The 143506-nt window shown below is 45.6% G+C and overlaps 4 protein-coding genes and 1 non-coding gene across 6 annotated transcripts; 1 reads left to right on the top strand and 4 right to left on the bottom strand.

Moving 5' to 3' along the window:
* Nucleotides 1–64008: 64008 nt before the first annotated feature.
* Nucleotides 64009–72717, bottom strand: FAM209B (family with sequence similarity 209 member B). Its single transcript, XM_003806156.6, has 2 exons — nt 68192–72717; nt 64009–65614 (listed from the first exon to the last, which is right to left on the bottom strand). Exons 1-2 carry the CDS (start codon nt 68642–68644, stop codon nt 65369–65371), a joined length of 699 nt encoding a protein of 232 aa, XP_003806204.4. The 5' UTR covers nt 68645–72717; the 3' UTR covers nt 64009–65368.
* A 1758-nt stretch (nt 72718–74475) lies between these two features.
* RTF2 (replication termination factor 2) lies at nt 74476–138810 on the bottom strand. Of its 2 annotated transcripts, none has more exons than XM_034947810.3 (9): nt 135973–136143; nt 131329–131423; nt 129959–130052; nt 127613–127752; nt 120448–120526; nt 88439–88552; nt 84970–85024; nt 84758–84853; nt 74476–74627 (listed from the first exon to the last, which is right to left on the bottom strand). In XM_034947810.3, the coding sequence occupies exons 1-9, from the start codon at nt 136039–136041 to the stop codon at nt 74491–74493; spliced, it is 879 nt and encodes a 292-aa protein (XP_034803701.2). In that variant the 5' UTR covers nt 136042–136143; the 3' UTR covers nt 74476–74490. The 2 variants fall into 2 exon arrangements, with proteins under 2 accessions (XP_034803701.2, XP_008948898.1); XM_008950650.4 differs by lacking the exon at nt 74476–74627 and adding an exon at nt 83027–83874 and having other exon boundaries at nt 135973–138810.
* FAM209A (family with sequence similarity 209 member A) lies at nt 74555–79603 on the bottom strand. The gene is made up of 4 exons (XM_063601094.1): nt 78051–79603; nt 76694–77633; nt 75445–75947; nt 74555–74627 (listed from the first exon to the last, which is right to left on the bottom strand). The coding sequence occupies exons 2-3, from the start codon at nt 77303–77305 to the stop codon at nt 75681–75683; spliced, it is 879 nt and encodes a 292-aa protein (XP_063457164.1). The 5' UTR covers nt 77306–77633; nt 78051–79603; the 3' UTR covers nt 74555–74627; nt 75445–75680.
* LOC100977271 (beta-1,3-galactosyl-O-glycosyl-glycoprotein beta-1,6-N-acetylglucosaminyltransferase 7) lies at nt 96475–110528 on the top strand. Its single transcript, XM_003806154.4, is given in 3 exon segments — nt 96475–105310; nt 106664–106759; nt 110183–110528. Coding segments are annotated over 3 exon segments (1293 nt in total). The 5' UTR covers nt 96475–104340; the 3' UTR covers nt 110410–110528.
* Nucleotides 128990–129090, bottom strand: LOC112438037 (small nucleolar RNA U13). The gene has a single exon (XR_003026540.1). It is a non-coding gene; the product is annotated as a small nucleolar RNA U13 (small nucleolar RNA).
* Nucleotides 138811–143506: the final 4696 nt, after the last annotated feature.

Raw genomic sequence — 143506 nt, 5'->3', positions numbered from 1 at the left:
CCCAAGTATCTGGAATTACAGGCTTGAGCCACCACGCCCAGCATGCATTTTTTAACATCTGGGGAAAAGTCCACCTTAAGGAATGTAAGTTAGTTGATACATAAAAACAATAATTTTCTCCTGTGGTAGGAGACCAAGATTTGCAGGATATGTTATTCTAGTAAACAAGAAAATATTCCAGGAGAATTTAGAATTTTATCAGGTGGCAGCAAATCTATGAGACACCCCCACTCCCCAGGTGTGGTGATTAAGGGAAAGTCTTGTAAGCCTGAATAGCCCATCCAGGAGACAGGTAACAAAAGCACTGGCACATAAACCATAACCAAGACAACCCAGGGCATGGGCATGATTTCTGCTTCCTGGGTCTAGCTTATTTACATTTTTATTTTTATTTTTATTTTTATTTTTATCTTCAGACACGGAGCCTCCTGTCACCCAGGCTGGAGCGCAGTGGCACAATCTTGCTCACTGCAACCTCCGCCTCCCGGGTTCAAGTGATTCTCCTACCTCAGCCTCCCGAGTAGCTGGGACTACAGGCGCGTGCCCTCATGCTCGGCTAATTTTTTTGTATTTTTAGTAAAGACGGAGTTTCACCATATTGGCCAGGTTGGTCTTGAGCTCCTGACCTCATGATCTGCCCGCCTCAGCCTCCCAAAATTCTGGGATTACAGGCATGAGCCACCACACTGGCCGGGTCTAGCTTATTGAAAGGTGGCTTGGTACCAATGTTTAAATAAAAGCAACCAAAATGAGGACTGCTCTGTTACTCACAGACTCTGGGTTACTCAGGCATGGGGTCACAGCACCTACACAGATAATTGATGGAAGCAGAGGCTTTTCTGTTACTGGAATGCACACCACGTTGCTGGACTTGCGAACATCTTTAGAGGATTCTGTACTAGACATTTGGAGACTGAGCCTGTCTGTGATCAAAAGCCCTCTGGCACATAATTATTCGCATGTCTTTTTTTCTTTTTTTCTTTTTCTTTTTTTTTTTTTTTTTTTGAGATGGAGTCTTGCTCTGTCGCCCAGGCTGGAGTGCAATGGTGCAATCTCGGCTCACTGCAACCTCCACCTCCCAGGTTCAAGCAATTCTCCGGCCTCAGCTGGAGTAGCTGGGATTATAGTTGTGTGCCACCATGCCCGGGTAATTTTTGTATTTTTAGTAGAGGTGGGGTTTTACCATGTTGGCCAGGCTGGTCTCAAACTCCTGACCTCAGGTGATCCGCCTGCCTCGGCCTCCCAAAGTGCTGAGATTACAGGCGTGAGCCACTGCACCCAGCCTTTTTTTTTTTCCCCCCTTTTGAAACTGAGCTTCACTCTTGTCACCCAGGCTGGAGTGCAATGGCGCAACCTCGGCTCACTGCAACCTCCGCCTCCCAGGTTCATGCAATTCTCCTGCCTCAGCCTCCTGAGTAGCTAGGATTACAGGCACCCACCACCACACCCAGCTACTTTTTGTATTTTTAGTAGAGACGGGGTTTTGCCATGTTGGCCAGGCTGGTCTCAAACTCCTGATCTCAGGTGATCCACCCACCTCAGCCTCCCAAAGTGCTGGGATTACAGGCATGAGCCACTAGGCCTGAAATTATTAGTATGTCTTAACCCTTTCCTAGGCACCAGGCAGTAGGATAAGGGTTTTCCTGTAAATCCACAAACATCCATTGAGCACCTACCATACACTCTCACAATTACAGGCATTGGGCATAGAGCAGTGAACAAAATAGACCTAGTGTCCAACACTTTGGAGTTTCTGGTCTACTGGGGACACAGCAATCAAATATCTATGTGGTATTGCATGCCTTAGTCGTGGCTACTCAGAAGGCTGAGTGGGGAGGATCACTTGAGCCCAGGAGGTTGAGGCTGCAGTGAGCCACGATTGTGCCACTGCACTCCAGCCTAGGTGACAAAGTGAGACCCTGACTCAAACATATATATATATATCACATACATATATATATATATCACATACATATATATACACACATACATATATATGTAATATATGTGATATATATTATATATATACACATACATATATAATATATGTGATATATATAATATATAAAATAATTAAATACATACATTTATACTATATATATATACACACACCATATATATACACATATATGTGCTACAACATGTGAAAGAGTGATGGAGGAGGGAAGATATTCCAAATAAAAGAAACAGCATGTGTCTTGCTATGCAACTTTAACTTGAGGAGTTTCACCTACTCCCTAGCAGTATGATTTTGGATTAGACAGCCACTCATGACCTCATTTTTTTCATCAATAAAGTACTAACAACCACAGCGCATTGCTAGCCCCAAAGGTGCATCATTTCTAGCTAATGAACAGGGACCACCCAGAACCCTGGGGAAATGATTGCAACCTCCCTTCGCTGGTCCTAAGGCCCTGCATGCTCCCCAGCACCCCGGCTGGGCTCTTGCTCCTTAATCCTGCTGCGAACCCTAACCCAGAGCTTTGTCTCTGGGAAGTGCGGTTAGGAGAGGTGGGAAATTAAACTCTCTAGGTGTTGTCTCAACATCATTTACCAGAAGCACATGTCCTCTTGCTAATAATACCAATTTTAATTAAGTGATCTGGTACTGGTATAGGGTAATCAGAAAACTTAACAAAATAGAATAAGGTGTTTAGAATTCCATCCACATATATATGGGGGTTTGGTAAATGGTAAAAGGTATTATTTCCCATCAGTGGAGAAATAACAAGTTATTCAATAAATGACATTAAGGAGAAGCATTTTGGGGAAATTTTTAATTCCTTATTCCAAAAAAGATTACAGTTGTCCCTCAGTATCCATGGGGGATTGGTTCCAGGATTTGGTCCTCAGGCACCAAAATCCATGGATGCTCAAGTCCCTTGCATAAAATGATGGAGAATTTGCATGTAACCAACCATACATCCTTCTGTATACAGTTAAGATTCTTAGAAACTTTGACTTAAAGGGAAAGGATGTATAAACAAAACCAATTTGTTTTCTCATCAATGATATAATGAAACAATGTTAAATGAAAGAATGTTGGCCAGGCACAGTGGCTCATGCCTGCAATCCCAGCACTTTAAGAGGCTGAGGCGGGCGGATCACCTGAGGTCAGGAGTTCCAGACCAGCCTGGCCAACATGGTGAAATCCCGTCTCTACTAAAAAATACAATAATTAGCTGGGCATGATGGTGGACACCTGTAATCCCAACTACTTGGGAGGCTGAGGCAGGAGAATCGCTTGAACCCAGCAGGCGGAGGTTGCAGTGAGCCAAGATCACACCACTGCACTCCAGCTTGGGTGACAGAGCAAGACTCCATCAAAAAAAAAAGACTCCATCAAAAAAAAAAAAAAAAAAGTTATTTGAGGACCTGCTGTGCAGTCTTTAGCTTTAATACCTAATACAATGTAAATGCTATGTAAATAGTTGTTATACTGTATTGTTTAGAGAATAATAACAAAAACTGTCCATGTTCAGTACAAACACAACCATCCTTTTTTATTTCTAATAATTTCCACCTGCAGTTGCTTGAATCCATGAATGAGGACCCCATGGATATGGAGGGCTGGCCGTTAGATATAGCAAACAGCTGAAGGTGTAAAAATATATTAGGAAGAAAAAGTGTTTAAGGCCAGGTGCAGTGGCTCATGCCTGTAATCGCAGCGCTTTGGGTGGCCAAGGCAGGAGGATTGCTTGAGCTCAGGAGTTTGAGAGCAGCCTGGGCAACATGGTGAGATCCTATCTCTACAAGAAATAAAAATAATTAGCCAGCCATGATGGCTCACACGTGTACTCCCAGCTACTGGGAAGGCAGAGGTGGGAGAATTATTTGAGTCCAAAAGGTTGAAGCTGCACTGAGCTATGATCACACCACTGTACTCTAGCCTGGGTGACAGGGCGAGATCCTGCCTCTTAAATTAAAAAAAAAAAAAAAAAGATTTAGTAATACACATGATTTTAACACCAAGACTTGAAGAAAGAGGTTGACAAAATTTATTACATAAACATTTAAAATATGAAATATTTCAGATATGAAAACATGGGAGGAAGAATAGAATAGCCACATGTGTACTCCCTCCCATTACAGAAGTAAAACATTATAGCAAGTTACCACCCAGGCAAGCACAATTTGGAATATTTCCTTCTGTGCATGTTTTTATTCTGCTTTTTCCCTGGTAGGTATCCATGAATCATAGGTAGGTACAAAACTCAATATAGATTTCTTTTTTAAAATTTTTTTAATTTTTATATTTATTTATTTATTTATTTATTTATTTGAGACAGTCTTGCTCTGTCATCCAGGCTGGAGAGCAGTGGTGCAATCCTGGCTTACTGCAACCTCCACCTCCTGGGTTCAAGCTATTCTCCTGCCTCAGCCTCCCGAGTAGCAGCTGGGATTACAGGCGCCCACCGCCACACCCGGCTAATTTTTTTTTTTTTTTGAGATGGAGGAGTCTCACTCTGTCGCCCAGGCTGGAGTGCAATGGCGCAGTCTCGGCTCACTGCAACCTCCGCCTCCCGGGTACAAGCGATTCTCCTGGCTCAGCCTCCCGAGTAGCTAGGACTACGAGTGCATGCCACTGTGCCCAGCTAATTTTTGTATTTTTAGTACAGATGGGGTTTCACCGTGTTAGCCAGGATGGTCTCGATCTCCTGACCTCATGATCCACTCACCTCAGCCTCCCAAAGTGCTGGGATTACAGGCGTGAGCCACCGCGCCCGGCCTAGATTCTAGTATCTAAATTTTTCCACCCAAGGATACATCCTGGAGATCCTTCTAGGTTGAGACACGTAGCTGTACAACACATAAATGCAAAACCGCGAAAGGAGCAGGCAATGATGCGGTACACAGCGCCCACCTAGCTAAATTCTCTCAGTGTCACCCTCAATTCTCACCTGGACCTGACCCTCTGGGGGGTTCAAGCTCTTCTCCCCATGACGCATGTGGTAATTGGGGCACAAGAGAATCCACTGTTATGTCTAAACCATGGGGCTCTGAAGAACCCACAGTGAGAGGGAAAAAAGCCGAGATTGGCCAGAATCTGGCGGCTCCCCAGGTGAGCGATTGAAAACGAAGATCCCCTGTGGAAATAACAAAGGGCAACATCAGCCCAGGAAATTCAGATCATGCCTCAGAAAAGGTCCTTCCCCTTTCCTTCTGGGAATTGGCTCATTTACCCCAATTGATGGTCTTCCTAAACTCTAGAACATTGGTTCTCACAGAGCGATTCTCTTTGAGTGGTTCTCTTTGTTGCAACGTCAACATCTCCTGGGAAATAGTAGAAATGCAAATCAGGCCTTCTGTCCCCTGTTCTTCTCCAGTCAGGAAAAGCTGGGTGAGTGGGGGGCGGGGGGTGGGGTGGGCGGGGAAGAAAAGAACAAAAAATAATTTAAAAAAAAATGCAAATTACAGGGTCCCACTCTAGAACTCCTGAATTAGAAAGTCCCGGTGGGGGATGGGCACAGTGGCTCATGCCTGTAATCTCAGCACTTTAGGAGGCCGAGGCAGGTGGATCACTTGAGGTCAGGAGTTCAAGACCAGCCTGGCCAACATGGCAAAACCTCGTTTCTACTAAAAATACAAAAATTAGCTGGGCGTGGTGACAGGCATCTGTAGTCCCAGCTACTCAGGAGGCCAATGCAGGAGAATCGCTTGAACTCAGAAGGCGGAGGCTGCAGTGAGCCAAGATCGTGCCACTGCACTCCAGCCTGGGCAACAGACAGACTTGGTCTCAAAAAAATGAAGAGGCCAGGCGCAGTGGCTTATGGCTGTAATCCCACCACTTTGGGAGGCTGGGGCTGGTGAATCACCTGAGGTCAGGAGTTCGAGACCAGCCTGGCCAACATAGCGAAACCCCGTCTCTACTAAAAATACAAAAATTAGCCAGGCGTGGTGGCACACGCCTGTAGTCCCAGCTACTCTGGAGGCTGAGGCAGGAGAATTGCTTGAACCTGGGAGGTGGCAGTTGCAGTGAGCTGAGATCGCACCACTGCACTCCAGCCTGGGCGACAGAGCGAGACTCAGCCTCAAGGAGAAAAAAAAAGAAAGAAAGAAAGTCGCGATGGGGTCTGCCTTCCTCCAGGAAATTCAGATGGGAGCTCCAGCTGGCAACTGCCGTGAATTTAAGATGCTCAGGGTCTTCTCTTTCTGCCAGTGCTCAGCAGTGCGCAGCAGATCATAACTGATATGAATAAGCAGTAGGTGCTCAACAAATACTGTGAATAATTCTGTAAATATTTTCTAAATGCTCACCACGTGCTAGGTCTTTGCATGATGTCCCATGTCCTGGGCATCTGGAGGTAAAGTCCAGTGGGGGAAACCTGTAGGGAAAGGAGCCCTTTCAGAAGCCAGCTCTGATGGTGAAACCTTGACCCCAGCTGAGCACAAATGGGAACAAGGGGTGGGGTTGGATATGTCCATGGGGAGAAGGAGATTTAGGTGCAATTTCTGCTGCTCTTCAGGGCCTGTGCTAATGTGTTTGGACTTACGTGTAATAAAATAACTTGTTTTGTTTTTCTTTTTGTTTTGAGACAGGGTCTCTCTTTGTCACCCAGGCTAAAGGGCCATGCTGGGATCGCAGCTCACTGCAGCCTCGATCTCCCAGACTCAAGCAATTCTCCTGCCTCAGCCTCCCCAGTAGCTGGGACCATAGGTGTGCATTACCATACCTGGCTAACTTTTAAAATTTTTTGTAGAGATGGGATCTGGCTATGTTGCCCAGGCTGGTCTTGAATTCCTGTGCTCAAGGAATCCCCCTGCCTCAGCCTCCCTAAGTGCTAGGATTCCAGATGTGAGCCACTGCACCCCGCCTAGTTTTTTAATTATAAAAACAAGACATCTGCACGGCCCAGAAGACAAACAAAAACAGGGCAGAAGGACCAAAAATAGAAATTGATTTCTCCATTCCCCCAGCAATTCATCCAAATTTTAACTTATTTTTTATTTTTAAATTTTCTTTTATTTTTTATTTTTTTGAGACGGAGACTCACTCTGTCGCCCAGGTTGGAGTGCAGTGGCACGATCTCCACTCACTGCAACCTCTGCCTCCCAGGTTCAAGCTCTTTTTGTATTTTAAATAGAAACAGGGTTTCACCATGATGGCCAGGCTGGTCTCGAAGTCCTGACCTCTGGTGATCCACCCACCTCAGCCTCCCAAAGTACTGGGATTACAGGCATGAGCCATCACGCCCGGTCCATCCTCATTTTTATACTATTATTTTTTAAATTTTGAAGTCTTACTGATTTGCAAAATAAATGGCCCCACATTGTGTAGCGTGCCCGTGGCTGGAAGGCCTTCTTTAGAAACCAAGTTCATAGAGTTTCCTCACCCAAACGTGCTTCTGTAGTGATTTAAGTACAGGAGTGTTAAAATGTCCTTCTTTGGAACTTCATATAAAGGTAAGCCACAGGGCTTTGAGTAAAACAAATCTAAGACAAGAAGGCCGGGTGCAGTTGCTCTCACCTGTAATCCCAGCACTTTGGGAGGCCAAGGTGGGAGGATTGCTTGACCCCAGAAGTTCCAGACAAGCCTGGGCAACATGGTGAAACCCTGTCTCTACAAAATCTACGAAAATTAGCTGGGCGTGGTGGTGTGTGTCAGCCGTCCCATCTACTCGGGAGGCTGAGGCAGGAGAATCGTTTGAACGCAGGAGGCGGAGGTTGCAGTGAGCCAAGACTGTGCCACTGCACTCTAGCCTGGGTGACAGAGCAAGAGTCCGTCTCCAAAAAAAAAAAAGAAAAAGAAAAAAAGTTCTGGAAAAAGTTTCAAAAGGGTATATCATGCATCCACGAAGATGGCTACGACCAAAACTGTCAGGCCTCTGAGCCCAAGCTAAGCCATCTTATCCCCTGTGTGACCTGCACGTATACAAGACTCAGCCCGCCTGCACCCAGGTGATTAAAAAGTTTTATTGCTCACACAAAGCGTGTTTGGTGGTCTCTTCACACGGACGCGCATGACAAAAACCACGAGAAGTGTTGACGAGAATGACAGACATGGGGATTATGATGCCACAAGCATGGGTACATTTTTCTAGGGAAAGAGGGCCGGAGCCAGAGTGACCATGTGGTTTATCACAGAAGGAAAGGGGGCGCAGTTAGTAATTTCCCCAGTTCATGAGACACCAACCAGGTGGATCCCAGGAAACCCTGACGTCCATCATCCTACTCCAGTGATTCTCAACAACAGGTGGGGATGGGATGGGCAATTTGCACTTCAGGGGATATCTGGGTCTGGAGACATTTTTGGTCGTCAGAACTGGGAGGGGGTGATACAGGTATCTAATGGGTAGAGGCCAAGGAAGCTTCTGTATACCCTGCAATGCACAGGGCAGCCTCCCAGAACCAAGAATGACTCAGACCCCAAAGTCAGCAGCGCAGAGGCTGAGAGATCTCCTGGTAGTCAGTCCTGTCATGGGATTCAGACCAGAGCTGAGGCTGAATTTTCAGGCTATTTTTTGGCAGGGGGATGTCGGAAAGAAATTTTAACTTATTTCTCCTGCTGCCCAGCTCTGGAAAAAACAATCTTAAAGTGACCAAGGAAGCACTTGAACTATTAACACCACCATTTACTTACAATGGAATTGTAACCTGCTTAACGTTATTACCTTTTTGTTCAACTTTTGCTTGTTTTAACGCAGTAAGTGTGTGTCTTCTAAAATGACCTCAATATTATCTCAATACAATCTTCTTAAAATGCCAAAGAGGTAACAGATTTAAGTACTTTGCATTTTTAGGCCCTTGTCTAGGCAGTTATATGAGTATCTATCTCTGTGCAAGCATACATAATGTTAACGTTTGCTTTGTTCTCTAATGCCAAATCCTTGATACCATCTTCAGCTCAGCCTCCTTATTTTTGACACCTGAGAGGCATTCCATTGTATGGATAGACCCTGATGTGTAAGTCAGCAACCCCTCTCTCCTCAATAGACCCTTAGGTTATTCCAGTTTTTCCTGCTTTTACAAAGAGAGATAAAAGAAGTATCCTCTGCACACCTGCTGGTTGCATGTTTTTAAAGATGAGGTTCCTGGAGTTCAAACTGCTGAGTCATGGGGTCTGTACAGATTTTAAATCTTGTTAAAAACTCTTCTATAGTGATTGAAGTTTTAATAACAGGACCATATATTACCTTCATCTAAATACACAAATATGTGTGGGTTAATATCCTCCTGGAACTAGGAGACCCCCGCAGTAAAGACCAAGGCATAGCATTATAATATAGTAACTGTTAAGAGGAGGCACGGTTTTTCATCGTGTCCAAAAAAATCCTATCTAATTCAAGGGAGATAATCTTGTGAGGGCCAAGCCCAAAGTATGGTAATTACAAAAAAAAAAAAAAAAAAAACCTGTTTGCTGGGGGACATTTGGAGCCAGGCCCTAGCCAGGCATATAAACCATACCTGAGAGCGCCCAGTGCATGGCCAGAATTTCTCCCCACTCTTATGTCTGCCCAGCTGTGGGAGATGGATGTTTATCAAATACAGTGACAATGATGAATGATCTCTTCCTCACCAATTTTTTTTTTTTTTTTTGAGACAGAGTCTAGCTCTGTCACCAGGCTGGAGTGCAGTGGTGTGATGGCTCACTGCAACTTCTGCCTCCCGGGTTCAAGCAATTCTCCTGCCTCAACCTCCTGAGTAGCTGGGACTACAGGTGCATGCCACCACGCCCAGCTAATTTTTGTATTTTTAGTAGAGATGGGGTTTCAACATGTTGGCCAAGCTGGTCTTGAACTCCTGACCACCTCAGCCTCCCAAAGTGCTGAGATTGCAGGCGTGAGCCACTGAGCCTGGTGGAAGACAGGTTGAATTTAAAAATAACATAAATGGGCCGGGCACGGTGGCTTTGCCCTGTGATCACAGCACTTTGGGACGCTGAGGTGGGTGGATTGCTTGAGGCCAGGAGTTGAGACCAGCCTAAGCAACATGGTAAAACCCTGTCTCTACAAAAAATACAAAAATTAGCTGGGCATGGTGATGCATGCCTGTAGTTCCAATTACTTGGGAGGCTTGAGGAGTAGGATTGCTTGAGCCTAGGAAGTTGAGGCTGCAGTGAACCGATCACTGCACTCCAGCCTGGGCAACAGAGCAAGATTCTGTCTCAATTAAAAACATCAAAATCGAAACAAATCACACAAATATATAGTTACAAAGTCTGGCATTGTGTTGAGTTGTTCCAGGCAGAAGGATAGCACCTGGTCTGCTATGCAGCTTTAGCTTGGAGAATTCTTCCCAATTAGCCGTGCAGCCCTAAGCATGTCACCTAAGCTCACTGATCCATCCCCTTTCACCTATTGAGTAAAAGTAATAAGCATAGTGTCACCATATTGGAACTGTGCCCATATAATTCATCATCTAAGGAAGGACTCTTTGGGGAATAATAAAAGGACATGGTCGGACGTGGTGGTTCCCGCCTGTAATCCCAGCACTTTGGGAGGCCAAGGGGGTTGGATCACGAGGTCAGGAGTTCAAGACCAGCCTGGCCAAGAAGCTGAAACCCCGTCTCTACTAAAAATACAAAAATTAGCTGGGTGTGGTGGCATGCGTCTGTTATCCTAGCTACTCGGGAGGCTGAGGCAGGAGAATCGCTTGAACCCTGGGCGGCAGAGTTTGCAGTAAACCGAGATTGCACCACTGTACTCCAGCCTAAGCGACAGAGCAAGATTCTGCCTCAAAAAAATAAAAAATAAAAAAGGATACTACTAACAATGGTAACAATGACAGGGGGCCAGGTGCACTGGTTCACACCTGTAATCCCAGCAATTTGGGAGGCTGAGGCAGGTGGATCACTTGAGCTCGGGAGTTCAAGACCAGCCTGGCCAACATGGTGAAACCCTGTCTCTAGTAAAGATACAAAAAAAAAATGGCCTGGTGCAGTGGCTCATGCCTGTAATCTCAGCACTTTGGGAGGCTGAGGCAGGCAGATCATGAGGTCAAGAGATCGAGACCATCCTGGCCAACATGGTGAAACCGCATCTCTACTAAAAATACAAAAATTAGCTGGGCGCAATGGCGTGTGCCTGTAGTCCCAACTACTCGGGAGGCTGAGGCAGGAGAATCACTTGAACTCGGGAGGCCGAGGTTGCAGTGAGCCAAGTTTGCACCACTGCACTCCAACCTGGCAACAGCGCGAAACTCTGTCTCAAAAAAAATAAAAATAAAAAATTAACTGGGCATGGTGGCATGCACCTGTAATCCCAGCCACTAGACAGGGTAAGGCAGGAGAATCGCTTGAACCTGAGAGGCAGAGGTTGCAGTGAGCTGAGATTGCGCCACTGCACTCCAGTCTGGTGATAGAGCAAGACTCTGTCTTAAAGCAAAACAAAACAAAAACAATGACAGGGAAGCATGGTCCCCTTACTCATGTGGGCACACAGTGTGCACACTCCTACACACTCGAAGTGGGAAGCATTATCCTGATTTTACAGATGAAGACATGGAGACTCACCCAGAGAACTTACCTGCCTATTCACCTGGCAAGTAGGTGGAGGAGCCCGGATTTTTATCCAAGACTTTTTGACTCCAAAATCCAAGAGGGGAGTTATTGCGCCATACTGAGATTAAGTTGAAATACCTGCCTTGTAGGGTTGTTGTAATTGTCAAAATGTATTCAAAATTGCCTGGCCTGTAGGAGGTGCTCTAAAAAATGGAAATTATGGCCTGGCACGGTGGCTCACGCTTGTAATCCCAGCATTTTGGTAGGCCAAAGCAGGTGCATCACAAGGTCAGGAGATCGAGACCATCCTGTCCAACATGGTGAAACCCCATCTCTACTAAAAATACAAAAAATTAGCTGGGCATGGTGGCATGTGCCTGTAATCCTAGCTACTTGGGAGGCTGAGGCAGGAGAATCACTGGAACCAGGGAGTCGGAGGTTACAGTGAGCCGAGATCGCACCACTGCACTCCAGCGTGGTGACAGAGTGAGACTCAGTCTCAAAAAAATACTATTATTGTAATTAGCAAGGGCTAAAACCAACATAATCCTTGGGTTAAGCAATATCAAGACAGGCAAAAGTCACTTCACTTCTTGCTCCAAAAAAATACCTGCTCTGGAAGATAAGATTATGCATCAGATGTGAGTTCAAAACCCTGTCTTCCTGGGCCCACCATTCCAAAGCTCTTATGTCAGAAACTCCCCAATCGCAACCAGTTTCCTGCCTTGCAAGACTTGCTTTAAAATCACCCAGCCAGGGCCCTAAAAACCCATAAATACCATTCCCTAATTTCCCTAATTTGAATCTGTTGACGTGGTGTTCTCCTTTACTGCAGGAAGTCCAAATAACCTAGTTTTGCTCGATCAACAGGTTTTTCAGGTGGAATTAAGCTAATGGAATTAAAGTCTATGAAGGCATTCAAAAATGTTTTTTGTTATTAGTCTACAAAATAGAAACAGCCAAATGTGGTAGAACCAATAATAGCCCCCAAAAGCTGTCCACATCCAAATCCCTGCAACCTATGGATATATTACCTAACATGGCGAAGGGATCTTACAGATAGGAGTAAATTAAGGATCTTGAGATAGAAAGATTATCCCAGATTATCTGGGCAGGCCCAAGGTAATCACAGGGCGCCTTCCAGAAGGGAGAGGCAGGAGGATCTGAGTCAGAGGAGGAGAGCTGAAGATGGAAGCAGAGGCTGGAGTGATGTCTGGAAAGATGGAGGTGACCACCAGGACCCAAGGAATGCAGGCGGCTTTTAAAAGCTGGAAATGGGGCCGGGCATGGTGGCTCACGCCTGTAATCCCAGCACTTTGGGAGGCTGAGGCAGGCGGATCACGAGGTCAGGAGATCCAGACCATCCTGGCTAACAAGGTAAAACCCCGTCTCTACTAAAAATACAAAAAAAAAAAAAAAAGCTGGAAATGGCAAGGAAATGGATCCTGCTCTAAAACCCCAGAAGGAATATAGTCCCACCAATCCTTTTTTTTTTTTTTTCTTTTGAGATGGAGTCTTGCTCTGTTGCTAGGCTGGAGTGCAGTGGCATGATCTCAGCTCACTGTAACCTCCGCCTCCCAGGTTCAAGCAATTCCCCTGCCTCAGCCTCCCAAGTAGCTGGGACTACAGGCGCGTGCCACCATGCCCAGTTAAGTTTTTTATTTTAGTAGAGACTGGGTTTCACCATGTTGGCCAGGATGGTCTCCATCTCCTGACCTCGTGATCCGCCCGCCTCAGCCTCCCAAAGTGCTGGGATTACAGGCGCCCGGTCCCACCAATCCATTTTAAACCTCTGCCTTCTAGAAATGTAAGAGAATAAATCTGTGTTGTTTGTGCTTATTTGTTGAAGCAGCAATAGAAACGAATATACTAAATATTCCAGAGAAAGAAACTATCTGAAGGTTGCCAATAGAAAGCAGTGGTGAAGCCCACAGTCTCGAAGCTAGGTTACCTGGGTTCAGATCGCTTCCCTGCCACACCCAGGCTGGGTAACAATGGTTGAGTTATTAAAGTATCTCTCTGAGCTTTACTGTTTCCATTTATAGAATCAGGATGATACAGTAACTGCCTTGCAATGTTGTGGTTAAACAATGAGATCTAATTGTATAAAGAGCTCAGTGCGGTGCCTGGCACATAATAGGTGCTCAGCACATCTCAGCACGGAGTTTAGGCATGGAGGAGCTGGGGCACATTCCTCACTCATTTTCTTGGGAAAGAGCAGGAGTGATTGGGATAACCAGGCTAATCTCAGCCATGCCGTTGCGATATGTCACTGGGCACATAATTCATTCTTCTGACATTTTATTCCTTAACTTACACAATAAATTGTATATCCTGCAAGGATTATTTCCATGGATACATTGCACCTACATCTAAGCAGCTGTAAATATGCTATAAAATGTTTTTCATGAGCATGAAGCAAGGGGCAGGATACATGCCAGAGAACTGGGAGCAGTTCATTCTCCCTTCCTCCTCCTCCTCCTAATCCTCCCCCAACCCCCCGTCACTTCTGCATTGTTCTATGGATTGCATAAAACTTCTAGGAGAAGGAGAAAGACAGGAATGGCACTCTAGATAGCAGCAAGAACAACGAGAAAGTTCATGGGGTGGTGAGGAGGAGTGGACTTTGTAATGGGCTTGAAAATAAGCTCTAAAGACCAGCCGGGCGCAGTGGCTCACACCTGTAATCCCTGCACTTTGGGAGGCCGAGGCGGATCACCTGAGGCCAGGAGTTCAAGGCCAACCTGGCCAACAAGATGAAACCCCATCTCTACTAAAAATACAAAAAATTAGCTAGGCGTGGTGGCACATGCCTGTAATCCCAGTTACTCAGTAGGATGAGGCAGGAGAATCACTTGAACCAGGGAGGCGGTGATTACAGTGAGCTGAGATCGTGCCACAGGAACAAAACTCCTTCTCAAAAAAACAATAATAATAAAATAAAATAAAAAATAGGCTGGGCACAGTGGCTCACACCTGTAATCCCAGCACTTTGGGAGGCTGAGGTGGGTGAATCACCTGATGTCAGGAGTTTGAGACCAGCCTGGACAACATGGTGAAACCCCATCTCTACAAAAAATACAAAAAAATTAGCCGGGGGTGGCGGCGCACGTCTGTAATCCCAGCCACTCCAGAGGCTGGAGCAGGAGAATCACTTGAACCCAGGAGGTGGAAGTTGCAGTGAGCTGAGATCGCATCATTGTACTCCAGCCTGAGCAACAAGAGCAAGACTCCAACTCAAAAATAAATAAATAAGTAAGTAAATAAAATAAAATGAAAAATGAGCTCCAAAGACCTAACAGAGAAAGGGAATTCTATAAAGTAGCCTGCCTCTCTCTGTCCCCCGCCCCCCACTCCTTTTTTTTTTTTTTTTTTTTTCAGACAGAGCCTTGCTCTGTCGCCCAGGCTGGAGTGCAATGGCCCCATCTCACACACTGCAACCTCTGCTTCCCAGATTCAAGTGATTCTCCTGCCCAGCCTCCCGAGTAGCTGCGATTACAGGCACACGCTAGCACACTCAGCTAATTTTTTAGTGGAGACAGGGTTTCACCATGTTGGCCAGGCTGATCTTGAACTCCTGACCTCAGGTGATCCGTCTGCCTTGGACTCCCAAAGTGCTGGGATTACAGGCGTAAGCCATCGTGCCTGGCCTATATCCCTTCCTCCTTCACACACACACACACACACACACACACACACACACACACAGAGCCCTGTCTCTAGATAAGATATTTATTTATTTATTTAATTTTTTGAGGCAGAGTCTCTTTCTGTCACCCAGGCTGGAGTGCAATGGCGTGATCTCGGCTCATTGTGACCTCCACCTCCTGGGTCCAAGTGATTCTCCTGCCTCAGCCTCCCGAGTAACTGGGATTACAGGTGTTCACTACCATGCCCGGCTAATTTTTGTATTATTAGTAGAGACAGAGTTTTACCATGTTGACCAGGTTGGTCTTGAACTTCTGACATCAGGTGATCCACCCACCTCGGCCTCCCAAGTGCTGGGATTACAGGCGTGAGCCACTAACACCTGGCTCTTTTTTTTTTTTTTTTTTTCTTTGAGACAGAGTCTCTCCCTCTGTCGCCAGGCTGGAGTGCAGTGGCACGATCTCGGCTGACTGCAACCTCCAGCTCCCGGGTTCAAGCAGTTCTCTGCCTGAGCCTCCCTAGTAGCTGGGATTACAGGCGCCCACGACCACGCCTGGCTAATTTTTTGTATTTTTAGTAGAGACGGGGTTTCACCATCTTGGCCAGGCCGATCTTGAATTCCTGACCTCGTGATCCACTTGCCTACGCCTCCCAAAGTGCTGGGATTACAGGCGTGAGCCACCGCGCCCGGCCTCTTTTTTTTTTCTTTTTTTTTAAATTTACTTATTCAGGCCGGGCGCGGTGGCTCACGCCTGTAATCCCAGCACTTTGGGAGGCCAACGCAGGCGGATCACCAGGTCAGGAGATCGAGACCATCCTGGCTAACACGGTGAAACCCTGTCTCTACTAAAAATACAAAAAAATTAGCCCGGTGTGGTGCAGGTGCCTGTAGTCCCAGCTACTCGGGAGGCTGAGGCAGGAGAATGGCATGAACCCAGGAGGCGGAGCTTGCAGTGAACCGAGATTGCACCACTGCACTCCAGCCTGGGCGACAGAGCAAGACTCCATCTCAAAAAACAAACAAACAAACAAACAAACAAAATAGCTACCCCATAAGTCACATGAAGTCCCACTTGGAGAAATAAAAGTAAATAAAGCCGAGATTTAAAACAGGAAAAAAGCTGGGATTTGAGCCTTAAGCACATTCTCTGCTGCACCAGCTCCCCAGGTGGGCGACTGGAAATGTGGACCCACCCCATGAAGGACAATGGTAACATCAGCCCAGGAAAGAGCTGGAATTCAGTGTGGGCCTCAGAAAAGATTCTTGCTTCTCTCTGCTGGGAATTGACCCATTTGCCCTAATTCATTGTCTTCTCAAACTCCAAAACGGTGGCTCTCAAATGTAAATGTGGACCAGAACCACCCAGAGAAATTGTTAAGCCATGGATTGCTAGGATCAACCCTTAGAGTTTCTGATTCAGTGGGTCTGGGGTGAGGCCCAGGAATTTTGGGATACTGATGCTGCTCGGGTGGGGAGTGCACTTTGAGAACCCCTGGTCTAGAATTTAGGGTTCGCAGAACTCAGCACGGTGCCTGGCAGTCATCATAAATCCAACCATCACTGGGTCCTCAATTATGACTGGGTATAACTCCTCCCACTGACAATTCCTAACCACCCACGGTCTGCCAGGGTCTTTGCCCAACACTAGGGACCCTGCTGCTCAACATATAAAGGAAAAGGAGGGGGAAGGTCTGTCTTGGGGAAAATCAGAGTCTCATGAGGAGAGCCGTCAGCAAGGGAACCCCGACAGTACAAGCCCAGCTTAGAGAGTGGAGCTTGACCTTGGTTGAGGGCAACTGGGGTGCAGATGGCCAAAGTCGGGGGATGATGCGGAATGAGCAGTGGGAGAGATGAAGATCATACAAAAAGCAATAAGCAATTCCTTGGTCACTTGTATTTCCACGCACATTAGTTATCTATTGTGTAAACAAATTACCCAAAACCTAGTGGCTTTTTTTTTTTTTTTTTGAGACAGAGTCTTGCTCTGTTGCCCAGGCTGGAGTGCAGTGGTGCGATCTCGGCTCACTGCAACCTCCACCTCCCGGGTTCAAGCAATTCTCCTGCCTCAGCCTCCTGAGTAGCTGAGATTCCAGGTGCCCGCCACCTTGCCCAGCTAATTTTTTTGTATTTTTAGTAGAGACGGGGTTTCACCATGTTGGTCAGGCTGGTCTCAAATTTCTAGCTTCAAGGGATTATCCCGCCTTGACCTCTCAAAGGTCTGGTTTCTTTTAGTGGAAGGTGGTGTTTAGAAACAAAGATCTGACTACTAAGTGTGCTCATTACTACTGGGGTATGGGTGTGAGTGTGTGCACATTTACATTGATTGTTTTATATATTTATATGGAAAAACACATTCATATTAATTCTTCCCATTCCAAAAAGCTCCCCAGGATTCATTCTAGCATTTCCTCCTTCCATAATTGGACTTTTTTTTTCTCTGAAAATAAGAAACTTGAGCCGGATGTGGTGGCTTATGCCTGTAATCCCAGCACTTTGGGAGGCCAAGGCGGGCAGATCACGAGGTCAGGAGATCAAGACCATCCTGGCTAACACGGTGAAACTCCGTCTTTACTAAAAATACAAAAACAAACAAACAAACAAAAATTAGCCAGGCGTGGTGGTGGGCGCCTGTAGTCCCAGCAACTCAGGAGGCTGAGGCAGGAGAATGGCGTGAACTTAGGAGGCAGAGCTTGCAGTGAGCTGAGATCGCGCCACTACACTCTAGCCTGGGCAACAGAGTGAGACTCTGTCTCTTAAAAAAAAAAAGAAAGTAAGAAACTTGGATCCCTGAAATCCTCCATATATTGACTCATTTTCTCCATCACCCTGTGTGCAGCAAATCTCCTCAACTACTGGGCCATTGGATCTCCCAGGCACCCTGACAATATGAGCACCAGCTCCCTGCCAGGTTGCTGCCCCACCCTGTCCCAGGGACTTCCACAGAGGGCACACAAAATATATGTTCTCCATATTTAGTTCCATTTGGCTTAATGATACTTTACGTAGTATTTTTGAACTGTGTTCCTAAGCAATACTGGCCATGGTGTTTGTTTCTCTCCTCTCTGGTATTGTACTAAGATGAATCTAGCCTCACTAAATGAGATGGGTGCTGGGTGAGGTGGCTCACACCTGTAATCCCAGCACTTTGGGAGGCTAAGGTGGGTGGGTCACACGAACCCAGAAGTTGGAGACCAGCCTGACCAACGTGGTGAAGCCCCATCTCTACTAAAAATACAAAAATTAGCCAGATGTGGTGGCATATGCCTGTAATTCCAGCTACTTGGGAGACTAAAGCAGGAGAATTGCTTGACACCAGAAGGCAGAGGTTGCAGTGAGCCAAGATCACGCCACTGCACTACAGCCTGGGTGACAGAGTGACACTCAGTCTCAAAAGAAAAACAAATGAGATGGGGAATAAAATGGTTTGACTTTGTGTCCCCATCCAAATCTCATCTCAAATTGTAATCCCCACATGTGAAGGGAGAAACTTGTAATCCCCACGTGTCAGGGGAGGAGGAAATTGGATCATGGCTGTGGCTTCCCCCATGCTGTTCTCAGGAGATCTGATGGTTTTCTAAGTGTTTGACAGTTCCTCCTTCACACACGCTCTCTCTCGCCTTCTGCCATGTAGGATGTGTCTGCTTCCCCTTCTGCCATGTTTGTAAGTTTCCTGAGGCATCCCAAGCCATGTGGAACTGTGAGTCAGTTAAATCTCTTTCCTTTATAAATTATCCAGTCTCAGGGAAGTTCTTTTTTTTTTTTTTTTTTTTGAGACGGAATTTTGCTCTGTTGCCCAGGCTGGAGTGCAATGGCGTGATCTTGGCTCACTGCAATCTCCGCCTCCTGGGTTAAAGTGATTCTCCTGCCTCAGCCTCCCGAGTAGCTGGGATTACAGGCATGGGCCACCATGTCTGGCTAATTTTGTATTTTTAGTACAGACAGGGTTTCTCCATGTTGGTCAGGCTGGTCTCAAACTCCCGAGCTCAGGTGATCTGCTTGCCTCAGCCTCCCAAAGTGCTAGGATTACAGGCGTGAGCCACCGCGCCCGGCCAGAGAGGTTGTTTATAGCAGTGTGAAAACAGACTAGCACAGGGAGTTTTCTCTCATTTCTTATTCTCTGGAACAATACAAGGATTATCTGTTTTTTATTTGTTAGGACTTTCTTGCAAAATCACAGAGGTTTTGTAGAGTCTATTGGCTGCATGTAAAACTACTGATTCAATATAATGAATGCAGGTGTACTGCAGTCCTCAAAAGTGATTTTGGTAGGTTGTGTTTTCCCAGGAAATTGTCGTTTTCTTCTAAATTTTCAAATTCATTGGTATATAGCTGCTTCAAAGTGTTCTCTTATCTCTGTGTATTTACTTTTCAGAGACAGGGTCGCCCTCTGTCACCCACACTGGAGTGCAGTGACATGATCACAGCTCACTGCAGCCTCAAACTCCTAGTCTCAAGTGATCCTCCTGTCTCAGTCTCCCAAGTAGCTGGGATTAGAGGCACGTGCCAGTGTGCTTGGCTTGTCCTTTTATTTTTTAATCTCTACCATGTCTGTAGTGCCTCTGTTTTCATTCATAAAATGTATACATTTTCCTTTTTTTCCATAAATAATATCTTAATTATTTGTCTTAGTTATTAGTCTTAGTTATTTGTCTTCATTTTCAAAGAGCCAACTTCTGGTTTTGTTGATACTCTGAGTGCATTCTAATTAATTTCTACTATTATTTTTATCATTCTCTTTCATTTTCTTTGGATTTACTCTGGTGTCCTTTTCTAATTTGTTGAGTTGAACCTTTAACTCATTATTTTTTAGTCTTTCTTCCTGATTATATGTGTGCATTTATTTAAGGCCATATATTTTCACTTAGGTACAACCTTACCTGCCTCCCACGCATTTAACTAGGTAGGGTTTTCATTGTCCTTCAGTTCTAGGTATTTTCCCATCTACATTGTGATTTCCTCTTTGATCGTGACTTATTTAGAGGCTTGTCTTTAAACTTCCAAATGTATAGAATGTTTTTGGATTCTCGATATAGCTTTACATAAAAACATAATAAAGTTGGAATCACAAGAACAAATTGAACTATATGCAGCTGGCAAAACTCAGTTATACATTTTAAAACATTCTATAGCAAAGAAAATGTTGGCTGGGCACGATACTTACGCTTGTAATCCAAGCACTTTGGGAGGCCAAGGCGGGCAGATCACCTGAGGTCAGGAGTTCGACACCAGCCCAGCCAACATGGTGAAACCCTGTCTCTACTAAAAATACAAAAATTAGCTGGGCATGGTGGTGCATGCCGGTAATCCTAGCTACTTGGGAGGCTGAGGGGGGAAAATCACTTGAACCCGGGAGGCAGAGGTTGCAGTGAGCTGAGATCACGCCATTGCACTCCAGCCTGGGCAACAGAGCAAGATTCTGTCTCAAACAAAACAAAACAAAAAAAAGAAAACCTTTCAGATGTGTGCAGCAGGTGCATTTTGTTATGGTTTACAGGTTGTGGGGTGTCAGTAAGTAAAGTATGAATGTGTAGATCCTACAAAGATCTTCAACTGATCTTGAGGGGTTGGAAATAAGTCTAAGGCAGACATGAGTTACTGTGGGAGATAAAAGATGACCCCTGGTTCCAAAGAACCTAGAAACAATGTGGACAGGAAAGAAAACAGCTAAGTTCATCATCCTTTATCCCCTCACTTCTCCATCCATGGAGAACTGTTTTCCCAGGTCCAGCCTGCCTTCTGCGAAAGGATTCCTCTTTTTTCACATGCCCAGGCCTAGTTAGAAATGCTCCCGAGGGAGTGTCCACAGGGGTTGGGGCGCAGGGAGGGATGCCCCAGGCTGGTCTCTTCGAGTGGATGCCAGGTAGTCCCGCAGTCAGACACTCGGGAGGGCCGGCCAGTGGTCGGCGTCGGGTTGTGGACCTGCATCTGCCGGGGATCCAGGCCTAGGTAGCCTCTCAGTGATGTTTCCCCCCAACCCATCCACCTTGTTCTTTTTGACACTCTCAGAGGCTCCTGGAGCAGACTTTTTGTTCTGAATTAAATGGTGGTTTTGCCAGCAACCTTCAGGGCTGGGGTATTTCCAGCAAGGGATGCCCCGACTCCTCTTCCCACGGGTGTACTGTGGACGGAGAAGACACAGCCCAGGTGCAGTCAGGTCTCTTCCCCTCACACTGGAGCCACTGGGCCTTCCCTCCTCCATTTCTACAGCAGGGAGGGGTGGGAGCAGCTGTGGGATGGGGGTGGCCACCCCAAATAACTGCAGTGATAACAATAATATAAATGAAACAAAATTAGGCAAGGCTGTGTTCAAAGAGAGAAGGAAAAGACCCTTATTTGGGCCCTAACCGTGCCAAGGTTCTGAAGCAGGAGCTTCGGCTGCTTGAATAAACCCTGTGGGTGCCCAGTGCCCACTGTCCTGAATCCTTCATTTCCCTTGCCAAAAAGCAATGCATGAGGGTCGTTGGTTCTCTCTAGAACACAGAGAAGTAAACTCTGAAGACGGCCCTCCTAAAGATCTGTCCTTTCTTACACCCTTTATTAATCCTCCTGAGAAGCTCAAATGTTCTTGTAATGCCACACGGGACCAGCTGTGAGCGCAGGGTCTGGAGGCCAGTGGAGACAGGGCAAATCCTCACCCACCCCTCCCAGCCTTGCGCATGTCACGTCACCTCCCTGAGCCTCAGAGTCCTCATTTGCAAAATGGAAATAAACCTCCCTGCAAGGCTGCTGGGACGATGAAATGAGGTAAGGTTATAAAATACATACCTCTGTGGTCACACTATGAAAATGAGCTCTTTGGTCAGAAGAAGCTCTTTGGACAGATGGCCACGACCTCAGACACACCGTTCCCCAGTAGGGAGCAGCTACTGAAAATTGCTGAGTGACCTCGGGCCGGGCCCCACCTCTTTCAGGATCTCAGCTTCCTCTCCTGTAAAGCAAAAGATTGCTGGGCGAGAGCTCCACTAAATTCCTGAAATTCTGTACACCTGGGACATGACCTGGAGCACACAGCCCCGCTCACAGGCTCTCTGGATGCCTGTTCATCAGCAGGAAGAAGGAGCTGGGCTTCCAAAGCGCCATGGCTTCTGTCCTCACTGGCCGTTTCTGAATCTCATTCTGGGGTGCCTGCCTGGCACCTCCGGCCCTAACACTGTCCAGCCTTCCGCTGGAGCTAGAGCCCTGGGCTCACTGCTGACCTGGGGAGTGGAAGTCCTGCATTTTGAACAGAGCCTTGAGAATTGTTGCTTTCTTTCTTTTATTATTATTATTTTTTTGAGACGGGGTTTCGCTGTTGTTGCACAGGCTGGAGTACAATGGCACAATCTCAGCTCACCACAACCTCCGCCTCCCGGGTTCAAGTGATTCTCCTGCCACAGCCTCCCGAGTAGCTGGGACTACAGGCATGCACCACTATGCCCAGCTAATTTTGTGTTTTTAGTAGACACGGGGCTTCTCCATGTTGGTCAGGCTGGTCTCGAACTCCCGACCGGTGATCCGCCTGCCTTGGCCTCCCAGAGTGCTGGGATTACAGGCGTGAGCCACTGTGCCTGGCCCGAGAAATCTTGCTTTCTACCTTCTTTTCTCTGAGCCTCAGTTTCTTCCTCCCTAAGATAAGGTGGTTAGACATTTACTTATTTATTATAATTTTTTTTTTTTAATAGAAATGGAGGTCTCACCATGATGCCCAGACTGGTCTCAAACTCCTGGCCTCAAGCAATCCTCTCCCAAAGTGCTGGGATTACAAGTGTGAGCCACTGTACCCAGCCCCTATTTTTTTTGTTTGTTTGTTTGAAACGGAGTCTCACTCTGTCACCCAGGCTGGAGTGCAGTGGTGCGATCTCGGCTCACTGCAATCTCTGCCTCCCGGGTTCAAGCAATTCTCCTGCCTCAGCCGCTTGAGTAGCTGGGACTTCAGGCACACGCCGCCACACTCAGCTAATTTTTTTTTTTTTTTTAAAGATGGGGTTTCACCATATTGCCCAGGCTGGTCTCAAACTCCTGAGCTCAGGCAACCTGCCCGCCTCGGCCTCCCAAAATGCTGGAATTACAGGCTTGAGCCACTGCGCCTGGCCTTTTATTTATTATTTTTTTGAGACAGAGTCTCACTCTGTCGCCAGGCTGGAGTGCAGTGGTGCGATCTCAGCTCACTACAACCTCCACCTCCTGGGTTCATGCCATTTTCCTGCCTCAGCCTCCCAAGTAGCTAGGATTACAGGTGCCTGCCACCATGCCTGGCTAATTTTTTGTATTTTTAGTAGAGACGGGGTTTCACCGTGTTAGCCAGGATGGTCTCAATCTCCTGACCTCGTGATTCGCCTGCCTTGGCCTCCCAAAGTGCTGGGATTACAGGCGTGAGCCACTGCACCTGGCTGACAGCTGCCATTTCTTACTGGGTCTTCACTGTGAGAGATGAGTGTGTTGCTGTCCCCATGAGTCGGATACAGAACCTGAATCCTCTTTGGTCATATGGCTGGGAGTGCAGGAACCGGGACTTGAACTCAGGCCTGTAGACCCTGAACTTTGGTGGAAGGAGAGACCTGGGTCCAAATCCTGTCTCCACAAGCACACGGAGCCCTGGGAAAGCAAGATGGGAGATGTGCAGTCCTTAGGTTTGGCCACATGATGGCAAGCTGACCCCAGGCATGTGTTCCTAGGCCTTGCCATTAAAGAGGCACAAATGTGTGTTGACTCCCCAGCCCATACCTTATTTTCTCTCTCCAGTCCTGAATCTGGTTTTGCAGGGATTGCAATGATCTTTAAAATAAAATAAAATAAAATAAGATCAGGGATTATGTTAAAGTCTCTTGGGACTTCTCATCATATTGAGGATAAAATCAACAAATCCAGGTAAGACCTGGCCCCTGCACACCCTTCCTCCTCCACGTTCTTCCATCCTGCAGGCAGCCTGCCTGCTCCGGGACAACTGTGGGTGAGCAATGGCTCAGCTGGCTCAACTGATAAATTTGGAGGTTGGGCCCTGGGTGGTCCAGGGATTCTCCCATCCTGCCATCCTATAGTTCCACGATTTGGAGACTGAGAGTCTTGTGTATGCTGATAAAATTAACCGCTCCAGGCCAATAACATGAAACTTGAAGCTCTGGTTTGAGAGTGATTTCATTCGTTCATTCATTTATTCATCAAAGTCTTTTTTTTTTTTTTTGAGACTGAGTTTTGCTCTCGTCGCCCAGGCTGGAGTGCAATGGCGTGATCTTGGCTCACTGCAACCTCCGTCTCCTGGGTCCAAGCAATTCTCCTGCCTCAGCCTCCCAAGTAGCTGGGACTACAGGCATGCCCCACCATGCCCAGCTAATTTTTTTTTTTTTTTGGAGATGGAGTTTTGCTCTTGTTGCCCAGGCTGGAGTGCAATGGCGCAATCTCGGCTTACTGCAACCTCCACCTCCCAGGTTCAAGCGATTTTCCTGCCTCAGCCTCCTGAGTAGCTGGGACTACAGGCATGTGCCACCACGCCTGGCTAATTTTGTATTTTTAGTGGAGATGGGATTTCTCCATGTTAGTCAGGCTGGTCTCGAACTCCTGACCTCAGGTGATCTGCCCACCTCAGCCTCCTAAAGTGTTGGGATTACAGGCGTGAGCCACCCCGCCTGGCCTAATTTTTGCGTTTTTAGTAGAGATGGGGTTTCACTATGTTGGCCAGGCTGGTCTCGAACTCCTGACCTCAGGTGATTCACCTGCCTAGGCCTCCCAAAGTTCTGGGATTACAGGCGTGAGCCACCACGCCCAGCCATTTATTCATCAAATATTGATCTATCTCCTCCTCTGTGCCCAGCACTTGGGATACCATTAATAGTGGTGCAGAAAGATGTCAAGAGGAGGTCACAGCCACACTCCAGCTCCAGCCGTGTCCTCAGGCCACCCCAAATAACTGTAGTGATAACAATAACATAAATGAAACAAAATTAGGCAAGGCTGTGTTCAAACTTCAGGAGATGGGTTATGATTTAATTTGTGAAAGGCAGAAGCCAATTCTGTAATCTATCATTGGAATAACTGACCACTCATAGAAGAAGGAGGAGGAAGAAGGAGGAGGAGGAGGGGAAGGGGCAGGGGAAGAGGAAGGGAGGAAGAGGACGACGCCAGGTGTGAGCCACCACCCAGCACTTTGAGAGGCTGAGGTGGGTGGATCGCTTGAGGTCTGGGGGTGGCACTGGAGGTGGGAGAGGCAGGGAGGGGCTGGCTGGGAAGGGCTGTGTAAACCAAGTTAAGGAGGTGAGCTTCACCTGAAGAGCAATAGGGAGCGTGAAATGGTTTTAAGCAAGGGACTGGCTTGATTTGATTTTTATTCTAGAAAGATCTCAATGGCAGCAGCGTGAAAAATGGGGGCTGTCGATCACTTAGGAGGCTGTCACAGTGTCCAGGCAGGAGCTGATGGTGGCCTGGCCTAGGGTGGCAATGTGAGGATGAAAAAAGTGAGGTCTGAGGAGGGGAGGGTTTAGGGAGGAGGAGGAGGGAATCAAGCTTGGCAGCCAGGCACCAGGTGGAAGGGTGGCACCAGTGCCGGCTCCAAGGGAGACTGGGAGCAAACCAATGTGGAAGGCCCTGGACAGTCTGATTTAGGAAACACTAAGTGTGGAATGCCCAAGAGACAGAACAGGGGTATCCAGCAGGCCACGGACATGTGAGTTGACAGCAAGACCAGAGATGCAATATGGGAGTCTCAGCTTCTAGATTATGTTAAAAACCTTGGCCATGGATGAGACCATCCCATCAGAGTCTAGCTAGAGGGGGACCCAGGGCTTAGCCATGTAGAAAGCCAACATTCAGAGAACAGAAAGAGGAAAAGTTGGAAATGAAGACTGAGAAGAGATGGCCAGGGAGGAGGTGGGAAAGCCATGAGCGTGTTCCAGGAGAGGAGGGAGGAGAGCGCCCTGGGTCCGAGGAAGGAGGCAGGAGGATCAGAGGGAGGAGGCAGGAGGGTCAGAGGGAGGAGGCGGGAAAGCCATGAGCGTGCCCCAGGAGGGGAAGCAGGGGAGCACCCTGGGTCAGCTGCATCAAGTGCAGCTGGGAAGACCCATCCCGCGAGGACATGGAAGTGCCCGTTGTACTGTGCACCGGGTATTCCTGGTGACCTTGACAAGAGTGAATCTGAGAGGAGGGACAGTGGGTGCCAAAGCCAGCTGGAAGTGGGCTGGAGAATGGACGGGAATTGAGGAAAGGAGGCAGGGGGTGCTGAGAAGTTTGTCTCTGAGGAAAAGCAGGAAAAAAGGTGGAGGGGGTGGTCGGAGGGGTTTCTGTTTTTGTTTTAATCTAGAAGCAGGTCTGTACACTGCTGAGTCGCAAAGGAGAGGGAGAGATGGATGAGTCAGGAGAGGGAGAGGATCATTAGAGACTTGAAGTCCTTGAGAAGGTCAAAAGGGGTGGAATGAGGGCGCCCGTGGAGGACTGGCCTTGTGTAAAAGCAGGTGTGCTGTTTCTTCACAAGGGAGGAGAAACCCAGGGGAGAAGGGAACACAAAGGGAAGAGAAGGCTGGGCTGGCTATGTGCCTGCACCTTTGGGCCCTGGAACTGGGGGGAAAGCCTCTCGGCATGATGTGGCTTGTTTCTGAAGTCTGAAGCAACTCGCCCAAGAGGTGAGTTGATTTGGCCCAAGAATGGAGACCCAGCCCAATGCAAATGCCATAGCTCACCTGCTCCAACGCTGGCAGCCTTCGGCCCACCTCCCTGCGAAGGCTGCACACAGCGGGTTCCACCCAGCCAGGGGGAAGCCAAACAAGGTCCTGGAGAAACAGTTGTTACCAAGGGCATTCTTTAGCAATCCTTCAGGTCTTGTCTCTGCAGACAGGAGATGAGAAATTGACAAAGGGCCTTAATCCTCCCTTAATCCTGCCCACTGCCAACCATGAGCAAACTGCCTGTCTTGCTTATTGAGTTACTTAAGAAAAGGTATCAACTGACTTTGGGCATTTAAAGAAGAAAGGGAGGGAGGAAGGCGGGCAGGGAGGACAGAAAGAGGAGCAAAGGAAGATTCCTATATGTCAAGATGTCTTAAGGGGAGAAGCTTCTGGAGTGACTTGTCCCACCCATCCACACACAGCCAAGCTTTGCAGCAGATGGAGGCACTGGCAGCTGCTCCCTGGCATGGGACCACAGGCTTACCTAGGCTCAGCTTGGAGATGCATCAATAGTCAAATCCTGGTGCAGTGCCTGCCTGAGCTCTGCTCTAAGTCGGCAGTAACTATCACACGTTCCCTGTATTGAGCACCAAGAATCAGGTGCTTCAAATGCTTCTCAACAACTCTGCAGTTACCCTCATTCTGCGGCGAGAAAACCAAGGCTCTGAGAAGGCCAGTGCCTAAGCTTGCCCAGCTAGTGAGAGGCAAACCCCGAATCTGAGCCCCTCTGAAGCAGAGGGAGGCAGGTTTGCAGAGCAGTTATGTGACTCTCTGCCACCAGGCTGCCTGGGTTTGAAGCTTTGACACTTGCTGGTGTGTGATATTAGAAAGGCCACTGTGTCCTCACAAATGGGGGTATTAAAAGGACCTGCCCCACAGGGTTGTTAGGAGGTTGAAATGAGTTCATGCTAATAAAATTCACAGAAAATATCACAAGTGCTATGTTGCGTTTGGCTATTATTATTGGGAGGGTATTTCTCTACCTCCCAATCCCCATCAGCACCCCCATATCAAGCCACGCCAGATAAGCATACAATCTAAATAAAAAATGTATGCTTTCTGGCCGGGCGCGGTGGCTCATACCTGTAATTCTAGCACTTTGGGAGGCGGATCACTTGAGGTCCGGAGACCAGCCTGGCCAACATGGTGAAACCCCATCTCTACTAAAAATACAAAAATTAGCCAGGCAGGGTGGTGGGTGCCTGTAATTCCAGCTACTCAGGAGGCTGGGGCAGGAGAATCGCTTGAACTTAGGAGGCAAAAGTTTCAGTGAGCCGAGATTGCGCCACTGCCCTCCAGCCTGGGTGACAGAGCGAGACTCCATCTCAATAAATAAATACATAAATAAATGTATGCTTTCTAATTAATCCCTTCTTCCTTTACCCATAGAATTTCTAGAACAGTCAGTCTATTTGTATTCTCTTTGCTTTATTGGCTTCCAGCCTTCTATCCAGTCAATACTGCAAGATCCATTGAAATTAATTCCTTTTTTTTTTGAAACAAGGTCTTGCTCTGTTGCCCAGGCTGGAGTGCAGTGGCATGATCATGGCTCACTGCAGCCTCAATCAGGCTCAAGCAATCCTCCTGTCTCAGCCTTCCAAGCAGTTGCGACTACAGGCATGCCACTATGCTTGGCTATTTTTTGTATTTTTTGTAGAGATGGTGAGGGGGGGTCTTACTATGTTGCCCAGGCTGGTCTTGAACTTCTGAGCTCAAGATATCTACCTGCCTTGGCCTCCCAAAGTGCTGAGATTATGGGCATGAGCCACTGCATCTGGCCCAGCTGCTCTTTTAATTGTCTTTTTTTTCCCTCCGTAAGGTTCTGCCCTCTTTTCTCTCCACTTTTCAAATACATCGTGGAGACCATCTCAGTGCAGAAGCATCAGCCTCGTTCGCTCTTTCTTTCCGTCCTTTTTTTTTTTTTTTGACAGATTCTCACTGTGTCACCCTCAGGCTGGAATGCAGTGGTATGATCTCAGCTCACTGCACCCTCCACCTCCCAGGTTCAAGTAATTCTCATGTCTCAGCCTCCCGAGTAGCTGGCATTACAGACAGGCATCACAACGTCAGGCTAATCTTTGTATTTTTATTAGAGACGGGGTTTCACCATGTTGGCCCAGCTGATCTTGAACCCCTGAACCTCAGGTGATCTGCCTGCCTCAGCCTCCCAGAGTGCTGGGATTACAGGTGTGAGCCACCACACCCGGCCAGCCTTGTTCTTTCTTAAAGGGGCATCCTATTGCCCCATTGACTGGATGCTTTGCAGCTTATTGCACAATCTCTAGTTGGTGGAATTTAGGTGGTTTCCCGCCTTTTGCTATTACAAATAGCATTGCAATTAATATCCTTGTAAGTAGAGCATCTCAGGCTTTGGGGGACAAATTCCTATAAGTAGAACTGTCTGGCGATGAGTTTTTGTAATGGGAATTTTGCTTTGTATTGGTATTGTGTTTGTATTTTGCTTTGTATTGTATTTTGCTTTGTAATGGGAATAGAGTGGAGGCCAACTCTGAGCACACCCATCTCTGCTAAGTCTCTGGTTTCAGTCACTCAGCAAAACTGCTACTAACAGACATAAAATGGGCACTTGCCATGTGCAAAGCATGGTCCCAGCTTCTGGGCAGAATATCAAGACAAATGGAATGAGATATGAATAAGCAATACGGCTCAAGAAAGGTACCAAGCTCACTAATAGCTTCCATTTTGTTCATCTATCAGCCACACACAGGTCACCTTCTTATTCTTAATTTCTCAGCAGCCTTTGAAATTGTGGAGCGGTGCCTCTTTGAAACAATAACGTCACTTGGTTTCTTGGATCTTTCGATTGTTTACCTTTGTTAGTTGTTCATCTGCCCAACTCTCCTAAATATTAGTACTCCTCAAAATCCTTTGCACAAAGTTTTTATGAGTATCAGGTGAGATAATGAAAGAAAGTAAGATTTCATATAGGTGTGAGCAAATTTCTAGAAATGTCAGAACATTTTCCTCTTTATCTCATTGCCCATAATTGCATTCTGTTAAATTAAAGTAAATTCAGGCCCAGTGCAGTGGCTCATGCCTGTAATCCCAGCACTTTGGGAGGTTGAGGTCAGGAGTTCGAGACCAGCCTGACCAACATGGTGAAACCCCGTCTCTACTAAAAATACAAAAATTAGCTGGGTATGGTGGCATGTGCCTGTAGCCCCAGCTACTTGGGAGGCTGACACAGGAGAATCGCTTGAACCAGGGAGGCGGAGGTTGCGGTGAGCCGAGATTGTGTCATTGCACTCTAGCCTGGACAAGAAGAGTGAAACTCCATCTCAAAAAAATAAATTAAAAAAAAAAAGTAAATAAAAGTGTGTGGCGGTTCCCTCTTCACTATGTCTTTCTCCTGCCACCATTGTGAAGAAGGTGCTTGCTTCCCCTTCACCTTCTGCTGATTGTCAGTGTCCCAAGGCCTCACAGTCATGCTTCCCATTAAGTTTGCAGAACTGAGTTAGTTAAATTAATTTTCTTCATAAATTACCCAGTCTCAAGTAGTTCTTTATAGCAGTGTGAGAACAAACTAACACAGAAAATTGATACCAGGAGTGGGGTTTTACCATGTTGGTCAGGCTGGTCTCAAACACCTGACCCTCAAGTTATCCACCCATCTTGGCCTCTCAAAGTGCTGGGATTACAGGTGTGAGCCACTGCTCCTGGCCTCCATTAGAGACTTTAGTGTAAAGCTAGCTGGGGAAAATTTCTCCCCAGAAGCAGATGGTGTTCTAGACCTGGACGGCTTTTCCAAGATCAAGGCTCCTCTACCATCAGGAAAGCCTTATTCCCTCCCTCCCTCCCTCCCTTCCTTCCCTCCCTCCCTCCCTTCCTTCCCTCCCTCCCTCCCTTCCTTTCTTCCTTCCATCCTTCCTTCCTTCCTTCCCTCCTTCCCTTCCTTCCTTCCTTTCTTCCTTCCATCCTCCCTTCCTTCCCTCCCTCCCTCCCTTCCTTCCCTCCCTCCCTCCCTTCCTTTCTTCCTTCCATCCATCCTTCCTTCCTTCCCTCCCTCCCTCCCTCCCTCCTTCTCTCTCTTTCTTTTTTTTTTTTTTTTTTGACGGAGTTTCAATCTTGGTTGCCCAGGCTGGAGTGCAATGGCATGATCTCAGCTCACTGCAACCTCCGCCTCCCGGGTTCAAGCAATTCTCCTGCCTCAGCCTCCCAAGTAGCTGGAATTACAGGCGTGCACCACCATGCTCAGCTAATTTTTTTAGTAGACAGGGGGTTTCTCCATGTTGGTCAGGCTGGTCTTGAACTCCCCCCGACCTCAGGTGATCCATCCACCTCGGCCTCCCAAAGTGCTGGGATTACAGGCGTGAGCCACCACACCCAGCATTCTTTTTCTTTTCTTCATTTTTTGCTGTCTTAATCCTTTCCTTTACTCTCCAGGAAAATCCATGGAACCATAGTTTATGAATGGCCTTAGCTAAGGTTTATGCTTTAGCAAAAACCTGAGCAATTATGGGGTTTATGAAGACAAGTTAGTTTCATCGAGGAAAGATTCCAGTGAGGTTTCTGGAGGCTCACTCTTGGCAGTTGTGGGACACTAGTAAGTATAGAATTTGACACTCATCTGTAAACTGGGGAAACACCTTGGACCTTGCAGTCAGCCAGACCTCCCTGCTGTTCAGAGGGGTAGAAGCCACTTTCTAAAAAGTGGGTGATAATACATGTGTTCAACAAAAACACCTAGCAGAGCATCCTGCTTTAGATCTCCTTCTGTCTCAAGTCGGAGCCTTGTATATGGTTTTTAAGAAAACGGAATATTGTATCTATTTTTCTTTTGATTTTCCTACTACAGAAAGCTTAATTAAAAAGGTGGCTGAAGGCGGGGCACAGTGGCTCACGCCTGTAATCCCAGCACTTTGGGAGGCTGAGTGGGCGGATCATGACGTCAGGAGTTCGAGACCAGCCTGACCAACATAGTGAAACGCCGTCTCTACTAAAAATACAAAAATTATCTGGGCATGGTGGCGTGCACCTGTAATCCCAGCTACTCAAGAGGCTGAGGCAGGATAATTGCTTGAACCCCAGAGGCAGAAGTTGCAGTGAGCTGAGATCGCACACTCCAGCCTGGGTGACAGAGCAAGACTCTGTCCACCCCTCCAAAAAAAAAAAAAAAAAAGGTGGCTGATACTGTTGTTTCTTTAGACACTGCTACCAAATACACTAAGAAAATTTCTCAAGACATGGCCGAGTGCAGTGACTCATGCCTGTAATCCCAGCACTTTGGGAGGCTGAGTTGGGAGGATCACTTAAGACCAGGAGTTCGAGACCAGCCTGGCCAATGTGGCAAAAACCTTGTCTCTACTAAAAATACAAAAATTAGCCAGGCATGGTGGTGTGCATCCGTAATCCCAGCTGCTCGGGCAGCTGAGGCACGGGAATCGCTTTAACCCGGAAGGCAGAGCTTGCAGTGAGCCAAGATCGCGTCACTGCACTCCAGCCTGGGTGACAGAGCGAGACTCTATCTAAAAAAAAAAAAAAAATTGCCAATGTAACAACAACAATAAAAAAGAGAATTTCTCAAGGAAAAGGAACAGATGATGTGTTTATGGGAGCAGCCACCAGTTGGTCCGCGGGCCTCCTCAGCGGTGGATGGCCAGCTTGGTGTTTCCAAGCTTTTCTCATCTTCATGTTCTCTTGGTAAGTCTCTAGATTGCTACAGCCTGTATTATCAGGCTAACAACAAAAACAGATACCTCTTTAAATCAGGCCATTTTACACCAAACTATAGTCCTTAATTGCCATCAAATCCAGAATACAGACCATGGCCAAATATTATTGAGCTGTCTATATTGCCTGAACTTTGATTTGGATGGGTTCAGTTCCTACAAGCTTTTGTTAAGGAGTACACTTCAGTCTTTTTGGTGTAACCCTCCTGACAGCCATTATAATAGTCCTCTTGGTGCACCATATCCTATCCTCTCACATCTTAAATGTTTGTATACAATCATTCGTCAAATGTTGAACGGTCTCATTTGAACTAGATCTGCAAGAAGATAAAGAATTGTTCAACTGTTGTGACTTGTGAATTGTATACAGAGACTAAGTAAGTTCCGTATTTAGTTGGATGATGGTGACAGAGAGTAGTGTCAAGGTTTTGGTCAGTCTCTCAAAATTGAGACTGACCAAAAGGGAGGAATTGTTAAATTAAACTAAATTTGGCCTGAGGAGGCTTCCATACTTTGGCCTTTATGTAATGAACTGTAACCTAACTTAATACATAAATTAACTGAGAGGCTAAATTAGGAGTATATTCTTTTAACCAATAGCTAGCTGAGCTTCAGTTAGTTGCAGGCAGCCAAATGTTTAAACTGTGTTCAAATAAGGCAAATGCTGAGGTGTTTCCAACTGGGTTCTCCTTGTATACAGAAAATTTCCTTTTTCTGTATAATCATTCCTCGGTATCCCTAGCGCAGTGGTTCCAGGATCCACCCGTTGATACAAAAATCCTTGGATTTGGCCAGGTGCGGTGGCTCATGCCTGTAATCCCAGCACTTTGGGAGGCCCAGGCAGAAGGATCACCTGAGCCTAGGAGTTCAAGACCAGCCTGGGCAACATGGCAAAACCCTGTCTCTACAAAAAATACAAAAATTAGCTGGGTGAGAGGTTGTGCACTCCTGTAATCCCAGCTACTGGGGAGGCTGAGGTGGGAGGATTGCTTGAGCCCTGGAGGTCGAGGCTGCAGTGAGCCATGATGGAACAATGCCCTCCAGCCTGGGCGACAGAAGAAGACGCTGTCTCAAAAACAAACAACAAAAAAAAAGCAGGGTGGGGGGTGCCGGGCATAGTGGCTCATGCCTGTAATCCTAGCACTTTGGAAGGCTGAGGCGGGTTGATCACTTGAGGTCAGGAGTTCAAGACCAGCCTGGCCAACATAGTGATATCCTGCCTCTACTAAATTACAAAAATTAGCTGGGCCTCTTGCACACCTGTAATCCTACCTGCTGGGAGGCCAAGGCATGAGAATTGCTTGAACCCAGGAGGCAGAGGATGCAGTGAGCCGAGGTGATACCATTACACTCCAGCCTGGGTGACAGAGCAAGACTCCATCTAAAAAAAAAAAAAAAAAATGGAAGGGGAAAATTTGTGCTACAGTGTTATTTATTCTCTAATGATCATTTAATAATAAAAAATTATAGGCCAGGCGCAGTGGCTCACACCTGTAATCCCAACACTGGGAGGCCGAGGTGGGTGGATCACCTGAGGTTGGGAGTTTGAGACCAGCCTGACCAACATGGAGAAACCCTGCCTCTACTAAAAATACAAAATTAGCTGGGTGTGGTGGCACATGCCTGTAATCCCAGCTACTAGGGAGGCTGAGGCAGGAGAATCGCTTGAACCCGGGAGGCGGAGGTTGTGGTGAGCTGAGATCACGCCATTGCACTCCAGCCTGGGCAACAAGAGCGAACGCCATCTCAAAAAAAAAAAATTATTATATTATTTTATTTTAAAGGAGTTGTGGCTAAAACTCCACAATTAAAGATTAAAAAGGGCAGTTCTGTACATTTAAAAAATTAGCATAATGATAATCTTTTATATCTTTCTGGCTCTACCAATGTGTGTAAAAGTTGGTTGGGAGGTGACATCTGCATTTGACATGTCTGAGGCGATAAATGCAGGGGTATAACTAGGTCTGAAACTCCTGAGACTGCTAGGAGAAGCACTCTTCTGGGTCAGGAGCAGAAAGGCTCATATTTATCAAGTGAAAATGCCACCAAGAAAACTTGGCAGTAGTCCAAGGTTACAGGGAGCAAAGACAGTAATCCCTCTTTTATAAAAATAGAAAAGCCTAAGAGGCAACACTTTCCAAACAATGACTGACCCATGAGCCCCAAGGGATCTTGGGTGACAAAGAGCTCCACGTCATTTGCAAATCCAGGTAGGGTTTCCACCTAAGAAAAGTAAACCCAGAGAAGAATCTGGAGAGTGCCTGGGAACTAGAAAAACTGGTTCGGAAATAGCCTCTGTCTTGAACCCTCCTCCCTGGATTCAGCAAGGAGACCCCCTAACCCAGCTTGATCTTTAATGGCCCTTGGCAAGCAATAAATTCTTTGCTTTCAGAAAGACCAGCTGCAAACTATAATTAAAGGGAAAAATGGATTTTAAGGAGCTTTTTGCAAATAGCTGAAAAATAGCTTCACGTGAATAGGACCAGGTTACAGGGAAAAGAAGAGACTGCCCTAAGTCATCTTAGGACAGGGCCTACAGGATTGCTCAGCAGGTGGCCTAATTTATAAGTTTGAAGAGTTTCAAGATCTTGGATCTGGAGAAATGACTTAGAAAATGCCCATTTTTCAGCCCGTCGGAGCTTAGACACTAGGGCAGGGCTGGTTGAGAAGTCAGGATTTGCAGATACTTTTCCTATTGCTATTCAAAAGGTGTCTTATCTTGGCAGATTCTGTTTTGAATGTCATTACTAAGCAGCTTTGGAAGCACTGGTGGAAGGGAAACAAAATGCAGTCATTAAAAATGGTGGTAACAGCCTGGCCAACATGGTGAAACCCCGTCTCTACTAAAAATACAAAAATCAGCTGGGCGTGGTGGCGCACCCCTGTAATCCCAGCTACTCGGGAGGCTGAGGCAGAGGCTGAGGCTGAGCCCCACCTCTGCTGGGGCTGAGCATAGTGTTCTTTTTTTTGAGACAGAGTTTTGCTCTTGTTGCCCAGACTAGAGTGCAATGGCATGATCTCGGCTCACTGCAACCTCTGCCTCCCAGGTTCAAGAGGTTCTCCTGCCTCAGCCTCTCAAGCAGACCTAGTTATACCCCTTGCTTCAACCCGGATGGCAGAGGTTGCAGTGAGCTGAGATCGCACCATTGCACTCCAGCCTGGGCGAGAGAGAGTGAGACTCCATCTCAAAAAAAAAAAAAAAAAAAAAAAAATTGGTGGTAAGCAGCAGGGCTTGGTGATGCGCCTTTAGTCCCAGCTACTTGGGAGGCTGAATGGGGATGATCTCTTGGTCCCAGGAGTTTGTTTCCAGCCTGGGCAACATAACAAGACTTCATCTCAAAAAAAAAGATGGTGGTAAGAAAGATGTTCATACTATATGACAGGGTTGGCAAACTTCTTCTGTAAAGAGCCAGATAGCAAAATGTAGGCTTTCTACTCCATATGGTGTCAAAAGCTGCCACAGATAATATGTAAACAGTATGGCTGCTGTCACTACAACAAAGGCTAGCACTGTAGCAGAGAACAGACGGCCCATGAAGCCTAAAATATTTACTATTTCTGGCAAATTACAGAAAAAGTGTGGCGAGAAGCTCTCTGAGTACACTGGGTGGATCACAAACCAGTGAAGCAGCCACCTTGAAGAAGCCCTGCCCTTCCGTCATCATCAACGTGAGGGAATAAACTCTCCACGAAGACGGAAACCACAGAACGGTGAGCCACCCAGCCTCCACCACCTGGACCAGGCATCCCTGGCAGGTGTCCTTTCTGGGAGAAAAGCCTAGATTTGGATCCAGGAGACCACGGTTCCTGATCCAGTGACTTGCTTTCTCTGGGGCTTACACCTGGAAGATACAGGAAATGTCAGCCCATTTCCCTCACTTGTGTCTAACTGCAAGCTGGTCTCCCTTAGGCCTGGGGGAGTTGGCTTGCTTTTGTGATCCTCCCAGATCCAGATCCACCCTCCTCCTGAGCCTTAATTCTGCTTGCTCCAGCTTTCACTTTGCATTCTCATAATTATTTAGTGTGGTTTGTTTGTTTGTTTGTTTGTTTGAGACGGAGTCTCACTCTGTCACCCACGCTGGACTGCACTGGCGCAATCTCAGCTCACTGCAACCTCCGCCTCCCGGGTTCAAGTGATTCTTCTGCCTCAGCCTCCCGAGTAGCTGGGATTGTAGGTGTGCACCACCACACCTGGCTAACTTTTTGTATTTTTAGTAGAAACAAGGTTTCACCATGTTAGTCAGGCTGGTCTCGAACTCCTGACCTCAGGTGATCCACCTGCCTCAGCTTCCCAAAGTGCTGGGATTACAGGCGTGGGCCACTGTGCCCGGCCTCCTGGTTTTAAGGAGCAAGACCAAGAGGCCTTCATGTTGAGAGCTTGGGCTCAACTGTGCTTGGCCCTTCATTCCTGAGTCACATTTCCAGAGGAGCATCTGGCTGGCTGCCCTGAAGACTCAGCCACCTCTGCTGGGGCTGAGCATAGTGTTCTTTTTTTTGAGACAGAGTTTTGCTCTTGCTGCCCAGACTAGAGTGCAATGGCGTGATCTCGGCTCACTGCAACCTCTGCCTCCCAGGTTCAAGAGATTCTCCTGCCTCAGCCTCTCGAGCAGCTGGCATTACAGGTGCCCACCACCATGCCCGGCTAATTTTTGTATTTTTAGTAGACACGGTGTTTCACCATGTTAGCCAGACTGGTCACGAACTCCTGACCTCAAGTGATCTGCACTCCTTGGCCTCCCAAAGTGCTGGGATTACAGGCGTGAGCCACACTGCACGGGGCCACTGGGCAGTGTCTTGCTTGATGGTCCCACCAAGATGATACACAGTGCAGGTGATAGAGAAGGGAAGGGGAGATGATGTGTTTCCCCAAAGGAAAACTGGGCTGCTGTGACAACACAGGGCATGGATGCTGGTGAGTGGGACCCTCCGTCGTCGTTGCATTCCTCCTGTCACCAGCAGTCAGAGGTTCTCTGTGGGGCGTCCTTGAGGGTGCAGGCTTCCTCATCTCGGCTTTTCCAGAACCCAGCCAAGGCCTGTCTTCAACAGCCACTTTATCAACATCTCGCTTGTTTGCTTGTTTTTGTGTTCATTTAAAAATTATTTTAGGGCCAGTCATGGTGGCTCACGCCTGTAGTCCCAGCACTTTGGGAGGCCAAGGTGGGAGCATTGCTTGAGCCCAGGAGTTTGAGACCAGCCTGGGCAACATAACAAGACCCCATCTCCAAAAGAAAAAAAAAAAAAGAAATTATTTTAAATTTCTATGAACATATACAAATATATATGTGTACACACACACATAAATTACATACATGCATAAATGTGACCATGTCATAATGATTTTGGATCTTTTGGCAGGTTGTTTAATTTCACTTTCTGCTTATCTCCTTCTCTTCTCCTTTCTGCCCCCATGTTAGTTCCCCACCTACACAAAGTGGCTTATGTTAACAAACCTAAATTTCTGTATTTTCTCTATGAATGTAAAATCATATACAAAACATATATCCTGGCCGAGTGCAGTGGCTCACTCCTGTAATCCCAGCACTTTGGGAGGCCGAGGTGAGTGGATTACCTGAGGTCAGGAGTTCAAGACCAGCCTGACAAACATGGTGAAACCCTGTCTCTACTAAAAATACAAAAAATTAGCTGGGCGTGGTGGTGCCTGCCTGTAATCCCAGCTACTAGGGAGGCTGAGGCAAGAGAATCGCTTGAACCCGGGAGCGGGAGGTTGCAGTGAGCCGAGATTGCGCATTGCACTCCAGCCTGAGCAACGAGAGCGAAACTCTGTCTCAAAAAACAAAACAAAAACAAAAAACCAAAGAAAAAACCATATATCCTAATACACACATATTGCCTTTTACTCTTTTTTTTTTTTTTTTTTTTTTTTTGAGACAGAGTCCTGCTCTGTCGCCCAGGCTGGAGTGCAATGGTGCAGCTTGGCTCACTGCAACCTCCGCCTGCCAGGTTCAAGTGATTCTCCTGCCTCAGCCTCCCAAGTAGCTGGGACTACAGGAGTGTGCCACCACACCAGCTAATTTTTGTATATTTAGAAGAGACAGGGTTTCACCATGTTGACCAGGCTGGTCTCAAACCCCTGACCTCGTGATCCGCTGGCCTCAGCCTCCCAAAATGCTGGGATTACAGGGCAGAGCCACCGCATCCAGCCCACTCATTGTTTTTCAAAACTGAGATTATATTAAGCATTCTTTCTTACATCTTGCTTTCCTTAGTTAACACTACCTTGTGGAAAGCTGTTACGGCCAGCTGATAGATAGCCCTAGGTTATTTTTCCTATCCTGCAAAATATTCTAAGATGCAACATTCAATCATTTCTCTATTTATAGGACTGTGTGCTTAGAAAACTCAAAACATACTAGTTATTTTTTTTAAACACTTGAATAAATAAGAAAGTTTGGTTAGGTGGCTGGTCTCAAGATAAATATACATCAAACAAGGCTGGGCGTGGTGGCTCACTTCTGTAATGCCAGCACTTTGGGAGGCGAAGGTGGGTGGATCGCCTGAGGTCAGGAATTCCAGACCAGCCTGGCCAACATAGCAAAACCCCATCTCTACGAAAAATACAAAAATTAGACAGGCCTGGTGGTGGGTACCTGTAATCACAGCTACTAGTGAGGCTGAAGCAGGAGAATCACTTGAACCCAGGAGGCGGAGATTGCAGTGAGCCCAGAACAAGCCACTGCCCTCCAGCCTGGGCGATAGAGCAAGACTCCATCTTAAAAAACAAAAAAAAACAAAAAAAAAACCCACATAATAGTTTTCTCACACTGTAGCAATAAACACCTAGAAATTTAAATAAGAAACATTTTCATTCAGCATGCAGACAAAAACTATGAAACACTTAGAAATAAATTTGGCTGGGCGCAATGGCTCATGCCTGTAATCCTAGCACATTGGGAGGCAGAGTGGGTGTATCACCTGAGGTCAGGAGTTCGAGATCAGCCTGGCCAACATGGCAAAACCCCATCTCTACTAAAAATACAAAAATTAGCCAGGCATGGTGGCGGGTGCCTATAATCCCAGCTACTTGGAGGCTGAGGCAGGAGAATCGCTTGAACCAGGGGGGCGGATGTTGCAGTGAGCTGAGATGGCGCCATCACCCTCCAGTCTGGGTGACAAAGCAAGACGCCATCTCAAAAAAAAAAAAAGAGAAAAAGAAAAAGAAAAAGTTGCCGGGCATAGTGGCTCACACATGTAATCCCAGCACTTTGGAAGGCTGAGGCGTGCAGTTCACCTGAGGTCAGGAGTTTGAGACCAGCCCGACCAACATGGTGAAACCCCGTCTCTGCTAAAAATACAAAAATTAGCCAGGCATGGTGGCGGGCACCTGTAATCCCAGCTACATGGGAGGCTGAGGCAGGAGAATGGCATGAACCCAGGAGGCAGAGGTTGTAGTGAGCTGAGATCGCGCCACTGCACTCCAGCCTGGGCGACAGAGCGAGACTCTGTCTCAAAAAAAAAAAAAAAAAAAAAAAAAACACAAAAGTCAAAATCCCCCAATTATGATATAAATTGAATACAATTCCAATTAAAATTTCAGTAAGATTTTTTTCTTGGAGAGGTTGTGTTAGGCATTGAATAGTTTCCCCAAAAAACCTATGTTGAAGTCCTAACCCCAGTACCTGTGAGTGTGACCTTATTTCTTTGAAGATATAATTAAGATATCATTTAAGATGAGGTTATACCGGATGAGAGTGGACCCATAATCTAATATGACCGGTATCCTTAGAAGAAAAGGACTGCAGCACTATTCGCAATAGCAAAGACATGGAATCAACCTCAATGCCCATCGGTGATAGACTGGATAAAGAAAATGTGCTACATATAGACCATGGAATACCATGCAGCCATAAAAAGGAATGATATCATGTCCTTTGCAGGGACATGGATGGAGCTAGAAGTCATTATCCTTAGCAAACTAATGCAGGAACAGAAAACCAAATACTGCATATTCTCACAAATGGGAGCTAAATGATGAGAACACATGGACACATAGAGGGGAACAACACACACTGGGGTCTGTCAAAGGGTGGAGGGTGGGAGGAAGGAGATGATCAGAAAAAATAACTAGGCTGGCCACGGTGGCTCATGCCTGTAATCCCAGCTACTCGGGAGGCTGAGACAGGAGAATCACTTGAACCCGGGAGGCGGAGGTTGCAGTGATCCGAGATGGCACCATTGCACTCCAGCCTGGGCAACAAGAGTGAAACTCTGTCTCAAAAAAAAAAAAAACAAAACAAAAAAGAAAAAATAACTAATGGATACTAGCTTAATACCTGGGTGATGAAATAATCTAATAATCTGTAAAACAAACCCCCGTGACACAAGTTTACCTGTATAACAAAGCTGCACATGTACCCCTGAACTTAAAATAAATGTTTTTGTTTTGTTTTGTTTTTTTAAAAAAAGAGGAGGGCCCGGCCCAGTGGCTCACACCTGTAATCTCAGCATTATGGGAGGCTGAGACAAGTAGATCACTTGAACTCAGGCATTCGAGACTAGCCTAGGCAACATGGTAAACTGCTCTCTCTACTAAAAATACAAAAAATTAGCCGGGCTTGGTGGCATGAGCCTGAAGTCCCAGCTTCTTGGGAGGCTGACGTAGGAGGATCACTTGAGCCTGGGGAGGAGGAGGTTGCAGTGAGCTGAGACTGTGCCACTGCACTCCAGCCTGGGCCACAGAATGAGACCCTGTCTCAAAAATAAAAAAAGAAGAGGCACAGTGAGGAGAGAGCCATGTGACCCCAGGGCAGGTGCTGGAGTGATGAGCCTACACCCAAAAAGTGCCAAGAGCTGCCAGCAACACCAGCAGCGAAGAGAAAGGCAGAGAAACATTCTCCCCAAGAGCCTGTGGAGGGAGAACATGGCCCTGCTAATCGTTTGATTTGAGACTTCTGGCCTCCAGAACTGTGAGAGGATACATGTCTGTTGTTGTTGGGGTTTTTTGTTTTGTTTTTTTGAGATAGAGTCTCGCTCTCGCTGCAACCTCCGCCTCACAGGTTCAAGCGGTTCTCCTGCCTCAGCATTCCGAGTAGCTGGAATTGCAGCTGTGCGCCACCACCATGCCCGGCTAATTTTTTTTGTATTTTTAGCAGAGACAGGGTTTCACCGTTTTGGCCAGGCTGGTCTTGAACTCCTGACCTCAGATGATCTGCCCACCTCAGTCTCCCAAAGTGCTGGGATTACAGGCGTGAGCCACTGTGCCTGGCTACGTGTCTGTTGTTTTAAGCCACCCAGTTTGTGGTACTTTAGGGTTACAGCAGCTGTAGGAATCTAGTAGAGGATAGAATTAAATAACTGTTGAATAAATGAAGTTAAATTCCTGATTTCATTGGGCAGATATAAATTTTGCTTGCCAGAAAAGAGGATACAGTTGGCAAATCTTCCCCAAAACACAAAAAATAAAAATAAAATTTAAAAAACCTGATCAGAGGGGATTATCAGCATTCTGACCTGGGCTTGGAGTGGGATCCTCACGTCTTCCACAGGATAACTGTAAAAACTGCCGCAAGATTTGCATCTTGGTGGGACCAGCAAGTTTCAGGAATTCATTCCCAGAAACAGTGGCTCCTCCTGCCCCGACTTCCTCAGCCACCGCCAACACACCCATTTCCACCTTGTGTTCCAACACCTCCCTTTTATGTGAACGATTCAGAGAAAGATAAAGTTGATTATGTGATTCTCAAAGCAGAGGGAGCTGTGGCCAAGAAGAATGCAGTGTCTCACGGCCACACCAAAGGATTTTTCCTACCTGGAAATTACGAGGTCTTTCTTCTTCCTGAACTTACCTTGCCCTTGTTTCCCAGAGGCCTAAATCAAGGGAGCAGGTGTGTTTCCAATCACTCATTCACCAGCTGTGAGCAGGGCATACAACCAGTGGTAAGTCAGACAAAACTTAGTGCCTGCATTGAGCATCCAGTGCACCGAAGAGTCCAGTGCACTGAAGAGGGACACGGATTTTCTGTAAATAAACAAGATAATATCCTAATGTGATCAACGTGGAGAAAGTCAGGTGGTGTGATTAAGAATGAGTAGGGGCGGCTGGGCGCGGTGGCTCATGCCTGTAATCCCAGCACTTTGGGAGGCCAAGGTGGGTGGATCACCTGAGGTCAGGATTTCAAGACCAACCTGGCCAACATGGTGAAATGCCACCTCTACTAAAAATACAAAAATTAGCTGGGCGTGGTGGCAGGCGCCTGTAATCCCAGCTACTCGGGAGGCTGAGGCAGGGAGAATTGCTTGAACTCGGGAGGCGGAGGTTGCAGTGAGCCGAGATCGTGCCACTGCACTCCAGCCTGGGTGACACAGCAAGACTCCATCTCAAAAAAAAAAAAGAATGAGTAGGGGCCAGGCATAGTGGCTCACGCCTATAATCCCAGCATGTTGGGATTTTGTGAGACCTTGCCTTTACAAAAAACAGAAAAAATTAGCTGGGGGTGATGGTTCAGGCCTGTGGTCCAAGCTGCTCGGGAGGCTGAGATGGCAGGAGCACTTGAGCCCAGGAGGTTGAGGCTGCAGTGAGCTGTGAACACACCACTGCACTCCAGCCTGGGCAACACAACGAGACTCTGTCTCCAAATAAACATGTTCATCACCTCAAAAAGAACCTCAAGGCCATTAGCCCTTCCTCTCCTAAGCTCTTGGCAATCACCATTCTACTTGTCAGCTCTATGGATTTGCCTCTTCTGGACATTTCACACACAGGGAATCATATAATATGTGGCTTTTGTGTCTGTTGCAGGTGCCAGTACTTCATTTTTTTTTTTTTTTTTTTTTTGAGACGGAGTCTCACTGTCGCCCAGGTTGGAGTGCAGTGGCACGATCCCGGCTCACTGCAACCTCCGCCTCCTGGGTTCTCCTGCCTCAGCCTCCGGAGTAGCTGGGATTACAGGCGTGTGCCACCACGCCCAGCTAATTTTGTGTATTTAGTAGAGACAGGGTTTTACCATGTTAGCCAGGCTGAGCTCGAACTGCCGACCTCAGGTAATCCACCCACCTCCCACTCCCAAAGTGCTGGGATTACAGGCGTGAGCCAGCGCACCTGGCCATACTTCATTTCTTTTTATGGCTGGGTAATACCTCATTGTGCAGACAGCTCACATTTTGTTCATCATTGGCCCAGTGGTTGTTTCCCCTTCTAGCTATTATCTCACTCATTCTTTTTTTTTTTTCTTTTTTTTTTTTTATTATACTTTAAGTTTTAGGGTACATGTGCACATTGTGCAGGTTAGTTACATATGTATACATGTGCCATGCTGGTGCGCTGCACCCACTAACTCGTCATCTAGCATTAGGTATATCTCCCAATGCTATCCCTCCCCCCTCCCCCTTTTTTTTTTTTTTTTTTTTTTTTGAGATGGACTCTCACTCTGTCGCCAGGCTGGAGTGCAATGGCGCGATCTCGGCTCACTGCAACCTGTGCCTCCCCGGTTCAAGTGATTCTCCTGCCTCAGCCTCCCCAGTAGCTGGGACTGCAGGCGCCCACCACCACGCCCGGCTAATTTTTGTATTTTTGGTAGAGACAGGGTTTCACCATGTTGGCCAGGATGGTCTCGATCTCTTGACCTTGCGATCCACCCACCCTTGGCCTCCCAAAGTGCTGGGATTACAGGCACCAGCCACCGTGCCCGGCCCTCCCACTCATTCTTTTCTTTTTTCTTTTTCTTTCTTTTTTTTTTTTAGACAGGGTCTTGCTCTGTCACCCAGGCTGGAATGCAGTGGTAGATCACAGCTCACTGCAGCCTCCATCTCCTGGGCTTAAATGATCTTCCCGCCTTAGCCTCCTGAGTAGCTGGGACTCCAAGAGGGCACCATCACACTCGGCTAATTTTTTTTTTTAAATAGAGACAGGATTTCACCATGTTGCCAGGCTGGTCTCGAGCTCCTGAGCTCAAGCAATCGTCTTGCCTCGGCTTCTCAAAGTGCTGGGATTACAGGGGTAAGCCACCGCACCTGGCCCACACAGTGCTTGAATAATTATTCTGGCAGTGTCTCACATGTCCAAAGAAGTATGGAGTTCTAGGGAAAGTTCATGTTTGGCAAATGAATGACTGGTTGCTGAATGAAGACTAATGTTGGATTTCTAAATACTGGCAAGCTTTGCACTCTGAGGGAATTTTTGCCTTTCTTCTTTTGAGATGGAGTCTTGCTCTGTCACCAGGCTGGAGTGCAGTGGCAAAATCTTGGCTCACTGCAACCTCTGCCTCCCGAGCTCAAACCATCTTTCCACATCAGCCTCTTGAGTAGCTGGGACCACAGGTGCACACCAAAACATCTGGCTAAGTTTTGTATTTTTTGTAGAGACAGGGTCTCACTTATGTTGCCCAGGCTAGTCTCGAACTCCTGGACTGAAGCCATCCACCCACCTCAGCCTCCCAAAGTGCTGGGATTACAGGCATAAGCCACCATGCCCGGCCTGAATTTTTGTCTTATAAGAGATGATCTTGCACCATCAAAAAAGGTTAAAGGATGTTCAGTCTATTCTGTCAAAAAGGCAGGAGAATACATAGTATGGTTCATAAGACTAAAATTTTAAAATTCTTTATAGAAGGGATTTTGTTTCCTTGGGTGTCCACAGCACCTTTTTTGGTGTGATAATGAAGGATTGTTCCTAAGCACCTGGTACTTGCCAGGCTCCATGCTAAGGGTTTCAAGAGTAAATATTTCACTGAATCCTCTCAATGATCCTGCTCCATTCGAACCGCACTTTGCGATGAGATTCAGAGAGGTTAAGGGACCTGCTTAAGGTAACACAGCTGGTAAGAAGCAGCTGTGGTTTAGGAAGGCAGGACTTCCAGCTTCCAGCTTCTATGCCTTCTCCACTGCCTCACACTGTCTCACTCAATGGCTGACTCCTCATCTATGCGTTGACAAAGCCCTGGTGCCTCCAGAAAGCAGGCCTGGAGTGGAGAGTTAAGTGTCTGGGAGCCTTCCCTCCTGAATGCCACATTTCTCTCCACGTTGCATGGAATGGCACCAAAACTTTTTTTTTCTTTAAGACGGAGTCTACTCTGTCTGACACAGTGGTTCACGCCTGTAATCCCAGCACTTTGGGAGGCCAAGACAGGCAAATCACGTTAGGCCAGGAGTTCAAGACCAGCTTGGCCAACATGGTGAAACCGCTTCTCTACTAAAACTACAAAAATTAGCCAGGCATGGTGGCGCATGCCTGTAGTTCCAGCTACTCGGGAGGCTGAGGCAGGAGGATTGCTTGAGCCCAGGAGGTGGAGGTTGCAGTAAACTGAGATCATGCCACTGCACTCCAGCCTGGGTGACAGAGCAAGACTCAGTCTCAAAAAACAAAAAACAAAACAAAAAAACCAAAGATGATCAGGTCCCTGATATAAAATTGTGTAGTATTTGCGCATAACTTACACACATCCTCCTGTGTACTTTAAATGATCTCTAGATTACTTATAAATGTAAATGCTATGTAAGTAATTGTAGTTTAAATAGTTTAAAACAATATGCTACATTGTTTTAAAATTTTTATTATTTTTTATTGCTGTACTGGCTTTTTCTTTCTTTTTTTTTTTTTAGAGACAGAAGGCTCTGTCTCCTAGGCTGGAGTGCAATGGTGCGATCTCGGCTCACTGCAACCTCTGCCTCCGGGGTTCCAGCGATTCTCCTGCCTCAGCCTCCCAAGTAGCTGGGATTACAGGCACCCGCCACCATGCCCAGCTAATTTTTGTATTTTTAGGAGAGACAGGGTTTCACTATGTGTTGGCCAGGATGGTCTTGAACTCCTGACCTCAAGTGATGCCCCCGCCTTGGCCTCCCAAAGTGCTATGATTACAGGCATGAGCCACCGCACTTGGCCGTATTGGCTTTTAAAAATATTTTTTATTTGAGGTTGGTTGAAGTTGAAGGCCTGAAACCCATGGATACGGAGGGCCAACTGAATCTGTTGTTTAAGCCACCTGGTGACCTGAAATGATATTTTGTTACAGCAACCCGAACAGACTAACACAACCTTTGTTAGATGATGATTTGAGAATATTTTCTTCCATTCCCTCACGTTGTTTTTTCACTTTCTTTCCCTTTCCTTTGAAGCACAAAAGTTTTTCATTTTGATGAAGTCCAATATCTATTTTTTCCTTTTTGATTTCTTGTGCTTTTTGTTGCATTGCTTTGTAATAAGAAAAAAAAGGGGGGAACATTTTATGAAAAAAAAGCAGGCCCAGACATACTGCAGCCTATTCATGCAGTGACATTCCTGTCCACGGGGAGCTAACACTCAGTCAGCATTCCCATGGGGTTGACTCTTCCATTCGTTTTCCTCTCTGGCCTTTTTCCAGGTTGCAGGAGAAGTCTTTCATGTTCTGATGAGCCAGATGGCACAACAAACAGCTTTGAATTTAAGTGGGATGAGTCATCACTTAAATGTACTTAGAAATGCTAAAATTAGTCCAGTGTAAGCCATTTCTGCTTTCTGTTTTCAGTTTCTCTGACTGGATGTGCCAACAGTGTTTGCTGACTGTAGAGTAAACCCCAACACTGGCAGATGGTGGTTGTGCTGCTTGAAGTGGAGATGGGCAAACCCTGCCCAATCTAGAAAAACGTGTACCATGTGTGTTTTTAATAGCAAAACATCGGGGAAACCTAGACATCCACCAGTAGGGAACTGGTTAAATTATGATACATGTAAACCAGAATAATAACAGCCAAATATATTGAGGGTAGAGAGTTGAATATGTTAAGCAGGAAAAACTTTTCCTCTACCATCTTCGGTTCGGTACCTGGAATCTGCAAATTAAAGTAACAAAAGACAGATTAACAGGAGAAAAAGCATATAATTTTTGTTAATATTTACATGCATGAGAATTTATAGAAAAGAAGTAAAACTCAAAGAAATGGTTGGATTCAGGCTTATATAACTTTTATTTTTGACACAGAGTCTTGCTCTGTTGCGCAGGCTACAGTGCAGTGGTGTGATCTCAGCTCACTGCAACCTCTGCCTCCCATGCTCAAGCCATTCTCCTGCCCTAGCCTCCTGAGTAGCTGGGACTACAGGCACCGCCAACACGCCCGGCTAATTTTTGTATTTTTAGCAGAGACAGGGTTTCACCATGTTGGCCAGGCTGGTCTCAAACTCCTGACCTCAGATGATCCCCCTTGGGCTCCCAAAGTGCTGGGATTACAGGCGTGAACCACTGTGCCTGACCTTATATAGCATTTTAACAAAGGAAATAAGGTTTGGGTTTCAAGCAATGATAAATTGTAGGAAAGTGACCAGGAAATGGGAGAACTAATGGAAGATAAGGGCTAATATAGTAAGGTTGGCTTATGCAAATTAATATCTTAGTTTATGTATTGAGTGGCCAGGTGCAGTGGCTTATGCCTGTAATCCTAGCAGTTTGGGAGGCCAAGGCAGGAGGATTGCTTGAGTTCAGGAGTTTGAGACCAGCCTATGCAACAAAGCGAGACCCGTCTCTACAAAAAATTTAAAAATTAGCCTGGCGTGGTGGTATGCACCTGTAGTCCCAGCTACTCAGGGGGCTGAAGTTGGAGGATCGCTTGAGCCCAGGAGATCGAGGCTGCAGTGAGCCAAGACCACATCATTGTACCCCAGCCTGGGTGAGAGATCGAGACCCTGTCTCAAAAACAAAAACAAAAAAATTTGGTTAATGTTTCAAGGTCACATTGCGAAATTATTAGTTATATTTGTTGTATTAGTTATGTAATATATAAAACTAATATATAATATTATATAATAAATGAGTTATAATAACTCATGTTTATATTTTTGTATTATTATAATAACTCATTTGTTAAGCATTTGCTGTGAGCCGGGCATTGCCTAGGCTTGGCAGTGGAGACCCGATGGTGGTGGGTTGTGCCCTCCGGAAGCTTCTCCTTTAATGCTGTGAGTCAGAAACCCAGTCGCAATGGTAATGAATGTGTAATTAAGGGCAGCGTGTACCCTTGGTAGGCAGGAGCGGGGCTCAGGACCTTTGCACTTTCTGTGCGTGCTCTGTTCCAAAGTGTCCTCTTAAAGGTCTTCCCTGACCATGAAGCCCAGGAGCCCCTCCTCCTGGTGCATCCTTCTTTCTAGGCTGATCCTCTCCTGACATGCTATTGTATATTCCCGTGTCATTGCTGTTGTCTGCTCCCCGTTGTCTAACAGCCTCTAAGAGGCTGACAACTCATAGGATTCTATTACCTCTGCATGCTCAGTGCTGAGAGGCTGCTTGGCTCATGGAAGTCAGTTAATATTTAGAGAACGAATGGATGTCTGGCAAGGTAGGTGGGCTGAGACCAGGCTGAATGGGCAGGGTGGGGAACCCAAAGTTGTGCCCACTGTCCAAGTCACACAGTTTCTGTTCCTTTTTTTTCTTTTCTTTCTTTTTTTTTTTTTTTTTGAGATAAAGTCTCACTCTGTCACCCAGGCCAGAGGGCAGTGGCGTGATCTAAGTTCACTGCAACCTCCACCTCCCTGATTCAAGTGATTCTCCTGCCTCAGCCTCCTGAGTGGTTAGGATTGCAGGTGCCTGCCACCACACCTGGCTAGTTTTTGTATTTTTAGTAGAGATGGGGTTTCACCATGTTGGCCAGGCTGGTCTTAAACTTCTGACCTCAGGTTATCTGCCCACCTCCGCCTCCCAAAGTGCTGGGATTACAGACATGAGCCACTGCGCCCAGCCTACAGAACTGTTAAGTAGCTCAAACATGATCAGAGCCTGAGGACCCCCTGAAGGGCACCCTGCACAGGCTAGTTTTCTGCCAATGGCCTCCACAGACCTTCTGGTCCATTTCAGAGTGGTACACAGCCCTTCCTGACTGCACGTGTGCCCTTTCTGGGAAGGAAGGCTTGTTGCCCGCCACCCCCAGATTGTCAGAGCCCGCTGGGTCCAGAGTCCAAGTGTTACAGGAAAGGGGTCCTGATCCAGACGCCCAGAGAGGGTTCTTGGATCTCATGCAAGAAAGAATTCAGGGTGAGTCCACAGAGTAAAGTGAAAGCAAATTTATTAGGAAAGTAAAGGAATAAAGAATGGCTACTCCATAGACAGAGCAGCCCCAAGGGCTGCTGGTTGTGCATTTTTATGGTTATTTCTTGATGATATGCTAAACAAGGGGAGGATTATTCATGCCTCCCCCTTTTAGACCCTATAGGGTAACTTCCTGACGTTGCCATGGCATTTGTAAACTGTCATGGTGCTGGTGGGAGTGTAGCAGTGAGGATGACCAGAGGTCACTCTTTTTGCTATTTTGGTTTTGGTGGGTTTTGGCCGGCTCCTTTACTGCAACCTGTTTTATCAGCAAGGTCTTTATGACCTGTATTTTGTGCTGACCTCCTATCTCATCCTGTGACTTAGAATGCCTTCACCATCTGGGAATGCAGCCCAGTAGGTTTCAGCCTCATTTTACCCAGCTCCTGTTTAAGATGGAGTTGCTCTGGTTCACACACTCTGACACAAGCTCCTCTCACGATCAAATCCTGGGATCACATCTGGCCCATGGTAGCCATCAGTAAGTACCTGGTGAATGGGTGATCTGCGGTGAGAGGAGTGAGCTGAGGACAGCTGCTTTCTGGGCTTCTGAGGGATTTGATTTACTCTCCCATGGCTCTCCTTTCTCACGAGGACAAATCCAAAGTCCTTTCAGTAGCCTACAGGGTCTCCAAGGTCCACACCCCGCTCCAACGCTGCTCGCGCCTTCTCTCCCTGCACTGGCACCTCCGTCATGCCAGGCTGCTCCTGCTGCGGGCTCTCTGCTGGCCCATTCCTCCTGCCGTACACCCTCCCCTCCCAGCTTGTCCTTACAGCTTCCTCTCTCAGTCAGCTGCTTCTCAGTGAGCCCTTCCCTGATCACATTGTTTAAGGTTGTAAACTAACTACCCTGCTCACCACATACACACACACACACACGCACACACACACATGCACGCATGCACATATATGTGCACACAGGCACGCACACACACCCTGTTCCCCTTCTGTGCTTTCTCCATAGCACCTACGCTCCCCAATAGACTATGTATTTGGCTTTTGTATTTCCTTACTGTCTCTCTCCCCCAGGAGAATGAAAGCTCTGTGCAGGCTGATGGTTGTGTTTGTTTTTAAATCTCTTCATCCCAGTGCCTATAACAGCACATAGAACAAATATACACTTACTGTATGAATGAATAATCAAATGAAAAATGTTACTTGCTAATAAAAATAATGTTACTGTTCCTACTAGTATTACAAATGCTAGTTGTGGCCTGAGTGGTGGCTCATGCCTGTAATCCCAGCACTTTGGGAGGCCGAGACAGGAGGATCACTTGAGGCCAGGAGTTTGAGACTAGCCTGGGCAACATAGTGAAACCCTGTCTCTACAAAAAATTAATAAAATTAGCTGGGCATGGTGGCATGCGCCTGTAGTCCAGCTACTCGGGAGGCTGAGGCAGGAGGATCACTTGGACTTGGAGGTTAGGTAGAGGCTGCAGTGAGCCAAGATCAAGCTACTGCACTCCAGCCTGCACAAGAGAGCGAGACTGTCTCAAAAAAACAAAAAACAACCTACAAAACAGCTAGTTGTTGTGCTATTAGTCATTTAGAAACATTCTATTACTTCAACTTACACAATTGTTATCAAAGGCCCCTGAAGCAAAATCTGGAAAAAGGTGTGCTCACTGTTGTCTGTGATGGGCTGTATCTGCCATCTAGTGGCTCTCTCTAGTAACTGCAAGCCGCGTAAGCACCGGTTCTAACATTGATGCTGCGGGGTGAGATGTCAGCCAGCTCTCCAGCCATCTAGCCACACATCAGTCTCAACACTTGTACTAGCATCTCTTGTGAGAATACAAATTGGCACAATTCTTTTAAAGGGAAATCTGGCAATACCTAACAAAACTGCATATGCACTTACCTTTCTAACCTACGATCACTCTTCTAGGTATCTACCCTGAAATTACAGCTTCAGCAATACCAAAATACACAGGCACAAGGTTAGGCCCTGCACTGTTGTTTGTCATTTCAAATGTTTGGATGCTCCCTGCGTGTTCATATCTGAGAGCACAGCTGTGTAAACTATGGCACGTTCACACAATGAAGTTCTGTACAACTGGAGAAAAAGAAGAGAAAGACCTCTGTGAGCTGACATGGAGTAGTAACCTGTGGACATACTGCCAAGCGAAAAAGAGCAAAGTCCAAAAGAATATCCATAGTGTCTACTCTTTTTTTTTTTTTTTTTTTTTTGAGATGGAGTCTCACTCTGTTGCCCAGGCTGAAGTGCAGTGGTGAGATCTTGGCTCACTGCAACCTCTGCCTCCCAGGATCAAGCAATCCTTGTGCCTCAGCATCTTAAGTAGCTGGGATTAAAGGCGTGTGCCACCATGCCTAGCGAAATTTTGTGTTTTTAGTAGAGACAGAGTTTCACCATGTTGGCCAGTCTGGTCTTGAACTCCTGACCTCAGGTGATCCACCCACCTCGGCCTCCCAAAGTGCTGGGATTACAGGCATGAGCCACCGTGGCAGGCCCATAGTATCTACTCTTCATGCCATATCCAAAAGGAACCCAAAATGAAATACAAACACTAACAAATGAACCTAACAAATAACAGATGAAATGAGACCCCATCTCTACAAAATAAAAAAAAAAAAAATAGCCAGGCGTGGTGTTGCACACCTGTAATTCCAGCTACTCAGGAGGCCGAGGTGAGAGGATAGCTTGAGCCCGGGAGGTCAAGGCTGCAGTGAACTATAATCCTACCTCTGCACCCCAGCATGAGCAACAGAGCAAGACAGTGTCTCTAAAAAACACACAAAACTACAAACAACAAATAAGTAACACAACCACCTAAAGGGGCCAGGGAAGGAAAAACTCATTAAGTAACTTTGGGTTTTTTTTAGTTTGAAACTGAGTCTCGCTCTGTCACCCAGGCTGGAGTGCAGTGGCACGATCTCGGCTCACTGCAACCTCCACCTTTTGGGTTCAAGTGGTTCTGCTGCCTCAGCCTCCTGAGTATCTGGGATTACAGGTGCGTGCCACCATGCCCGGGTAATTTTTGTGTTTTTAGTAGAGATGGGGTTTCACCATGTTGGTCAGGCTGGTCTCGAACTCTGACCTCAAGTGATCCACCCCCCCCTTGGCCTCCCAATGTGCTGGGGTTACAGGTGTGAGCCACCATGCCCAGCCACACTGGGTAACTTTAGAAGATAACATCGTGACTGGATACTGCGAGGCTGAAGATGAAATGAGCTGTCCCCAAATGTGCAATCTAGTTAATACATATGTTCTTAACGGGCTATGGGTTTGCAACTCTTTATATGTGTACTAGAATTGAACACTATATTAGGATTGCTATAAAGAAATACCTGACACTGGGTAATTTGTAAAGAAAAGAGGTTTAATTGGCTCACAGTTCTGCAGGCTGTACAGGAAGCATGGTGCTGGCATCTGCTGGGTTTCTAGGAAGGCCTCAGGAAACTTACAATCACGGTGGAAGGCAAAGGAGGGGCAGCTACGTCACATGGCCAGAGGAGGAGCAAGGGGGTGAGGGGAGATGCCACACACTTTTAAACAAACAGATCTCACAAGAACTCACTCACTGTCATGAGAATAGCACCAAGGGGATGGTGCCAAACCATTCATGAGAAATCCACCCCCATGATCCAATCACCTCCCACCATGCCCTACCTCCAACATGGGGGATTACACTTCAATATGAGATTTCAGCGGGGACACAGATCCAAACTATATCAAACATATAAGTAAATATAGATCATGAAAGCCAGGTTTCCTGCTGTTGGAGAAAGAAGCTGTAATGAAGGGGAAGGAGGATGGCTGGAATGAACCCGAAGTGTCTTTCTAGAATGGAGAGGTCAGCATAGAATCATGGTATTTCACATTCATACACCCAGACAGATGCAGAACCATAGCTGTGTTTGGGGAGAGGCTTCATACACCCATTTATATTTCCTACAAGATGGCCTAAGAGCAATAGCAGCCCAATAGCAACAAGCACACCCAGTGACCAGGTCCTGGCTTCTAAACACCATTCTCCAAGAAAAGGAACCTGGCCCCTTGGGGAAGTGGCTGATTCCAGGACGAAGGCAGGCAATGAACCAGATGAGCATGGAGCATCTTGGGTTGCCAGAAAGTAAGGAATTGCTCAGAAGAGGAAGGGGCTTGCTCACATAACACAAGTGCCAACCCAAAGGAGCTCCTAATGCCAAAGGTGGCAAGGTTGAAGCCAGAAAATAACAAAAACATCAGATTTTAATAGAATAAAATAAACACCCATAAGTCCATACTGAAATCCATCCATCAATCAACAGCGAAGGAACAGCTCTTCCTTACAGCAGAATTCCAATCAATAAAAAATGTAGGAGAGGAAAATTGAAATCACCATTAGGCAAGCACCAAACCCTGCGGAAATAGTTGCTGCAGCCAAGGCCCACCGATGCATGCTCAGCTTAGTGGGTGGAAGGCTAAGGAGGCAGGATTGGTGCAAATTCAAAGTAGTTCCCCTAATGCATTTATTAACAACAATGGGGAAAAATACCCTTCCAGAGCAGACACCCATCATAGCCCAGTGAACACCAGTATCGTCCAATGAGCACAGCTAATGTCCACTGTGAGGGGCACAAACACAACATGAACCCCTGGTCCGGGGCACTGAGAAGGCCACCACAGCGCTTCCCCAGCATCACTGCCACACACACACAACCGCGTTCCTATCATGAGAAAACACCCTTGAAACCCACATCGAGGGACATTCTACTGAATAGCCGATCGCCATTCTTCATTGTACAATTGACTGTTGAACCACACGTGTTTGAACTGCGGGTCCACCTATGCTCAGATTTTCTTCCTTCACCACCACACCTGAGACAGCAAGACCAACCCCTCCTCTTCCTCTCCCTCCTCAGCCAACTCAATGTAAAGATGACGAGGACGAAGACCTTTATGATGATCCACTTCCACTTTGGGAACAGTGAATGTATTTTTTTCTTGATTTATGAATAATTTTTTTCTCTAGCTTACTTTATTGTAAGAATACTGTATATAATCCATATAATATACAAAATAGGTATTAATCAACTGTTTATGTTATCAGTAAGGCAGTCAGTAGTAGGCTATTAGTAGTTATGTTTTTGGGGAGTCCAATGTTAAACATGGGCCAAGCATAGTGGCTCACACTTATAACCCCAGCACTTTGGGATGCTGAGGTGGGAGGATCACTTGAGCCTAGGCGTTCAAAACTAGCTTGGGCAACATAATGAGACCCTGTTTCTACAAAAAATTTTGAAAAAGTAGCTGGGCGTGGTGGTGCATGCCTGTAGTCCCAGCTCCTCAGGAAACTGAGGTGGGAGGATCATTTGAGCCCAGGAGCTTGAGGCTGCCGTGAGCTGAGAACACCACAGCATTCCAGCTTGGGTAACAGAGCAAGACCCTGTCTCAGAAACAACAAAAACCAAATGTTAAACATGGTGGTCGGGTGTGGTGGCTCACGCCTGTAATCCTAGCACTTTGGGAAGCCAAGGAGGGTGGATTGCCTGAGCTCAGGAGTTTGAGGCCAGCCTGTGCAACACGGTGAAACCCCATCTCTACCAAAAAATACAAAAATTAGCCAGGCATGGTGGTGCATGCCTGTAATCCCAGCTACTTGGGAGGCAAAGGTAAGAGACTTGCTTGAACCCGGGAGGCGGAGGTTGTAGTGAGACGAGATCGCGCCACTGAACTCTGGAGTGAGTGACAGAGCAAGACTGTCTCCAGAACAAAAACAAAAACAAATGTTAAACATGGGTTTTCGACAGCATGGGGCTAGGGGTACCCTTAACTTCTGTGTTGCTCAAGGTTCCACTGTACCAAACAACTGATCACTATCAAGGTCATAAAAGATGAGGGAAGACTGAGGACTGTTCCAGGCTGGAGGAGACTAAGGAGGGATAAGTCAATGCATCCTGTGTGCTGGTTTTGGAACAGAAAGAGCACATTCATGGAGTGAATTTTATTCATGAAGGAAATTCAAATAAAATTGTTAACAGTGCTGTACCAGTATCACATTTCTTGGTTTTCACAATTGTACTGCAGTTGTGTAGGATGTTAAGTTCAGAGACAGCTGGGTGAGAGGGGCACAGGAACTCTGCACTATTGCAACCTTTCCGTAAGTCTGACAGTTTTTTTTTTTTTTTTTTTTTTTTTTGAGATGGAGTCTCGCACTGTCACCCAGGCTGGAGTGCAGTGGCGCGATCTCGGCTCACTGCAAGCTCCGCCTCCCGGGTTCACGCCATTCTCCTGCCTCAGCCTCCCAAGTAGCTGGGACTACAGGCACCTGCCACCATGCCTGGCTAATTTTTTTTTTTTTTTTTGTATTTTTAGTAGAGACGGGGTTTCACCGTATTAGCCAGGATGGTCTCAATCTCCTGACCTCATGATCCACCTGCCTCGGCCTCCCAAAGTGCTGGGATTACAAGCATGAGCCACCGCGCCCGGCAAGTCTGACAGTTTTTAAAATTCGGCCAGGCGCGGTGGCTCACGCCTGTAATCCCAGCTCTTTGAGAGGCCAAGGCAGGTGGATCACCTGAGGTCAGGAGTTCGAGACCAGCCTGACAAATATGGTGAAACCCTGTTTCTACTAAAAATACAAAAACTAGCCGGGCGTGATGGCATGTGCCTGTAATCCCAGCTACTTGGGAGGCTGAGACAGGAGAATCCTTGAACCCAGGAGGAGCAGGTTGCAGTGCGCTGAGATTGAACCACTGCACTCCAGCCTGGGAGACAGAGCCAGACTCTGACTCAAAAGCAAGCAAACAAACAAAAAACAACAACAAAAATTAAAACTTTATACTGAGTACGTGTTACATGCCAAGCCCTGTCCCAGATGCTGAGAATATGGCAATAAACACAATAGACACCGTCCTGTGAAAGACAAGAGAGGCCAGGTGCGGTGGCTCATGCCTGTAATCCCAGCACTTTGGGAGGCCGAAGTGGGCGGATCACTTGAGGTCAGGAGTTCAAGACCAGCCTGGCCAACACAGGGAAACCTCGTCTCTACTACAAGTACAAAAATTAGCCGGGCGTGGTGGTGCACACTCGTAATCCCAGCTACTCAGGAGGCTGAGGCAGGAGAATCACTTGAACCCAGGAGGCGGAGATTGCAGTGAGGCGAGATGGCACCACTGCACTCCAGCCTGGGCAACAGAGTGAGACTCTGTCTCAAAAAAAAAAAAAGAAAAGAAGACGAGAAACAAAACCATTGTTCATGCTCTCACACTCACCACATTCTACGTCTGGTTACTATAATGTATACGTGTGTGTCAGTGGGGGTGTTTCCTACACATCAAGCAATTCCCCAGCGGACACCAGCTGGGGGTCCTCCAGTTCAATTCTGACACTACCTACCTGGAGACAGCATCAGATCCCACAGGATGAAGACTCAGTCCCAAGACTGCCTCCCACTTCAGGCAACACCCACAAGTCCCAGGCTGAATCTCTAACCAAGCGGGTAGAGATTGAGAGTTTTCATGATCTGCTTCTCTGGCTTGATTAATTTGCTACCGTGGCTCACAGAACTCAGAGAGACACTAGTCATGTTTTTTTGTTTGTTTGTTTGTTTGAGATGGAGTCTTGTTCTGTTGCCCAGGCTGGAATGCAGTGGTGCAATCTCGGCTCACTGCAACCTCTGCCTCTCGGGTTCAAGTGATTCTCCTGCCTTGGCCTCCCAAATAGCTGGGACTACAGGCGCCCACCACCACGCCCAGCTAATTTTTTGTATTTTTAGTAGAGACAGGGTTTCACTGTGTTAGCCAGGATGGTCTCGGTCTCCTGACCTCATGATCTGCCCACCTTGGCCTCCCAAAGTGCTGGGATTTTTTGTATTTTTAGTAGAGACGTGGTTTCACCATGTTGGCCAGGATGTTCTCAATCTCTTGACCTCGTGATCCGCCCGCCTCGGCCTCCCAAAGTGCTGGGATTACAGGCGTGAGCCACCACGCCCAGCCGCCTTGTTTTTTTATTGTAAAGGATATTGCAAGGGATACAGATGATCAGCCAGCCGGAAGAGGTACACAGGGCATGGCGAGGGGGAAGAGGGGCGGAGCCTCCATGTCCTCCCCAGGAGCGCCGCCTTCCATGAACCTCCAGATGCTCAGCTATCCAGAGGTTCCTCACACTCTGTCCCTTGGGTTTTTATGGAGGCTTTATTACATAGGCATTACTGATTACATCACTGGTCAATGGTGATCGACTCAAACTTCAGCCCCTCTCTCCTCCCCGGAGGTTGAAGGGTGGGACTGAAAGCTCCAACCCTCCAATCACAGATTTTTTAACCTGTGATTAAAAAAAATCACAGGTTATTCCATCCCGAGGCTGTCCAAGTGCCCTCAGCCACCAGACATCACTTGGGAAATTCCAAGGGGTTTAGGAGTTGGATGCCAGGACAGGGGGAGGGATGAAGACCAAATATTTATTTCTGATTATGAATTACAATATCACAGTCCCTGTCTATGGGGAGAAGGCAGAAACAAGAAACAGGTTAACAGAAAGCATAATGTCCCATAGTAATAGGTGCTGCAAAAAGAAAAAAAAAAAAAGAGGGTGGGGGGAGGGGGGAGGGATAGCATTGGGAGATATACCTAATGCTAGATGACGAGTTAGTGGGTGCAGCACACCAGCATGGCACATGTATACATATGTAACTAACCTGCACAATGTGCACATGTACCCTAAAACTTAAAGTATAATTAAAAAAAAAAGAAAGAAAGAAAAAAAGAAAGTCGGAGGATGTGATAGGAGAGATAGGAGGGGCCCCGTTAGCTGGGCTGCCAGGGAGAGCCACCCTGAGGGGTGACCGCTGAGCAAAGACCAAAGTCACACGCCTACTAGCCAGCAATGTGGTATCTGGAGGAAACATGCCAGGGAAGGAAGCCTGTGCAAAGTCCCTGAGGCAGAAATGAGCTTGGCACATGCAGCTGGGAGGGGACTATTCACAGAGCTAGGAGGGGACCAGGTCCTGTGGGCACCTGCAGGCCAGGGGGGTGGGATTGAACACCACTGTGAGCACAGTGGGAAAATACAAAGGGTTTAAATCCATTGTGATACATCCCCCATTATAATTATTTGCATATTATCGGTACTTATGGTTTGCTGTCTATCTCTCCCATTAGAATACTTTAGAATATAATGTGAAATTTCATTGTAAAATGTTGGCCACTGTATTAGTCCGTTCTCACGCTGCTATAAAGAAATACCCAAAACTGGGTAATTTACAAAGGAAAGAAGTTTAACTGACTCACTGTTCCACAGGGCTGGGGAGGCCTCAGGAAACTTACAGTCATGGCAGAAGAGGAAGCAAATGCATCCTTCTTCACATGGTGGCAGCAAGGAGGAGAATGACAGAAGTGCGGAGCAAAGGGGAGAAAAGCCCTCAAGAAACCATCAGGTCTCATGAGAACGCAGTCAATATCATGAGAACAGCCCTGGGGAAGCACCCCCATGATTCAATCACCTCCCACAAGGTCTGTCCCCCAACACGTGGGGATTACAATTTGGATTACAATTCAAGATGAGATTTGGGTGGGGACACAGAGCCAGACTCTATCAGCCTCTAATTCAAACTTTCAAAAAAATTACTGTGGGCTGAAATGCACTTACTCCATGATCCAGAAATTGTACTTCTGGGCATTTATCCCAGAGTCATGAAGACTCGTGTCCACACGAGAGCCTGTGCGTGATTCTCCATAGCAGCTGTTTATAATACCAAAGCTTTCTGAAACAACCTACGTGTCCCTCCATAAGGGGATGGTTCAACAAAGTGGGACACGTGGTACTCAGTGACAGAAAGACTTGAACTCATGGTGTGGGTAACAACCAAGGACCTCAAAGGAGTTAGGCTAAGTGAAAAGAGCCCCTCTCAAAAGGTCGCAGACTGTATGATTCCACTTATAGAACACTCTCACAACAAAATTATAGAGATGGAAATTAGTGGTTGCCAGGGGTTAGGGATGGTGGGGAAGGCAGCTTGGTGCACAGAAATCCCTGTGGTGACAGGACACTTCTGTATCTTTTTTTCCTTCTTTGTTTTTACATAGCCCTAACATAAAGATCATTTTTAAAAAAAATTTTTGAGACAGGGTCTCACTCTGTTGCCCAGGCTGGTCTCAAACTCCTGGGCTCAAGTGATCTTCTCGCCTAGGCCTCCCAAAATGCTGGGAGGCGTGCACCACCACGCCCAGCCCTTCTGTATCTTGTTGGTGGTGGTGATTACCAGAATCCATGTGGGGGATAAAACAGCCCAGAGCTCTGCAAACACACGTTGCTCCGCGTCAACTCCCTGGTTTTGGGATTGACTTACCTAAGACGCAATCACAGGAGGAAACTGGGTGAAGAGCACAAGGGACCTCTCAGTGCCACCTTTGCAACTTCCTGTGAACCTATTATTATTTCAAAAGAAAAAGTTAAGAAAAATTACTGTGGGCCAAACAAACATGGTATGGGCAGGGGAGGTTTGGTGTCTGAGCCAATAGTTCATAGCCTCTGCTTTCAAGGGACTGGGTGTTCTCATTCTTGATCCATGGCTGCTGTTTCTTTGGTCTCATTTCCCTGGTTCAGAGACCCAGTGACTAGGTCAAAGGGCAAGGTGGACGTGTCAGCTGTGGTATCAGAAGTGGCAGATGGAAACATTTTGTGTGTTTGTGTGTGTATGCATGCATGATGTATTCATTTTTAATTGCTGTGTAAAAACTTGGCCATAAGTGTAGTGGCTTACAACAATGCCCACTTATCACACAGTTTTTGTGGGTCAGGAGTACATGTAAGGCTGGCGGGGTCTCTGCTTAGGGTCCCACCAGGCAGAAATCAGGTGTCGGTCATGGCTGCTCTACCATCTGAGGCTCAGGCTCCCTCTTCCAAGCCACTGGTTGTTGGTGGAATGCATTTCTACAGCTGTAGCACTGGAGGCCACGCTTTCTTCCCAGCTGTTGTCTAGGCTTTCTTTCGGGTCCTAGCAGACACCCTCATGTCCCTACCATGGAACCCCCGTGGTCTCACAATACCGCAGCTTCCATCTTCAGGCCGCCAGGGAAGTCTCGTGGCTACTATGGGGTCTTACGTAAGACAATGTCATCGTCTTCACAGCTCCCACCACACTCAAGGGAAAGATTACAAAAGGTGAGTGCCAGCCGGGGGCAGTGGCTCACACCTGTAATCCCAGCACTTTGGGAGGCCGAGGCGGGCGGATCATCTGAGGTCGGGAGTTTCAGACCAGCCTGACCAACATGGAGAAACCCCGTCTCTACTAAAAATACAAAATTAGCCGGGTGTGGTGGCGCATGCCTGTAATCCCAGCTATTCCGGGGTCTGAGGCAGGAGAATCGCTTGAACCCGGGAGGAGGAGGTTGTGGTGAGCCAAGATTGTGCCATTGCACTCCAGCCTGGGTGATAAGAGCAAAACTCCATCTCAAAAACAAAAACAAGCAAACAAAAAACCCCCCCAAAACCAAAAGGTGAGTGCCTCTTGGGACCATCTTAGAATTTAGCCCACCACCCGCATCCAGGTTCATGAACGAGGCCCTGTCCAGTGGCCACGTCCCCTCCTGTCTAATGCTCAATTTTTTTGTTAGCAGCAGCACGATGCCTCCATCACCTCATGCTGGAGCAGCGTCTTTGCAGCTGGGTCCCATTCCTGGTATTCACACCCGTGAGTGACTTGTTTCCACCCAGTAGAGCATGGCAGAGCTGATGTCCATGGCTCCCATGATGACATCACATTGTGAGGCCCCTGTTGTATGAGTGACTCACTCTAGAATCTTACTCTCCTTATTGGCTTTGAAGATGCGAAATGCCATGAGTCCTACAGCTGCAAGGGAATGCATTCTGCAGACAGTCTGAGCTGTCAGCCTGCTCTGATAAACACTTTAGGATTTAGGCAACTACAGTGATCAGCAGTTATCATTTATGTATCAGCTTCTCTTTTTATTTTTCATTTTCTTTTTTAAATTTTTAAATTTTTATTTTTTTTTGAGATGGAGTCTCACTCTGTTGCTCAGGTTGGAGGACAGTGACATCGTCTCGGCTCACTGCAACCTCCACCTCCCTGGTCAAGCGATTCTCCTGGCTTAGCCTCCCGAGTAGCTGGGACTACAGATGCACACCACCATGCTCAGCTAATTTTTGGATTTTTAGTAGAGACGGGGTTTCATCATGTTGGCCAGGCTGGTCTTGAACTCCAGACCTCAGGTGATCCACCCACCTCCGCTTCCCAAAGTGTTGGGATTACAGGCATGAGCCACCACACCTGGTCTTATTTTTTTTTTGAGACAGGGTCTCACTCTGTCACCCAGCCTGGACTGCAGTGGTGGTATCACGGCTCACTGCAGCCTCGACTTCCCGGGCTCAAGTGATCCTCCCACCTCAGCCTCCCTAGTAGCTGAGACTGCAGGCATGCACCCCCATGCTCGACCAGTTTTTTTTGTTTGCTTGTTTTTGTTTTGTTTTTTCTTTTCTTTTCTTTTTTAAGACTTTTTCTCCCAAGGCTCCATTATCCAGACTATTCTGTGTATTTTTTATAGAGTTAGGGTATCACCATGTTGCCCAGGAGTGTCTTGAACTCCTAGACTCAAGGGATACTCCTGCCTCGGTCTCCCAAAGTGCTGGGATTACAGGCATGAGACACCACGCCAGGCCTCAATTTCTCTTTTTAAACCACAGGGTGTGGTCACAGAATTTGAGTTTATGCTATGACAGTAGAGTTGAGTAACTTTAAGATATGGCTCCAAAAATACATCTAATGCATTTTAGCATGAAAATACTGCATGAAATTGACTGGATTGAGAAAACACTATTTTCTAGGCAAAACTGTGGTCTGCACAGTGTGTATTAAGCTAGGCCAAAGACATGGAGGATACCATTTTTGAGGCATTGTTAAATCCAAATGTACAGCAGATTTTGTTCTAATTTACATCCTTGGTGCACTTGCTCTAAGGAGTTTTGACAATTTCCCCTTTTGGAGGATCCCCATCTTTAGTTGCTAGTGCCCTGGAGGGAGCTACACACAAAAATGTGGTTTATAGGCTGGGTGTGGTAGCTCATACCTGTAATCCCAGCACTTTGGGAGACTAAGCAGGACGATCACTTGAGCTTGGGAGTTCAAGACCAGCCTGGGCAACAGACTCTACAAAAAATATCTTAAAAATATTAGCCTGGCAAGGTGGTGCATGCCTGTGGTCCCAGCAACTAGAAAGGCTGAGGTGGGGCCGGCCACGGTGGCCCACGCCTGTAATCCCAGCACTTCAGGAGGCTGAGGCGGGCGGATCACCTGAGGTCAGGAGTCAGAGACCAGGCTGGGCAACATGGCGAAACCCCATCTCTACTGAAAGTACAAAAATTAGACACTTGCCCAGCTCTCTTGCCCAGGCTGGAGTGCAATGTTGCGATCTCGGCTCACTGCAACCTCCACCTCCCGGGTTCAAGTGATTCTCCTGCCTCAACCTCCCAAGTAGCTGGGATTACAGGCACCCACCACCATGCCTAACTAATTGTGTATTTTTAGTAGAGACGGAGTTTCCCCATGTTGGCTGGGCTGGTCTCGAACTCCTTTCCTCAAGTGATCCACCCACCTCAGCCTACCAAAGTGCTGGGATTCTGGATGTGAGCCACCGCGCCCAGCTTCTGCTTGTTAACATATGAGATTAGCATAAATTAGGGGTTGGCAAGCTTGTCCTGTAAAGGGCCAGTTAGTAAATATTTGTGGGCTATATTGTTTTCTGTTGCAATAATTCAAGCCTGCCATTGTAAGCACAAAAGCTAGACCCACAGACAACGTGGAAATTCTGTGGCACAAAAGCAGCCATAGATAATATGTAAATTAAAGAATGTGGCTGTGTTCCAATAAAACTTCATGGGTGCTAAAATTTGGATTTTATGTAAGTTTCATGTCTTCAAATATATATTATATATATATATTTGTTGCCATATATATATGTTGCCATATATATATATGTTGCCATATATATATGTTGCCATATATATATATATATTGCCATATATATATATAGCAACAGGTTCTCACTATGTTGCTCAGGCTGAACTCAGACTCCTGGGCTCAAGCAATCTTCCTGCCTCATCCTCCAGAGTAGCTGGTACTACAGGTGCACACCACCACACCCTGCCTGATATTTTTAACCACGAAAAAATATAAAAATCATTATTAGTTCACAAGGCTGTACAAATATAGGCAGGAGGCCAAATTGGCCTGTGAGCTGTAGCTTGCTGACCGCAGATCTAATAGCTACTGGTTAAATGAAGACAATCTAAAACCTGCCCCATCTTGAGATTACTGGTTAAAACCAATTTTTTTCTTATCTGGATTTCTTCAGAGTGGGCTGTGACAATAACTCACATACTCTGGTTTGCTTGAAAACACTCATAAATAATCTGGAAGGCAAAAGATGTAATCTTGGCTCCTTCCATTTCCCCCATATTGAAAGCTGAGAGTTAAGACAAAAAGCAAAATGTTCAAGGACATTCTACGAGAGGTCCACCTCCTACACATGGAGAAAATCACATGTGCAGGGAGGATCCTGAAAGCCTTGTGCAAATAATGGGAGCACGGACAAATAAAGGAAGGTGGCAGAGATTCAGGACTTCTCTGTCAGGCACCAGAAGTTTGGACTGAAGTGAAATAAAGGAATTTCCATGGTGTCCCACAGCTAACTGTTCTCTCCAGCCACGCACAAGTGTGTGTGGCCTTTTATTTATTTATTTATTTATTTTTGAGATGGAGTCTTGCTCTGTCGCCAGGCTGGAGTGCAGTGGCACGATCTCGGCTTACCGCAACCTCCGCCTCCTGGGTTCAAGCAATTCTCCTGCCTCAGTCTCCCAAACAGCTGAGACTACAGGCGCCTGCCACCACGCCCAGCTAATTTTTGTGTTTTTAGTAAAGACGAGGTTTCACCACATTGGCCAGGATGGTCTCGATCTCTTGATCTCATGATCTGCCCCCTCAGCCTCCCAAAATGCTGGGATTACAGGCTTCAGCCACCGCACTCGGCCACAGGTTGGCCTTTTAAATGAGGGAAGGTCGGCTCAGGGGTCAGTAGGAGACTTACAGCCCTAAGTATGTGCAGAGTCAGCCACACTAACATGTAAAATATCCACATTTTAAATAAGTATGATAAAGTACATATCAACTGATTGGGGAGCCCCTGGTTAGCACATCTGTATCCAAAACCCCAATGATATAGAAAGGATGAATTGTTTTTCCCTTTTTTTTTTTTTCTAATTTAAAAATAATAGAGAAGGAATCTCACTATGTTGCCCAGGGTGGCTTCAAACTCCTGGACTCAAGCAATCCTCCCGCCTTGGCCTCCCAAAGTGCTAAGATTACGGGTGTGAGCCACCATGCCTGGCCTCTCCCTTCTTCTTAATCCAACTACTGACAAATGTAACTGCCGGTTTGGTAGAAGGAAAAGTCAATGCATGGAACCTTTGAAATGGAATGAGTGAAAGGACTCTTGTGGTGAGAGAATCAGATAACTCTAGAATACACCCCTCCTAATTGAATCATTTTACCATTTTAAAACTATCATTAACGCCGTCTTTTGTAATAAATCAAAGATAAAAAGCAGTTCTGTATCTTGCACAAATAGATACTATAGACAGCGAGAGTTTGCATGGAAGTGACGTCAGCATCTTATCCCAGATTTCCCTAGCTCCATCGTCCACCGGCGGCCATTGCACGGAAGCACGAGCTCATCACGTACTGTTATGTAGCTTTCGGTGCTCTCCTCACCACCCACAGCTCTAGACGACATGAGAGAGGCAAAAACAAAACCATCACTGCTATGGCTACTGGTCTCCCATTCACTTTTTCTTCTAGTGAAAAAAAGAAAAGAAGCAAGCTCTCAAACATGGAAGTTCTTTTCTTCAGAATAGTTTTATTAGTTTGCATACAGTTTGTCAACACTCAACTTTTTTCTCTCCTGACACACAAATCCATTCAGCTAGAGCTTTCTTCTCCTCATATTTTACAGATCGTGACATGGTATGGATCTGCAGGCATCTCTGGCCTTCGAAGCTTGAGGTTACTGCCACTGCCTGTTGCCATGGCACCTTTAAGATTCCACACTTCGGACACAAATTTCAAAAGCTCCACTTCAAGTTCGTTTAAGGTATTGAATACACAGTCTTTGTAAAGAGAAGCATTTTGATTTTTCTTTAGTGGAGTGCGAAATGGGAAGCCTCGAAGGCCAGGAGGACTCTGCTCCTGTCGAGAAAGATATTCAAGGTCAATAATATCATGGACTTTGCTGGTTTTGACACAGTTCCAAGACAGTTGGGCTCATTTAAGAAAAGATGGTTCTAGCAGTGCTCGAGTGCAGGCACTGGCAGACTATGGCCAAATTTGGCCCTCCACCTGTTTTTGTAAATAAAGTTTTATTGGCACACAGTCATGCTCACTCATTTCTATATTGTTTAAGGCTGCTTCATGTTACAACAGCAGATTTGAGTAGTTGCAAGGAAGACCGTACTGCCCACAAAGCTGTAAATATTCACTCTCTGGCCCTTTACAGAAAAAGTTTGCCAATCCTTCCTCTAATCAGTTTGGGCACAGGATCATGAAATGCTGGGTCTTTCTAGGGGAGAATACACTTTCTTTCCCTTTCTCCTTCTACTTGAAAGAATTGTTTATGGTCACTTTGAGGCCCAGCTCTTACTACTTTACACCTTCATCTCTTTTTTTTGTTTGTTTTTTTGAGACACAGTTTCACTCTGTCACCCAGGCTGGTGTGATCTTGGCTCACCGCAACCTCCGCTTCCTGGGTTCAAGCAATTCTTTTTTTTTTGTGAGACGGAATCTTGCCCTGTCGCCCAGGCTGGAGTGCAGTGGCATGATCTCGGTTCACTGCAACCTCTGCCTCCCAGGTTCCAGCTATTCTCCTGCCTCAGCCTCCCGAGTAGCTGGGATTACAGGCACCCACCATCATGCCCGGCTAATTTTTGTATTTTTGTAGAGACAGGGTTTTATCATGTTGGCCAGGCTGGTCTCGAACTCCTGACCTCAGGTGATCCACCCGCCTCGGCTTCCCAAAGTGCTGGGATTACAGGCATGAGCCACCACCCCCGGCCGGGGTTCAAGCAACTCTTATGCCTCAGCCTCCCAAGTAGCTGGGACTACAGGTGCCCACCACCATACCAGCTAATTTTTTTTTTTTTTGAGACAGAGTCTCACTTTGTCGCCCAGGCTGGCGTGCAGTGGCACGATCTCAGCTCACTGCAACCTCTGCCTCCCAGGTTCAAGTGATTCTCCTGCCTCAGTCTCCCGAGTAGCTGGGATTACAGGGGTGTGCCACCACACCCGGCTAATTTCTGTATTTTTTTTTTTTTTTTTGAGATGGAGTTTTGCTCTTGTTGCCCAGGCTGGAGGGCAATGGTGCAGTTTCGGCTCACTGCAACCTCCACCTCCCGGGTTCAAGCGATTCTCCTGCCTCAGCCTCCCGAGTAGCTGGGATTACAGGCATGCGCCACCACGCCTAATTTTGTGTTTTTAGTAGAGACGGGCTTTCTCCATGTTGGTCAGGCTGGTCTCAACTTCCTGACCTCAGATGATCCGTCCACCTCGGCCTGCCAAAGTGCTGGGATTACAGGCATGAGCCACTGCGCCCAGCTTTTTTTTTTTTTTTTTTGAGACGGAGTCTCACTCTGTCACCTGGGCTGGAGTGCAGTGGCTCCATCTCGGCTTACTACCACCTCTGCCTCCAGGGTTCAAGTGATTCTCCTGCCTCAGCCTCCCGAGTAGCTGGGATTACAGGCGCCCGCCACTACGCCCAGCTAGGTTTTGTATTTTTAGTAGAGACAGGGTTTCACCATGTTGCCCAGCTGGTCTCGAACTCCTGACCTCGTGATTCACCCGCCTCAGCCTCCCAAAGTGCTAGGATTACAGGGGTGAGCCACCGCGCCTGGCCTAATTTCTGTATTTTTAGTAAAGACGAGGTTTCACCATGTTGGCCAGGCTGGTCTCAATCTCCTGACCTCAAGTGATCCGCCCGCCTCGGCCTCCCAAAGTTCTGGGATTACAGGCATGAGCCACTGTGCCCGGCCTACACCTTTATCTCCTTACAGAAGTCTCATATTTTGTTGGGATGATATCATTTCCATTTAGCTCAGGAATTTGCAGTAAGTCAAACACTAGGAAAAATGTAAAAAGCAAGGGAACAGTGAATTTGGCCCTGTGAATAATATAATTTTGACCTTCTAAAACACACCATAAGTTCTTTATTTTGAGACAGAGTCTCAGTCGCCCAGGCTGGAGTGCAGTAGTGTGATCTCAGCTCACCACAACCTCTGCCTCCAGGGTTCAAGCCATTCTCCTGCCTCAGCCTCCCGAGTAGCTGGGATTACAGGCACACGCCGCCATGCCCAGCTAATTTTTGTATTTTTAGTAGAGACGGGGTTTCACCGTGTTGGCCAGGCTGTTCTCAAACTCCCGACCTCAGACAATCCACCTGCCCTGGCCTCCCAAAGTGATGGGATTACAGCATGATCCACTGCGCCCGGCTGAGTTCTTGAATCTATCCTACATTTGAAAAAATCCATCTAACCAGAAGAACTTTGAGCCAACAAACTAGAGGTCATCTTCCACTGTTTGTCCCAGTATCTGTGGATCTGGGGACAATTGTCTTCACTAAGGATACATCAGGAAGTGAATTTGCCAGCTTTGCCCAGGACCATGAGGTCGGTTCATTATACCCAACGGTGCCGCCTAGACTCACTAGAACATCCGTTTCCCTGACACTCCTGAGATTGAATCAATATGGTGTAAAAAAAATGGAGCCATCCTTACCTTATTCTTCTCACTGTCTCTTTGACGCTTCAGTATCACAAACGGCACAACAGCAAACAAAACCCAGAGCCATTTGCTCCCAAGCCAGCCTTGGGTGTGCTCTGGTAGGTTCTGCCGAATCCGAAAGTGCTCTCCACACGGCACCTTCCCCTGGGGTTCGCTAGTTTTCTGTCTCAGAGAAGAGAACATAAAGGCATAGCTGCAGGTGAGGCACAGAAGCAGGACCAGGGACGATTTCAGCGTCCACATGGTGAGCAGAGATGGGGAAGGGAGTTGCTCATGACGGGTTTGCTTGCCCTCGCAACTGGGAGACTGGGCACCTGGTGCCAGGCCCTTGGTGATGTCACAGAGGCCCTGAGCTGAGGCCACCCTGGCCATTGTGATGATTTCAGGACAGAGGTTACAGGTCACAGGGGTCGCCTGGGAGGAGGACTCAAAGGGAGATGGGGGCATTTCCAGCAGGCAGTCAGAGAGAGAGGATAGGCACGACGGGGTGCCAATTCCCTGCCAGGGGACTCTTTCCAACCCTGGAGCTTTTGCTGGGAGAGGCCATCATGTTTTTGTTTTTCATTTGTTTGATCCAAACACTGTGATGAGCAGAGGGAGATGCCATGTGCCCCGTGGGGCTGAGTTAAATGGGAGAGAAAGATATTAAACCACAGGCTACCTACAAACTCGGAGCCACCTATGTGTTTTGTTTGGCCTATGTTGTTTCTAAAAATTATTAGTCAGTACTTAAATGTTGTGGGGGGTGGGTATTTCACTTTAAAAGTCCAGGTTTCCGGCTTCCTTTGAAAATATAAGAGCGTCGCCGGGCGCGGCGGCTCACGCCTGTAATCCCAGCACTTTGGGAGGCTGAGGCGGGCAGATTACGAGGTCAAGAGATCGAGACCATCCTGTCCAACGTGGTGAAACCCCGTCTTTACTAAAAATACAAAAATTAGCTGGATGTGGTGGCACACGCCTGTAGTCTCAGCTACTTGGGAGGCTGAGACAGGAGAATCACTTGAACCCAGGAGGCAGAGGTTGTGATGAGCCGAGATCACGCCACTGCACTCCAGCCTGGCAACAGAGCAAGACTCTGTCTCAAAAAAAAAAAAAGAAAGAAAAAGAAAGAAAAGAAAATATGAAGAGTTCTGGAAGCACTGGGCCCACACTGTCATAGAACCAGTCTTCTGCTAGAGCCAAGTGAAATCATCCATCCTGTGGCCATATTCCCTCCACAGTCCCCACCACTCCCTATTACCACATACCATCATTGACAGCAGCAGTGTGTGCCTGCCTTGGGTTAAGAGTATACTTTGGAGCCAGGCCCGGTGGCTCACACCTGTAATCCCAGCACTTTGGGAGGCCAAGGTAGGCGGATCACCCAAGGTCAGAAGTTTGAGACCAGCCTGGCCAATATGGTGAAACCCCATCTCTACTAAAAATACACAAATTAGCCAGGTGTGGTGGCATGTGCCTGTAATCCCAGTTACTCGGGAGGCTGAGACAGGAGAATCACTTGAACCCGGGAAGTAGAGGTTACAGTGAGCTTAGATGGCGCCACTGCACTCCAGTCTGGGCAACAGAGCAGGGCTCAGTCTCAAAAAAAAAAAAGAAAAGAAAAGAAAAAAAGAGTATACATTGGGCCAGGCACAGGGGCAGGGGCTCACACCTGTAATCCCAGCACTTTGGGAGGCCAGGGTGGGCAGATCACCTGAGGTCAGGAGGAGTTCCAGACCAATCTGGCTAACATAGCGAGACCCCATCTCTACTAAAAATACAAAAATTAGCCAGGTGTGGCAATGCACGCCTGCAATCTCAGCTACTTGGGAGGCTGAGGCAGGAGAATCATTTGAACCCTGGAGGCAGAGGTTGCAGTGAGCTGAGATCAAGACACTCTACTCCAGCCTGGGTGACAGAGTGAGACTGTGTCTCAGAAAAGAAAAAAGAGTATAGTTCGATTAAAATTGTGGTAACAGGCCAGGCACGGTGGCTCACGCCTGTAATCCCAGCACCTTGGGAGGGTGAGGTGGGCAGATCACCTAAGGTTGAGAGTTTGAGATCAGCCAAGCCAACATGGAGAAACCCCGTCTCTACTAAAAATACAAAAAAATTAGCTGGGCATGGTGGTGCATGCCTGTAATCCCAGCTGCTCAGGAGGCTGAGGCAGGAGAATTGCTTGAACCTGGGAGGCAGAGGTTGCAGTGAGCTGAGATCGTGCCATTGCACTCCAGCCTGGGCAACAAGAGCGAAATTCCATCTCAAAAAAAAAAAAAAGAAAAAAGAAAAAACAATTGTGATAAGAACAGGAAGCTTTAGAGACGAGCACAAGGGGACTGCTCTAAACTAGGTTATGCAGGAAGAGTGTCCAGAAAAAGATGGTTGAGTAGAGCAGGGGAGATGATTAGGAGTTGGTGGGTAAAATGGGAAGGGGCTGAATCCCCCAAGTGAGAAGGAACAGCTAGCTTGACAACTGAGGCCAAGGCTGGGAATGAACCTAGGACTCCACAGTATACCTGAAACCATGAGTTCTTTAAAATGACATGAAACAAGAAATCCTGGGTGCTGGAACACACGGCTTGTACTTGTTCCCCTGGGTCATCTGTAGAGCTATCTTCCTGAGGAAGGCTCTGATTCACAGATTTACTCCCGAGGAGCAGAACTTTATGCTGCATAGGAAATCATCAAGGGTCTGCTGGGCACCCTCACTGTGCCTTAAACTACTGAGCTCTGTGGAGTGACAAAGAAGTTCTACAAGCTATGGCCAGGGGCAGTGGCTCATGCCTGTAATCCCAGCACTTTGGGAAGCCAATGTGAGCAGATCATCTGAGGTCAGGAGTTCAAGACCAGCCTGACCAACATGGTGAAACACTGTCGCCACTAAAAATACAAAAAAAAAAAAAAAAAAAAATTAGCCGAGTGTGGTGGTGCATGCCTGTAATCTTAGCTACTTGGGAGGCTGAGGCAGGAGAATCGCTTGAGCCCAGGAGTTGAGGCTGCAATGAGCTCAGATGATGCCATTGCACTATAACCTGGGCAACAGAGCAAGACTCTGTCTCTAAAAAAAAATGAATAAAGTCTCCTGAGCAATCTAGGGGAAAAAGAAAAGAACACATGTGGTACATACCATAGTTGTTCAATGAATCCTTCTGTAAAATGATGTCTGATCTGGCCCTTATCAACCCAGCAAACCCAACTTCCTCCATTCCCACCTGCCCTGCCAGCGTCCTCTCTGCTCCTCCACATGACAAACTTGAGCAAACTCTTCCCTTTGTCCTGACGTCTGCCTGGACCACTTTTCCAGAATCCTTTTCCTGCCTACGACTTTTGTCCTCCCTTCCTGCTCCTTGCCAAAATGGCATACAGTAGATACTCAGTATGTTGTTGAATGGATGGATGAGTGGGTGGGAGGGTGGATGGGTGGGTGGGTAGATGGATGGATGGGTTAGTGGGTGGGTGGATGGATGAATGGATGGATGGATGGGTGGATGGTTGGATGGATGGGTGTGTGGGTGGGTGGGTGGTTGAGTGGATTTTTGTTGTCATTGTTTTGAGATAGAGTCTTGCTGTGTCGCCCAGGCTGGAGTGCAGGGGCACTACGTCAGCTCACTGCAAGCTCTGCCTCCCAGGTTCAAGTGATTCTCACTCCTCAGCTTCCTGAGTAGCTGGGACTACAGGTGCATGCCATCACACCTGCCTAATTTTCGTATTTGTATTTATTATTTGTTTATTTATTTATTCTTTTTTTGAGATGGAGTCTCACTCTGTTGCCCAGGCTGGAGTGCAATGGCACGATCTCGGCTCACTGCAACCTCCACCTCCTGGGTTCAAGAGATTCTCCTGCCTCAGCCTCCTGAGTAGCTGGGATTACAGGAGCATGCCACCACACCCAACTAATTTTTGTATTTTTAGTAGAGATGAGGTTTCACCATGTTGGCCAGGCTGGTCTCAAATTCCTGACCTCAGATGATTCGCCTGCCTCGGCCTCCCAAAATGCTGGGATTATAGGACTGAGCCATCGTGCCAGGCCTGTATTTTTATTTTTTAATTATTATTATTATTTTTGAGATGGAGTCTCACTCTGTCACCCACTGGAGTGCAATGGCACAATCTCAGCTCACTGCAGCCTCCGCCTCCAGGGTTCAAGCAATTCTCCTGCCTCAGCCTCCCAAGTAGCTGGGATTACAGGCACCCACCACCATGCTTTGCTAATTTTTGTATTTTTAGTAGAGACAGGGTTTCACCTTGTTGGCCAGGGTGGTCTTGAACTCCTGACCTCAGGTGATCCGCCTACCTTGGCCTCCCAAAGTGCTGGGATTACAGGTGTGAGCCACCACATCCAGCCTAAGAATAATTTGTTTTCTTTTTTTTTGAAATAGGGTCTCACTCTGTCACTTAGGCTGTAGTGCAGTGGCACAATATTGGCTCACTGCAAACTCCGCCTCCTGGGTTCAAGCGATTCTCCTGCCTCAGCCTCCCAAGTAGCTGGGATTACAGGCGGGCACCACTGCACCCGGCTAATTTTGTATTTTTAGTAGAGACAGAGTTTCACCATGTTGGCCAGGTTGGTCTCAGACTCCTGACCTCAGGTGATTCACCCACCTCGGCCTCCCAAAGTGCTGGGATTACAGGTGTGAGCCACCATGCCGGGTCTTCTTTTGGGTTTTAATGGCAGCTTCATTAAACAGGGATGATACACAATCATGAAGAAATGTGATTGGACCAAAAATTGATAAGCTCTCATATTAACAGACTGATTGGGGAACCCATCAGGGCCTATCCAGATTCCTCTTGGTCTCTCTGTGCAGCTTTCCTTCCTCTAGGGTATGCGGCATGACCCTCTCGAATGAGGTCTTTGGGCTCCCAATCAGATTAGAGTCCTACCTTGGGCAGGGAAAGGAGGACAGAAAGTCAGAGAGAGAGATTCTGTTTCCCTAGGACTACTCCTAAGGACTAAAGCACCCCAACTTTTTTTTTTGGACACAAGGTCTGGCTCAGTCACCCAGGCTGGAATGCAGTGGTGCAATCATAGCTCACTGCAACCTCCACCTCCTGGGCTCAAGGGATCCTCCCACCTCAACCTCCTGAGTAGCTGGGACTACAGGTGCATGCAACCATGCCCAGCTAATTTTATTTATTTGTTTATTTTGTAGGGAGGGTTTTGCCATGTTGTGCAGGGTGGTCTTGAACCTCTGGGCTCAAGTGATCTGCCTTCCCCAATTTCCCATAGTGCTAAGATTACAAGTGAGAATCATTTTGCCCAGCCCCCAAACATTATTTTTATTTTTATTTTGAAGACAGGGTCTCACGCCACCACCCAGGCTGTAGTACTATGGTGCAATCATGGCTCACTGCAGCCTTGACCTCCCAGACCCAAAAGATGCTCCTACCTTAGCCTCCCAAGTAGCTGGGACCACAAGTGCACACCACCGCACCTGGGTAACCATTCTTTTTATTTATTTAGTTTTTTGAGACAGAGTCTAGCTCTGTTGCCCAGGCTGGAGTGCAATGGTGCAATCTCAGCTCACTGCCACCTCCACCTCCTGGGTTCAAGTGATTCTCCTGCCTCAGCCTCCTGAGTAGCTGGGATTACAGGTGTCTTCCACCATGCCCAGCTAATTTTTGTATTTTTGATAGAGACGGGGTTTCACCATGTTGGCCAGGCTGGTCTTGAACTCCTGACCTCAGGTGATCTGTCCACCTTGGCCTCCCAAAGTGCTGGGATTACAGACATGAGCCACCATGCCCAGCCACCATATTCTTGCCGGGAAGATGCTGCCCACCCTTCAGGGCCTGGGGTTGGGACCCTTGAGGGACGCCTATGCCTTCGAGGCAGGGCCTCCTTCCCCTGAGGCCCCAGGCATCTGGGCTGCTGTCTGCCCTGCCTCCCTCTCCTGCTTCTGCTGCAGCCGCAGAAGCCATGGCCTCCTGCCTCATGGTCTTGGTCTTCCTTGGGCCCTGGGTGACTTTGATGCTTGGGAGGGTGACAGCACTGGTCAACTGGGTACTGGCCCCAGAGATGCCTATGCACTCATTCCTGGGACCTGTGAGCCTGCTGTTCATGTGGCAAGAGACATTTTGCAGATGAATTAAATGAAGGATTTTAAGATAAGTCATGATCCTGGCTGCAGGAGGGCAGGTCACCATTCTCCAAGAAAGGGAACCTGGCCCCTTGGGGAAGTGGCTGATTCCAGGATGAAGGCAGGCAATGAACCAGATGAGCATGGAGCATCTTGGGTTGCCAGAAAGTAAGGAATTGCTCAAAAGAGGAAGGGGCTTGCTCACAGAACACAAGTGCCAACCCGAAGCAGCTCCTAATGCCAAAGGTGGGAAAGGTGGAGCCAGAAAATAACCAAAAAAAAAACACACCTGTAAGTCCATACAGAAATCCATCCGTCAATCATCGGCGAAGGAACAGCTCTTCTTACAGCAGAATTCCAATCAATAAACACTGTAGGAGAGAGGAAAATAGAAATCACCATTAGGCAAGCACCTAAGTATGTACAGAGAAGCCATCAGCCGCAGTAACATGTAAAATACCCACATTTTGAATAAGTAGGATAAAGAACATGTCAATTAATCTGGGAGCCCCTGGTTAGCACACTTGTATCCAAAACTCCAATGGCATAGAATGAATGAATTCTTTCTCCGTTTTCTTGTTAATTTAAAATAATAGAGATGGGGTCTCACTATGTAGCCCAGGGTGGTTTCAAACTCCTAGGCTCAATCAGTCCTCCTGCCTCGGCCTCCCAATGGGCTAAGATTACAGGTGTGAGCCACCATGCTGGGCCTCTCCTTTTTGTTTTTTTTTTTTTTGAGATGGAGTCTCGCTCTGTCGCCCAGGCTGGAGTGCAGTGGTGCGATCTCAATGCAACCTCTGCCTCCCGGGTTTGAGTGATTCTCCTGCCTCATCCCCCTTTTTCTTTTTAATCCAATTATTGACAAATGTAACTGCTAGTGTGGTAGAAGGAAAAGTCAATATATACGGAACCTTTGACATGGAATGAGTGAAAGGACTCTTGTGGTGAGAGAATCAGATAACTCTAGAATACACCCCTCCTAATTGAATCATTTTACCATTTTAAAACTATCATTAACGCCGTCTTTTGTAATAAATCAAAGATAAAAAGCAGTTCTGTATCTTGCACAAGTAGATACTATAGACAGCGAGAGTTTGCATGGAAGTGACGTCAGCATCTTATCCCAGATTTCCCTAGCTCCATCGTCCACCGGCGGCCATTGCACGGAAGCACGAGCTCATCACGTACTATTATGTAGCTTTCGGTGCTCTCCTCACCACCCACAGCTCTAGACGACATGAGAGAGGCAAAAACAAAACCATCACTGCTATGGCTACTGGTCTCCCATTCACTTTTTCTTCTAGTGAAAAAAAGAAAAGAAGCAAGCTCTCAAACATGGAAGTTCTTTTCTTCAGAATAGTTTTATTAGTTTGCATACAGTTTGTCAACACTCAACTTTTTTCTCTCCTGACACACAAATCCATTCAGCTAGAGCTTTCTTCTCCCCATATTTCACAGATCGTGACATGGTATGGATCTGCAGGCATCTCTGACTTTCGAAGCCTGAGGTTACTGCCACTACCTGTTGCCATGGCACGTTTAAGATTCCGCACTTTGGACACAAATTTCATAAGCTCCACCTCGAGTTCAATTAAGGTATTGAATGCACAGTCTTTGTTGGGGGAAGCATTTCTTTTTTTCTTTAATGGAGAGTGAAGTTGGCCGCCTCGAAGGCCAGGAGGACCCTGCTCCTGTCAGGAAAGATACTCAAGGTCAGTAATATTGTGAACTTTGTTGGTTTTGACACAGTTCGTGTTACAACAGCAGACTTGAGTAGTTGCAAGAAGACCATACTGCCCACAAAGCTGAAAATATTCACACCCTCCCTGGCCCTTTACAGGAAGGGTTTGCCGATCCCTGCTCTCATCAGTTTGGGCACAGGATTATGAAATGCTGGGTCTTTCTAGGGGAGAATGCACTTTCTCTCCCCTTCCCTTTCTACCTGAAAGAGTTGTTTGTGGTCACTTTGAGGACCAGCTCAAACTACCTTACATCTTTATCTCTTCAGCACAAGTCTCATATTTTGTTGGGATAATGATACCATTTCCATTTAGCTCAGGATTTTGTAGTAAGTCAAACACTAGCAAGAATTTAAAAAACAGGGGCTAGTGAATCTGGTCCTGTGAATAATTTTGACTTTCTGAAACACACCATAAGTTCTTGAATCTATCCTACATTTGAAAAAATCCATCTAACCAGAAAATCTGTGAGCCAGTAAGCAGAGGTCACCTTCCACTCTTTGTCCCAGTATCTGTGGATCTGGGGACAATTGTCTTCACTAAGGATACATCAGGAAGTGAATTTGCCAGCTTTGCCCAGGACCATGAGGTCGGTTCATTATACCCAACGGTGCCGCCTAGACTCACTAGAACATCCGTTTCCCTGAGACTCCTGAGATTGAATTAATATGGTGTAAAAAAAATGGAGCCATCCTTACCTTATTCTTCTCACTGTCTCTTTGACGCTTCAGTATCACAAACGGCACAACAGCAAACAAAACCCAGAGCCATTTGCTCCCAAGCCAGCCTTGGGTGTGCTCTGGTAGATTCTGCCGAATCCGAAAGTGCTCTCCGTATTGCACCTTCCGCTGGAGTTCGCTAGTTTTCTGTCTCAGAGAAGAGAACATAAAGGCATAGCTGCAGGTGAGGCACAGAAGCAGGACCAGGGACGATTTCAGCGTCCACATGGTGAGCAGAGATGGGGAAGGGAGTTGCTCATGACGGGTTTGCTTGCCCTCGCAACTGGGAGACTGGGCACCTGGTGCCAGGCCCTTGGTGATGTCACAGAGGCCCTGAGCTGAGGCCACCCTGGCCATTGTGATGATTTCAGGACAGAGGTTACAGGTCACAGGGGTCGCCCGGGAGGAGGACTCAAAGGGAGATGGGGGCATTTCCAGCAGGCAGTCAGAGAGAGAGGATGGGCACGACGGGGTGCCAATTCCCTGCCAGGGGACTCTTTCCAACCCTCGAGCTTTGCTGGGAGAGGCCATCATGTTTTTGTTTTTCATTTGTTTGATCCAGACATTGTGATGAGCAGAGGGAGATGCCATGTGCCCCGTGGAGCTGAGTTAAATGGGAGAGAAAGATATTAAACCACAGTCTACCTACAAATTTGGAGCCACCTATGTGGCTCAAACTAAACAAACAAAAAATTTGTTTTTGTTTTTTTTGGGGATGGAATTTTGCTCTTGTTGCCCAGACTGGAGTGCAATGATCTTAGCTCACCACAACCTCCGCCTCCCAGTTCAAGCCATTCTCCTGCCTCAGCCTCCTGAGTAGCTGGGATTACAGGCATCCACCATCACGCTTGGCTAATTTTGTATTTTTAGTAGAGACAGGGTATCTCCATGTTGGTCAGGCTGGTCTCGAACTTCCGACCTCAGGAGATCCACCTGCCTCGGCCTCCTAAAGTGTTGGGATTACAGGCATGAGCCACTGCGCCCGGCCCACCCATGTGTTTTGTTTGGCCTACATTGTTTTTAAAAATTGGCAGTACTTAAATATTGGGGGGCATTTCACTTTAAAACTCCACATTCTGGCTTCCTTTGAAAATATGGGAGGTCCAGAAACAATGAGTGCACACCCTCATGGAACCAGTCTCTCTGCTGCATCCAAGTGAAACCGTCCTTTCAGTGGCCATATTCCCTCCACAGTCCCCACCACTCACTATTACCTCACACCATCATTGATCGTAGCAGTGTGTGCCCACCCTGGGTTAAGAGTATACTTTGGGCCAGGTGTGGTGGCTCACACTTGTAGTCCCAGCACTTTGGGAGGCCAAGGCAGGTGGGTCACCTGAGGTCAGGAGTTGGAGAATAGCCTGGCCAACATGGTGAAACCCCATGTCTACTAAACAAAAATTAGCCCGGCATGGTGGCATAGGCCTGTAGGCCCAGCTAGTTGGGAAGCTGAGGCAGGAGAATCACTTGAACCTGGGAGGCAGAGGTTGCAGTGAGCTGAGATCGCACCACTGCACTCTAGCCTGGGCACCAAACAGAGTGAGACTCCATCTCAGGAAGAAAAAAAAAAAAAAAAGAGAGAGTATACTTTGATTAAAATTGTGATAAGAACAGGAAGCTTTAGAGACTAGCATAAGGGGACTGCTCTAAACTAGGTTATGCAGGAAGAGTGTCCAGAAAAAGATGGTTGAGTAGAGCAGGGGAGATGATTAAGAGTTGGTGGGTAAAATGGGAAGGGGCTGAATCCCCCAAGTAAGAAGGAACAGCTAGCTTGACAACTGAGGCCAAGGCTGGGAATAAACCTAGGACTCCATAGTATACCCGAAACCATGTGTTCTTTAAAATGACATGAAACAAGAAATCCTGGGTGCTGGAACTCACGGCTTGTACTTGTTCCCCTGGGTCATCTGTAGAGCTATCTTCCTGAGGAAGGCTCTGATTTGCAGATTTACTCCCGAGGAGCAGAACTTTATGCTGCATAGGAAATAATCAAATTTCAGCTGGGAACCTTCGCTGTGCCTTAAACTACTGATCTCTGTGGAGTGACAAAGTAGTTCTGCAAGACTATGGCCAGGGGCAGTGGCTCATGCCTGTAATCCCAGCACTTTGGGAGGCCAAGGCATGCAGATCACCTGAGGTCAAAGAGTTTGAGGCCAGCCTGACCAACATGGTGAAACCTTGTCACCACTGAAAATAAAAACAAATTAGCCAGGTGTTTTGGTGCACACCTGTAATCTCAGCTACTCTGGAGCTGAGGCAGGAGAATCGCTTGAATCCAGGAGGCGGTGGTTGCAGTGAGCTGAGGTGGTGACACTGCACTCCAGCCTGGGCAACAGAGTGAGACTCTCTCAAAAAAAAAAAAAACCAAAAAATAGTTCTCCAAGACTACTCTAGAAAACCGAAAGGGGAAAACGCTGTTGGGCTGTGCTGCACAGCTTCTTCCTCCATGAGCATGGTGCAGTGTCGGCTGGGGAGTGGGGCTTCCTGCCAGAGACTGGGCACGATGGAGAGATGCAAATCTCCAGGTTGATCAGAAGACGGGCACTTCTCTTCTTGCAGGGGCCCACTCAGCTTGGCAGCTACTGCCTGGAATTACACCCACTGTAGAGGCAGCTGCCCTGATTTCCAGGGCCTTGGGCCACCCTGTGACCTCAGTTTGGAGGCCTGTCCTTGGCATCATGCTGCTCCCTGTCCCCAGTGTTCCCCATTCCAGCAGCTTTGAGGGATGGCTAATTATTTTCAGAGGCCCCCATGTCCATACACAGCCTGTGTCTTTTCTTTGAGATAGGGTCTTGCTGTGTCACCCAGACTGGAGTGCAGTGGAATGATCTTGGCTCACTGCAGCCTCGATAATTTTTGTTTTTTTGTTTTGTTTTGTTTTTGGTAGAGACAGGGTCTGGATAATTTTTATTTCATTTTTGGTAGAGACAGGGTCTCCCTGTGTTGCCTAGGCTAGTCTCAAAACTCCTGGGCTCAAGCAGTGCTCCTGCCTCAGCCTCCCAAAGTGCTGGGACTGCAGACGGGAGCCACAGCGCTCAGTCAGCCTGTGTGTTAAGCCGGCTGGGAAGTTTGGTGGCTGTGGTGCGATGGAGCAGTAAGGGGCAAACAGACGTGGTTTACAGGAACGGTCCCAAACAACAGAAATGCTCACAAGTTTTGCCACATGTGATTTTGTTATTTGGAAATGTTCACATCTTTAATAATGGGAATCACTTTTTCCTATATGTATTCAAAAGTCTACAGCACTCTCCAATAGAGCAGGACCAGTGGGAAAGCAGACCAGATCTTTGAGCCAAACTTCTGTCTGGGCTGTGGGGTGGGGCGGAACTTCTTTCATTCATTTTGGCACAGCTTTCATTTCATTTGTTGGAAATGAAGTGCTGTGGTGTTGCAGGAAGTCAGGGACCCGAAATGGAGAGACTGGCTGAAGCCACGGCAGAAGAACATAAATTGTGAAGATTTCATGGACATTTATTCCTTCCCCAATCAATACTCTTATAATTTCCTATGCCTGTCTTTACTTGAATCTCTTAATTCCATCGTCTTCATAAGCTGAGGATGTATGTCGCCTCAGGACCCTGTGATGATTGCGTTATCTGTACAAATTGTTTGTAAAACATGTTTGAACAATATGAAATCTGGGCATCCTAGAAGAACAGGATAACAGCAATTTTCAGGGAACAAGGGAGATAACCTTAAGGTCTGACTGCCTGCGGGGCCGGGCAGAACAGAGTCATATTTCTCTTCTTGCAAAAGCGAATAGGAGAAATATCGCTGAATTCTTTTTCTCAGCAAGGAACAGCCCTGGGAAAAGAATGCATTCTCAGGGGGAGGTCTCTAAAATGGCCGCTCTGGGAGTGTCTGTCTTATGCAGTTGTAGATAAGGGATGAAATACGCCCTGGTCTCCTGCAGCTCTCCCAGGCTTGCTAGGATTGGGAAATTCCAGCCTGGTGAAATTCTAGTCAGATCGGTTGTCTGTTCTTGAACCCTGTTTCCTGTTAAGATGTTTATCAATGACAATGCGTGCACAGTGGGACATGAAACCTCATCAGCAATTATAATTTTGCCCTGGACTTTGATCTCGCTCTGCCCCCATTTGCCTTGTGATATTTTATTGCCTTTGAAGCATGTGATCTCTGTGACCCACAACCTATTCTTACACTCCCTCCCCTTTGAAAATTGCTAATAAAAGCTTGCTGGTTTTGCGGCTCGGGGGCAACACAGAACCTGCCGATGTGATGTCACCCCCAGAGACCCAGCTGTAAAATTTCTCTCTTTTGTACTCTTTCTCAGACCGGCCGATGCTTAGGGAAAAGAATCTACGTTGAAATATTGGGGGCTGGTTCCCCTGATACTGTGGGAAATTGAATAGATGCTATTTTGGAGAATTTTAACATCTTTTCAATTTTCTCCTCCCAGCTCCCTCCTTGGTGGAAAGCAGCTTGGGTCCTGGAGGTGGATGGAGGAGGAGGGAGAGCTAGGAGATGCACCACTTTCCTCTTGGGCACAGCACCTGAACCCATGGTCTCGGCGCCTGGGTGGGAGCCTGCCCCAGTCGCCACTGATTCCTTCATTTGGTACGGACTGAATGGGGAGAAGGTGCGGTGTGGCCAGGCAGAAGTGTCATTCGCCTTGCTGCTTTGGGCCTCAGGCACCTCACCTATAAAGTGGGGGATGGCCATCTTCCCATTGCACTGGGTGGCTGGGGAGTCCCAGGGGAAGAAGCCTGTCAAGTGCTTGGCTGCTCAGTGAGCCCTAAAAATAATGCGAATGATCAGCCCTCCCCAGCCGCTGGTGTATTGAGGCCTCATGCCCAGCAGGAGCACAGATCATGGATACCTTCTTCCCTCAAGCTGGCCAGGAGCCTTGAAGAGTGGTGCCTTAGCAAAATATTAAAGGCTGGCTAGAAATCTCCAAGGAATCCCTGATCCCTCCTGCATGGATGGTCCTGAGGGCAGCTGGAGGGAGGCCCACAGCCTGTTTATTTCAGAGAGGCCCAAAGCAGAGGACTTTGAGATGCTGAAATTTTTGTGTTGAGGATGCTGTGACTCAGTTACCAGAAAAAACTGGACACAGTCAATACATTCAATGCAAAATAAAACTGATTCAGGCTAACATTCAGAAAACTGAACCTGGTAAAAATAACGGTCATTAAAAGAAAAAAAATGCCTCACAATGGCAGAAATTATAATTAGTAAAATGTGACTAAAAGGATTGATCAAGTTTTCTCAGTAAAATTAAAATAGGGAAGAAGAGACAGTGATAGAAAATGGTGTTAACCAATTGAAGAAGGAACTGATTGTTGTGAAAATAAATTAACAAAATGAAAAGGGGGCCCAGGCAGTGTGGCTCACGCCTGTAATCCCAGCACTTTGGAAGGCCGAGGTGGGCAGATTGCTTGGTCCCAGGAGTTTAAGACCAGCCTGTGCAACATGGCGAAACCTCATCTCTACAAAAAATAGAAAAATTAGCTGGGTGCGGTAGTGCGCACCTATAATCCCAGCTACTCGGGAGGCTGAGGTGGGTGGATCACCTGAGCCCAGGAGGTCAAGGCTATGGTGAGCCATGATCATGCCACTGCACTCCAGCCTGGATGACAGAGTGAGACCCTGTTTCAAAATTAAAAAAAAAAAAAAAAAGGGAAATAAAAACAATGAGAAAATGGTTGAGTTTGGCTGTATAAAAAATTGGGGAAATTAAATGGCTAATTCAGGTTTGTTCTGGAAAAGTCCATGACAAAAACTCATCACTTAATTTTTATTAAAATGCTCTATACTCACAATGTCAAAATATCCTTGGGGCCAAACCTTCCCATCAACTGTGAAGCCGGGAACCACACAGGGTTTGAGAAAAAGTGGGGCCACACATGGTTCTCCCTTGCTGGCCTCTCCCTGGAGTTCTGCCCACGTGTCTGTGTCTCCCACAGAACCTGCCTGCTCACCTCCCGCCATTCACCTCCCACAGCTCCTTCTGCTTCTGAAGGAAACCCAGGGCCCCGGGGTCTGTATAGAGAACCAGTCACTATCTCAGTCATACCACTGTGTGCAGAAAGCCACGCAGAGGCCTGTGGCTCTTGGTTCTTCATTAGGAGTCTCATGAGAAGTTTCACTAACTATTGACGTCAACACACCTTATAGGCAGATAAAATGCACCTCTTTTTGGGTAGGATTCTCCCTTTACCATCTGCTGGAGGAGAGAAGGGTGGGTTCTTCTGACTTCATGGAATGACTCCTGTAATCACCAATGCAACAGCTGCAATGTTCTTACCCAAGCATGAGCAGAAGGTAGAAAAGATAAAAACACAGAGGAGAGAAGAGGCAGACCAGCTTTATTTTTGAACCCAATCAGTGGGTGCCCAACTATGACTCTGCTATCTTCGAAATGATGAGATGGGGCACACTCCCCTAACAGTATTTAGCTAGACCAACAAGGATCCTGGCTCCTCCCAGGGCTGTAGCAGAGGGACAAGGCCCTTCAAAGCTTCTAGTGGGCACCGTGTATTTGAAATCCATCCTTTTTAAAGCCCAGTTTCACTTGGCCTACTTGATTTTTTGCTGGTAGCAAGATCATTAGAATTTTAGTTAATATGTGCCAACTCTGCACCGGTGAGGACTCTGGAGTCTCTTGTTATTGCAAGCATAAAAAGTGCAGCCCACAGGGCTTCCTGGCCGTGGAAAGGACCAAATGCACCTGCAGGTGGAAGCAAGCATGACCTCGGGCCACTGTGCAGCCCCTCCCATGTCCCCCCTGGAACCCACACGCCTCACATCAAGAGTGGCCACAGTGCAGCCCCTCCCATGTCCCCCCTGGAACCCACACGCCTCACATCAAGAGTGGCCACACCAGCTTGAAGGCTGGCCAGGACAGCTTTATGACACAGAACTATAGAGAGAACACATAGCAGTGCACTCAGAGGCGCACAGTGACCTGCCTATGTGGAAACTAAACCTTCTGGGGCAGGAGCGGTGGCAGTGTGGGCTTCAGAAGCAGTAGGACGTGTGGGTGACCCAGTGGGCAGACTCCTCCTTGGAGCGCTTGGCAGAGCTGTGAGTGGTAAAGAGGGACTTGTAGGCCTCCGATTCTTCACTGTCAGCGATGGACCTCTTTGTGGCTCCACAGGGAGTCTTCCCAGCTTTTCCAGAAGAGCTCTCATTCATTGCTAGAAAAATGAAGAGCCAAAACTGTCAGGGTTGGGATAAAGATGATTCTAAACTTCGTATCCTCAGAAGGGAAGCCCATCAGTCACTCTGTCCCAGACGTTCTCTTGCTGGCTGTGTGAGTGCTGGCGGACGTCATCTTAATTGCTAACTCCAGCAAAGCAGACACAGCACGACACATCTATCATTTACTGTCTTGCTGTCGCAGACACTGGTCCCAGCCCCGTGAATGACTTAGATTGTCCTGATGAGGCAGGGCCTGCGTTCCAGGGGAGGAAACGGGCACAGGAACCTGAGTGGCCATCCCATGTAGAGCCGGGATGGGAGCCTGTCAGCCACCCTGGATGCTACTTAGAGCACAAGATCACACACCCTTAACAATGAATCTGTATTTTTCTTTTTGTGAAATAAATGGTATTTTCTTTGAGTTAAAGAGAGTGAGTTTTAGGAGAAACTGATCCTTGGTCAAGAGGCAGCAGAGAGGGGACTCTGAGAGCCACACGTGGAGCCCATGAAAGCCCCAAGAGTAAAGAAACCGGGGGCATTCCCCGCAGGCCCTGAGCCACAGTCCATCTGACAGTCTCTGTGCAACATCTGAGCCAGTTCTCAGCGCAATCTCTTTTGCTTGGCACCAAGCACTTACTCGACAGGAATCTAAACAACCAGCATTTGTGCCCAGACCCCATCACTCCTGCCACGGCTCCTGATGAGGGTGTGTTCAATATTTCTTAGTTACCCCCCTAAAGAGAGTTCAGTGCACTCTCTAGAGACATGACATAGGACAGGCTTGGGCTTCCCATCCACCCACTCCAGTGAAACCTGGACTCGGCCACCTGGGTTTCCAGCCTTCTCGAAACAGCTCCCTGTAGCTACAACAGGACCCACCTGTGCTTTTGGGAGCCAAGTTGGTTTTCTTCTCTCTAGAATCAAGGCTGGCTTCTTCAGGCTTCCCTGTCTTAACTTTTGATGGCCCTGGGGCTTCTGTAAAAGAAACAAAGTAGGCAAAGCAAAAACAATGCAAAACAAAGCATGAACATATTAGCAGACTGCCCTAGAGTCGCATTTTGCTAAAATAAGGATCTCTTGAAGGATCTTACCTTCACTGACATCTGGTTTTGAAACAGACTCTGCTGCCTTGGGTTTCTTTGTTTTCTACAAAAAGATAGAGAATGTTGGAGGATGTGCTCAGATTCACTCCACTTCAGCGTCAGTGTGGCTGCCCATTGTCCCGGGGGCCCCGTCTGACTGGCCGATGCTAGTCACATGAGACAGACAGTCACTCTGAAGAAGGCTTTTGATGTTCCGTAACTCCTAAAGCCTTCACCCTCTGCATGTGACACCAGTCATGCACTTCTGCCTCACACAAAAATGTATCTGCACAGAGCTGCTCACTTTTATATTTACATCTCCCAAATCACATTTGCAAAAATTTAAATGAGGCTGACAGATTTCAGTAATAAGGGCCAATGTTGACGGTGACAACTGTATACAAAAGCGCACTTAAATGAGTAACACAGAGTATATATGGGTATGTGAAGTCCAGCCAGCATAAACACCAACTAAATCTTGCACATTCCACTAACTTTTTTTCAAAGCTGTCAAACTGCTTTGGTATTTGTTATTCAAGTGTAAGGCCTTGAAGTTTATATTAAAGACAGTTGAGCTAATTCTTCTAAACTCAAAACTACTCTTGTTAGATTTCCAGGCACTAGAATTCTGTTACTCATAATAGTTATTTTGATCAGCAATAATAAAATAAACAAACCATTCTACGGCCACACAGCTGTGTTGGAATTGATTTAATCGCAGAAATGACAAGTAGGACTATGTTCATTTAATTTACTTTAAAATGTCAATTTCCTAAGCATCCAAAAGGTGGCACTAAAAATATGCAGCCTGATTACTTCAGCCATCTCCCAGCACTGAGCATTAAAGAAAGACCTCTCAGGCCTTGAATTTCTAACATATACATGCAGTGTGATTTATAACAAAACATAAAGACTTTCTGTGCATTTCACACATGCAATGCAAGCATTCACATCTGTGAAAACTGATACTCGGTCCTTCAAACAAATAAGAGACAACTGTTTACTTCTAAGCCCTCCATTCACAGCTGAGGTTATTTGAAAAGCACAGGCAAGAAGGAGTTAGAGAGGAAATGTTATATCTTGCTTCCAGCTGCAAGTGTATTTGGGAAATATTTTGGTATCCTGGTAGCAGTAGCTATGAGGTATTCCCAGAAGCTCTGGAGAATATTTTGCAGAGAGGAGCATGTTAGTCCCACTGGGCTTTGAATTAACTTGGCAGGAAACCTGTGACAGAGAAAACTCACGAAAGCAAAATGGTCAAAGGGAATATGAACATTTCTAGTAGTTTCCTTTGAAATGCATTTTTCCCGTGTGCGTGTGTGTGTTTGTGTGTGTGTGTGTCTGAGACAGAATCTCCCTCTGTTGCCCAGGCTGAAGTGCAGTGGTACGATCTTGGCTCACTGCAACCTCCACCTCCCAAGTTCAACCAATTCTTCCGCCTCAGCCTCTGGAGTACATGGGATTACTGGCGCACGCCACCACATCCAGCTAATTTTTGTATTTTTAGTAGAGATGGGGTTTCACCATGTTGGCCAGGCTGGTCTCGAACTCCTGACCTCAAGTGATCTGCTTGCCTCAGCCTCCCAAAGTGCTGGGATGACAAGTGTGAGCCACGGCACCTGGCCGCCCTTTTGTGTTTTTTAAAACTGAGCTTGATCAATGGTAGCAATTAAGAACAGGGAGATGGCTTTTGGCAACTGTCCTTAGTTAAAAAGACCTCAAACTTAGTTTCCCTCTTTTTTTCTCTCTTACAATAATGAAATCATAGTAATTTAGAAAACCAATTTAGAATTAACACACTTTATATAAGATACACATGTATTTACTTTTCAACCTGAACACAGCATTTAAATGGCCAAGCGGCTTTTTTTTTTTTTAGAGGGAGTCTGTCAGGCTGGAGTGCAGAGGTGCGATCTCGGCTCACTGCAACCTCCGCCTTCCGGGTTCAAGTGATTCCCCTGCCTCAGTCTCCCCAGTAGCTGGGAATACAGGCACACGCCACCACGCCCGCCTACCAAGTGACTCTTTAAACAGTTGTTAGGAATGTTGTATTAACATCTTATAATATTGCTCCACGGAGTATTTCTACTCGCATCTGAATTCAGAGTTTGGGCACCGTTCCTTGAACTACAGAGCCATTTTCAGACATTATTTTCTACCTAAGTAAAATGATGAAAGGAGAAAATACAAACGCCTTTGGCTCTTTCTGATCATTCTGGATCCATGCATAACGGTAATACTGCTACCATGTGCTCAAGCCTCGGCTTTTTAAAGCCTCACAACCACGAATTACACATTATTCCAGGGTGATACAGTCCTGTCTTGTTACGATTTTTTAAAAACCCCAAACCTCTGAAAAATCTTCAGGTACTCCATCACTCTCGCCTTGGACTGGCACTGGGAAAATGCACGCCCACGTGAGGGCAGGCGATTTGTTTCATAATTTTATGTCCTCAGCCTACTGGAGCTAATTTTCTAGTCCTTCAAGCATTCTTTTGCCTTAGCTCTGATCACATAAAGTTTTCTCCCTAGCTTATCCTGAACCCAACTTTTTTTTTTTTTTTAAAGAATAAGAAATTTGCCACTCACGAAAGGCCTGTATTTCATAGCTATCATCTGTAAACATGAACAACATTTACTGCTGGATGGGGAATCACCAGCGCATGGAAGAACTCTTGGTGGATGCGTTGTCTGGAGCCTGCTCGCTCCGCCACGTTACTCAGCAATGCTTTCCCTGTTTCTGGATACCAGGCTCCCTTCTGGACGCTGAAGCACCACGCTCCATAAAAGACCTCCCTCACCCCGTGGGAGGGCTCAGGAAGGTGAGGGATTTGGCCCCCATTTTTGGGAAGGCTACTCATTAGCTCCTTGTTATTCAAAGTGTGACCCTGAGGAGTTGCATCCACACGCCCTGGGAGTGGGTGAGACGCACAGGCACCCAGGCCCACCCAGGCCTGCTGGAGCCCAGACTGCCAGGGCCCTCCCGAGCACATTCCAATCTGGGCAGCAGGGGAGCCTTACATTTTGCTGGGATGATGGTGACTTTTCATTTTTCCTTTGTTTTACAAGCTATGAGACCTGAGTATGTACCGCCTGAAATCAGCAGCAACAGTAAGTGACAGCAGCAGCAACGGTGGGGGCTGCCCTTCCCCAAGGGCTTGCTGAGGCCGTGTCAGTGTCAGTGCTTTATGGCCATGGTCTCTGGAGCCTGCTGACAGCTCCGTGCCCTCGCATGCTGTCACTACCCCACTTCACTGATGAGAAAGCTCGGCGGGGAAGAGCAGAGCCGCCGTGCTCACCACAGCCAGGCAGTGCCTGGGCCTCAGCTGGAATCTGCTTCTACAGTCCAGGCCCTTCTAGGTTATAAAAATCGCCTTGATCATGCAAACCCCTAAGCAGCTGCCAGCTCAGTTCAGTGATTTGCAGTCGGCTCTGGAGCAGAGATGGGGGCTGGGTGGAACTTGAAGACTCCCATTACCTTTTCCAGCTTCGCTCTCAGCCTTCTCTCCTCCATCCTTGTCTTCAGCACGTCCACGTCCTCCTTGGTGCCATTGAGCACGATGACATCATCCTCCTGGAAGGCAGCCCCACACTGGAGAGGGCAAACAAGACAGGGCAGATTCCATCACCAGTCAATGGGGAGGCCACGCTTCAGTCCCCCACTCTCAGCCCCAAGCAGTGGCCCCCAGGCTCCGAGTAAATTCCTATTACCGGCTCCCTGGTCAAAGCCTTGGTTTGGAAAGTTCCCGCACACAGCAAAGTGTCAGCGTAGCAGGTTAAGAGTGCTATCACTTGCAAGGCTGGTGCCTGGATGGTGTCTGGGAACTTGGATTTTGGGAGGGTTCCTGCCATTTTTTAACTGACAAGAGTAGCTTGGCTCACCGTGCCTAGACCGTTTTGTATGAACAATGTGGTCTATGCTGACACCTACCTGCTCATGGGAGTGTGGAATTCTGGAACATGCTAGGCCGAGGGTATAAAGCCAGCCCTCAGCCAAAACTCTGGGTACTGAGTCTCTCATTTGCTTCCCTGGGCAAAAACATCACACGTGTTGCAGTTTCGTTGCGGGGGGAAGTATTCACTTCGTGCAACCCCTTGAGGGAGGGAGTGCGCGTAAGGAAGCCCCACGTGGATTCCTCCAGACTCTGCTACCTGCGCCTTTTCCCTTAACACCCAGCTGTGTATCCATACCACGCTGCTGCAGTGAATGTTAGTTGAATACAACCATATGCTAAGTCTCAAGTCTTTCAGAAAACCCCCAAGCATGACGGCAGCCTTGGGGGCGCCCAACACACCCCGGCAGAACAAGACTGCGAGCAGGGTCTAGACCATCCTGACAGTGTTGTGGTGGTAGAAATGCACACATACACACCACAGGCATGCCCACACTCACAGAGCAGTCAGTGAGCGAGCCACCTCCGCAGAGGCTCCCTGTGACCATGCTGTCACTGGTGGGATCCCAGCACTCTTTCTGTGTTTGCTCCATGGCACTAATCATGACCTGGAGTCTTGTCTTCATCACTTTATCTATGTTGTTTTCTTCCCTGCTGTGGCCCCAGCAGCTACCCAGTGCCTAGCACAGCAGAGGTACTCACGGCTGGGGACAGGAAAAACAGGGAAGAAACGAGAACGAGGAGTGGAGGTTCCCAGTCCTGCATTTTGAATTGAGATTTCTGCCACCATCTGTCTAGGCCACCTGGCTCAGGCCACACCACTTCTCTGGGCCTCAGTTTCCTCAGATGCAAAAATGAGGGGTCTAAGACTGGGCGCGGTGGCTTATGCCTGTGATCCCAGCACTTTGGGAGGTCGAGGTGGGCGGATCACCATTTGAGGTCAGGAGTTTGAGACCAGCCTGACCAATATGGTGAAACCCCGTCTCTGCTAAAAATACAAAAACTGTGTGTGGTGGTGCTGGGTGTGGTGGTACATGCCTGTAGTCCCAGCTACTCGGGAGGCTGAGGTGAGGGAATCGCTTGAACCCGAGAGGCAGGGGTTATGGTGAGCCGAGATCGTGCCACTGCACTCCAGCCTGGGCGACAGAGTGAGACTCCGTCTCAAAAAAAAAAAAAAAAAAAAAAAAAAAAAGAGGGGTCTAACCCAAGTGCAGTGGCTCTCTAACCACTTGGGGTCTAACGCAAGTGCAGTGGTTGATCCTGCTCCCTAGTGGACATTTGGCGATGTCTGGAGACATTTTTAGCTGTCACATCTGGGGTGCAGGTGCTATTGGCATCTTGTGGGTAGAGGCCAGGGATGCAGTAAGCATCATACAGTACACAGGATGGCCCCCCCACAGAGAGTTACCCAGCCAAGATGCCCCTGTGCTGAGGTTGAGAAGCCTTGGACTAGGGTTATAAACACCTAAATGTAAAAAAAGAAAGAAGAAGAATTTATAGGAAAATGTGTTTTATAACTAGGGTAGGAAATGTCATCTAAAACAGTAGTCCCCAACCTTTTTTGCACCTGGGGCCAGTCTCATGGAAGACAATTTTTCCATAGATGGTAGGTCGTTGGGGGAAGGTTTTGGGATGAAACTGTTCCACCTCAGATCATCAGGCATTAGAGTCTCATAAGCAGCACACAACCTAGATCCCTCACGTGCGCAGTTCACAACAGGGTTTGTGCTCCTATGAGAATCTAATGCCGCTGATGGAGCTCTGGCACTAATGTTCTCTCGCCTGCGGCTCACCTCCTGCTGTGCGGCCCGGTTCCTAAGAGGCCACGGACTGTCACTGGTATGGGGGTTGGGGACCTCTGATCTAAAGCTTTAAAACTTATTTTAAATAATTTTTATTTAAACTTTAAAAACTTATTTTAAAAAAATAAGTTTTACTATGTAAAAATTACAAACTTTTACATGACAATATCACAACAACAACAAAAAACAATAAGCCAAAGGCTAAGTGAAATATTCATAGCATATATAACATTCAAAGGATTAATTTATGGAACATACTCATAGTCATGTAAACTTTTTTTTTTTTGAGACAGGGTCTCACTCAGTCACCCAGGCTGGAGTGCAGTGGCGCCATCATGGCTCAGTGCAGCCTCCACCTCCCAGGCTCAAGCCATCCTCCCACCTCATCCTCTTACCTCATCCTCCTGAGTAGCTGGGGCTATAGGTGTGCGCCACCATGCCTGGCTAATTTTTGTATTTTTTGTAGAGACAGGGTTTTGCCATGTTGTTCAGGCTGGTCTTGAACTTCTGGGCTCAGGTAATCCAACCGCCTCAACCTCCCAAAGTGTTGGGATTACAGGCGTCAGCCACCACGCCTAGCCTCAGTTTAAAGATTTCATTGATTTTACCCTGAAGCTGGTAGGCCCTGTGTTATTTAAGACATAGTCTCTGCCCTCTATGAGTTGGGTGGCAAGTTTTTAAAAATAAAAAATGGAGCAGTGAGCTTACTATTATCATCTTGTCTATGAAACTTCTGTCTTCCCCTGCCTGAGGAAGTCTCTTCAAACTTTTATTTACTCTGTAGCTAACTCTTAGAAGAGCATTCTGGGTTTCTGTTTTACATCTTCTGATCTCCCAAACCTTTTTTTAGGGGTGGGGGAAGCAGAAATCATGTTCTATCTCTTAGCTCACAGTACAATGCTCAGGACACAGAATGCTAAGAGCCGGCTCTAAAAGGAACAGCTTCAGCACCACGTGCATTTGCTACCTAACTCGCCTTTTTAAAAAACAGGTTTTCTGAAATCTCATTTACATAACATAATGAAGTATAGAATTCAATGGCTTTTAGTATATTTAGAGTTGTGCAACCATCACCATAATCTAATTTTAGCGTATTTTTATCACTTCCAACAGAAATCCCATACCCACTGGCGTTCACTCCATTCCCCTTTCCTCAGTCTTAGGCAACCATTAATCTACTTTCCATCCTACAAATTTGCCTCTTCTGGACATTTCTATAAATGAAATCATACAATATACATGTTTTTTTTTTTTGTGACTGGATTTTAGCATAATGTTTTAAAGATTTATCCATGTTATAGTATGGATCAGAACTACATTTCTTCTTATTGCCAAATAAAGTTTCATCTATGAATCAGCTGACAGAGTTGTTTCCACTTTCAGACTAAGAAATTCACATGGAAGTCTTTTGTGGACAGTTGTTTTCATTTCTGTTGGGTAGATACCTAGGATTGGGATGACTGGCCATAAGTTAACTTTATGTTTAACCTTTGGAGGAACTGCCTTTCCTCAAATGATGAACTTCCAAAGAGGCTGCACCATTTTACATTGCCACCAGCAATGCCTGAGGATTCTCATTTCTCCACATCCTTCCCAACACCTGTCATCGTTTTTCTTTTTTTCTTTTTCTTTTCTTTCTTTCTTTTTTTTTTTTTTTGAGATGGAATCTCGCTTTGTCGCCAGGCTGGAGTCCAGTGGCATGATCTCGGCTCACTGCAACCTCCGCCTCCTGGGTTCAAGCGATTCTCCTGCTTCAGCCTCCCGGGTAGCTGGGATTACAGGCCCCCGCCATCATGCCTGGCTAATTTTTGTATTTATAGTAGAGATGGCATTTCAACCATGTTGGTCAGGCTGGTCTTGAACTCCCGACCTCAGGTGATCCACCCGCCTTCCAAAGTGCTGGGATTACAGGTGTGAGCCACTGCAACCTGCCCATTTTTCCTTTTAGTTATAACCATCCTAATGGGTGTGAAGTGCTGTCTCATTGTGGTTTTAATTTGCATTTCCCAAACGACCAGAGATGTTAAGCATCTTTTCACGTGCTAACTGACCATTTGTATACCTTCTCTGGAGAAATGTCTGCTTAAATCCCCGGTCCATTTCTTAATTGTATTATTTGTCTCTTTGATGTTGCGTTCTAAGAGGTCTTTATACAGCATATTCTGGATATAAGTTCTGTCTTAGTCCAAGACTGTTATGACAAAATATCTTACACTGGATAATTACAAAAATTTTTTATTTTGATGAAATTGGACTTACCAATTTTCTCTCTTACTGCTACGTTTTTGGTGTCATATTTAGTGAGTCATCGCCTAACCCAAGATTGTGATTTACTCCTGTGTTTCTCCTAAGTGGTTTGTAACTAAAACTTACAGATTTAGGTCTGTGATCACTTTGAGTTTATTTTTACATTCGATGTAAGGTAAGGGTCCAAATTCATTCTTCTGCATGTGGATATCCAGTTACCCCACACTATTTGTTGAAAAAACTATTCTTTCCCCCATCGAATTGACTTGGCCCTTTTGTCAAAAATCAATGACCATACATGTGAGGGTTTATTTCCGGACTCCCCATTTTATTCCATTGATGCATATGCCCGTCCTCATGCCAGCACCACACTATCTTGATTAGTGTAGGTAACATGACTTCAAAGAGTCACATATTGAGTGGATCAACCAAAATTTATCTTTCTAATATCTATGAAAAACTCTATTAAATGTTATTGTCATAGATGTTTAAAAGTATGCCAGATAAGGTCTGTTATTAACTAAAATATTTAGTTACTCCATAAGACACTGCCTTTGAAAAACATAGAGGCAGGCAACCAAATAATAACAAAATTCTTTAAACAACTGGAACAGTAATTTTAACAGACCTACTGTGCCCAGAGCAATAACAGACATACTATGCCTGGAATCTCTTTTGTAGAAAACATTATCAGCACAAGAAACGCCATAAAAGTACTTTTTTTTCCTGAAGTTGCCAAAGATTTTCCAGAATCTCCCAAATGCACAGAAGATACCAACAAGCATTTGCTGACCCTCCTCTGCCCCTGCCTTAGCTGGGTTATTTAATGCGGTTCTTGTCTCCAACAGTGATTTTCAGGTTAAGATCAGCTTTTTTTCTAGGGTGGGTCTGGTAAATTTTCATGACTGAAGATACCTTTTTGACCCACAAATCCCTGAGGGTGGTGCCATAGAGAAGTTATATGAATGACTGAAGCACGTGCCCAATCTAGCATGTAACTGGTACAACCCTTGAAGACAAGGAGCTTGTTTTTAGCCATCACTGTAGAGAGCTGGGCCTACAGGAGGAGGGACAGGCTGCTCTGCTAGAGGAGGTTCCCTGGGAAGTCTCACGCTACGGGAGGTCTGAGTAGAGCTTTCCCTTGGCTCTGGAAGATGGTCTCTTCCTTGGAATGAAAAAGAATCTGCAGGAACAGAACCAGGTGGTAGTTAAGGCCCAGTGGGGCCTGGAGCTGTGGCTATGACATAAAGGGCCCAGGGGTGGGGAGGAACCCAGCATCTGCTCCCTGTGGGTGCTGCCCCCACCTTTCTTTTTCTCTCCTCCCAGGTTTCTGCTGCTGCTTCTATCACTCCTTGCTGCCCCTCCTTCTGACAGCGTTGGGGTAAGCGGTCTCCTTCCTCTAGATCAGACTGTTCAGAGGACATGGACCTTATTCTGCATATAGTTGTGTTGTGTTGTGCCCAGACTTATTGTACTTTTAAAGTTGAATTGGCCACTGACAATAAGAAGTCAGGAACCCCTCACATTAGAAATTGAGTAATCTTGCTCTTTCTCTCGAAAATTCAAAAGATCCATTAACACCAAACCCACACCCTCAAGGGCCTCAATGACTTGGACCTTGGTAGGAATTGCCCCTGGAGACTGGGCAGAGTCCTCCCAACCACTAGGGGCCCCATCACTCGTTCTGGGTAGGTGCTTGACCCGAGAGACCTGAGTGCAGTGGTTCATCCCTGAAGGATGAGGGAAAACAAGGGTAGGGGCTACTGCGGAGATGGGGAGTGGGGCTGCCACAAAGTCACAGCTGGTCCACAGGGACCTGCTCCCCACCTCTTTAGTAAATAACATGTATTATACCAACAGAAAAATCACCCATATCTTCCTGCTAATGCGTTTTTCTTGAGTACTGTTATTGTACAGTAGAAATTATACATCCATTTAAAATTGTATCTTCATCCTTTTTATCGCTTGTAACTCAGATGTCCAAAGAATGGGCGAAATGGTTAAAAAAAATCATAATACGGCCAGGCGCGGTGGCTCACGCCTGTAATCCCAGCACTTTGGAAGGCCAAGGCGGGCGGATCACGAGGTCAGGAGATCGAGACCATCCTGGCTAACATGGTGAAACCCCGTCTCTACTAAAAATACAAAAAATTAGCCGGGCATGGTGGTGGGCACCTGTAGTCCCAGCTGATCGGGAGGCTGAGGCAGGAGAATGGCATGAACCTGGGAGGCGGAGCTTGCAGTGAGCCGAGATCGCGCCACTGCACTCCAGCCTGGGTGACAGAGCGAGACTCTCTCTCTCAAAAAAAAAAAAAAATCATAATACATTCCCAAAAAGGAATATTATACGGTTAGAGTTTGGGGCAATGTACAAAATGCTTATCATAAGTTAAAGGAAAAAGCAAACTAGTAATTGTATATTTATATTCATATGCCCTCTGGATGCTTTTTAAAAGTATTTTTAAAAAGGCCAGTAGGGGAAGTGCCAAGAGGGGAACAGTGGTCAAATTAGGAGCAATATGCTAATGTATCTAGATATTTATATCACTTTAACAAATGAAACAGTGGCTTCCCAATCTTTGTCCTTACCAATAATATTAGCAGTGAACAGCTGACTGCATGCATCTCTGACCTAGGAATTCTACTTCCGAGACGTAGTCATTCTCTATCACGGAATCCTGTTTTTGTTTTTTTGCAGTACCCCATGGCTTAGAGTAAATGAGTGTATGTCTGCATGTTTGTACTGACTTTTAAAACAGTGTGTTTCCTCCACTACACTGTTAGCCCCAAGCAGGAAGCATTTTGTCTTCATGTTCCATGGTGGGAGGAGCCTAGGGTTCTGCCCACAATGGACACGGTGAATAACTGCTGAATGAACGAATAAGAACAGAGCCTAAGGAAATATTTCAAAGTAGGATAAAAGGAGATGAGATTTTAAAGCCAAGCAGTTCTCCCAAAAGCTTGCATGAAAATATACATCCCCATACGTGACGGTGCCCATCACATCGTATGTTTTGAAGGAAAACTTATGCTAATCTGAATGGCAAGGGAGATAGCTCCTTTATGGCTTGGATTAAGAAACATAAAAAAACCCCACTGCATTCACGACACCTGTTTTGTAAATTATACCGTATGTCCTTTTATTTATTAGGGATTTCATTTTTTAAATGTTTTACTTTAGTCAATCTGTATAAGAGGTTTATACACAAAGCCGATTTACCCTTTGTCCATTTATTACCAATAGAAATGGGTGGCTCAGCTCGTCTAGTATGTTTGCTTCTTGTGTTGGCATTTCCCGCAGCAATGTGGAAGTGTAACGTTTAATGTGGGCAACACTCCCCAGCATTTCCTCAGTTGCTTCTTCCACTGCTATTTGGCTTAGAATGGCTTCCTCCTTCCAGATGTAGAATGTGAGACAACAAGTGAAACCCAGCACCAACCCTCGACCCCCAGGAATGGGCCAGTGTGAGCAGATCTGCCGTCTAGTCCAGGTGCACCCACAGGGCAAATATTATTATTATTATTATTATTATTATTATTATTATTATGAGATGGCACCTCACTCTGTTGCCCAGACTGCAGTGCAGTGGCACGATCCTAGCTCACTGTAACCTCAAATTCCTGGACTCGAGCAATCCTCCCACCTTAGCCTCCTAAGTAGCTAGGACTACAGGTGCGCACCACCATATCCGGCTAATTTTTAAGAATTTTTTGTAGAGACGGGGTCTTGCTATGTTTCCAGGCTGGTCTCAAACTCCAGGCCTCAAGCAATCTTTCCACCTCAGCCTCTCAAAGTGCTGGGATTACAGATATGAGCCACCGCACCCAGCAAGGACATGTTTCAAAACAAGCATTCAAGATGCAGGGGAAGAGAAGGCACAGCAAGACCTCACAAGCTGGCAATGTGACTCTCCCACACATAAAAGGACCTAACCTTTTCTGATTCTTGCTAGATCAAATCAGAACCTTAACTCACGGACTCTGAACATCACACAAACAAAATGTATGGGGTCTCCCCACTGGAAGGCCACATGAATGCCACAACCCCTGAAGATTATGGGGACTACATTCTGTCTGCTCAGTGTTTTTCTAACACTCTGTGCTATGGCAACAGCAACATCTGTTCTGCAAAAAAGCAGCATGTGTCTCAGAGGCACCCCACGAGCAGGTGAAGAGAACCTGTATTCATCTGACCACACATCCCGCTTAGGCGTCAAGGCACATAGAAGATAAGAAATCTCTACGGTGTGTGATCTATGTCTCTTGGTGCCGATATTCTTAATAGAGCTGTCTGTGGCAAGCCTGCAGAGAGTACCAGCAAGCAGAGAACCTTTAAAACCAGAAAAGGAAAGGATGTTAAGAAGAAAAGTACCCAGAGGTGGAGAAAGAAGGGAAGAGGAAAGCCTAGCGAAGGGGTGCAGTCAGACCCCACCTTCACCACATGCTATGGCACAGACTCACCCTTGGGGGCGCTACAGAGCACAGAGAAGGCTCAGCCCCCGCCTTGTAAAATGTCTGGATTTTTTTGAATGCTATTTATGGAGAAACAGGATTTTTAAGTGACTTTTATTTATCCCCTTAATGAGAGAGGGTCTGATAACTAAATCACGCCTCCTGTATTTAAAATAATTTCAAGACGCTGACCCATGAATGCCACGATTTCATCCTGCAGTTTTCTCAATGTGAGTGACTGTGCGCCCTTCATCTGGGTCAGGCATCTTCTGTTGTCTCATTTTGTTTTTCGGGAAGGATCCGGTCCCAAGGAAATACTCAGAGAAGCAAAAGCAGCAACTTTTCAATCTGCAGGTCAGAACCAACAGGAATAAAACTCTCCAGGGACAGATGGCAACAAAACCTGCCAAGCAACTCTACTCAAGTGACTGAAGCAGGCGCCGCTGCCGGGGAGGAACCGATGGGAGAGAAAGGCCAGGCTGGGCCCTGACACCGCCAGGACTCCCACTCCAGGAACCAGGGGGCTTCTCCTGGTAAGCGTCTCAATAGCTATGCAGGACCCACCAATGGCAAAGGTTAAGCAGGTATATGTGCATGTGCATGTGCGTGTGTGTGTGTGTCTGTGTGTGTCAGGGTCTCACTTTGTCACCCAGGCTGGAGTGTGGTAGTGCAATCTCAGCTCACTGCAACCTCTGCCTCCTGATTTCAAGCGATTCTCCTGCCTCAGGCTCCAGAGTAGCTGGGATTACAGGCACACATCACCATGCCCAGCTAATTTTTTATTGTTGGTAGAGACAGTGTTTCACCATGTTGGGTTGGGCCAGGCTGGTCTCAAACTCCTGACCTCAAGTGATCCACCCACCTCAGCCTCTCAAAGTGCTAGGATTACAGGTGTGAGCCACCACACCTGGCCACAGGTATACTTTTTGAAGTAAATTATGTTTTTCTTTGCTCTGTGGTTTTAAAATATTAGAATATGAGTAATATTTGAAATGCAGGTGTTGCAGGTGTCTTTTTATCTCAAAAATAGCCCCCACTTTTTGTTTAACCCAAGGAAAATAAAAGTAGAATATTTTCCCAGTATGGCATCAACTAGATTTTTAAATATAAAATGCTACCATTTGTCAACCCTTCACATGAGAGGCAGATTCAAGGCCACGTGCAAATCCTCAGCTCTCATTTTGTAAGCTAAAATGTTTTATTTCTTGTCGTTGTTTTGAGTGGATATCCTAAAATAAAGTTTTCTTCTTTCCATCAAAATGGCTAAAATAACTTATACATGTTTTAGGAATAAGCATTTTGTGAAAGGCATCCATTTCACTGGACAGTGAGACAGCTTTTGAATTCAAAATGTGTCCAACTCATCTCAAGTAACTCAAGAAAACATTGTGCTAACATTGAGGCTGCTCTGGACAGCATTCTGAGCTCAGAGAGAAAGAGACACCACATTTTCATTGCGTGGCTACAGAGACTTTAGGACAAGTGAAGACAGCACCTGCAGTTATGGTTTTGGGGCCGCATTACTCCGAGGGTGAGTGCCGGTGAGCACAGGGCACCTCCTAGGGCCAGACTCAGTGTGAAACTCACATCCTTCACTCCCGCACCTCCTCCCAGTGTCCCTGTGAGGCAGACACTACCATACACCACATCCGCAGTCAAGAAAATGGACACTCAGGGAGCTTCCGTTACTTGCCCAACAGACTCGTAAGTGCTAGGGCTGTGAGCCTAACACTGGGGCCCTGATTCAAAGCCCATTTCCTGAAGCTAAATATGAGGTTCCTAATAAGGTAAACGCAATATTGAGCCTCCCTTAACCCCCACCCTTTTTGAAAAGTAAAGCTCTCAGAAACTTTGGGTGCTAAATCAACTGCTTATGCTGGTTAAATTAATGTTAATGCTTTAAAATAGTAATATTCTAGAATATATGGCAAAATATTTTGGGTTCACCTTTAAAGGTTCCCATCCATTATCTATTTACTCATAGGAATTTCCTTTAAAATATATACATATAAAAAATGCAACGAAAGAGTATATATGGGATGCTGCCAACTCACCCTAAAAAGTCTTTACCACAAATGAAATCCCATCCTAACAAATTCTCAAAGACTATATCCTTCAACGAACTGTTCTGGAGGTAATGCGATATCAAACCCATATTGCTGACTTTTGCTACTGGCTGTGAAGGCTTGTTGAGAGTCGGGAGAGGAAGACTGTAGAAGAATTACAAGAAAAAAAGAACACAGGCACTGGCTCTAATTAGAAGAGCAATGTGTTTTGAAAAAACTCCCTGGAAGTATTTTAACCCTGGACAAAAACATAAAATGTAAAATAATTCCACTCTGAGAATTATAACTGGAAATCATTCCTGTTCTTGTGCAGATTCTGGCACTACATAAAGGGGAAAAAAGTTAATCACCATCCTTGACCATAAGTTTGACAATGATTTCCATTGAAAGATACTCTACTGTATCTCTTGGATGCTAGACGGCTTCAGTCAACTGAATGGTTAACTTTTAACATTATTCATGGCTTGGAAGCTGTTTTGTCCCACTGTACACTATATACATATTTAACAATGCTACCTTTCAAAGGCTGCAGATATGGAGGGCTAAAAGATTATTAAAATATACCAGGTCTAGGAAAGACAATTTAAGGAAAGACAGTGCACGAAAAAAGCCTTGAGATGCTCTCACACACAAACCCCCAAATTTATTTTATTTTGGAGATAGGGTCTCACTCACTCTGTTGCCCAGGCTGGAGTGCAGTGGGCATGATCACGGCTCACTACAGCCTCAACCTCCCTGGCTCAAATGATCCTCCCACCTCAGCCTCTTGAGTAGCTGAGACCACAGGTTTGGCTAATTTTGGGACCCCTGATACTCGGCTAATTTTTTTTTTATTTTTTGGTAGAGAAGGGGTCTCACTACATCGCCCAGGCTAACCCCCAAATTTTAGAAACTGTTTGTGATCTAGTAATACACAAGGAAAATAGGACACTGGAATGTTAAAAATAGGTCTGTTCCAAAGAACTTGCATACCTACTCCATACATAATACACAGGGTAACAGCCACTCTTTCTACAGCCTTTACAATAAATATCTTAAACATCTTTCTATGGAGGAAAAAATGGTTCAAAAACTCAGTAAGAACACTTTTTTATGAGAGGCATATTCCCCGCACTTACAAAATAGCACCTACATTTACTGGAAATTAATTTAGTGACAGAAAATCTCATGTTTAGTAACTAAACCTTCATTATTTTTTCATTAAAATAGCTGACTTCACAATATAGAAATAAAACAGCCACAACAAAAACTAAGAATTGCTAGGAAATGTTTGCAAAACTGAAAATAATGTTCACCATTATCTTAAAAGGAAAAAAAAAAGTCAGGCCATGAAAAGTTTATTCCTCCAGGAATTTTCATATTACCCACTAGATGTTATGTTCAAGTGACAGCAACAGCAGTGAGATCTCCAAAGGCTACATTTACAATAGAGGGCCTGACTGCCTTAAAAAGCTTGTGCTGATACATTGTGTGTATTGAAACATTACTCTGTGATCCATAAACATATATAATTATTATATATCAATTTTTAAAAGATTTTTTTTTTTAAAAAAAAAAGCTTGTGTGGCAAAACCTTGTCTCTACAAAAAATTAGCCAGATGCCTGTAGTCCCAGCTGCTGGGGAGGCTGAAGTGGGAGGATCACCAAATCCCAGGAGGTTGAGGCAGCAGTGAGCCATGACCACACCACTGCACTCCAGCCTGAGTGATAGAGTGAGGCCTTGTCTCAAAAAAAAGTTTATGTTGAAACAATGACAAACTAAACTGCTGGGGACCCTGGTTCCCACTCAGCAGGGCAGTCCAGCAGGCATCCATTCTGAAGTTTCACAGTGAACCTAAGCCAGAGGGAAGATTTAACTGGGCCACAGTGAAAGCTGGTGCTGATGGAACCAAGGTAGAGGGCCACAGCAGGTTAACACTGAACTGGCCATGTCCCTGTCTCTATACAGGGGAGGGAAAAACTCTTAGCCTGGGTATTTTCCCAAAGGACAATGGCTACCCTTGGGGCCTGTCTTCATTTAATTATTATAAACTACTGAAAATACCCAATCTCCTGGGCTCGGCGCACAGCCAAATTTACATGGGGTATCATTTGGCAGTGATGAGGGGCTAACTCACTTCTGTGACAGGAGGAACAGAATGCTTTCACAAGTTATCTTAAAAACAACAAACTAGCTGGGCGAGGTGGCTCACGCCTGTAATCCCAACACTTTGGGAGGCTGAGGCAGGTGGATTACCTGAGGTCAGGAGTTCGAGACCAGGCTGACCAACATGGTGAAACCCCGTCTCTACCAAAAATACAAAATTAGCTGGGTGTGGTGGTGCATGCCTGCAATCCCAGCTACTTGGGAGGCTGAGGCCAGAGAATCGCTCGAACCCAGGAGGTGGAGGTTGCAGTGAGCCAAGATCACGCCATTGCACTCCAGCCTTGGCAACAAGAGCGAAACTCCTCCTAAAAAAAAAAACAACAGAAAACCAAAAAAACAAATAGGCCGGGCGCAGTGGTTCACACCTAAAAATTCCCAGCACTTTGAGAGGCCAAGGAGGGTGGATCACATGAGGTCAGGAGTTCAAGACCAGCCTGGCCAACATGGTGAAATCCCATCTCTACTAAAAATACAGAAATTAGCTAGCGTGGTGGCACATGCCTGTAATCCCAGCTACTCAGGAGGCTGAGGCAGGAGAATCGCTTGAACCGGGGAGGCAGAGGTTGCAGTGAGCTGAGACTGCGCCACTTCACTCCAGCCTGGGTGACAGAGTGAGACCCTGTCTCAAAAAACAAAATAAAAGGACAACAGAAAAAAAAAAACAAAACCCAAACCCTTCTTCCTATACTAAAGTCATAATACAGGGGAAGATATGACAAACTATGGTATCTGGTTTATCTTTAATCAAAATTCTTACAGGAGAAGTAGTAAAAAGCTTTACTTTCATTTCAAGAACATTTTTCTTTCCTATTCAATTTCTATGGTCAGGTTTAATTTAATTTAGAAATCTCATATAAAATGTATAAATTATGATGGTTTCATGTTTATAAACATAAGTATTGCCAGGCGTGGTGGCTCACGCCTGTAATCCCAGCACTTTGGGAGGCCTAGGCGGGTGGATCACGAGGTCAGGAGTTTGAGACCAGCCTGGCCATTATGGTGAAACCCTGTCTCTACTAAAAAAATACAAAAATTAGCCGGGCATGGTGGCATGCACCTGGGAGGCTGAGGCAGGAGAATCGCTTGAACCCGGGAGGCGGAGACTGTGGTGAGCCGAGATCGCACCATTGCACTCCAGCCTGAGTTACAGAGCAAGACTCTGTCTCAAAAAAAAAAAAAAAAAAAAAAGATAAGTATTACATAATTTATAAGAGTGTCTTTAAATTAGGCTGTAAGGTTCCATGTTTGGGGCAGAAACCATTTACTGAACCAGTGGAACACGCTGCGGCCTGACATACCTCGGCAGTGGCTGCTATTTATTTTGGAAGCATGATGGGTAGAAATAAACTGTACGATGAAAATAAATACAACATCTTTAAAATCCACAGTCAATGTTAACAGTTTTTGTTGGCTCAGAGTTTAAGAACACAAGGATAACTAAAAATGCTGCCTGTTTGAGGCATTATCCAAACAGCATTTGTAAAAATGATGTGGAAAGGCAAGGGACCAGTGTCCAACCTGAGCTCAAATACCAGTCACACGTACATGGTCTTCTGAAAAACAGGAAGTAGGAATAACATGCAACTTTTAATGGAAACCAAGTCAAGATTCATAAACAAGAAAAACAAATACTTTCTAACAATATAAAGCTTGACATGTTACCTATCAATCTTCTTCCCTAAATTCCAGAGAATGATCCTTGCGTGTAATAATTAATTAACTGAAACCTTTTGGTCACTTTTTGCTATTGCTACACCTATTCATGTACCTCTGTAGACTCAAGACAAACAACTACATGATTATCAAATAATGTTATTAGATAAAGATACCTTGTTTTTAATCTATGACATCTTTCCTAAAAATAATTCAGAAACTTTTTTTTTTTTGGGAGACACGGTCTCACTCTGTCACCCAGGCTGGAGTGCAATGGGATAATCAGGGCACCACCACATCTGGCTAATTTTTAAGTTTTTTATAGAGATGGGGTCTTACTATGTTGCCCAGGCTAGTCTTGAACACCTGGGCTCAAGTGATCCTCTGCCTTGGCCTCCCAAAGTGCTGAGATCACAGGCATGAGCCACTATGCCTGGCCCAGAAATTCACTTCAACAGGTTTAAGTGTATAATCATAAAATTCCTCTTAATTTGTCACTTCTTCTGTTGGAAAGATTTAGTCTTATATGCAGAATAATGGCACACAATGAACTTTGAATAAGGCAGAACAGGACAGTGTCTATGTCCAAAGTAAGTATTTGAGATTTTTCATCTCCCTAAATAAGGGCAATAACATGAAAATATGCTCAACATCATTAGTCATTAGGGAAATGCAAAGTAAAACTACAGGGAACTAACATTACACACTCATTAAAAGGTAAAAATTAAAACATTTGACCACATCAAGTATGCCAGAGGCTATATAATAAATGGCTATCATACATTGCTGGTACAACCACTGTGGAAAACAGTTTGGCAGTTTCTTAAAGAGTTACACACTGACAAACTAGAGTGACAGAAGGCGTATCGGCAATTGCCAGAGATGTGGATGGAAAGAAAGAGGATAAAAAGGAGCATAAGAACGCTTTGAAGAGTGAGGGAAATGCTTGTTATCTTGATTGCAATGACGGTTTCATGGGTGTGTATATGTAGTTTAGTGTATTTCAATAAAGTTGGGGGGGAGAATTACAACACCCTAAATTGTATCTGTTGTTCTTTTAGGAAGCTTAAAGGAAAAAATACTCAAATTATGGTAATAAGAATGCACCTGGAGCTCAAGATATGAGCCAGCTTCGAGCCACAAAGTCTGGACTTGTCGTGAGGGCAGTCATTTGCATCTTCATTTTTCTTTACTTAAGGAATCCAACTCCTGCAGAATCAGAAGAAGAACCTGCCCAACCAGAAGTAGTAGAATGTGGCTTTTACCCAGATGAACTGTGTTCCGCTTTATTTGAAGGGAAAGGGGCGGCCCCCCAAATTGCAAAATTTTGCAAAACCCCTCATAAATCTGAAATACATGCTCATTTACACACACCAGGAAACTGCTCCAGGATTTCTCGGGGGCTGCATTTCATAACCAGACCCCTGTCTGCAGAAGAGGGCGATTTCTCTTTGGCATATATTATAACTATTCATAAGGAGCTGGCCATGTTTGTGCAGCTTCTCAGAGCTATTTATGTACCTCAAAATGTTTATTGTATTCATGTTGATGAAAAGGCCCCAAAGAAGTCTAAGACTGCTGTGCAAACCTTGGTTAACTGTTTTGAAAACGTTTTTATTTCTTCCAAGACAGAGAAGGTGGCTTATGCTGGCTTTACAAGACTACAGGCAGATATTAACTGTATGAAAGATCTAGTGCATTCTAAATTTCAATGGAACTATGTCATCAATCTTTGTGGACAGGATTTTCCCATCAAAACCAACAGAGAAATCATACACTACATCAGAAGCAAATGGAGTGATAAAAATATTACTCCTGGAGTAATCCAACCACTGCACATTAAATCCAAGACAAGTCAAAGTCATCTCGAATTCGTTCCTAAAGGAAGTATCTATGCACCTCCAAATAACAGATTCAAAGACAAACCACCCCATAACTTAACCATTTATTTTGGAAGTGCTTACTATGTACTTACAAGGACGTTTGTAGAGTTCATACTGACTGACATCCGTGCAAAAGACATGCTTCAGTGGTCTAAAGACATCCGCAGCCCAGAGCAACACTACTGGGTGACCCTGAACTGACTAAAAGGTAAGAAAGACCCACCGATATGGATGCCTGTGCAGTCAGCAGCAACAGCAGCAGACTGATTGATTGATTGATTGATTGATTGATTGACTGACTGACTGATTTTGAGACAGAGTCTCACACGGTCACCGAGGCTGGAGTGCAGTGGCGCGATCTCGGCTCACTGCAAGCTCCACCTCCCAGATTCACGCCATTCTCCCGCCTCAGCCTCCCAAGTAGCTGGGATTACAGGCGCCCACCACCATGCCCAGCTAATTTTTGTATTTTTAGTAGAGACAGTGTTTGTCTATGTTCGTCAGGCTGGTCTGGAACTCCCGATCTCAGGTGATCCGCCTGCCTCGGCCTCCCAAAGTGCTGGGATTACAGGTGTGAGCCACCACGCCCGGCCATAAGATTTATTGAAAAAATTGAACATTTTTTCAATTCAGCTATGTTTCTTTGGCTTTGTAAATGTTCTACGTTTTGCAAGACCTTCCACTTAGGGAAACAGGAAGTTCTCTGATTTTAGGGGTCTGAAGTTAGCTGAAAGATGTTCCCAAACCAGTCTGGCTGCTTTTGTTCCCTCTCTAGAAAGAAGTACTGGCATTCTGCATCTCCTGAGACTTTGGAAAATTCTGAGTATAAATCTTTAGAAAGTTCTTCATTTATTTTATAAATACTACTGGATACCTACTGGTGTCAGGCATTGTGCTAAGGGCTCTCTGTAAGATGGAAAATGTTAAAGCTAGTAATGATTTTGTGGCAAATCTGATACTTCAGATGGGTTCTCTGAGAGGTAGAGGGAAATCAGATACCATCCTTACGTGGACTTCAGTATTTTCTCTTTGTAAAAGGTGGACTGGCTTCTACAGGGAGTGTGGCTTCAAGCCTGAACAACTAAGCTAATCAGCCTAGACAGTGGTGTACGATGAATCCAGTAGACATTGGTTGGGGTTTTTTTAATATAATTTCATGTCCACTGCAAGTTTGATTTTCAAATAATCTCCGAGGGCTGTTACAGAGAAAACAATCCAAAGAATCCCAAGAGAATCACAAAGAGCACTCTGCATACAGCAAGGGAGTAACAAGGGGTGGAGAAAGGGCTGAAAAATGAAACCCAAGTACAAAGATGGGGATTCCCAACCTTGGTCCACCTGGATGCTACTGCCAGCGTAGTACATGCTCCCACCCCCAAAAGCACTAGCCTTTGATCAGATGTTACAAGTGAAACATCTCAAGGAAGGTTGGACTTTCCCCTCTACTTTTCTCATTGACTACCTCATCTAGAGGAAATGGAAATGATAGCACAGAAGAACTTGTACTGAAAGAACTGGGAAGCAGATTCCACACTGAATGCTGGTTTTGTTTTCCTCTTAGATGCTCCAGGTGCTACACCAAACGCTGGCTGGGAAGGAAATGTTCGAGCCATTAAGCGGAAAAGTGAGGAAGGAAATGTTCATGATGGACGTAAAGGTAAAAAGAAAAACAAAACAAAACAAAAAAGGCTTCAAATTTTACAACAACTATAAAACTGCTGCCTCAATCCTAGTGGGCAAGACGGAGGATCACGTTTAAAGTAATCTGGAATTAGTGATGATCCAATTAGTATAGGTTGAGTCAATTTTTTAAAAAAACTTTTTATATAAGATTCATACAGAAAAGTACACAAATCACAAAAAATACAGGTTGATAAAATTTCCCAAAGTAAATATACCCTCTGCGCCAACAGCTAGGCCCTGCCATATGTCTCCACACAGCTTCCTACCCAGTGGCAGGAACTACTGCACAGAGATACAATAACTGATTTTAACAGTGATTTTGGGTAGAGACTTTGGGTTTGAATACAGTAGACTAGATATTAAAAATAAACTAGGTTTACCCAGTTTTTCAGCTGTTTAAAAGACTGGCCTAAAATAAACAGATTGGAGACAAACAAAAAATGTAAATCAAATACCAGACTAGTTCAAAGACAAGTAAGTCCTGCTGCCAATGTGCACAGCCACCCTCCTGAAGCAGAGGGACCAGGTTAGAGGGCTGGAACAATTTTCTAGTGAAGGGGTGTTTTCAAAAGCAGATATGATTCAATTAGGGATCCATTCACATGGTAGAAAGGTGACAGGTAAACAACAGGTTAACAAGAGCTCTGCCCTTTCTTTAGAAAGCAGGGGCTCCCTGTCATTACACACGTGGGTTTGTCAGGACTAGTCAGTAAATGCTCAGAAAAAGCAGGGGGCTCGGATTCTTCCTGAAAACAGGAGCCCCTCAGGTGTGCACATGGCGTAAGAAGTCATAAAGGGTTGATACTATCAATAATAAAGTAATGATTCAGAATTCTCAATGAAATCAGAATGTTTCAACAATGTTTGAAAAAAACCCTAGTTAGTATAAATCCTAACAAAGTCCTCATTCCCTAAAAGTAAACACTTCAGAAAGTTCTTACCATCACTAGCTTCAGTATGAAAACGGTACTCACAGTTAGGCAGTAGCGTGGCCATCCATGGCCAGCATTCAGAGTCAGCACCCTAAGTAGGCCAAGCCCTGGTGTGTAGGGAGGTGGTAAATCTTCCGGGTCCCAGCTTTGGGCCTGCACTCAATCCTCACAACAATTCTCAGGTAGAAACAATCATTATTCACCCTTTACTGATTTGGAACCCAAGGCTCAAGTAAGTGAAGTCACTCCCACAGGCACAGGGAGGAGGGGCAGGGCTGGGGCTCAGACTGGGAGCAACCGCCTGCCACCACTACAATGGGCAAGCTCCCAGTCCAACTCTGCGTGCAGAAGACCAGCTATCCCATTAGAACCAGCAACAAAGGGTTTATTTTTAATCACTCAAATATCATTAACACAGCTCTGAAAATGGTCCATTTATTTGTATTCCCTTCTAGTTCAACTTCATCTGTGTCTAAATGGCACAGCTGTATCATTATAATCAAGGTGTAGCTGAGTTGCTTTTCACTTATGTCCTAAGTTTCTCCCACTGATAGTCTTCATATTTGTAATTTTTTTTTTTTTTTTTTTTTTTTTTGAGACAGGGTCTCGCTCTGTCACCCAGGCTGGAGTGCAGGTGGTATGATCATAGCTCACTGCAGCCTCCACTTTCTGGGCTCAAGTGATCTTCCCACTTCAGTCTCCCAAGTAGCTGGGAATACAGGTGTAAGCCACCAAACCCAGCTAATTCTTTATCTTTGTAGATATGGGGTCTCACTATGCTGCCCAGGCTGGCCCTCAACTCCTGGGCTCAAGTGATCCTACCACTTTGGCCTCCCAAAGTGCTGAGATTACAGACATGAACCACTGCATCTGGCCCATATTTATAATATTAAAGTAGTTAAATGTAACTCTACTGAGATTCTAGCACATTGTAGCAAATATGTCTATCAGGTAAAATTTGTTAAATCATGGTAACAGCTGCCACTTACATAGTCTTAGAAACAACACTGGACATTTTGTGCATACATCCCCCTGCCCCTTTTAAAAACAGTATTTCCTTAAGATAGGTTTTTTTTTGAGATGGAGTCTTGCTTTGTCACCAGGCTGGAGGGCAGTGGTGCAATCTCGGTTCACTGCAACCTCTGACTCCCTGGTTCAAGTGATTCTCCTGCCTCAGCCTCCTGAGTGGCTGGGATTACAGGCACGCACCACCACACCCAGCTAATTTTTGTATTTTTAGTAGAGACGAGGTGTCACCATGTTGGCCAGGATGGTCTTGATCTCCTGCCCTTGTGATCCACCCGCCTCGGCCTCCCAAAGTGCTGGGATTATAGGTGTCAGCCACTGCGCCCAGCCAAGATAGGTTTTTTAAAAGTAGGATTACTGGGCTGGTGTGAGGAAAGAGAGCAGGAAGGAGCTGGGCAGAGAAAGAGCAACGTTTCTGAAATAAACAGACCTCCTTCCCTCTCACACATACGCTGAGGCCTCACTTCGCTAATCTGTTTCCTCCCTTGCAAAATGGGAATGATGACGGAATCCACTTCAGAGTGTTACTGTGAGAATTAAAAGCAAGAGCAGAAAGAGCCAGCAAGGTTGTCAAAAGCACATAAAAAGTGTCACTGAGTCTCCAAGGAATCCAGTCACCACTGGATTCCAACTCTAATTCCCACTTTAAAAAATTTTTTTTTTAAATTACAGACGAGATCTCACTCTATTGCCCAGGCTGGTCTCAGACTTCTGGGCTCAAGTCATTCTCCCGCCTCGGCCTCCCAAAGTGCTGGGATTACAGGTGTGAGCCACCGTGCCTGGCCTGTAATTCCCACTTCAATGTTTGTATCAAATGTTCACTCTGAAAAACAAATAAAAAGCAGTGCCAGGCACGGTGGCTCACACCTGTAATCCCAGCACTTTGGGAGGCCGAGGTGGGCAGATCACTTGAGCCCTGGAGTTTGAGACCAGCCTGACCAACATGGCGAAACCCCGTTTCTATAAAAAATACAAAAATTAGCTGGGCATGGTGGTGCATGTCTGGGGTCCCCAAAAAATATAGAAGCAATGACTTATTTAAAATCCATACCATTCTTATGAACTACTTACAACCAATGAAAAGACTTAGAAGTTCATGGAACTCAGAATCTATCGGAACTGAGATTTTAGCAGGCAAATGAGTGCTAGCTCATCTCTCGTGTGTGCGTGGTGAGTTAAATCCCATGGTATTCACCTAAAGCAGTAACTAACAAAGATTTCAGAAATCACTAAAAGAATGAAAGTGCCCCTTTCCACCGTAAGTTCAAAATTCAACATAAAAGCCCCTGTCAAGGCAATCATGGAAATGCTGTCTGATGGGAACTCTGGTGAAGCTGAGGCTCACCAGTGACACCGGACGGAGCAGGCGCCACTTTCTGTGTGTGAATAAAATGGGTGAGGAAACAAAGGCAGCTAGGTTTTTGTGTTTCTTTCTGCAGGCCGCTACGTCGAAGACATCTGCCTATACGGACCAGGAGACCTGCCGTGGCTCATTCAGTCGCCTTCTCTGTTTGCCAACAAATTCGAACCCTCGACAGACCCGCTTGTGGTTACCTGCTTAGAGCGGTGGCACAGACTTCAAGTGCTGAGGCAGGCAGAAGTTCCTATAGAGCCACACTGGCATTTTCAACAGCAGAGTCATTTCAATATGAGACTGAACCGCTAGGGAGTGTTTGCTTTCTTACTGGTATCATTCTGTTTCCTTGACTTGAAACAAGAGAACACTGAACCAAAGAAGTGGGAAGATGATTCCTTGATACAAACTATTCCTAAAATGAATTCAGAAACATGCTATTGACAAGACTTTACTATTGATTACAGGCCACTTTTATAGCTTTGGGAAAGAAATCACAAGACAAAAAAACTCAAGCTACCACTGGTGACATATAGCAATGCACTTAGAAGGCCAAATGCTTCAGTAAAAAGCTGCTAAAAACCCAAATTCTCCAAACACCTGGATCCAGGCTCAAGCTGGAATAAGAATGACACAGCCTGTTTTGAAGACTCAGATACTACTGTGTATGAGATACCAAGAAAGAACAGACTCCCAGTGAAAATGAAAATATGCTTATCTGAAACAGTCCTCATTGGCTGCAAGCAACGTAACCCTATTCTGGCGGTCCTAGAAAAATAATGAAGAGTGTATTTCTCTGGGTAAAACGGAGCTCATCTGGAGTAGAAAACACAGCTTGTTAAAAATAAAAGGGTGCCCCAAGTGTCTGCGGTCTTGACATGTCGTCTCCTAGCACCTTCTGTGATGGTGGACATTCCACAGCTGAGCTGTCTAACTGCTCACCACAGCCACAGGGGCTCCTGGGCATTGGAAACGTGGCTGGAGCGACTACAAAAGTGAATCTTTATTTTTATTTAATTTTTAAAAATTAAGTTACCTTTATTTATTTATTTATTTGAGACGGAGTTTTACTCTTGTTGCCCAGGCTGGAGTGCAATGGCACAACCTCGGCTCACCGCAATCTCTGCCTCCCAGGTTCAAGCCATTCTCCTGCCTTAGCCTGCCGAATAGCTGGAATTACAGGCATGCACCACCACGCCTGGCTAAGTTTTTTGTATTTTCACTAGAGACGCGGTTTCTCCATGTTGGTCAGGCTGATCTCGAACTCCCGACCTCAGGTGATCCGCCTGCCTTGGCCTCCCAAAGTGCTGGGATCACAGGCGTGAGCCACCGCACCCGGCCTTAAGTTACCTTTAAATAGGCACATGTGGCTAATTGTACCATGCTGAACAGCACAGATCTGAGACATGAATGGCCATGATTATCTCTATTCACAGATCTGGGTCTCCTCCCTTAGAAAGTCCACGACTTTGCTGCTGCCGCTGCTGTTGTGGAGAACTTTATATATATCCTCCTTCTCTAAAAGAGTTCACACAGCATCGTATGAAACTGAAGTGAGTGACTATTAAACAGCACAACATACAAGAGATTTAAAGAAGGGAACACAGGAACCAGAGGAGAGGAAATTAAAGAAACGTAATTCCAACGCAAAGTGTAAGCACCTCAGTAAATGGAAGCTTCCCACGCATAGAAATGAAGTCAAGTCACTGTGTGAAATAGCCCTGGGAAAACATCACAGCTAGACAGAAGGAAAAGGGATTATTTGGAAGACAGATCCCACAAATCAAACATCAAGGAACCACAGAAAAGTAACACCTTTGTTTAAACAAACCTTTCTTCCCCTTGGATATCTAATCCAAGGAAAGCACATATGGAAAATATTAAGACTTTCAAAAAGAACACAAGAGCCCCATGACAGCCCACCACCACCTTCCCACACATTTCTACAGGCAAACACGGCGCCCCCAAAGGCGATAGCTGGCTACATGCTGACGGGCTGTTCATTCAGAAAGCTCAGATTAGCCACGATTATGTCCCCGGTATTTTATAACTCAATAGCAACTGAATGTAAACCCATTAAAGGAACAATAAAAAAGCTTACATCTTTCAAGTTCCTTAAAACATAAGCCTGCCTTCACTTCATTCCAATGTCAACCCGTGGTACACCCAGTCACATACTGTGAAGGGGGCCCTGTAAAAGCATCCGCCCACCAGCACCGTTAGGAGGACATGGGTGCTCCTGGGTGGGGAAGTGCTCAGAAGAATGGCTGACACTTTTAACAGATGAGAAAATCGAGGCACAGGGAGATGATGGGATGTTCCTGGGACCACACAGCTGGGAAAGTGGGGCTGGGATTTGGACCAGGCAGCTACACTCTGCAGTGTGACTACTGAGTCCCAGGCAGCTACATGACCTTACGTCACACAAAGAAGCACAAATTGAAACAAACACCTGACCCCAACAGGCTTAATGCTATAATGAAGACATGTCCTGAACAAATCATTTCAGTACGGCCAGGCGTGGTGGCTCATGCCTGTAATCCCAGCACTTTGGAAGGCTGAGGCGGGTGGATCACGAGGTCAGGAGTTTCAGACCAGCCTGGCCAATATGGTGAAACCCTGTCTCTGCTAAAAATACAAAAAAAAAAAAAAAAAAAAAAACCAGGCATGGTGGTGGGCGCCTGTAGTCCCAGCTACTCGGGTGGCTGAGGCAGGAGAATCACTTGAACCTGGGAGGCAGAGGTTACAGTGAGCCAAGATTGCACCACTGCACCCCAGCCTGGGCAACAGAGCAAGACTCCATCTAAAAAAAAAAAAATCATTTCAGTAACAGCAGGATAAAGCAGAATAATAAAAGTACACTAAATGCATGTGGAATGTAAAAGCCTGAGACTGGGCTTCAGTGGAGAGTGGGGACAGCAATGGAAAACAAGGCCAAGAGTCAGAGAGGTGGGGAGGCCGAGAGTCAGGGAGGCTGAGAGGCAGGGAGGCTGAGAGGCAGGGAGGCTTGAGAGGCAGGGAGGCCGAGAGGCAGGGAGGCTGAGACAGGCAGCTGCGACAGGCCAGGGAGGCCAAGGGAAAGCAGCAGCCTCCGTGAGCATGAGAACAAGAAGCCTAGGCTCACTCTCTCCTTATCAGACCCTCAGTCTGTTCATGGGTAGAGTGAAAGAACAAAATGAACATGTGAAAGTTTAAGGCTGCCTATGCTGTGTCTTATCTGATTCCTTCAGGCTAAATATTCACAAAGACTATAAAGATGGCAGAAACCTAAGATACTCTGAAGAAGGCCAAAGCCTGAAAACCAGAATCAGCTGCACTGACCACTTCTGACGACACTCCTTTTCCCTAACTTAACTTTTTCTCTTTCTACTCCACCCCCTCCATGAAAAGCAGGTAGACAGTGTGAGTATATATATTTTTGACTTCTAACTTTAAAACATCCACACACCCCATTCACCTATCTACAAAGCCTACATAAATGAAGCCACAGAGGTAGCAAGTCCAATGCTACGGATCACAACTCCAGTACTCTACATTGGCACTTTTTTTTTTTTGAGACAGAGTCTAGCTCTGTCGCCCAGGCTGGAGTGCAGTGGCGTGATCTTGGCTCACTGCAACTTCCACTTCCCAGGTTCAAGCGATTCTCCTGCCTTAGACTCCCAAGTAGCTGGGACTACAGGCACACACCACCATGCCCAGCTAGTTTTTGTATTTTTAGTAGAGACGGGGTTTCACCATGTTGGCCAGGATGGTCTCGATCTCCTGACCTTGTGATCCACCCACCTCAGCCTCCCAAAGTGCTGGGATTACAAGTGTGAGCCACCGCGCCCAGCCCTACATTGGCACTTTTCAAATTTTACTGTGCATACAAATCATCTAAGAATCTTGTTAGAATGTAGATTCTATTTCAACTAGTCTGGGGTAGGGCCTGAGAGTCAGTCTTTCTTTTCTCTTTTCTCTTCTCTTCTTTTCTATCTTCTTTCTTTCTTAGTTAACTTGTTTTTTTATTTTATTTTGTTTTTTTCGAGACAGGGTCTTACTCTGTGTCACCCAGGTTGGAATGCAGTGGCACCATCACAGCTCACTGCAGCCTTGAACTCCTGGGTTCAAGCCACCCTCTTGTCCTAGCCTCTCAAGGACTACAGGTGTGTGCCACCACGGCTATTTTAAAATTTGTTGTAGAAACAGGGTCTCTTTATGTTGCCCAGGCTGGTCTTGAACTCCTGGCCTCAAGTTATCCTCCCACCTCAGCTCCCAAAAAGCTGGGATTACAGGTGTCAGCCACTGTGCCCTGGCCTAGAGTGGGCATTTCTTAAAAAATAAACAAAAAACCTCTCAGGTGATGACAATCTTGCAGGTCTGTGGGTCATGCTCTGAGTAACAAGCCCGTCATTTATTTGGCAGCCTGTAATTACTCCAATGTATTTCCTCTTATTACAAGAAGTGCACAGCACCGTAGGGAATACAATTAATTACTCTGGCTAGCGATTTGTTTATAGTAAACACAAAAACACCTAGCAACAACATCTCTTTGGACCCTGTTTACTGAAATCCATGTGCGTACCATGTTGTTTTAGAACATGGCACCAAAGCCATTTCCAACCCTCAGGTCTCTTCCAGTGAACTGAAAAGCCAACTGTTGGTGAAACTGCAGACTGAAAAGTGGAGAAAATGTATACCCAAAATACCACTGAGGTTCCTGACGTTCTTACAACACTGGTTTCTCTAAATTTTAGACATTACCTAAAAAGTGAAAATATTTGTTTTAGACTTTGACACTGTGGCTTGATCTCCCTTCATTCATGCTTTTGTGATGCACTACAGTTCCTGAACCTGCACCATCACTTTTCTTTTTGGCAGAGTTTGGCAGGAATGGCTAGTGTTCACCTCTTCTTCCTGGGCATCCAGCTAGACTACATTTCCCAAGCTACCTGGCAGGTGTGGCCATGTGACTGAGTTCTGGCCAATATAACGTGAGTAGAAGCCAATCCCATCCCTTCCAGGCCGGTCCGTAACAACCTCCTAAAAGAGATGTTCTCTTCTGTTTCTGACCAAAACAAAAGGTCAGAGCTATAAGACAGCAGCAGCCTGAATCTTTCCCCTTGGAAGAAGGCTGCGCACTGGATTAGCCACTGGAACTTTGGGGTTGTTTGTTACAGCAGTTAGCCAACCCTGACCAAAATACAGGTTAAGAATTCCTTATCGGAAAATCTGAAACATTCTGAGTGCTAACCTGGTGTCACAAATGGGAAATTCCACACCTGATCTCATGTGATGGGTCACAGTCAAAACTTTAATTTTACAAAATTATTAAATATATTGTATAAAATTACCTTCTATATGTATAAGGCGTATATGAAATTTAAATAAATTCAGTGTTTAGACTTGAGTCCCATCCCCACGATATCTCATTATGTTTATATAAATATTCCAAAATCCAAACAAATCTGAAATTCAAAACACAGATTCTGGTCCCAAGCATTTCAGACAAGGAACATTCAACCTGTACTTAGTATCGTTAAACTTCAGAAATTTGGAATTAGAAATTGGAGTTTGATTCTTGATAAAAGTATATGAATTTGTCATTTATTTCCTCATTTTATAATGTTATTGTTTAGAATTTTGGATCTAAATAAAAAGCATCTGAAAATTTACTATAATTCCTTCATTTTACATATTAGAATCTGAGGGTTAAAGACGTGAAGTGATATTCCCAAAGCCAGAGGTGGTGTGTGAGCCCAAACTGTTGTACTGGTTGTGCTATGGTTTGGATGCGTCTCCTAAAGTTCATGTGTTGGAAACCTGATCCCTAATCCATGGTGTTGGGAGGCGAGGCATCATGGGAGGAGTTGGGGTCATGGGGACACTGCCTGCACGAATGGATGGATATGGGAGTGGGGTCCTTATTAAAGGACCAGGCAGGCTCCCTCTTATTCTCATTCTCTCTCTCCCTCCTTCTCCATGTGATCTCCATCATGTTAGAGCCCAGCAGAAAGGCTCACACCAGACGCTGGTGCCTTGATCTTGAACTTCTCAGGCTTTGGAGCTGTGAGGAAATAAATTTCTGTTCTTTATAAATTACCCAGTCTTGGGTATTCTGTTATAGCAGCACAGACCAGACTAAGGTTGCATGCATAAACGAATGATTCCTACTCTAATGTGCCACTGACTGTCCCATGCTCTATAATTTTTTTTTTTTGAGAGAGCCTTGCCGTTATCTTGGCTGAAGTGCAGTGGCATGATCTTGGCTCACTGCAACTTCCACCTCCCAGGTTCAAGCAATTCTCCTGCCTCAGTCTCCTAAGCAGTTGGGACTACAGGCATGCACCACCAAGCCCAGCTAATTTTTGTATTTTTAGTAGAGACGGGGTTTCATTATGTTGGCCAGGCTGGTCTCGAACTCCTGACCTCAAGTGATCCAACCACCTCAGCCCCCCAAAGAGTTGAGATTACAGGCGTGAGCCACCATGTCTGGCCCCATGCTCTATGATTTTATTTTCTAAATTGTGTATTATGGGTTGAATTATGTCCCCCCGCAGAATCCATATGTTGAGGTCCAAGCCCTAGTATCTCAAAATGTGACCTTATTGGGAAACACAGTCAATGCAGATGTAATTAGTTAAGATGAGGTCATTAAGTTGGGCCCTAATCCAGTATTGGGACTGGTGTCCTAATAAGGGAAAATGTGGACACAAAGACAGACATGATAGAGGGAAGATGATGTGAACAGGGCGAAGGCCGTCTAGAAGCCAATGAGAGGCCTGGACCAGATCCTTCCCTCAGAAGAAACTAACCCTGATGACACCTTGATTTTGGACGTTAGTCTCCAGAACTATAAGACAATGACTTTCCGGTAAGTCATCCGGCTTGGGTACTTAATTACAGCAGCCCCAGCAAACTAGCACAGAGTATTCAACACAGCTCTGCAAAGGCAACTCTGATGTACAGTATAAAAGTAAAAAGCATTCATTATCTCGTTCATTCTTTGTTGGCAACAGATGTATTTTTAAGACAATTTCCTGAGGTATTCCTGAATTTCAACCAGTGTCCTGTCATAACTGCAGAAAGTCGCAACAGCCAAGGCGGCCTCCACGAGGAGCCGGGAGGAGCCTACGCTCGCTCCTGTTCGTCACCTGGTCTCTACTGTCCCTTGTGCAATCCTGACGTGGCTCTGTTCCTCTTTCCTCCTGCTTCCTTCCCTTCTCTTGAAGTGCAAGGTACAGACTGTTGAAAGCTTACCAGCTTTCAGTAAAATTTCCCAAGCACCAACGATATAATCTCAGAGTTCCCTTGTAACGCTGTATTTCCACGGAACAGAATCAGCTTCTCTGTGAAGCTCGGCAGACAGTGAGGTTTTACTGCATACGTGTCATCATGGTTATTAGTATGATTGTTTTAGGCCGACCAACGCGAAGGACAACTGTGCACCCATCTAACAGATGGGTACTATTATGGACGTAAGAAAAAACTGGATTGCTTCAGATCAGTAGGGTCCCCCAAACCTGGCGACCCATTACAATGATTCTGAGAACTCTGAAGAACTAGAACTCCTGCTCCTCCTTCTGGCATTCGAAGGTTTCCCCAATCCAGTCCGACTCACACCTCGGCCTCTCTCCCTGCTCCTGTACCCCACCCCACAGTCCTGACAGGACCAGGCCTCGATCACACCTGCCATTCATCTCAGTATGGCTGCCCGGCTGCTTCCGCCCCATGAGCACTGCTGCTGCCTTTCTTTCCCCCACTAACCAATCACAGTCCCAGCAGGACTTACAACAGTCTTTTGCAAACTTCAGCCATTCCCCTGCCAACTGTACTGTCAATATCTTAATATTTTTATTTAAATCTACCCATTGTTTCTGCTTCATTTTAACTGCTAACTTTATTTTTTATTTATTTTTTTATTTTTTTGAGATGGAGTCTCACTCTGTCACCCAGGCTGGAATGCAGTGGCACAATCTTGGCTCACTGTAACCTCCAGCTCCCAGGTTCAAGCAATTCTCCTGCCTCAGCCTCCCGAGCAGCCAGGATTACAGGCGCGTGCCACCACACCCAGCTAATTTTTGTATTTTTAGGAGAGACAGGGTTTTGCTATGTTGGCCAGGCTGGTCTTGAACTCCTGACCTCAGGTGATCCACCTGCCTCGGCCTCCCAAAGTGCTGGGATTACAGGCATGAGCCACTGTGCCCAACCTAACAGTTAACTTTATATTCCTAGGCTAAATATAGAGAAACAGTACTCTTTGCCATAAATATCAAGTTACCATAAAAATGCAGAGAATACCAAACAGTTTTGCTAGATCCTGCCTGCCAAAGCTCTGAGCTTAAAGTCTACTTTCTTAGGCAGTTAAGAGAGTGTTACAAACGTACGAAGATTAAAGGGAGACTTTCTCCTGAAAGCAAGCAGGTGGTCGTCTGAAGGACAGCAAAATGGGCGTCACTGTCCTGCCAGACAACACCTTACAGAGATACCCAGTACCTGGCTGTGCGCCTCCCCAGAGCAGCGCCGCTACCACCAGCAATCTCTCCAACCCCGGGAGTGCAACCAATAACCATGCTCTTCCTTTGAGGCCCAGAACAAATGCCACTCCCTTTATAAAGCCATTTCTTACCAGTAGACAAAAAAAAGTTCTCTGGCCCCTTAGTGCCAATATCTTTACCATCTGTTTGGTACCTGGCCTCAAAAAGCAAAAGAGTGTGATGTTTCACATAACATGATTCCTGCAGGACTGCAATCTCTGTGAGTGCAGGAACCATGTCATCCAAATCTTATTTTCCCTTGGAATCTATGCCATCATCTTAATACGGGAGCCACGGTAAATACTTCTGGCTGAATATCAACCAATTCCCAAATGTTTTATTTGAATTTCTTTTCTTAAAAGAAAGCTTAATAAGACAGACTCCTCATTCTATGAAGGCTTTATTCATAGTCACCCCAAACTGGACATAACTCACCGCCCCCACTGACCTCTTCCCCACTCACCTCTGCCTGCCTCCGGGCCTAGGTAACGGGAGCCACCCAGTCCTCCTCCACGTCTAGGATTTTTAGAATAAAATTAATGCACATCCCATCCGGCTTACAGCCGCCTTCTGGCTTCCTGCTGCTCTTAGAATAACATCCATAAGCCCCAGTGTGGCCCCCAGGCCTTGCATGAGATGACCCCTGCCTAACCCTTTAATCTCATCTACTCCCCTCACCAGCCCTCCACTCTCACACTTTCTGTTCACTGAACTCGCAAAGTCCTCTGTCACTCCTGAGCTTTTGCACATGCTGTTCCTGCTGCCGAAGAGGCTGCTACTCAGGCTGTGCACAGCTGGCTCCCTCGTGCCCTTCGGGTCTCAGCTCAAACCTCCAGATATGCCTCTGCCGACCACCACTACGCCAGCCTCTCTCCCTCCATCACATGGCCTCATGTGTTTCCTTCCTAGCATCGGTCACAATCGATTCTGCCTTGCTCATCTAGTTGAGTGTCTCTCTCTCCAATCAGAATGTGGGATGCAGGAGGGCAAGGGCCTTCATGGATCTTATTCAGTATGCTTTCCCACAGATCAGTGCCTAGAAGAGATGATGGCCCCTAACCATCACTCAGTGAAAGCTGCTGGCTTTCACAACAGGGAGCAACAACACAGTGGGGAGGGGAATGAAATACAAACAGGGTTGATACTGGCAAAATACATTCAGAAGCTGCCGGCATCCATGACGTTAAATGAAGCAGCACACTTTCGATGGGCCAGCAGTACACCCAAGACACACACACATTCTGGCTTCAGCAGCAGCAGCGCCATTAAAGCAAAGCATCAGTATTTCCTCCACGTGAGCTGAGGCTAGCTCTCATGTCTAGTTACTCGCCACCCATGCGAGCATTTACTGAGGGCACGACGCCCTGCGGATAAAGAGATGAACAAGCCTTGTTTCCTACCCTCAAAAACTAAGTCCGGTGGGGAAGCAGACACATACATACGCAATTACATTACGATGGGAGGAGTGAGAAAACAAGGTGCGTGGGGAATGTGGAAGGAGGTTTAGCACCAGGGAGTCACAGAAGAAGTTAAGAACTATGGAACGGGGGCTCACGGGGGAGCAGGCCCTCCAGGACAGCAGGTCTGCTAGAGGAAACTGAGGCAGCGGCACGTTCAGGAAACAGCCCTCGTGTGGTCTGACCTGGACTGGCAGGCAGTGGTCAGGTGACAAGAGGCCAGTGGATTCTGCACTTCCAGCAACCAAGAGCCATGGAAGCAGAAAAGCAACTTATGAGAACTGATTTCAGAAAGAACAAATGGAGGGAAAGGACCCTAAACCATCTGATTTCCTCAGCTACAGAGAAGGAACAAATGGTACATGTCAGGAACTCACCGTGTGGCAAACTTCCGCTTTTATCTCTTTCAAGGCTCGCTCAGAAAACACACAGCCGCAGCACCGAAGGAAGCAGAACCTGGAGAAATAACCCAGTGGGGGAAGGACTGTATTAATCACATGATCAATTCACATTTATTCAGTTGATACAAAGGCCAAGAACCACAAAGATTAAAATAGTTACATTTTACTCCATTAAAAAAATCAGTACGTTCTCATAGAAAAGGGGCAGGAAAAAAAGAAAGACATCAGTTATATCCAAAATAAAAAGATCAAAACTGAAACCACAAACATAAAAAGTCAAAAGAACAGGAACTCAGGGAGGAAATATTTTCAATAAATATGAGATTCAGAGCTTATTTTATGAATATTCAAAAAGGTCTTATACAGCAACAGTCAACACTATAATAGAAAAATGGCCAAAGAGGACTAACATGCAGTTCGTACAAAAAATATATAAAGACCAAAGGATTCTTAACCTCAAATGCTAAAAGAAATGCCTTTTAAAACCAGGACGCATCATTTTTTACCTATCGGGCAGTAATTCAGGAGATTGGGGCTGGGCACAGTGGCTCACACTTGTAAATTCCAGTGCTTTGGGAGGTCAAAATGGGAGGATCACTTGAGGCCAGGAGTCTTTAGCCTGGGCAACATACTGAGAACCTATCTCTAAAAAAAAATCTTTTTAAAAACTTAGCCAAGTGTGATGGTGGGTCCCTGCAGTCCCAGCTACTAGGGAGGCTGAGGTGGGAGGATGGCCTGAGCTATGATAGTGCCACTGCACTCCAGCCTAGGTAACTGGGACAGATTCTGTCACTTGTCACTTAAAAAAAAAAAAAAAAAGAGATTGAAAGTATCCAGTTGGAAACTGAGGATACAGGCACATTTGTTGTCAGGTGGATACAACACAGTACAATACTTTAGGAAGATAATTTGGCAGTATCAAGTAAAGTGTGACTTTTAAGAGTTTCTTCTTACAGAAACATGCCCACAAGTGTGCAAATGTACAAATGTGTGCTCAGGAAGTTTTGTAGTATAGCAAGGTAAAAAGGAAAGGAAGGAGGCCACCTACAGGTTCCTCAGTAGGGAAATGGTCAAATAAATTATAAACACCCAAATGGCTATTAAAAAGAAGGTAAATCTGTATTCACGGTCGTGAAAATATGTCCAAGGTGGACAGAACAGAAGGAAAATAAGAGGTTATTAAATACATATAATGTGACCCCGTGAGAGTTTGGGAAGAATACGTGTCAATTTCTATGTCTATATGCAGAGGCGTGGAGAAGCGTGGATATGGGTGTGTGGTGTGGGAGAGGGAGCATTAAACATCAAACAACGAATAATGCCTCCACCGCGGCTGGAGAGCAGCATAAAGCACTTTCATATTTCACTTTAGGCATTCCTTGAAAAATGCCACAGGACAAATTTTCTCTAATTTCCCAGGGATTATAGCAGACGCAGATTGGCCTAACCAAAATCCAGTTCATAACAGTGCACTAAATTCACTGAATGTTGTTTAGAATTTTTAAAATCCTATTTTATAGATACTTACAAATTATTAGGGAGCTATTTTTCTTTTTACAAAGGCCCAATGTTTTTATTACACTAACAGTTTATTTCTATTTTTCTATATATTTAAATCTTTATTATACAAACTTTACTAAATACAGCTGGCCCTCTATATCCTCTATATCCATGCGTTCCGCATCTATCAATTCAACCAACCCGGATCAAAAATATTTGGCAGGAAAAATGAATGCATTTATATTGAACATGCACAGACTTTTTTGTCATTATTCCTTAAACAATACAGTATAACAACTATTTACACAGCATTTATATTGTATTAGGTATCATATGTAATCTCGAGTTGATTTAAAGTATACAGGAGGATGTGTGTAGGTTATATGCAAATACTGTACCATTTTATATCAGAGACCTGAGCATCCATGGATTTTGGTATCCACAGGGGGTCTTGGAACCAATCTCCCACACATATCAAGGGATGACCATACACAAACTAATCCAATCATCAATTTCAAGTGTGGAGGCTCTTATCAATAACAGATGGACAAAGTCAAAATAAGCAAAGCTCAATTCACTGGGTAAGAGAAAAAGGAGAAGAAACTGACCAGCAAACCAAAGGAGAAACAACAGGGGAAGCCACAATCAGAGCAACAGGCTGCAGGGGACTCCTACTCGAGACCCCATTGTGGAGCTCGTTTCTGCTAAGTTCCTCTTCTGGGGTGAGCTACAGTTTTCTTAAAAACAAGTGGGAAGCCAAACACGAGAGGTTACATATTGTATGATTCTATGCATATGAAATATCTAGAAGAGGTAAATCCATTGAGACAGAAACAGACTGGCAATGGGGAGTACCTATGTAATGGGCAGAGGGTTTTCCTTTTGGGGTGATAAAAATGTTCTGGAACCAGATAGAGGTGGTGACCGCACAACACTGTGAATGTACTAAATGCTACTGAAACATACACTTTAAAATGGCCAATTTTATGTGACTTTCACCTCAAATACAAACATATACATACGTGTGTGTATATGTGTGTATGTGTATATATATATGCATACACACACACATACACACACATATACAGAAGTGGGACATGGTTAGGTAAATGAGTCTGGTTCCCCAGAATATGTCTTACTTGACCCCAATGGTGGTTTAAAAGAGAGCCCTAAGCGGTTTAAATTCAGATTATTTGAAGAAGAGTGTAATATTTAAAAGCAAAAGGTCTTTGGACCCTAAACTGTACTTCTCTCCAAATCCATGAAGCCCCTCGTTGTTCCATTTCAGAACAGGACAGTTAGTTCCCCTCGCACAGTCTGCCACATGCAACACTGCCTGGCACACTGAGAGGGTGTCCACCTACACCTGTTAAATAAACAGACGCCAATGTGCCAGAATGCTCAAGATTAAATACTGCTGTTTAAAGTTCAATAAAACCATTTTTACTTACTTGAGATGCTTTGCTCCACCCCTTTCCTGAATGAAAGTAATAAAAAATGCTACCTTTCAGTACGTCGTGTGTTTAATAGAAGATTCCAGAGGGCAGTCTGGACTACCAGCTATTAAGGATATAGGCATAACTTGTTTTATTGCGCTTTGCAGATATTGTGATTATTTTAGACTGAAGGTTCACCGCAAACCTGCATCTGGCAGGTCTGTCAGCATCTTCCCAGCAGCATGTGCTCACGTCACGTCTCTGTGTCACATTTTGGTAATTCTCAAATATTTCAAATGATTTCATGATTACTACATCTGTTATGGTGATCTGTGCTCAGTGACGTTTGATGTTACTTTTGTAATTGTTTTGGGGTGCCAGGAACAACACTCGTATAAAATGGCAAACTCAATTAATAAATGTGTGTGTTTTGACTGCTCCATGAACTGGCCATTCCCCCATCTCTCTCCTTCTCAGTTCTCCCTATTCTCTGTGACACAACAATATTGAAATTAGGCCAATTGAGAACCCTACAATGGCCTTTAAGTGTCCAAGTAAAAGAAGAATTGCATGTCTCTCACTTTAAATCAAAAGCTAGAAATGATTAAAATGATTTAAATCAAAAGCTTAGGGAGGAAGGCAGGTCCAAAGCCAAGATAGGCCAAAATCCAACCTCTCAAATCAAACACTTAGCTAGGCTGTGGATGCAAAGGAAAAGTTCTTGAAGGAAATTTAAAGTGCCACTCTATAAACAGATGAATGGTAAGAAAGTGAAACAACCGTATTGCTGACATGAAGAAAGTTTTAGTGGCCTGGACAGAAGATCAAACTAGCCACAGTGACAGATCCTTAAGCCAAAGCCTAATCCAGAGCAAGGCCCTAACTCTCTTCAATTCTATGAAGGCTGACAGAGGCAAGAAAGCTGCAGAGGAAGAGTTGGAAACTGGAAGAAGTTGGTTCATGAGGTTTAGGGAAAGAAGGCGTCTCCATAACATAAAAGTGCAAGGTGAAGCAGCAAGTGCTGATGGAGAAGCTGCATTAAGTTCTCCAGAAAATCTGGCTAAAATCATTAATAAAGATGGGCACACTAGACAACAGATTTTCAGTGTAGATAAAATAGCCCTGTATTGAAAGAAGATGCTATCCAGGACTTCTACTGCTAAAAAGGAGAAGTAATGCCTGGATTCAAAGCATCAGGACAGGCCGACTCTCACTAAGGTCTAACATGCCTGGTGACTTTCGGTTGGGCCAATGTTCACTTACCGTTTGGAAATCCTAGGGTTCTTAAGAATGATGGTAAGTCTACTCTGCCTGTACTCTCGAAATGGAAGAACCAAGCCTGAATGAGAGCACATCTGTCTATAACATGGCTTACAGAATATTTTAAGCCCAGCGTTGAGACTTACTGCTCAAAAAAAAAAAAAAAAAAGATTCCTTTCAAAATATCACTGCTCATTGATAATGCACCTAAGTCACGCAAGAGCTCTGATGGAGATGTACAAGGAGATTAAAGTTTTTTCATGGCTGCTAACACAACAACCATTCTGCAGCCCATGGATCAAGGTGGAACTTTGACTTTAAAGTCTTATTTAAAAATACATTTCATAAGGCTATAGCTGCCATAGGCTTCCTCTGCCATTCCTCTGATGGATCTGGGCAAAGTAAATTGAAAACCTTCTGGAAAGAATTCACCATTCTAGATGTCATTAAGAACATCTGTGATTTGGCCCGCTGTGGTGGCTCACACCTGTAATCCCAGCACTTTGGGAGGCTGAGGCAGGCAGATCATCTGAGGTCAGGAGTTTGAGACCAGCCCGGCCAATATGGTAAACCCTGTCTCTACTAAAAATATAAACATTAGCTGGGCACGGTGGCGGGCGCCTGTAATCCCAGCTACTCGGGATGCTGAGGCAGCAGAATTACTTGAACCCAGGAGGTGGGGGTTGCAGTGAGCCGAGATTGTGCCACTGCACTCCAGACGGGGCAACAGAGCTGGATTCCGTCTCAAAAAAACAAAAAACATAAAACAAAAATCTGTGATTCATGAGAGGAGGGCAGAGTATCAACATTAATAGGAGTTTGGAAGAAGCTGATTCCACCCCTCATGGACGACTTGGAGGGGTTCAAGGCTTTAGTGGAGGAAGTAACGCAAATGTGGTAGAATGGCAAGAGAATGAGAAAAGTGGAGCCTGAAGATGACTGAATTACTGCAATCTCACGATAAAACCCAAATGGATGAAGAGTTGCTTCTTATGGATGAGCAAAGAAAGTGGTTTCTTGAGACGGAATCTGCCCATGGTGAAGATGCTGTGAATATTGTTGATATGATAGATTTGAAATATTACATAAGCTTAATTGATAAAGCAGTTGCAGGGTTTAAGACAATTGATTCCAATTTTGAAAGAAGGTCTACTGTGGGTAAAATGCTATTAAACAGCATCACATGCTACATACAGAGAAATCTTTCATGAAAGAGTCAATCGATGCAGCAAATTCTATTGCTGTCTTACTGTAATACACTGCTACAGCCACCCGAACCTTCAGCAACCACCATCCTGATCAGTTAGCAGCCATCGACATCAAGGCAACATCGAGGCTCCACCAGCAAAAAGATGATGACTCGCTGAAGGTTCAGGTGATTGCTAGCATTCTTTAGCAATAATTTTTAATTAAGATAGGTACTTTGTTTTTAGACATAATGCTATTGCACACTTAAAAGACTATAGTATAAACATAACTTTCTTTTTTGAGACAGGGTCTCACTCTGTCACCCAGGCTCTGCGGTGGCATGATCATACCTCACTGCAGCCTTGAATTCCTGGGCTCCAGCAATCCTCCTGCCTCAGCCTCCCAAGTAGCGAGGTCTATAGGTACATGCCACCATGGCTGGCTAATTAAAAAAAAATTTTGTTTTGTAAAGACAGGGTCTCACTATGTTACCCAGGCTGGTCTCTAACTCCTAGCCTCAAGCAATCCTCCTGTCTCGGACTTCCAAAGTGCCAGGATTATAGGTGGGAGCCACTGTGAGCTGCTAAAGGCAACTTTTATATGTACTAAGAAACCAAAATTTTGTGTGACTTGCTTTCCAGTAATATTTGTTTTATTGTGGTAGTCTGGAATAGAACCCACAATATCTCCGAGGTATGACTGTACTTCTCAAAAGTGGGGGAAAGGGCTTAACGCTTTTGCTTAGTGAGACATCCTATGAAAAAGCGTGTACTAACCCATTCAACCGTCCGTATTTTTTAAAGAGGAAAATATACAGGTTGTTTACATTTGCTACACACATCTCAACCATAAGATTCCCAGTGCTACAGCCAGAGAATCTGTTAGCTACAAATTCAAGGCAAATTACCATGTTTTTGAGCCTTTGGTTGACTGATTAACCACAGGTTCTATAACTCTGCCTGTTACTGCATAACTTTTGGCATTTGTAATCAGGTGCAGTGGCTCCCACATGTTATCCCAGCGCTTTGGGAGGATCGTTAAAGGCCAGGAATTTGAATCCAGCCTGGGCAACACAGGGAGACCCTATCTCTACAAAAATAAAAATTAGTGGCCGGGCGTGGTGGCTTACGCCTACAATCCCAGCACTTTGGGATGCTGAGGCAGGAGGATCGCTTGAGGCCAGGAATTCAAGACCAGCCTGGGCAACAAAGTGAGACCTTATTTCTACTTAAAAAAAAGGATAAAAATAAAACTATAAAACATAATAAAAATTAAAAATTAGTAACTGGAAGGAAATGGGATTTGCTTGATGGGAAACATTTGCTCTTTGCTTTCTGTCCCACAGGAAAAGATGATCTAAGAACTAAACTCAGGTTTCAAAAGCGTCACATGAGAACTTTTCAGAATCCCACTTCACTTCAGGTTTTGTTTCACCACCTCAAGAACGGAAGGCCGCAGACCAGGCTGGGTCTCGCTGGAAGTCCCGTAGCAATGGCTGACGGAAATGAACGTGCTCATGACCAAGCACCATTTCCTCCAAGGCGCCACCAAACCCAAGGACACCAGAAAGCAAGCCACATGACTGCTAAGCTCCGGCACCACTGCCACCAACCAAGCACCATTTCCTCCAAGGCGCCACCAAACCCAAGGACACCAGAAAGCAAGCCACATGACTGCTAAACTCCGGCATCACTGCCACCAAAACCGGCAGTATTCCACCAGCCTCCCACATCATCTGTCCCAGGTCCGTCACTAACCTGTGTCGGCCATTCATCTCCAGGCCCACAACGGGGCAGATGAAACGTGCCCGCTGGAGGTCATCGTGCTTGTCACCTTTAGTGTTTCCTTTATCCCCTTCCCAGGCAGGATTATCAGAAAGCTTCAGCTCTGTCACATTCTGGGAAAAACCATTAATATTTTAACAATTCATTTGATAAATAGATCATCCTTTGCCTTAACCACGTAAGTCAACAAATTGTTATTCCAGCCCTTCCCATCAAAACCTCTTCCTCATAGTTACTTTCCTCTGGTCCATAAGAAACATGGATATAATATTAAACCATATATAGAAAACAGAAAACAAGGCCGGGTGTGGTGGCTCACGCCTGTAATCCCAGCACTTTGGGAGGCCAAGGCAGGCGGATCACCTGAGGTCAGGAGTTCAAGACCAGCCTGACCAACATGGAGAAACCCCGTCTCTACTAAAAATACAAAATTAGCTGGGTGTGGTGGAACATGCCTGTAATCCCAGCTACTCGGGAGGCTGAGGCAGGAGAATCGCTTGAACCCGGGAGGAGGAGGTTGCAGTGAGCCGAGATTGTGCCATTGCACTCCAGTCTGGACAACAACAGCAAAACTCCGTCTCAAAAAAAAAAAGAAAACAGAAAACAAGATTTTTTCAATTCACTGACTAGCAAGTAAATCAGTTATTTCTACTATACACATCTTTTTAACTTAAGGAAAAGTATCTTCTTACATAAAAAATTACTCCACTAACAGAAAGCTCTGCATGAGTTCCACCCAGAAGGGAATGCTTTCTCCCTGTGATGAATCCTCTCTGAGGCTGCTTCATGTTACCGACTATCTACATTTATTTAATCGTTGAAAAAAGCAAAAACAGAAAAATATATATATAAAATCATTGAATAGACAGTAAAATCTGAGACCATGGTCTAACGAGCTAAGGCAGAATATTAGCCAGAAAATACTGTCACACTCCAAGACACAGCTATTCAGGTTTTCAAGAATTCCCAACTTTATAAGGAATTTGATACAGTAACTCTACTTTTGCATTCGAGGCATTTCTTCATATTTAATGAGACCATTTTGACTTCAATACTCTAGAGAGCAGGTGAGTGTCTTGAAAGGCAAATCACCATCCATACGATCAGCTTCCTGGTCGAGAATGAGCACATGTCTCACTGAGTTCTCTGCTCCGAGTATTTGTGGACTATCAATTGACGGTAATGACAATCTTATGTGTTAGCATTGTTTTATTTGTATCCTTTTTTTTCTTTACTGTTCTAATTTCTTGGAGTTTTTTCCATTAAATATTCAACCACATAAAACTGAATATTACAAGTATTTTAAGTATAGAACTGTATGAATTAATTTCAATTACTGTTTTTTTTTCTCATCAGATGGGTAATGTGCTGATGTCACAACAAGGCTTGAGAGGCACATCTTACATGTGCACACGGAAACCCAATCATAGCATTATGAACTGCTAAAGAATCGTTGATCACATTTTTGATGTAAGATGATTCATACTACCACAGGTTTTTCAGGAATAAATTCTCTTCCACAAGGTAAAAGACCACTAAAATCAGAATAATTTCTAGAGCACTATCATTAGCTACATTTCAGAATTATGAATTTGCCTGAAATGAACATATCCTATAATCAACCCCAAGCATTTGAACAAAAAGCCTAATAATACGAACGAAAGAAAGAAAAAGAAGGCAAAACCTAGAGCCTTAGACTGGGAGTTAGGGGATCTGGTTCTGGTTTAAGTACTTCGCCAGCCATGTGGCCTCAAGTGAGTCATTTACAGTGAGATGAAGGGTTTATAGCCTGATGGTTCTCAAATTCTTCACTACCTTTCCGAACTTTTTCCCCACTGACCATATTTAAAAAGTTGTGTCCTCTCAAGAAATTTCCTTTATTAAAAAAACTTGTTTTTTCAACTTTTATGAAAGAACTTTAACTGCCAATCAGAACCTCTAATCACCAGATGGTAGCCACGTGATTTAACAGTGATCCATAAAATTATCTAATTCACAAAAGTATCTTCCAAATCCAAAATCCAAGTAGGTGAATCTTAATTACAAAAATAATGCCTCCTAACATTAATAGAGAACATCAAAATTTTCAAAGCACAACACACAGGTGAAATTACAACAGATTTATAATGTAGGAAGTATGCATGGTGGAACTCGTGGCTTGAGATTTAAGTGACCTCTCAAGATCATACCTGTATTAGATGGCCATGTGGGAATGGAATCCCAAATTTCTGAGTTCAGTCTTTAAGGCGTATAAATTCTATAAAATAAACCTCAGCCACTGTTCAGACCCTCACAGCACTTCAGAATCACTCGTGTTACCTTAATGCTTTTAATGTGAGATGCTGCCTTCCCAAGAGCCTTTTCTGCAGATTTGTCCAAGAGAAATTCAATGACGGCATCTTTGTTATAAAGTCTGCAATAGTAAGTATTAGAATATTATGTCAACAAGCAACTTTCAAATAACCAAAGAAGGAAGAATAAACTGAACACAATCCAAAAGTTGTTTACATTTGATAAGAGAAATACCCTGAATTATTAAAAAGTAAATTTAACCCTGTTTCAACTATTTCCAGAGCATACAAAGAAGGAAATTATTTATTTATTTATTTGAGACAGAGTTTCACTCTTGTCACCCCGGCTGGAGTGCAATGGTGCAATCTCAGCTCACTGCAACCTCCGCCTCCCGGATTCAAGCAATTCTCCTGCCTCAGCCTCCCGAGTAGCTGGGATTACAGGCGCCTGCCACCATGCCTGGCTAATTTTCATATTTTTAGTAGAGACGGGGTTTCACCATATTGGCCAGGCTGGTCTCAAACTCCTGACCTCAGGTGATCCACCCACCTCAGCCTCCCAAAGTGCTGGGATCACAGGCATGAGCCAATGCATCCAGCCAGAAATTAGTTTAAATCAAAGGTGGCAAACTGGCAGTCAGAAGGCTGAATGTAACCTGAACAAGGCTTTTTTTAATTGGGAAATTTAACGTATATTTCCTCTTTTTCTTTAAAAATTAAAACCAGAAGGTGTGGAATCACTAGGCCAACACCATTGAGCTGTAAAAACTGGCTGGAACTGAGTGGCAGCTCCCGCTTTGGACAGGACATGGACTCTCCAGTATTCTCCACTCCCTGCCATTCTCTCCTGTTCCTCACATGGCTCCTTCATGTGTTTATGCTTATAACTTAGCTTCTATTGGCCCCTGAGTTTGCTATTTTTTTTTGCACAGGCTGGGGTGCAGTGGTGGAATTATAGCTTACTACAGCTTCAACCTCCCAGACTCAAAGGATCCTCCTGCCTCAGACTCCTGAACAGCTGGGACTACAGGATCATGCCAGCCACCATGCCTGGCTAATTTTACTTTTTTGTAGAGGTGGGGTTTCACCATATTGCCCAGACTGGTCTTGAACTCCTAGACTTAAGTGACCCTTCCTCCTCAGACTCCCAAAGTGGTGGGATTACAGGTGTGAGCCACTGCGCTCAGCCCAGCCCCTCAGTTTTCAAAACATGGATTAAACAAACCAAACTGACTAGAATAGTACAGAACTATGTTCAGAGACAGGGAACGACAGCCTATGCCTTGCAAATTTGCTTGGGATAATCCACGCTTGATGAATGGAAAACTGCATTTACACATCAAAATTCTCCTCAAAATCACTTAACAAACTCATCTTGATTAAGTGTAAAAACCATACCTGCCAAGTTCACAGGCAACTATTGGTCGTCTTAATATTTCCTGACTTAGAGTACAATAGTTCCATTGGGCCACTAATTCAGCATCTCTGTCGACCTAATAAAAAACAAAAAATTCAATTAATTTTCAACTCTGAAAGACACGTGGTTCACAATTCTACATATAAAAGTATATTCAGTAATACCGCACAGTAATGATTTTTGTTTTTTAAATCAAAGATAATGACATAGGAAGTTGGGTTTTTGGTTTGTTGTTTGTTTGTTTTTGAGACGGGGTCTCACTCTGTTGCCCAGGCTGGAGTGTAGTGGTGCAATCTTCACTCACTGCAACCTCCACCTCCTGGAGTCAAGCAAACCTTCCACCTCAGCCTCTGGAGTAGCTGGGACTATGGGTGCACACCACCAGGGCTGGCTAATTTTTGTATTTTTTGTAGAGACGTGGTTTTGCCATGCTGCCCCCAAACTCCTGGACTCAAATGATCCGCCCATCTCAGCCACCCAAACTGCTGGTATTGAAAGCATGAGCAACTGTGCCTGGCTGAAGTCAGGATTTTAAAAGTCACAAGTAATTAATACTACATCAAATAAAGGCCCATCTAAATATGACATGTACAAAGAAAAAGATTATATAAAATTATTAAACTGTTTATGCAAGCCACATACAAATATTAACATTTGAATCTTAATAATAACTTAGGGAGGCCATACAAAAGAGAAAAAAAAAAGTGTGTTAGATTAATTTCTAACAATGGGAAAGCCTGCTAAGTTGCGGCAGAATTTAAAGACTTAAGAACTGAGAAGACAAGCATTTTTTTTTTTAAAGTTCAGAACAAAGACTACATAATTCTTTATAAAATGTTCAATTTAACAGAAATAAGTGTTTTGGGGCTTATTCACTAAGGGATACATCAAACTTTATCCACAGTATGAAAATCCAGACATAAGACCCACCCTGGCCCTCGAATGACATTTTCACATACATCATATTCCATGTCCCACTCCTTCCCATTCTTGTTTTTTCCTTCACTGTGTAGACTGCACCACTCTTTCCCATTCTTCAAATGCCAAATCTGAATAATTTAACAGGACAGCACATTTGGAAGAAAATAGGAAGAGAAAAGAAAAAAAGAAAACAAAAACAATCCTGCTGAATTTATTTTATTAATTTATTTTTTGAGACAGGGTCTTGCTCTGTTGCCCAGACTGGGCTGCAGTGGCACAATCACAGCTCACTGCAGCCTCAATTCTCCTGGGCTCAAGCAATCCTCTCCCTTAGCCTCCCAAGTAGCTAGGACTACAAGCAAGCGCCAATTCCCAGCTAATTTTATTTTATTTTTGTTAAGAGGTCTCCCTGTGTTGCCCAGGCTGTTCTCCAACTGCTGAGCTCAAGTGATTCTCCTGCCTCAATCTCCCAAAGTGCTGAGTTTACAGGCGTAAGCCAACACACCTGGCCCTCTGAATTTAATTTTTAAAGTAAAAACTGCTTAAGTGCTTACTGTGTGCCAGGCACTGTGCTAAGCAGTTTCCATAACTTTTTAATCCTCAGAAAAACTCTATGAGTTAGTATTTTTACTTTTGTAGATGAGGAAAGTGAGGCACCAAGAGATTAGGTTATATTCAAAAAGCACCTCAGAGAGCTGGGGACAGGGAGAAAAGTGACAAATCACTCCTTATCCAGGGCTTTGAAAATTGTTTCCCCCGAAAAAGCAGTAAAAAATGTGTTTACCAGGGTCTCTCTTCTTTTCTAGGGTCTTTCTTCTTTTAAGTTTTTACATATCTGTACTGGAAAGACAAGTACAAGCGGTTTTGTGTTTTGTTTTGTTTTTTTTTGAGACGGAGTCTTGCTCTGTCGCCCAGGCTGGAGTGCAGTGGCGCTATCTTGGCTCACTGCAAGCTCTGCCTCCTGGGTTCACGCCATTCTCCTGCCTCAGCCTCCCGAGTAGCTGGGACTACAGGCACCTGCCACCATGCCCGGCAACTTTTTTGTATTTTTAGTGGAGACAGAGTTTCACTGTGTTAGCCAGGATGGTCTCGATCTCCTGACCTCGTGATCCGCCTGCCTCGGCCTCCCAAAGTGCTGGGATTACAGGCGTGAGCCACCGCGCCTGGCCAGACAAGTGTTTTTTCTATACTTTCACTCACAACACTCAATACTTCCAGAACACTTCGGACAAAATGTATGGGATTTTCCCCACACCAACCAATTCTCTGATAGCAGCCAGGTGTCTTACAATTAAACTCAATTCTGATACCACCTATTTGGATATGGCCTCAGATCCCAAAGGTTAAGGGCTCAGTCCCATAATACTGTCCCTACCCCGACTTTAGATGCCAATCACAAGTTCAAGTTGTCACCTGCACTTCTGACTGTCTATAAATCAAAGGCTACCACGATCCGCTCCCCCACCCCCAGTTTGATAATTTGCTAGTGTCTCACAGATGTGGGGAAACAGTTTAGTTACCATTGCTGATTTATTACAAATACATTGTAAAGGACACAAATAGCCAGATAAAGAAGTACATAGGGTATAGTCTGGAAGGGTCCCAAGTGCAGGGCTGTCCTCATGGAGTTGGGGTAACTCTCCTGGCATGTGGATGTTGTCGGCAACCCAGAAAATCTCCAAACCCTCAACTTCAGGCATCTTTATGGAGACCCCACCACGTAGGCATGATGGATTATTAACTCCATGTCCAATTCCTCTTCTCCTCCCTGAAGGATGGGGGTGAGGTGGGGCTGAAAGTTCCAGGCTTCTAATCTTGGCTTGGTGTTTCTGGTGACCAGGCCCCATCCAGGAACCCACCAATAATTGCCTTATTAGAACAAAAGATGATCCTGTTACCCAGGAAATTACAAGGAATTTAGGTGCTCTGCGTTAGGAACCAGGGCAGATTTCACAATATTGATCCAAAATGTAAGCTCCACCAGGGCTAGACTCTGCCTTGTTCACTGCTATATCCCTGGGGCCTACAACAATGTATATATGGTAACCACTTATTAAGCATTTGTTGTGTGAATAGTTATAATAAAAATCCATCCTGCCTAGGCATTCTGGCTTTTTTGAATCGCTCTTCCTTCTTTTCTACCCTCTTCCGACACCTGTTTCTTGTCAAGCCTTTCATTAAGCTACTCCTTTTCAGCCCTGGGCACAAGAAAACAAAACTGAGCTAAACACTTTTTTGGTGAAAGCCAAAAAACCACTCATGAATGCTAATTATCCAGCATTCGCCTGTTTACATGTACGTATGATCAGAGGGTACACTTCATCCTCTTGGGTATTCATTCATTCTCATATTCACACATATTTATTAGGTGTCTATTATGTGGCTGACACATGGTAGGGGTTACAGAGGTAAGACACACAAGGTTCCTGTCTACGTGGGAAAGAGACAATAAACAAATAACACAGTGGTAGGCACTGTTAAGAAGAGAAGAGAGAATATTGGAAGTGAGGCACATTTCAGTTACAGTGGACAGATGACATTTGAGTAAAAAATTGAATGAAGTAAAGAAACTCATCATGTGACAATCTCAGTGAAGAGTATTTCAGATTGATGAACTCACACTCCAGGTTGAAGAACAAGAGGCCTGTTTAGCTAGAACAGTATGAAAGAGGTGGAGAGGGGCAGAAGATGAGGTCAGAAACATAGGCAGGGTCTGCTCAAGGGTCTGACGAGATTTTATTCTTAATGTGATGGGAAGCCACTGGAATGCTTCAAATACAATAGTGACATACGGGGTTTACCTTTTAAACAAGCTCTCCAGCTCCTGAATCAGAATACATGAAGTCTCCACGTGTGCTTTACAAATATTTTTGTAAAGAAGTCTCTACTAGGTGCTTTACAAATATTTTATCATTAAAAAGTAATTACTTGTGCTAACTTTGAAATCCCAAATAAGTGGATGGGAATCCTGGCTTCACTACCTACCAGCTGTGTGATCTTAGTCACCTTAATATCCCTGGACTCAGTGTCCCTGTCAGTAGCAAAGAAATTATTATAATTTCCTCGATTACTTGTGAGATCAGGGATTATTCACTCATTTGTTTATTCGAAATATTTAGTGTGCCAGGAACTATGCTAGTTGCAGGAAAAAAAGGGTACAGCCTCTGCTATCAGGAACTTACCGTCTAGCGGGGAAGACTGATACATATCAACCACGTACAGCCGTGTGCAGGCTAAGACAGTTTATAAAAGGATGTGATAAGGGAACAGTTTGGGAAGGCTTCTCTGAGCAAATGAAGTTAGTGTATACAAAACTCAGTATACACTAAGTATTTGTATTATTGCTACTAGTCGCAGGTAGGGTTCAAATCCTGGCTCTGCCATTTACTAGCTTTGCAAATTTCTCCTTTTGAGCCTCAACTTCCATGTCTGAAAATGAGGACAACAGTATGTAGCTATAGGGCTATTGTAATAATTACATGAGATACCCCCTGTTAAGATTACTGTCCAGTGAATGGCAATAGTCAGCACCCATTGAATGTCCACTCTTAATACTGTTGTTAATTTTGAGTCCTCTGAATGGAATAAAAGACCGCAGCCAGGTCTGGAACTCCGCTGGCTCCCCCTTCTTACTTCCTCTCGTTTTCTGGGGTCGTCAAATTCCCACCACCCCCGGTCCCCAAGAGCCGGCCCACATCACTGACCTTCTCAACCTTCTTCGGCCCCTTCACCAGTTCATGCCTCTTGGGGATTGTTCCCCCGTCGCAACCCATCGCAGGACGGGAGTCAGAGCCAGCAGCAAAACCCCAAAGCTGTCACTTCCGGGATTTCCGGCGAAATCCCCAGCCACTTCCGGCGCACCGCCGTGACGCAGCACGCTGGTCGTGACGCAGCGGGGCGGGGCGGGGCGGCACGCTAGGCGCGGCGTAGCGGGGCAGGGCGAGGCCGTTACCAAGTGCCGGTTGTCATGGAGAGCGTCGCTTGGAGGCTGGGCGTGGGCGGGTTTCCTCTTTCCCGTGAGACCCTGGGTTTCTGCTGCACAATCGGAATCACTCGCCCACGCTCCGGGAGGGCAGCGAGGGCGTGGGCGGCCCGTGCGCATCCACCGCTCTTTGACCCTATCCCACGCCAGCTTGTGTGGCTGCGGAGCGGGCACATCCCTGGACTGAGAGCGCCTTGAGGAAAAGGGCCGCCCTCCTGTTTCTGCGATTAAGGATGCCTATGAACGGAATCTGCTGTATCAATGGACATTTTTGTGTTTAAAAAGAGAACGCATCTTTCTTGAGCGCCAACTGTGACTCAAGCACTCAAAACAAATCTTGTGAAGTGATGTTACAACAGATTCTAGGAAGTAAGACCCTCCCTAAGGCCTGGAACTTTCTGGTGTTGCCATGCGTATTGTAGATGGCATGTGTGTGAAATTTTGCATACGGTTTGTGCGTGTGTGTATTTCATTCACAGTTTCCTGAAGCCCAGGCTAAAAAATTTTTATTAACAATCAAGTATCATTAATAGACGATATAATAGTTCTTATAAAACATACACTGATGTTGACATGCCCGTTCCAAGAGACAGGCTGTATTTTATCTATAAGAACACAAATCCCTTGCTAAAAATTCATGATTGTCTGTCTGCTCTTAGGCGATTGTCTATCTCTCTGTTTGTTCCTTTAATTATTATAAATATTATGGGAAAGTGCCTATAATCCCAGCACTTTGGGACGCCGAGACGGGAGGAGCACCTGAGCCCAGGAGTTCCAGGTCAGCCTGGACAACATGGTGAGACACCATCTTGAAAGAAAAAGAAAAATTAGCCAGGCGTTGTGGTAAGCTTTTGTAGTCCTAGCGGCTCCGGAGGCTGAGGGGGTAGGAAGGATTGCCTGAGCCCAGGAATTCAAGGTTGCAGTGAGCTATGATAATGCCACTGCACTCCAGCCTAGGCAACAGAGCAAGACTCTGTCATTAATATGTATGTATGTATGTATTTGTACATATATATGATAGGAAAATTTCTCCATTGCCAAGAAGGCAGATCTTTATGATTGGATATTACCCTATTGACCTACGTGAAACATAAAAACGCTGAAAATATTTTTTACTTGGGAAGAGTTGCCCAGAAAATACCTGGATGTGGAAACTTCAAGGGCTATATGTAAGCTTGGGGTACTTGTTACTGTGATTAATGAGAATTTTTTTAAAAATCCCTTTAATTAGTTGGTCTCTGATTGATTTATGATTTATTTCTATGCTAACCACAATAACTGTAAGCTCTATGAGGGTAGGGACTTCATTTTGTTTTGTTTTGTTTTGTTTTAGACAGAGTCTCGATCTGTTGCCCAGACTGGAGTGCAGTGATGTGATCTTGGCTCACTGCAACCTCAACCTCCCAGGATCAAAGCGATTCTCCTGCTTCAGCCTCCCCAGTCGCTGAGATTACAGGCGCCCGCCACCATGCCGGGCTAATTTTTGTATTTTTAGTAGAGACGGGGCTTCACCATGATGGCCAGGCTGGTCTCAAACTCCTGATCTCAGGTGATCCACCTGCCTCGGCCTCCCAAAGTGCTGGGATTACAGCCGTGAGCCACCAAGCCCGGCCAGGACTTTTATTCCACATTGTATCATCAGTGCCTAGAAGAGTCTTTGGCACACTCAATATATGAGTACATTTCCTCAGTAAACCAGAAGAAAGTACAGATTCATTGAGAAAGGGGTGAAAAGCCTAGTTTTGGCAGATACTAAAACTGGTTAGTACTATTAGAATTCCATTTACTGGTGAGGAAACAGAAGCGTGGAAAGATCAAATGACTCCTTCAAGGTCACATAGGTAGTGAGAGACCCGGGAATGAGTGCTAGGATTAGTTCTTTCTCACAGCAAAGGACAGAAGGTCAAATACAGAAGAGCAGAAACACCAGCATCTTTAGAAAGACTCAAACCAGTGTTCTTTTCTCATTTGGGGAAGAAAAAACAAAAATAGCGGCTCTTTATTAAGCCATGACCATGCGTACACTGAGAGATTTGTAGGCATTTTTTCACTTTGGGCTCACAATAACCTTAAGAGTTAGAGGGTATAATCCCTCTTGTTTTACAAATGAAAACCCCAAGACTCAGATGTGCAAGTTGTCGTTGTTCAGGGTCCCATAGCTGCTGAGTAAAAGGAGTAGAAGATGAGGGGCTGTCTCCGATGAGGCCCGTCTGACTTAACTGCTTCCCCAAATGCTGCTGATAAAACCCAGCAGTACTGGCTGTGCTGGTGTTCTAGCTCAGGCAGCTGGACTTTTTTCTCTTCCTCATTGGTTTCCTCTTTTAGAATATTGGTCTCTAGGCTACTCTGTGCCTCAGACTATACACAGCTAGAACTTTTGTGAGGTTTATTATCATGGGTAGCAAATATGTGTTGAGAGCTGGCTGCCATGTCAGGTGCTGTGTTCAGCGCTTTATTGGACTTGAGCCGTTTTATTCTCCCGGCTCTACTGGGAAGCAGATGTCATCATTGTCTGCTTCTTCTTCCACTGCCTTGTTGAATGAACTAATAAAGGTTATTCCCTTACAAGCATCTTTGGAGACAACTTTGTCCTAGCCAAGCCATGGATTTTCGGGGAAGCAGAGGAATGAAATGATAAAAAGGAAAATCATTACCCTCTAGTAAAACCAGTATTTCTTAACCTTTTGGGAGTCATTGGACCTGTTTGAGAATTGGATGAAAACTTTGAACTAAATCTCCAGAAAAGTATTGATTAGCACATACGACATTTCACATAGCGTATACATGTTTGTATTTTACTCACAGCCTTCTGAACCTCAGGCTAAGAACCAGTACTTTAAATGCTGTTATAGTAAGTCCTTACAGTAGGTCTCAAATATTTCAGACTTCTTTTTTTTTTATATAATTTTTTTATTTTTGAGATGGAGCCTCGCCCTGTTGCCCAGGCTAGAGTGCAGTGGTGCAATCTCGGCTCACTGCAACCTCCATCTCCCATGTTCAAGCGATTCTCCTGCCTCAGCCTCCTGAGTAGCTACAATTACAGGCACGTGCCACCATGCCCGGCTAAGTTTTTGTATTTTTAATAGAGATGGGGTTTCACCATGTTGGTCAGGCTGGTCTCGAACTCCTCACCTCATGGTCCGCCCTCCTTGGCCTCCCAAAGTGCTGGGATTACAGGCGCACACCACCACGCCCAGGTAATTTTTTGTATTTTTAGTAGAGACGGCGTTTCACCATGTTGGCCAGGCTGGTCTCGAACTCCTGACCTTGTGATCCACCCGCCTTGGCCTCCCAAAGTGCTGGGATTACAGGCGTGAGCCACTGCCCCCGGCCCATTTCAGACTTCTGAGCCATGGCAGGTTCGATTTCCTGGTAGCTCTGCTCATATGCTCTTCCGTAGCTGCAGCTTACCATAACTCATTTTAAGAGTTGGCATTAAACATTTTTTAAACTGTCTGCTATGGTTTGAGTGTGTCCCCCAAATTTCATGTGTTGGAAATCTAATCCCAATGCAACAGTGTTGGGAGCTGGGGCCTAATAAGAGGTGATTAGGTCATGAGGGCTCTGCTCTCATGACTGGATTCATGTTGTTATCTTGGGAGTGAGTTAGTGATCGAGACAGTGGACTTGTTATAACATTGAGTTCGGCCCTCTCTTGCTCTCTTGTCCTTCCACCTTCCACCTTGGGATGATGCAGCACAAAAGCCCTTGCCAGATGCAGGCCCCTTGACCTTGGAGTTCCCAGCCTCCAGAACTGCAAGAAATAAATCTGTTCTTATTCTGTTAATGCTGCAAAAAATGGACTAAGACAGTAGATATGAAAAATGTTTGAAGAACTTTGCAACCATCCTTTAAGGTCATACACAGGAAGGTGTCCCAAAGAAGGTTAAAACAAAGTAGAAAACTGAGGCAAGTCCTGAGATAATTCAAGACAAAAATTACTTTTAATTTGCAGTTTTAGGGAAATATTCAAAATATTCTGGCAATATACAAAGCTTTGAATGAACTGGCCCCTGGCCACCCCTCCCAGCTAATGTTGGCCACTGTTCCTTTCCTTACTAGGTTCCAGCCACACCGGCCACCCTCTTCTCCTACCTCTGTGCACATGTCTTGCTGATCCTTCTCCAGGGACGCGCCTTCTCTTCATGTGTTCCCAGCTGGCCCCCTCAAGGGATCCAGCCCTCTGCTCCTGGGACCCTTCCTTGGAGCCATCTTCCCTGACCTCTCCATCCAAAATAGCACTGCTCTGCCATCACATTACCCCATCTTGCTTTATTTTCTTCTTTGCATTTATCACGCAAATATCACGTTATAAATATAAATTTGAACATTTTGTTCACCATGGAGTTGTTTGCATTGATTTTTATTTCTTAAAAATCATTGCATCAAAATATTATTTATCTTGATACACAGCGTTTTGGGCACCGCCTTATAGTTAGCATTGCATAAGAGCTCCTCTCCCACCTCCTGCCTGGTTTTTCATCTCCCTCGACTGGAAAGAAAGCGCCATGCTCCAGAGCTTCTGTTCTGTTTCCTGCAGCATCTCTAGTGATCAGCAAAGGCCTGAACAAGTAGGAGGTGCTCAATGACTATTTGAGAAATGAATGAATGAAAGGAAAAGGGCATTAGCAAGTGGCTTTGATTCACCTCCTTATAAGTGCACATACAAATGGGCAACTTTCAGAGAACTGGGGTGCATACATAGGGAAAACATAACATTTTTAAAAAGATGTTTATAAAAAACATAGTTGCCACCAAACCGCAAACACAACTCCCCACAACTTGTCAAACTGGAGGATCGCTAACATGGGCTCTTCACCACTTCCAGCCTCCTGATGAAATTTGACTTAGTTGAGGTCAAGTTGCTACCACCACACCACCCACCATTTCCTCTTCCTTCCTTGGGAGGAAACCATACAGAATTCTAGGCATTAAGCAAAAATACTCAGCAAAAAGTTACCAAAAGCTAAAAAATTGTGTTTAATTTTATTTTAAAGTTTTTTTCAGAGGTAATCATCTTATTAATCAGTGGAAATTCACCCTGGAATCACTGTTTCAAAAAAAGGAAGGAAACACATTTAGCTAGCAGCAGCATTTTTCATTATTTTACACCCAGTGGTTTTGTACTTTGTTGACAAAGGTCTTCAATTTGGACTCATCTCAAAAAAAAAAAAAAAAAAAGGACTTTTCGTTACCTATTAGAACACCATGAAAGACTCACTTATGAACGACTAAGTTAAAGAATATAAAGCATTAGAACAGTGCTTTAGTAGCAATGTAGTAATAATTTAATAAATATATGCCACTGTTACTAAGCGTAAAACATAATTTTATCCACTGCAATACAAATTTATTGTTGGCCTCCTCACAATAATCCCTCCCCTTTTTAATTTTCTGTTTTTTGAGATGAAGTCGTACTCTGTCATCCAGATTGGAGTGTAGTGGTGTGATCATGGCTCACTGCAGCCTCGAATTCCTGAGCTCAAGAGATCCTCCCACTGTAGCCTCCTGAGTAGCTGAGACTACACGTGTGTACCATCAGGCCCAGCTAATTTTTTTTGTATTTTTTATAGAGACGGCATCTTGCTTTGTTGCCCCGGCTGCTCTCAAACTCCTGGGCTCATGCAACCCTCCTGCCTTAGCCTCCCGAAGTGCTGGGATTTCAGGCATGAGCCACCAAGCCTGGCCTAATCCCTCCTTCTTCCAAGAATATTCCTGACTTTTATTAGGGGATCCTCTCGGGACACAGTTCTCCATAGGTCTCTTGCCTTTCTGCACATATTCAGAGCAGAGGCACCAACGGCATTTTGTTGTGAACCATCTTTTAAAGGATGTTGTTTAACCATCTTCCAACAGCCTTGGAAGATAGAGATAGTGTCTCCCTCCAGAGCAGAGGGCAGGTTTGTTTGGTATGCAATATATTAAAAATGAGGGCTAGGCACGATGGCTCACACCTGTAACCTCAGCAGTTTTGCAGGCTGAGGCAAGAGGATCACTTGAGCCCAGGAGTTTGAGGCTGCAGTGAGCTATGTTTGCACCACTGTATTCCAGCCTGAGTGACAGAGTGAGGCCCTATCTAAATATAAATATATATATATATATATATCTCACATATATAACATCTATATTACATATCTAACATCTATATTGCATAGCTATAACATATATTACATATATAAATATGTAGTAAAGATGATGTCTCCCTCTGAGGCCAAGCCTGGTCAGATTTGCTCTGAGCCCATTATAAAAATTTGGGGATTCCTATGCTAAGGTTCCTTGGCTTTGACACAAACCTATGTGTTCAGCATCCACCTGAGCCCACCACTGCATCACCCCCTGGGACTTGGGGGACATGGGAAATGATGTGAAGGTGAAGCCAAGTTGCTTGCAATGTCAGGAGAAAGAGTCCTTTGTCTCCATGCACAAAAGAATGAACACTGCAGGCCTGACAAATATCCTTATGAAGGCCTGCCTGCAAGGTTGACCTTCGGTTGGTGCATGGAAACTTGGATTTTGGGAGGGTTCCCACCATTGCCAGAATTTATAAGAATGGCTCATTGTGCCTAAACTGTTTATACAAACAACGTGATTCATACTGAACACCTGCTTTCCTTCTGGGAGTCTGGAAATTTGGTTCATGCCAGACAGAGGCTTCCCACCTGATCAGCCCCCAGTAAAACCCTGGCTGCTGAGGCTGTCATGAGCTTTCTTGGTTGATAACATTTCACACATGTTGGCACAAGTGTTGCTGGGGTGAATTAAGTGTGTCCTGTGTCATTCCACTGGGGGAAAACTCTTGGAAGCTTGTGCCTGGTCTCCCCTAGATTTCACCCCGGGTACCTCCTCCCCTTGCTGATCTCACTTTGCATCTGTTCAATGTAGTAAGTCACAGCTGGGAGTATGACTGTATTCTGAGTCCTGTGAATTTTCCTAGTGACTCATTGGACCTGGAGGTGGTCTTGGGGACCACTGACATAGTCTCTGATCCCAGAATCTTATATCTTCTGTCTGCATCCATGAAATGGTGACAGGTTAACTTGTTAATTTCAAAGATGAAACCTCAGGCCCGTCACAGTGCTTGAAAGAGCAATCCCGTTACCTCTCAGGACCCATGGGAGAGTGAGTGTGGGGTGGGTAGGAATTCCAGATCTAAATTAACTTGAGTGTTCCATGCCCTGCTTATCATGGAGCTTTCAGGAGCAGCACCTGATCTAAGCCAGTCCAAGCCAAATGAAGTCCTTTTCTTCTCCTCTGGC

This window comes from Pan paniscus, chromosome 21 (assembly GCF_029289425.2).
Source record: "Pan paniscus chromosome 21, NHGRI_mPanPan1-v2.0_pri, whole genome shotgun sequence".
In the NCBI taxonomy this organism is placed as follows: Eukaryota; Metazoa; Chordata; class Mammalia; order Primates; family Hominidae; genus Pan; species Pan paniscus.
This window is presented reverse-complemented; position numbering and strand designations above follow the sequence as displayed.

What these genes read in the sequence shown, in the direction of transcription:
- FAM209B (XM_003806156.6), bottom strand. Translation starts at nt 68,644, where the DNA reads ATGCCCCCATCTCCCTTTGAGTCCTCCTCCCAGGCGACCCCTGTGACC. An exon ending in GAGACAGTGAGAAGAATAAG is followed by an intron (nt 65,615 to 68,191) that starts GTAAGGATGGCT and finishes CTTTCTCGACAG; the next exon opens with GAGCAGAGTCCTCCTGGCCT.
- FAM209A (XM_063601094.1), bottom strand. Translation starts at nt 77,305, where the DNA reads ATGGCATCTCCCTCTGCTCATCACAATGTCTGGATCAAACAAATGAAA. An exon ending in GAGACAGTGAGAAGAATAAG is followed by an intron (nt 75,948 to 76,693) that starts GTAAGGATGGCT and finishes CTTTCCTGACAG; the next exon opens with GAGCAGGGTCCTCCTGGCCT.
- RTF2 (XM_008950650.4), bottom strand. Translation starts at nt 136,041, where the DNA reads ATGGGTTGCGACGGGGGAACAATCCCCAAGAGGCATGAACTGGTGAAG. An exon ending in CTCACATTAAAAGCATTAAG is followed by an intron (nt 127,753 to 129,958) that starts GTAACACGAGTG and finishes GGTTTTTCCCAG; the next exon opens with AATGTGACAGAGCTGAAGCT. An exon ending in CTTGGCTCCCAAAAGCACAG is followed by an intron (nt 83,875 to 84,757) that starts GTGGGTCCTGTT and finishes TCATTTTTCTAG; the next exon opens with CAATGAATGAGAGCTCTTCT.